General features: G+C 42.4%; 1 protein-coding gene across 1 annotated transcript; it reads left to right on the top strand.

Moving 5' to 3' along the window:
* The first annotated feature begins 9,188 nt into the window (after nt 1-9,188).
* Nucleotides 9,189-128,336, top strand: TMEM266 (transmembrane protein 266). The gene is made up of 12 exons (XM_065412683.1): nt 9,189-9,258; nt 38,989-39,054; nt 50,863-50,968; nt 54,233-54,421; nt 67,902-68,056; nt 74,260-74,333; nt 83,495-83,551; nt 85,971-86,109; nt 88,655-88,770; nt 103,349-103,535; nt 126,577-126,639; nt 127,726-128,336. The coding sequence occupies exons 3-12, from the start codon at nt 50,955-50,957 to the stop codon at nt 128,334-128,336; spliced, it is 1,605 nt and encodes a 534-aa protein (XP_065268755.1). The 5' UTR covers nt 9,189-9,258; nt 38,989-39,054; nt 50,863-50,954.
* The last annotated feature ends 227 nt before the right edge of the window (nt 128,337-128,563 follow it).

The raw sequence follows: 128,563 nt of genomic DNA, 5'->3' as shown, positions 1-128,563 counted from the left end.
CATTCAGGGAGCCTGGGGTCTTCGGCGGCGGGGGTCCTTCCACTCTGCGTCTTTGGAGCGAGTGAAGGACCCGCCGCCGAATTTCCGTCAAAGATCCGGAGCGGAAGGACCCCCCGCCGCCGAAGGTGGCAAAATGCCGCCCCCCAAATCCTGCCGCCCTAGGCGACCGCCTAGGGTCACCTAGTGGAAGCGCCGGCCCTGCTTCCAGCAACATAGAATCTACCATTTACTGTAGTTCAAACCAGCCAGTGAGCTGTGCCCTATGGTGCAGAGGAAGGTGAAAACATGCTCCCCACACACACATCTCTGCCAATCTGATCTGGGGGGAAATTCCCTCCTGACACCAAATATGGCAACCAGCTAAAGCCTGAGCATGTGGGTGAGACCCACCAGCCAGACACCTGGGAAAGAATTCTCTGTTGTAACTCAGAGCCCTCCCCAACTCTGACTGTTGGAGATATTTGCTAATAGGTGGCACAGATGGGCCATATGCCATTGTAGGCAATCTCATCATACCATCCATTTTGTAAACTTATCAAGCTCAGTCTTAAACCATGTTAAGTATTTTGGCTCCCCACCACACATACACACGCTCCCCTTGGAAAGCTGTTACAGAACTTCACTCCTCTGATGGTTAGAAATCTTCATCTAATTTCAAGCATAAATTTATTGATGTCCAGTTTATATCCATTTGGTTTTGTACCAACATTAACCCCTAACTTAAATAACTTCTCTCCCTCCCTTGGTGTTTATCCTTCTGATGTATTGATAGAGAGCAGTCATATCTCCCCATATGCTTTGTTTTGTTAGGCTAAAGAAGCCAAGCTCCTTAAGTCTCCTCTTGTAAGGAAGGTTTTCTATTTCTCTGATCATCCAAGTAGCCCTTCTCTGCGCTTGTTCCAGTTTGAATTCATCTTTCTTAAGCATGGGAGACCAGAATTGCACACAATATTCCAGATGAATTCTCACCGGTGCTTTGTCAATGGTAATAACGCATCCCTATCTCTACTGGAAATACCTCGCTGGATGCATTCTAGGATTGCATGAGCCTTTTTCATGGTCACAACATGTTGGCGGCTCCCTCAGTTCTTCTAACTCAGAGCACATATTTCAAATCTCTGAAGTAGAGGAGGTTCAATCGGGATCTGCAGAGTCCATATGCTTGGGGGGGGGGAGGGGAACGTCTCTACACTGTGTGACCTGCTAGCAGTGGCAATACTCAGAAGGAGGGCTCAGGAGTATAACTAATTAAAAAGTGACAAACAATACTTTTCCAGGTGGAGCAACCAATCTGACCTGGAGGTATTATCAAGAGAATGATGCTTTATAAAGAAACCAAATTCCAGATAGCAGTTCTGCATATTTCAACAATTGTCACATAATTAACAGATGCTGTAGTTTTTGCAGCAGAAAGGGATTTCAGTTCTGCTTTTTGTACAGTAGCTTCAGCAAACACAAAGCATATCTCAACACAGCATTTTGATCCATTTAGATCACCTCTTGACTGATATGGACTGGCCCTTCTTATTTTTTACCAAAAGCCAGAAACAATCTTAAGGACTACTTAAAGGTTTTGTCATGTCAAGGTAATAACCAATAACCCTCTTAACATCCCAGGTGCACAACTGAGCTCAGCACAGAATATCAGAAGGCTTCCAGAAAATACTAGCAAAGAAGCTGTGTGATTTAAATGAAAATTCAAGACCCCAACAGTCAAGAACTTGGGATGGGATGTTAAGACTATTTCATTTTTATGAAAAATGTGTTATCAAGAGGACCTGCCATCAAAGTGTGCAGTTCTGAAACTCTCTAAAAAGATGCAGTAGCCACAACACATATGCAAATAGGAGCAGATACCAAGAAGCTCAAAAGTAGCCTCCATATGCTTGTCAAAACCAAGATTTCAATTCCATGGATTCATAGGTTAAACTTGTGAATGGAGATGTTCATAAAGCCTTTAATATATTGTTTTCTAAAGATGACAAAAGACTGGGTTCCCTTGCACAGATGCATGTAAATATGGCACAAATACCTTTTGGTTTTATCCCAATAAAATGCTGTATCCATGTAGGACAAAGAAAATTCTAAAATGACTGGTAAAAGGGAAAGAGACTGGAGTGGTATCTTTACTCTCTCCAAATCCTTAAACTATTTCCACTAATTGATATGCGGCTATCTAGCAGAAGATTTCTGTGATTCCACATTCATAGCTCTGACTTTCCCAGAGGATTACAATCAAGTAATCAGGCCAACAGATGAAGAACATTTCCAGTTTGAGTGAAGAATTTGATCTTACTGCTGAGGCAAGAGGCCTGGGCTCAGGAAGAGAACAAAGGGCTTGTTGTCCTTGGACAGGGCTATCAGAACTGGGAATCACATATGGTAAACTCAAGATGGGGCAACCAGAATCTCTCTGGCCCTTTCTTGCTCAGTCTTTTTGGAATTTTGCTAAGAGAGGAAAAGGTGAAGAATATGCATTTTCTTCCCCAGTGTAACAAACTTATTTGACACTAAATTGGGACTATGGATGCCATGGAGTAAAATATTGCACATTTTGTATTCTCACTCATTGCAAAGAGAACCACATACGGATGACCTCTTCTGGTTTGAACACAAAAAAGGGAATTAGCTATAGAATCCTTTAAGGCTAGGTCTACAGTACAGCGGGGGTCCGACCTAAGATACGCAACTTCAGCTACGTGAATACCGTAGCTGAAGTTGCGTATTTTAGGTCGGCTTACCTGGCGGTGAGGACGCGGGAAAGTCGACCGCTGCCGCGCTGCCGCCGACTCCGCTGCCGCCTCTTGCCGAGGTGGATTTCTGGAGTCGACGGCAGAGCGATCAGGGATCGATTTTACCGCGTCTTCACTAGACGCGGTAAGTCGATCCCCGATAGACCGATTGCTACCCGCCGGATCGGCGGGTAGTGAAGACAAAGCCTAAGAGTGTTGATATCATCTTGTTATCCTTAACTGCTAGCATGTTCTCTCATGCCAAAATGCAAGTTGAAGATATTGCCCTGTTATGAATATACCAATTACACAAAAGTGATGCATGACTTGTTGTCACACCACAGGGGGCTGGGATCTCCATCTGTTCAAATATACCATTGCCACAGAGTGTTGTTTGTAAGAACTCTCAATGCCTTCCTTCTAATCAGAAAGACAAAAGGCAAGTTAGACGGCCTTCAACCCCAACATGTTTACTTGTAATACAGATTTTCTGGGTAGTACCTCACAGGGCAACTGCCTTGAAATCTAGTCTTTGAGTTTGGAATCAATGAATCTAAAAAAATGAATCTAAATCCCCTGCTAGGAATCTAGATACTTTTGTTGTGACAGACAAGCTAATACCTCCTCACATTCTAGGAAGCCTTTAGAAAGATTGGAACCTGAATGTCACTAAGACTGACTTCCCCACATTTTATTTAATACTCTTATTTATTTACATTATACAAAAATAAAAAGGGGCATCTAATCAATACTTTACAAGTTATAAGAACAAATATAAAATTCCCTCTCTGAACCTTATAGTATTAAGTAGAAAATATTTAACCTGAGTTACTTCCTGTGCTTCTGCCTTATTAAGATGAGGAATTATGCATCTTGAAGGTTGAGGGCCCAAATCAATCTTGAGAATTTAGAACAAGGATTGTACTTTCTAGAGTTGCAATAAGGCCATGGCACCAACACCTATGCTTTGATCTCCATTTCCAGAAGATATTGGACCTCATCCAATAGCAGTGTATAATGAATAAGATTTCTGAAGAGGAATGGAAAGTTTTGGCATGATCTGAAATTGAAGGGCACAGTCCCATTTGATAAACTCTGAACAAAACTACATCCTGTCTTGCCTGTAAATATTTACACAATTAGGAGCTGAAATTAAAATTGGTTCTATGTCCTTCAGCAAAACTGTGGTTTCACAGTATCTAGAGTAGAATCCAATGGATGCATAATGGATAAAAGAGATATCTCTGGCAATCCTAGAATGATTGGGTCCAAACTGTAATTGACGTGGAAACTCCTTGAAGAAACAGTGGAAGGACTGGCCTTGGATATCAGCAAGAGAGCTACTTATACAAAGACTGACTCAATATCAGTGTCATAGCTGTAAATCTGGTAACTGAATATTATAGCCAAGAGCACCAGCAAACAATGATGGTCCTTACCAAGGACCTAGTCATCAAGCCTGAAATGTCATGAAAGGCTCACAAAAGGTATCTTCCAAACTACTAATCTTCTTAAATTTCAAGAACGTCTTACTACTTAGGGCTTGTCTACATTTACCAGTAGCTCAGCGCTGCTGCAATCGATGCAGCGGATGTCGATTTAGTGGGTCTAGTGAAGACACGCAAAATCGATGGGAGAGCACTCTCCGGTTGACTCCAGTAATCCACCACTCCGAGAAGAGTAAGGGAAGTCAACGGGAAAGCGTCTCCAATCGACGCAACATGGTATAGACATCACAGTAAATTTACCTAAGCTATGGCGACTCCAGTTACATTATTCACGTAAGTGGTGTAGTGTAACTTAGGTCGACTTACTGTGATAGTATAGACAAGGTCTTACTCTCAGGGATATTTTCCAGAAATGGGGATATTGTCGTTCAAAGGGTATAACAAACCATAACTGCTTGTAATTAGTAGTTATTAAAATAAGGACCAGAAAAGAGAATGCCCTCTTCCAAAATTCATTTTCTTTGATACTGTCAACATAACCAAAGAACCTGGATGGGATTCTGGCTTGTAAAGTTTGTCATATTTCCTGTTCTCTGATGCATTAGAGACTGGGTGGTAGGAGGCCATTCAGATTGTAACATAATGACAGTTTCTTAGACCCTGCACAGGCATGCAGGGTTTATCAGTTGAGCAACAGTAAGCGCCAGTGCTAAAAGCCTGCATAAAAATGCAGATTAATTATTGCTGTATCACTCTGGCATTTGGATTTGGTTAGCTGCCACTAAGATATGAGGTGTTTTCTCTGGAATATAGAGAAGGGTCTGGCGCACAGGAAATCGTGCAAGGAAACCCAAGGGACAGCAAAGCTTGGGGAGAAAACTTAGCCAGAGATTTCTGTTATGTAATTATACTTGTCATATAAGTTGCCAATACAGCCAAACCCCAGAAAAATAGTAAATTTGGACTATATATATAGTGTGTACACGTCATTCAAAATAGGCTATGAACCTGACCTGCTTACAGAGATCTTTAGGCTCTACAGAAATGATAGTATTGCTATTTATCATCATCATCATCATCCGTTTAATTAAAGGCTATACTAATAATACCAACATTTATCATGACATGGCGGTCACAGATCAAATTTGTGACTTTATAGCAAATTTAAGGGAAATCTTCCACTCCTAAAATTTTATTAAGAGTTTTCATCCAACTGTTCATTTGTATATTCAGAATCCCCAGTTGTACGGTGTCAGATATTTGTCCCTCTTTTTTTCATCCTAATTAATCCTATGTAATGGCTAATTACATATAGCTCAGCACCGTGCACCTTGTATAGGTATACCCTAGCTCACCAAAGGACAAGCTGTAACATCACCCAACATAATGGAGCACTCTTCATTTATCTAAAACCCTAAATGTTTTGGATGTCCTTTAAATAATGCAAGTAAACGTTGCTGAACTGTGTATTTATCTGACTAATGGATATTTGCAAGACTGTAGAATTTTTTGACATGCCTTCCAATTAAATGAAAGACAAATCACGAGCAAGCTTCTCAATTGTGACCCACTACAGCCAAAGTTCTAAGTTTTATTGTTGTTTTTTTAATTTGCCATGCCTTTCATTAAATGATAGGCATGGTAAAGTCTTCAGTCATATTATACATGAGTAATTTCCACTTCTGTTTCTCACACCATATCTTAAAACAATTAAACAAAAAGAAGAATGTCTAACATATTAATACTTTGCATTAACTTATACTGAGATTACTCAATTTTATTAAAATTTCCTTCAATTTTATAAAAATATTTATAGGCACCCTTCCTATACTTTGCACATCTACCATAAATTAAAACCCCACAAAATACAAGAGGACTGCCTAGGAATATTATGCATTCTATCTGCCACCAGTGAAAAATTACAATGGGTAAGTAATGAACTTGTGTTCCCTCAAAGTATCAAATGCACACATACGGGACTAAATTCTGCCCTAAATTACACTTGTGCAACCTCTCTGAGCTCAGAAGGGTTGCACAAGTGTAAACGAGAACAGAATTTGTCCCATTATTTAAATACTTGATTTTGTATTTTAATCTTTGAGTTAGCTGGCAGATGTATAAAATCACATGTACAGTAGGCAAGGAGTTCCCATTTAACTGTATCGTGAAGAGGCCCATGTACAAACATTGTTTACTCCTCTAAGTACATGGACTATATTGTGCTCATAAAGTTTGTCCCACATAGACCAATTTCATACATGGATATATGAGCAGCTGGTGGGTAATGAAGCTTCAAGCACAGGTCTAATAGGAATTAAAGTTTTCCTGATTTATCTCTCTGAAGATTCTGGTACTCAGCGCAGCTACACTTGTGAGGTGAGGCTGATGCAAATCTGTCAGGTACATACAGGGGTATGTAATTTCTGGTATTTCATGTAGCGCTCCACAATCAGATTCAAGTCCTGTGCCTTATTATTAGGGGAATAATTAGTTAATCAGTTTTAGATAAAAACTGGTATAAATACACACCCCAAAACCCCCACAAGTCACACTGTGCGCTCATACATTTAATTTCTTCTCTACAATAATCCCAGACTCACTCTCATACAGCCTCATCCCCAAACACACTTGTGTTTAAATGTGTATTTTTAAAAATCAGTTTAAGTGTAATAAAATTTTAAGGTTCCCAATGTGGGATTACTTTTTATATTCATAACTCTGAGTTATAGATATTCCCCTACCAGAATCCCAGTTCTACCTCTCCTTCAAATTTTTGGTAAAGTTGAGGTTCAGATCCAAACATCACATCTCAAGACCATTCTTATTAGAAATTGGTATATTAATAACCAATTTGGCCAGTGGTTATTTGATAAAATAATAGGTCCATATCACTTTTGAGATACTGAAAAATATGTTGTAAAACTTTAATTTTAAAATGTGGTCACTGGGTGCTTCAAGTAACTAGTTTTTATAAACTAAGCACAATCCAAACACAAAATAATTGTCTAGAAACCTCTATAATAGCTAGGCTTGTGGGAGGGAAGTGCTAAAAACTGGCTTTTAGTCTTAATTCCCTGAATTTTGTCAGTTTAAAACAGGCTCTTAACCTTATTTTGATGTTTATTTTTTGCATTTAATTTTCTATTAATTTGTTCTACTTGACTGGCACTTACTCCAATAAATGGGTACTATTTACTCTACTGGTGTAATCTTTCTCAGATAGGACAATCTGCTGAATCAATGTAATCTCTAGTCTGCCTCATGTAATCTTGCAGCTGCTCACTCTCTTTGTGATTATGTAATTGTCCTGGTGTATGTAAAAGCAAGCAAAACTTTAGTAAGTGTGGGGGGGAGGGGGAAAGAAACCTTTATCGTAGAAGCAAAATTAGGGGAGTCTTGGCACTACACTAGCAGGGCCCAAACAATACTCAATTGAGGACTACATTAGCAACATGCCAGGAGCCCCAGGGCTACATTTAATTTGCATAGACAGTGTAGATTGTTGCAATCTTCATCTTTAGTATGAAGGTACAATTCCTATATACTACAAGTCCTAACATGCAATGATTCTAGCATCCATTTTTATTCTAGAAATGCAGCCTGTGAAAATTATGGGGTCCAGCATGCAAACATTTGTCTTCATAATCAACCAGCTCAGTCTGCAGAGGTGATGGCTCCCAAGATCCAAAACACTATACTGACTTGAATGACATAGCCTGCTGAAAAGACAAATACCAACATGCAATGCTCCATCTTGGTACAAGTGCATAGAAAAGATGACCCCCCCAGAAGAAGATGTTTAATCCAAGCATTACAGCCCCAGGGGACAAGAGGTTTTAGTGGCAACATGCCATCCTGACCATGATGGATTTTGGATTAAACTGGAATACAATGAACTCTTTATCCCTGGGAATTGGACGCAGGTTTCCTGTAATTCCAGAATTTGCCAAATGGTCCTGATTTTTCCCTTGAGTACAATCTTACATCCCTATTCTTGAAATACGGGACTTGAGAAAGACCATGAGGTGGTGAGGACTTTGGTATTTTGCTGTGGTGCTGCTTGGGGCAAATTCAGGATGGTGATGTCTCACATCTTCCCCTCATATTAAAGATGTGGTAGCAAATAGCACCAGGAAGCCACAGAGGTGCCTCCATCCTCATGTGGGGAGGACCAAATAAGGCAACTTTGCACCTTACTGTGCACTAACAGCCAACCTCCTTGGGAGCAACAAATCCCAGGCTCAGTTGCCAGGTTAGTACACACCTGTCCTTCCTGCCCCCACTCCAGAGCAACACCTCAGCGCAGGGCCCCGTTTTAGGGGCAGGATGCTCCTCATGAGTGACTCCCCTCCCCCACTCTAGGTTGGGGTTCCCACCTCAATAGCTCCTCCCCTCCACCAATGTAGGGCAAGAGGGGGGTCTCTCCTCAATAGCTCTTCCCTCCCCTCCCCAATGTAGGAGGAGGAGGTCTTAATAGCTCGTCCCCTCCCCCAATCTAGGGCGGTGTGTGGGGGGTCTCTCCTCAACCGTTCCTTCTCTCCCCCAATCTAGGGCGGGGTGGGGGGTTCCTCTCCGCAATAGCTCCTCCCCTCCCCCCTAAGGCGAAGAGAGCGTCTCTCAGGAGCCACTCCTAGCCCTCACGAGAGGGTGGAGTCATACTTCAGGAGCCCGCTCTCCTCAGGGGCCCCTCCCTTGCCCCATCCTTGGGTGGTGAGGCCTTTCCTCAAGGGTCCCCCTCCCGAGACAGGGGCTCCTTCCTTCCTCCCTCCCTTCCCCCCTACCGTAGTACTACGAGCCTTACGCAGTCCGTCGTCTCCATTGGGCCTCCATGCCCCACGTGACGCTGAGCGTGCGCCCCGAGCCGAACTGAGCTGCCACAGCCGGTTGTTTCCTAGGCGACCCATAAGAAAGGGAGCGCGCCAGAAAGCGAGCTAGGACTAGGACAGGGCACGTGCACGCGCCACAGCGAGCTAGAGTGCGCGCGCGTTGGAACCCCGATCGCTGGAGAGCGCGCGCCAGCCTGATCCCGGGAGCTGCTGCTGCAGAGCGGAGCGGGATGTCAGGATTCCGGGCATCAGGTATGTGTCTCCCGGCACCGCCCCCCCCCTCCCCCAGCACTCCCGCAGGGCAGCGTTTGCACATGTGCCCAGTCCCACCCGCAGTGGGAGGCGCTGGGGACCCCTCTCCGTAATATACCACATAGCCCTGCAAACCACCTCCGGCCTCTACCAGAGCAGGGCATCACTCACATAGCGGGCTGCGTGGGTTAGTATGGCAGAGAGCAGAGCATCCCGCATTTAACGGGGCTGTGCGGGTCTCTGTGGCAGGGAGCAGGGCATAACGGGTCTGTATGGCAGGGAGCAGGGCATCCCCCATATAATGGGGCTGTGCGGGTCCCTTTGGACAGAGCAGGGCATCCCTCATGTAACAGGACTGTGTGGGTTTGTATGGCAGGGAGCAAGGCATCCCCCATTTAAAAGGACTGTGTGGGTCCCTGTGGAGAGAGCAGGGCATCCCCCATATAACAGGACTGTGCGGGTCCCTGTGACAGGTAGCCCCTCACATAAAGGGGCTGTGCGGGTCTGTATGGCAGGGAGTAGGGCATCCCCCATATAACAGGTCCCTGTGGAGAGAGCAGGGCATCCCCCATATAATGGGGCTGTGTGGGTCTGTATCGAAGGGAGCAGGGTATCCCCCATATAACTGGTCTGTATAGCAGGTTTGTATGGCTGGGAGTTGGACATCCCCGATATAACAGAGCTGTGCGGGTCTGTATGGAAGGAAGCAAGGCATCCCTCATATAACAGGTCTGTATAACATGGAGTAGGGCATTCCCCATATAACAGGGCTGATTGGGCTGTATGGTTGGGAGCAGGGCATCCCCCATATAACAGGGCTGTGCGGGTCTGTATGGCTGGGAGCAGGGCATCCCCCTTATAACAGGGCTGTGCGGGTCCCTGTGACAGGGAGCAGGTCATTCCCCCGTATAACAGGGCTGATTGGGGCTGTATGGCTGGAAGCAGGGCATCCCCCATAGACCAGGCCTGTGAAGTTCCTATGGTATGGAGCTGGGCATCCCCCATATAAAAGGGCTGTGTGGCTGGGAGCAGGGCATCTCCCATAGACCAGGGCTGTGAAGTCCCTATGGCAGGGAGCAGGGAATTTCACATGTAATGGTCTGTGGGATCCTCATGGCAGGGTATGATCTTATGATCCTATATGATCTTCTATGGCAGAGAATTCCGCCCCTCTTTACCCCCCGTAAAGCAGGCTTTAGAGCAGAATGTTTCTCTTTCCCAACCCCCTTCATTTTACAAGGTGTAAAGTTGCTATGTGCTGGAGCAGGGCAGGTCATCCTTCAAACATCCATCCATCCCAATGGAACAGGCTGTGGGCACCCAATGGCATGGTGCATGGCAAAGTACTGCCCTCCCTACATATTGGGATTTCTGTGGAGTTCCTATAGCAAGGTGCATTGTGATCTGTCTGTTTTTCCTGTCCCGAGGATAAATATATAAAACTGGTATGCTGAAGATTTCCTAAAGCAGGTTACGTGTCAGTCCATCCTCTCCTTTCAGTGTAATAAACGTGCACTGGGGTTCTGGAGGTAAGACATGGCAGCATAGCACCCACCATGCAAATAACAGGTGGATTGTGGATTCCAATACTAGTATATATGGCAGTTCACTGCCCTCAATACAACAGGCATACTCTTGATTCCCTATAGAGGGTGTATATAAGTAGTATATTGTGTGGGCATTACCCTTTTTGTAATTGCCCCGGGTGCAGGTCATGTCTTAGATGCCTTTCTCTGCTTGTTATTTCTATTAAGTGCATCATTAGTTTATTAATAAATATAAATAGAGGAGGGAAAATGGACTCCGAAATATTTGTACTTAATGAAAAAGAAGCTACTGAACACTAAATAACTTGTACTGAAGATGTGGTCATGAGTTTGGAAGTTATTCTGAATCTGGTCACTTCTTGTGTTTAAGAAAGAAAAGCTAAACAAAAAAGATATAAGCTCTGGCTGGTGTGGAGTTGTATGAAGTATGTGGAGGGTTGCCTAGGGTTTGATCCAGTTCTTAGATGCTGATGAGTTTTCCAATTCTGTGATTTGTCAGTAGCTATAAAACCAGAAAAATTGTTTTCCATCATTGCTTAGTTGTACCTTGCTAGTGCTGGTCTACATTACTGGGTCTTTCACAAGGATACAAGTAATTAGCAACACTTTAGCAGGTGTATGATTAAGAATTACATACCTGATCCTAGAAAGAGGCCTTGGGAATCACCTTATACCATATTCATCCCCAGATATAAGTATAAAGAATCCCAGGAGCCTGGGGGCATTAATGCCATTTCTCCTCCTCCCTCCCCCATCCATCTTTTGTGTGATTTCTTCAAGATAATACCTCTTGAATCATGCCTTCATTCTAAATGCTGTAAATCCATAAAATTATATTGTGACTCTTGTCAAGAAGGTTCTGACCTACATTAGCATGGTATCACATCACAGCACGAAGACCAGTAATAGTTTTTGAAGGCCAAATCCATAAGGACTCTTTTTTTTTTTTTAATCAGGAAAATGTTTAGTTTTCCCTCTGTAATCTGCTGCATAGTTATGTAGCACAGAATTAACAGTCTTTTTTTTTTTCATTACACACATGTATAGGGATGAAATCAGTAAACGTTGGAGATCCATGTGCAAACATAAGATGTCATAGCATGTCACATTAACTTAATTTTGTGAGGTTCCTAAGTTAACATGAATCACTATTTCAGTTTGTTGTCCTATTGTCCGTATATAAAGGGGCTGGTAAATGTGGTTTGATGTAAATTTCTGTATTCTGTACATGCATATTTGACAACAGACAATCACTTGGCTGAACACCAGACTGAGTGCACACCCCTTGAGCCACATTTGCTTGTGGGTACAAAAGGTTTAATATGTAATAGGTATAACACAAGAGTGTATAATATATAAAATAAATGTAACCACACACACACATAAACACATCTTCTATATTGAATCCAGTGTGTGTAATATATTGTGAGGTGCATTGCCATATATTGCCGGCTATGTTTGCTGAAAAAGTTAGCACAGCAGGACTGAGCTAAGCATTCTGTGGTAGTTTTAATCTGAAGATTCTCGTGCTTGTATGCATTTAAGTGAAAACCAATGTTGTTTTATTATTTTGTTTGTTGTGACCATTAATTGATATTTACAAATATGGCAAGATTTTGTTTCTGATTTTTGCTTAATATATTGTAAAAATTGTATTATCTGTAAAGGGTTGAACTGAGATTATACTGGTACTGTATGGTTCTTCTAGTTCTTTTGCAGATACTGTAAGTTCCTGCAGATCAGGTATGTCAGAATACTTGTAAAAAGTTCATTAATGTAGTATGAGCATGTTAGAGATATTCCACACAAATTAGACAACAGCTGTACGGTATTGACATATAGAGTCTTCTGTTGAGAGATGAGATGTTGGCATTAAATAATTGTTACCTTGAGCTTGTGAACTGTTGCGAGACAGTGTACTTTGTGCAGAAAAAGAAAGGAATGCTTCTCTCTCTCTTACGAAAGGTTCAGAACGGGAAACTAGTGCATGCTGCTTTGGACACTCTGTCCTGGGCAGCATTACAGTGGGCTGATGGTCAGAAAAGTGACTACAGGTCCAATTCAGTGAGTAAAGTGCCTGCATGCCTGAGGCAGTGCATATGCTCACTGACTCCGGCATGTTTCTGAACAAATTGTAGTAACTTCATGTTCATTTTTCTCACTGAGTTGCAGAATTAACTATGCAGACCCTGTACACAGTGTGGTATGTTTCTCTGACAAAGGATGAGAAGGTCTGGGTCAGACAAGAAAGTATACGGCTAGCCTGATGGGCAACTACTCCAAATTCTACAGAAAAGGAATGTGAGCAGTTATTTCAGTCTTAGAACTAAAATATAACAGGGCTTTATGCAGACGTAACTCCTGCCAATTCATGGGGCAGTGGAGGGGGTGTTAGTAAGGGCATGACAAAGGTCTGCTAAGCAGAGATCTACCCTGATCTAGCATGCATGGGCCCATGCTTGCAGTGTGTGTGTGCAATGAATAACCTAGAGCTCAGTTGAAATGTCTGTGACTGGGTGAGGTAATATCTTTTATTGGACCAACTTCGGTTAGTGAGAGAGACAAGCTTTCAAGCTTACACAGAGCTCTTCTTCAGATCTGGGCAATGAACTCAGAGGGTCACAGTTAAATACAAGGTGGAACAGATTGTTTAGCATAAGTAGTTAACACACATTTCAAGGGACCATTCAAGGTGCAGTGGCCAATTAACACCTCTCCAGTCATAGGGGCAAAAAATAAAATTGGGGGACAAAAGGGGCGGCTAAGAGGGTTATAGATTGTTGTAATAAGCCATAAATCCAGCTGTGACACTCTGAGTACATTTTCCAGACCTGAAGAAGAGCACTGTATAAGCTTGAAAGCTTGTCTCTCTTTACTTCACCCACCTTGTCTCTCTAATATCCTGAGACCAATACAGCTACAACACTGTGATTTGTGACAGATATTCTGGATGCAACATAGGGTGTAGAGTTAACTGTTTCCATAGGCATCATGTCGGTCCCAATGTATGAGTGTGGGGTGATGATATATCTGTTTTAGAGGGGCACAACTAGAAAGCTATGGGGATTTATGCAGTTCAGTACCCACCACCACCACCATTCTCGTTGTGCCACATGGCTATTTCTGCTGCGATGGCTAATGGCAATTTTCATGCATCCCTGGTTGGCTGGGTGCTGGATACTTGTTTCCTCTCGGATTGTCTCTGTGCTAATGTATGGTGAAGGTAGCTCTGAGTCTCCCTTTGTATGGACTTCTTTTATTAAAGGTGGATGGATGTAGCAAATTTCTGGGATGGTTAAGGGCTTTTGTGTTTTAGTATATCCAAAGCACAAGTGGGTGAAGTTAGACTGCCGTACCAGCAGAAGTCCAGCCTCTTTACCAGAAGGCAAAAGTCTATGTTCCAGCATCTGCATGTGTTTAAATTTCCTGCCCTACCTGAATGCAGAACAAGCAGTTACTCTAATTGTGCTACATAGTGTAAACACTGTACAGGAGTACAGTGTACTCTTACCTCTTTAAAGGGGTAGTGAATGGAGCTCAATGTAAGGATGCCACCTTACTTGGCCCATCTGCACCCTGGAGGACTCGGTTACTTTACAGACAAAAAGTTTCATCTTTGTTAATGCTGCAGAGCTAATATAGCCATGGGAAAGTGAGCTGGAGTCTCTTCCGCCGCATGTGTTATCATCAAAAGTGTCAACTAAGTTCTATTTGCAGAATCTTGATTGCTAGTGGTTATATAAGAGGGATTTATTTATTTATTTTGAATCCTAGATTGAGTTCCTGCTCCCATGGAAACCAAAGGCAAAACTCCCATTAGCTTCAATGGGTGCAGGAGCAGGCCCCGAGTCTGCAGTGGAGCAATACAAAAAGTTTGTTCTTTTGACTTGTAAAATTGATATGACTTTCGCCAAGCCAGAATAAATACAAAACTTCACCAATACTTTTAGAGTTGCTTATCAATTTAGCTCCACTTTAATGTATTTTGTGAAATTCCAGCTTTATACTTTTAAAAATAAAATAAAAATTCTTGCTTGTTGTTATTGTGGGGCTAAACTTGCCCTGTGCCACCCTTTGGCTGCACAGGCCCTTGCCCTTGGGGAAATCAATGAGCAAGGTGGTTACAGGGTGCAGCAGGCCCTGAAGTTTCACAAGAGGTAATGGGCGGGTTCCTTCACAGTCTCTGTCCCTGAAGACCCAGTTACTCAAGCTATATGCTGTGCTTGGAGTTGGCGTGATGAGAATGATGTAATAGAGTTTAATACTTAATTTAGTTATAGGGTCCAAATCAGCCCTCAATTACACCCATGTAATCCCAGCAAAACCATTGGTGGTGCATGAATTTAAGCAGAGGCAGAATCTGTTATGTATACTTGAGAAGCATATGGAGGTGATTCAATTTCTAAAGAATTATTAATGGAACATCTGCTTATTCCTTGGTTTATTCAAAACTGTAATGTTTCCACTGTAAAAATTTCTCCCTCTGTCCCACTTCCATTTTATCTTTTCCCTTATACTATGATTATTTAGATTGTGAGCTTTTCAGGGCCAGTACCATGTTTTTCCTTGCTTTATAAAGTACCATGTACATCTATGGCACTGTATACAAATACACCTCTACCTCAATATAATGCTGTCCTCGGGAGCCAAAAAGTCTTACCATGTTATAGGTGAAACCGTGTTATATTGAACTTGCTTTGATCCACCGGAGTGCGCAGCCCCACCCCCCCAGAGCACTGCTTTACCGCGTTATATCCGAATTCATGTTATATCAGGTCGCGTTATATTGAGGTAGCGGTGTATAATGACATAAAAAAACTATGTTAAAGGAACTTTAGGTTGTGAAGTCAAGCATTCAAAAGTTAGGAAATGCCAGATTAAGATTGTCTGTGCAAATTTAATTCACCCCCTTGTGTGTACATCCTTTACACTGAATGAGGTGGGGGGGGGGGTTCTGTGGAAAAAATGGTAATCGTCATTAAATACTGTATCATAATGCAGCTGAATAATGCAGATTTAAAGATGCACGGGCAACCTTTAATCTGGAATTTCCTAACTTTCAAGAACTTGACCTTTCAGTCAAAATAACAGTCTTGTCAGGGCCGGCTCTAACTTTTTTGCTGCCCCAAGCAGCAAAAAAAAGCACCGCCCCCCCCCACACACACACACCGAGCGCCGCGCCGCGCCGCCGGAACCCCCCCCCCCTGAGCGCCGCGCCCCGCGCCGCCCCCCCCGCCGAGCGCCGCGCCGCCGGAACCCCTCCCCCCCCAGCGCCGCGCCGCCGGAGCCCACCCCCCCCCGAGCGCCGGGCCCCGCGCCGCCCCCCCCGCCGGAGCGCCCCCCCCCCCCCGCGGAATGCTGCGCCGCGCTGTCCCCCCCGCCACCCCAAGATTGGCCGCCCCTTACCAGGCGCCGCCCCAAGCATGTGTTTGGTTGCCTGGTGCCTGGAGCCGGCCCTGAGTCTTGTAACAGAGAAAATCCTCAGAAATTCCAAACAACAACTAACAGAAAAGAGAAAACATTCTACTATGTGCAACTCTAACAATTCTCCCAATGAAATATTATCAGCAGGATTTTAACCTTAAACCTGCAGCACTTACCTCTGTTACTTGAGCTACAGAACTAGTTACAGAAGGAGAAGGCGGTTGTCTCAGAGTTGAAGGATAGGCTGTGGGGGCCAAGTGCTGGGTCTGAAAGTGGGAAGGAGGATCCTCCCAACCCACCTCTCTCACTCTCTCCTCTCCTGGAATTGGGGGAGCTCCTGCCCTATGTGCTGTACCCAGATAGGGGGTGGACCACTAGGGCCATATTTTTAATCCAGGGGAGTGGTTGGGGAGGGAGAGCCTTAACCCTCCTCCTCTCCCGCCCTAGAAGCTCTAGCCAGTCAGGGCCGGCTCCAGGGTTTTGGCCGCCCCAAGCAGCCAAACCAAAAAAAAAAAAAAAAAAGCCGCGATCGCGATCTGTGGCGGCAATTCGGCGGGAGGTCCTTCGCTCTGAGCAGGAGTGAGGGACCGTCCGCCGAATTGCCGCCGAACAGCTGGACGTGCCGCCCCTCTCCGAAGTGGCCGCCCCAAGCACCTGCTTGGTAAGCTGGTGCCTGGAGCCGGCCCTGGATGCAGTGTGCGCTGATGTTTTGACAGTGTCATGAACCTGGCTTTAGAATGTTCATATGCAGTTGTTGTTTTGGCAGGCTGCCAGATTTTTTTCTGAGCCAGGCAAGCAAGGGATATGAGATGACCATTTTAAACAATATATATCTTAGCTAAATCTGCATGAAATGTCACAGGACAAAGAAAGGGCACTTTTATAGCCAGAGGGCTATTTCCCTATTGAACTTCAAAGGCCTTTTGTAAACAATGGGGGTGTCAGAGCTTCTCAAAAAAAAAAGTTGCAAGGAACTTTTATAATGGAAAGTGTTAGGAAACTTAAATGCAGGGGTCACTACCAGCTTCTCCCTATAATTAAAGATGAGAATTTCCAAACATAAAGGGTAAAATCGTGACCCTCTTGAAGTCAGTGGGAGTTTTGCTATTGGCTTCAATGGGTACGTCTATGCTGCAATTAAACACCTGCAGCTGGCCCGTGCCATCTGATTTGTGTTCTCAGGGCTCTCCCCTCATGGGGTTCCAGAGTCTGAATGTCTACACTGCAATTTTATAGCCCTGCAGCCTGAGCCCCACGAGCCCGAGTCAGGTGACCAGGACCAGCCACAGGTGTTTAACTGCAGCATAGACATACCCATTGAAGCTGATGGCAAAACTCCCACTGACATCATTCGGGTCAGGATTTCACCCAATGTGTTCATTTGTCCAAGTCCACCGTATAATTTCTGTGGGAAATCCACCATCTGAACTATTAGCCCTTCTAGCTGAAGGTACACCTCTCTACTGATTTATATTTTCCATATGAAGCCTTAGGCCTTCTTACTGCAAAAACTGAATTCTAAAAAGTTTTTTAGTTAGCTCATGAGCTCTTAGCTGTAATAATTTACATTAGCAAACTGCCAAGGTATGATCACTGGGCATGTGATGTGCATCAGTCAGTAAACAACCCATGACTTTTCTCATTATCTAATAGGCTAGTGGAATTTACAGGCCCCTTCTAATAAATTATCACATTCTTATCTGGAAAGATAAAATTAGGTTTGGAAAACAGCTTTTTTTTTAAATAGAAATGGGAGACAGCTCAAGGTACTCATGTTCACTTACACAGTCGATCCATAAATAAAAGAACCTTTAAAATATGCACTTGTAACTATTATTCATCAGTTTTTTCTCTCTATCCTTTCTGCCCACTCCCATTCTAAGTAATTTGATGGTTCACTGATTATTTTTAAATAAGTAGGATTTTTGAGCAGGGAAACTGATAGTAAACTACATAAATAGAAATGTTTAACTTTTAAAGGTGTTAGTTATAACAAAAAATCTCAAAAAGGCAAATACTCCTTGGAGTCATTATAATATGTGACCATATCGTATCTTCCAGTTGGGACAACAGAGCTTAGGAAGCTCCAAGGTTCATTTAAGAGTATCTGACACAAGTTCCCCTTGGCAAGAAGAGACTCAGAGGAGACTGCGGAATAGACGTGGCCTCTAGACTTCTAAGGGCTCAATGATCCATGGGAAAAGGAAGTACCAAAGCCTCAGGAGGGCTCATAGCTGTCCCTCTGTAGGGCTGTCTTCCTCCATACACTTCCCCCCCACCTCAAGAGCCATGATGCTATTGGTTCTTTAACCCATGCTTTTGTGATATCCACCCTTTCTCAAAAGGGTCTTTCAGGAAGTTAATCATGCTAGGTGTAACATTAATTTAATTTTGCAAGACATCCACCTGCCAAGCAAGGATTATGCTGAAGAGAGAAGTGGCTCTCTAGTGCCACCTTGGCATTGCCCTCCCTACCCTGAGCTCTGTGGCCCAAGTTACAGTGAGCAGGGGCAGAGGAGTTTATATAGGCTCCTGGTATGGGGGGCAACATGCTGCAGAGGCACCATCCAGTGGTGAGCTGGAGCCGGTTCGCACCGGTTCGCAAGAACTGGTTGCTAAATTTAGAAGCCGGTGTAGAACCGGTTCCTAAAGGGGCGGGCAGGTGGGCAAACTCCGGTCCGCGGGCCACATCCGGCCCGCAGGACCGTCCTATCTGGCCCGCCTGAGCTCCCAGCTGGGGAGGCTCCCCCGGCTCCTCCCCTGCTTCTCCCCCTCTTGCAGAGCCGCCGGAACCCTGGGGAAGCGGCGGGGCTCCGGCAGCTATTTAAAGGACCAGGGCGGCAGAGGCAGCTGGAGCCCCGGCCCTTTAAATAGCCCCTGGAGCCCCCTGCTACCCCAGGGCTCCGGAGGTTATTTAAAGGGCCCGGGGCTCCCCTGCTTCTACCGCCCCAGTCCTTTAAATAGCTGCCGGAGCCCTGGGGAAGCGGCGGGGCTCCGGCAGTTATTTAAAGGGCCGGGGCAATAGAAGCAGTGGGAGCCCCGGACTTTTTAAATAGCCCCCAGAGCCCCGCTGCCGCTACCCCAGGGCTCCAGCAGTGGGGCTCTGGTGGCAATTTAAAGGGCCTGGGACTCCAGCCCCTGCTGGGAGTCCCAGGCCCTTTAAATTGACCCCTGGGGAAGCCGGGCCACCCCGGTACGGCACACCGGCTTACTTTCACCGCTGGGTAAGGGGGTGGGGCTGCAAGCTCCAGGGGCTGCAAGCTCCAGCGGCTGCGCGGCATCCTTACACAGCAGCATGGTAAGGGGGCCGGGCCGGGGCTGGGAGGAAGGGTTGGATAAGGGGTAGGGAGCGGTTGGAGGGGGCGGCGGTTCTGGGGGGGCAGTCAGGGGACGGGGAACGGGGGGGGTTGGGTGGGCATGGGAGTCCTGGGGGTCTGTTGGGGTGGTGGTGGATGGGGTTGGGGCAGTCAGGGAACAGGGAGTGGGGCGAGTTGGGTAGGGGGTAGGGTCCTGGGGGGCAGTTAGGGTGGGGGGGTTTGGGAGGGAGTGGTCAGGGGACAAGGAGGGGGTTGATGGGTTGCGGGTTCTGAGGGGGGCAGTCAGCAGGATGTGGGTTGGGGTCAGATGGGTGGGTGGCGGGGAGGAGACAGGCACGTGGGGCTTGTACTCACCGTGTGGTTCCCTACCGGGTCTTCAGCGGCACTTCGGCGGCGGGTCCTTCACTCGCTCCGGGTGAAGGACCTGCCGCCGAAAACCCGGAGCGAGTGAAGACCCCCCCTGCCGCCGAGGACCCGGTAGGGAACCGGTTCTTAGGATTTTGGGAGCTTAGCACTGGCACCCTGCTCTGCTCCTCCCTGCTCTGCCATCCCCACTTTTCTTTCTTTTCCACCCAGTTTAATTTATCTTTGCTCACTTCCCTGCCTTGCAGTGGAGGGGAGCATATGGCACTGCAATGTCCACCTGGTTGCTATATATGCACTTATCATGCGGTCCTCATGCAGGAACCCATTGTACATTTCTTATTCAGGAAAAACTTGCATTGAGTTCAGTTGCTCTTTAAGTGTTTATTCTTTCCCGTGAATGGGAGTTGTTCACAAAGAGTTAACAAAACAGATCCCTATTTGTGCACCCTCAAACTCCTATATTAGTAACATCTGTATTATGGTAATGCTCAAAGGCAATAAGAATTGGGGGCCCCATTGTGCTGCGTGCTGTACAAACGTAGATAAGAGGTAATCTCTGCCCTGTTTAAAATTTAAAATATTTTTTGTTGGAACAATGTGTATGGTGATAGGTATCTTACCTTAGATATGCAGATAGTACTGTACATCTAATTAGTAAGTCAGTCTTTACATTTTTGCTCCATATCACAAACCCACTTCTGGTATTTTTGCTTAAGTGCAAAACCAAGCATCCTAAATCCTTTCTATTTTTATTGTTTTATCTGATAATTTTAAACAAACAGCTTTTTAAAATGCTTCTTTTTTATATGTGGGGTTTTAGTCTAGAGCTGCGATATATAGATAGATATAGATATTATTTATTAATTTTAAAGAGACATTAAAATCATCATATTTGTTACTATATATTAATGACCAGGTCCTACAAAATCAAGTACCATTGTCACAGTGTCTGTCTGTGTAGACTTCCTTGCCATAAATCAGGCTTCAAGTTATTAAAAACTGAAATAATGTTTACAGTCTAACTTTCTATTATGTATTTTTTTTGGTTCAGAGAGATACCAATAAGTATATTTTTAAAAAAATCACAATTTTGCATGGATTCTTCTAATCTACAAGTAACCCTTAAGCTTAATACAGCTAAAAGTTCAAAGAAATTGTATCTACTTTTTTACTTTATGCATTTGACAGCTAGCCCTATGTGTACTGCCTATTTCCCCCTGTCATTAGTTTGGATCTTTCACACAGCAGAATGGAAGAGAAAAAAAATTAAAATACGAAAATGTGATTGTAAAACAACAAAGTTGGTAGGGGGAATAAGAAGCATGTATATTACCTGAAACTGCCTTGGCCTTTGGAACGGGGACTATCTTGTTATCATATGTATGTTCAGTGCCAACGATAGTGGGGCCCTGATCTCCTATTAGAGTGTGTAGGTCATACACCAGGGGTGGGCAAACTTTTTGGCCTGAGGGCTGCATTTGGGTATGGAAATTGTATGGCGGGCCATGAATGCTTACGAAATTGGGGGTTAGGGTTAGGGAGTGGGTGAGGGTTCTGGCTGGGGGTGCGGGCTCTGGAGTGGGGCCAGAAATGAGGCGTTCAGGGTGTGGGAGGGGGCTCCAGGCTGGGGCATGGGTTTGGGGGGGGGGGGTTCCGGCTGGGAGTACGGGCTCTGGGGTGGGGCTGGGGATGAGGGGTTGGGGGTGCAGGAGGGTGCTCCAGGCTGGGATCAAGGGGTTCGGAGGGCAGGAGGGGGAGCAGGGTTGGGGCAGGGGGTTGGGGCACAGGAGGGGGTCAGAGGTGCAGGCTCCAGGCGACGCTTACCTCAAGCAGCTCCCGGAAGCAGCGGCATGTCCTCCTTCCAGCTCCTACACGGAGGTTGCCACTTTTTGATTCTCATGCCACTAGCACAACTTTATTTAGGTTTCCTGTAAGATTGCAGGGGAATGATTCACTTTAAAACACAAAACAATACACTTTTTTTTCCACTTAATTTTGAAAGCATTGGATAAAGTTAACTAGACAAAGGAAGAAGAATCAAGTATTGTTCAATTGACAAATTTAGAAATAAAAGGCAATGGTTGATAGTGAATGAATTAGTTCGTATCTGATGGCTCTTTGACGGCTTAAATGAATTAGGGTGTTGGCATCAGTTCATTTTCAATTGAGCAGGTATCCACATCCTGCTCCAAAAAACACCGCCTCAATTGGCATGCTTATTAGAGAGCTTTTTTCCGTGCCCATCCCAGGATATTAGAGAGACAAGGTGGGTGAGGTAATATTTTTTATTGGACCAACTTCTGTTTATTGAGAGAAATAAGTTTTCATCAACAGAAGTTGGTCCGGTGAAAGATATTACTTCACCCACCTTGTCTCTCTAATATCCTGGGATGGGCACGGCTACAACAACACTGCATACAACAATGGCATACTTGTTGACAGCCTCGGTGGAGAGAGTGAGGATTTAATGGGCCATATGCAGAATGAGCTTTCATCTCGCATTTAAAGTTGGAACCTCCAGATCAGGGTTGAAGCACTGACCCACACTGGCCTGGAAGCTTGCACTTGCGCTATTGACTGTTTTGTAGATAAATAGAAGATTTCACTCTCAGCACCTTCCATCCTTTCACAAGCTCTGTGCCTCTCACAGGCTCTAAAATTCACATTGAAGTATATTCATCTTTTAGATTGTAAGCTGTCTGGGGCAGGATCTGTCTCTTCTGTTTGTAGTGTCTAATGCAGTGAGGCCCTGATCCTGATTGGGGAAATACAATAATTTAAATGATTATTAATAATAAAGAAACAAAGGGCCAGGAACAAAAATACATCTCTTGCTAATTAAGAATTAGGTACTGCAGAGAAACAGCTGGCTTACTGATATTTTGATCCTCTAGAAGGACTCTGGACATCTGATCTTGTTGCTAAACAGTGGTTTCATTAAAACAGTTTATCAAAGCGGTTCACAGGCTGAAATAGAATGTTTTGCTATTGCTTTCATTGCATGCACAAAGCATATTGCGTGAACAGCATTTGGCAGGAGCAAATGTAGTGTATCTGAAACCTTTAATTATATACTGTAGGCAGCTCTGTCTGGGTCAGAAGATACCACATTATCAAATGACATGGTGTAGTCATTCAGAACTCATGCAACAGCTTGATCATTCATTGAATGATTGGTCTCTATCAAGCAAGTAACAGCAACATTTTCATTAGAGCCTAGGTGTGAAATGTTTGAATCTCTTGTTACCTGATTGATATAAGAAATGAAGGGAGCTGTGTTCAGTGAAATTTTTACAGCAGCAAAGACAGTGCGTATTATGCGCTGTGTCACACTTCCACTTGCTGTATGGTAGTAGCAGTTCAAAAAGTTTACAAGGTATTTCAGTTTCATTGAATTTCATTTTGCGAGTGTTTGCAGCAGCACATAATACTATATAAGCTCGGTTTAAACACAAATTAAAGAGAAATGAAGAAAAATGGTAATGTTTGGGGATATTTACACTATTCCATTTTCCAAACTAAAGGTAGAATAAGTTTATGATTAAGGCACAGGAGTGGGAGTCAGGAAGTCTAAGGCTATGTCTACACTGCGCACCTTATAACGGCGCGACTGTACCGCTGCAGCTGCGCCATTGTAAGGTGCACAGTGTACCTGCTTTTTGTTGCAGGGAGAGAGCTCTCCTCGTGACAAAATAATACCACCCCCAATGAGGGGCGGTAGTTTCGTCGACGGGAGAATGTCTCCTGCTGACGAAGCGCTGTCAACACCAGCGCTTTTTGTGGTTAAAACTTTTGTCATTTAGGGGTGGTTTTTTTTCACACCTTTGAGCGAGAAAAGTTTTAACAATGAAAGTGCATTGTAGACAAAGCCTAAATTATATTTATGGCCTTGCCACATACTTCCTGAGTGACTATAGGCATTTCATTTGACCTCCCTGTATCTCAGTTTCCCCATCTGTACAAGGGAGATAGCATCTGTCTCATACAGGGTTGTGAGGCTTACTTCATTTATTTGTAAAGTGCTTTGAGATCCTAAGATGGAAGCTGCTATTGAATGGTAAATTATTAACTGTAGTAGAGTCTCATTAGTGGCTGATAGTTTTTGCAAGTCTGACAAAATATGGCAGTTCTGGGTTTGGCTTGCAGCTATTCCAGATATGTGGGTTCCTGCTTTGGACTTGTCAGTCTGGCAGAGTCACCAACTGCCACAGAGAATTTGCAGGGGGCGGGAAATCTTTTTCTTTTTCTTTTCTTTTCTTTTTTTTAATGCCATCTCTCTTCTCCACATTTCACTCTGCCTAAAAGTCAGGCAGCTAATTTTCTCTTTCCTAGCACTTACGCTTTAAAAAAGAAACAATAGAGTGGTGGAACTGAGACTATTTGAAAAATGCAAAAAAATGCTAGCCTTGCACATTAAATTGGCCTGTGACTAACTACAGTGGTACCAATTAATCATAATAATAATTAATAAAGTGTTTTTCCATATCCCTGGTTTCTCAGACCACCAAAGAACTCTCTGCCTTGCAGTAGATGAGTTACATTTTCAGTACAAACTATATACCTGTTTGGGCTGGGATCAGCACTTTTACTCTTCCCCTAGGAGAAGTGATGATTGTAGCATTTATCATACATAAAGGAATCTACCATAAATAGCTGCCAAAAAGTAGATCAGCAAAGAGAACAAATTGAGCAGTATCCAGGATCTCAGAAACCTTTTCAGCTAGTATCAGGGGGTAGCCGTGTTAGTCTGTATCCACAAAAACAACAAGGAGTCCGGTGGCACCTTAAAGGCTAACAGGTTTATTTGGGCATAAGCTTTCATGGGTAAAAAACCTCACTTCTTCAGATGCAGAAGTGAGGTTTTTTACCCACAAAAGCTTATGCCCAAATAAATCTGTTAGTCTTTAAGGTGCCACCGGATTCCTTGTTGTTTTTCAGCTAGTGGAGCTGATGGTGAATTAAGGAAACTACTCCCTCAGTGCTCTCCAAAAGCTCCCATTTTGGTGCAATAACAGATATGAGTGGGTATATGTGGAAAGGTGCCAATAAAGGTACCTGACAACAGAATTCCATCTGAAAGAGACCATTCTAGTATGTCAGAGCATGAGGCTGTTGAGCTTCCTGACTAGACCTAGTCCTGTGGACCAGAGCACATTCATACTCACTCAAAAAATTGAGAGTCCACAGACAAAATACTGTGAGCTGGATTAAAAAATATTACTGCCAGAAGAATACTGGACTTGTCCCAGTGGTGGTCTGTTGGTGCAGGAAGAATATCTTTCTGAAGTCCCTGGTCACCCTAATTATGGATGTGACTCTCCTAGGCTATAGGGAAGAAACAAGAAAAAACAGTACAATACAGTTGGTCCAAAAGAAAAGTAAAAAAAAATCCATACTAATGTGGTCAATATGAGGGTATTTCATCTGTCTTTTCTGGAATTGAGGAAAGAATGGAAAGAAAATCATGTACTGGTCTAATCAGACAGCCCTTTGCCTTTAGCAGAGAGAAATAAGGTGCAGGAGACCAAGGTCCAAAATCTCTTCTTTGCTTCCTCTAGCAGAGGGTAGGAAAAAATAGAGTAGACCCAGGTGTCAGAATGATCTCCCAAGGGAAAACTCTGAGAGTCCAAACTCCAGGTTTTCACTGCCGTGTGCAGAAATCACCAACAGAAGCCTGATCACCTCTGCTGACCTTGGCAGAAATAAAGTTGCTCTCCTCCAGACACTTTATGCATTCCAAGCAATGGGAATGTCAAGACAGATGGGCTTTATTTCTGGTAAGTATTGTATATTTAGAGGGCTTGGATTGACTTTGTGGGAGTTGGGCTTGATAACCTTGCTTTGCCTTGAATAAAGGAAGGGGAAAGGGATTAGCCAGCACAAAAAATAAGCTGATTCATGCTGATGATCAGGTTCAGTACATGACCCTTATACACTATTTTTTCTTCCCCTCTATCTTGAGCAACAAGACTTGACTGATGGCTTAATTTTAAATTACTGTTTCATCATACCCTTGCGAAGAGATCCCTCCCATTCATTACTGAAGGAACCACCCATCTGCTCACAGGGATGCTTGTGACATAAACAAGGGAGGAAATGTATGGCAAGGGCTAATCAAATATATGATATGAAGCCACCTGCTGCCCTGGTCTCCTGTCATGGCATTTAGATTGGTGGGTTTTGAACTACCAATCATCCCATAATATAATCTCAAAATAAAAGGAGGGGCTGGAAGAGTTGATCTGTGGCATATTCAGGGAGACTGATGATATTTTTATCCCTCTTTTTAGATTTTGTCTCTGTGTTTTTTGTTTTTGGTGTGTATGTGTGTGTGTGTGTATATATACTTAAACCAGTTCTAGGATTTATGCACTGGCCCATGTTGCCTTTTTGATAATTATTGTTTTCAGTTGTATTTTGGTTGATGCTCAGAGGCCCTTTAGAAATAAACACCTAATAACTAAAAATCTAGCAATAGATAGTGATACTGTGCAAATTGGTTGTCTAGAAACTTATAGCACACATTTTCTTCACAAACCTTTTACTTTATTTGAGTGCTAGAAGCTGGGACTGGATGACAGGGGTAGATCACATGTTAATTGCCCTGTTGTGTTCAGTCCCTCAGAAGCATCCGTTACTAGTGGCCACTGACAGAAGGCAGGATACTGGGCTAGATGGACCATTGGTCTGAGCCCGTATGGTCATTCTTATTTTCCATTTGGATTACTTAGTGTAAATCTCAACGCTAACATTAGAAAATGTACACATCTGAGATGGCTACACTATTATAGCTAGTATGGGAAAAGGGATATTTGTTTTATTTTAAATGATTGTGTGCAGTATATATGGAATTTTCACATAGAAGTATTTGATAAAGCCCATAACTAGCAGATCTGAGCTTTGATCCTGCAATATTCAAGCCTGCAAAACATCCATCAAAGTCAGCCCTGGCAGGGGTACTCAAACTCATTTACAATGTAAGTTCTTATTTTAAAAACATTGTCTTGTGGACCACTTCTCTACCATTGTATAACATCTTTGTGGTAACTACAGCAAATGCTTATGTGGAGAAGTAATAGTGTGTGTGTGTGTGTGTGTGTGTGTGTGTGTGTGTGTGTGTGTGTGTGTGTGTGTGTGTGTGTGTGTGTGTGTGTGTGTGTGTGTGTGTGTGTGTGTGTGTGTGTGTGTGTGAATCAGTTAGTCAGTCGCTGGGGGGGAAATCAGAGAAGCCAGCATTTTGTGACCAACCAGCTCTCAGAGGCCTATCAGCAGTCCATGGACCCCAGTTTGAGAACTTCTGGATGACAAAATCCACCTCTTGTACTTTCATTGGTTAGTTCTTTGGGCTGTCAGCACTGAATGTATCTTTGGATACTTGAGTAAATCCTACCATGTGCTGAAGGATGCAGAATCTGTAGTCTTAGTCACTATTTTTCAGTATCTCGAAAAAGTTAGCTCTTGAGCTCCAAAGTTAAATAAACAGGTAATTTGACTTGTTCAGCTATGTTTTTACTTTAAAAGTCTTACACACCATCTAGTGATGATAGTGCTCTGGAAAGGGCACGACAGTGGCTTAAAGCTTTAGCCTTATGGCCAAATTCTGCCCTTACATACTCTGGTGTAAGTTCAATAATTCCACTGTCTCCTGGTGTGAGAGAGAGGAAAGTTTGTCTCCTTGTCAGGAATATATTTTAGAATGCCACATTTTCTTACCCTAAGAGGGAAAGACTTTGACAGTCAATATGATTGATTGTGTTTTGGACCATTTCTTTTCCTTTAGCAAAGCAACAATCAAGTTAAAACAGACAGGAAAAACAGATCTGTGTAGCTTCTCACATTTGTATGGCCCATACAGTATCCTCCTTTCTGCAGAATGAAGGGAAGTACTTGTAGTAACTTGCTCCAAGATGAGTCAGGCAACAGCTTATGTAGGTGAGAACAGCCTGAGTGACATGCTTCCAGTGTGACATACATCGTAATCACATATAGCACATTCACCATATCTTCAGTGTCATTCACACAAGGTGCGGTCTCTTATAAATATATAATAATTTAATGGAACTATCAAGACGTATAGCTATTCCAAACTTGAATAACTATGTCATCATATTGCTGAAACCTTTGTCTAAAATTAGATTGTGAGCTCTTTGGAGCAGGGCCTATGTCATTTAAAAGAAATTGCTCTGTAAAGTACCTAGCACATTTTTGTGAGCTGTATAAATAATAAAAGTGTGCCCCAATTTTTCTAGCCCAGACAGATTAGCTATTGGGATCTTAAAAATCATATAATTTTGCTTGTTCCTCTTGCGCTTTCCTCTATTTAATCCTGTCATGGTTCTAGCAGCCAAGTTCTCTGACAGCTATTACTGGAAACAAATGAAAGCCTGGAATCCCAAATTTTTCAAAGGGTATAAAACATGAATTTTAACAGTTCCTGAGCTGTCAGATGCTAAAATCATGTCTGAATTAAGTATGCATGTTCGTTGAGAGTGAGGGCTGGTGCAAATAATTGGAATTATGTGATTTTTTTAAAGGACTAGTATCTCATGAACTGTAAAGAATAGACATGAATGATCACAAGATATCAGATCTTAAAACTGTCAGTAAACCCTTGATCTAACAGTATATTGTTGGCACTATGCCAGGACCTACTGTAGCAAGTCCCCGATCTCAGGCCAATATAACTTTAAATCCTTGTTTTACTGGAGACATTTTATTGATTTTGCTGTTCCTTATCTTTCTAATTAAAACAAGCCTTTAAAACAAAATTACTTAGTCATTTTGGTGAACAGATTTCATCTATACTCCCAGTAAGGAATATACTGAGACTGCAGGTTTCGCTTTTTCTTAGGAAGCAGCATGGTATAGCACAGTGGTTTTCAACCTTTTTTCATTTGCGGACCCCAAAAAAATTTCGAATGGAGTTGCGGACTACTTTGGAAATCTTAGGCATAGCCCCAGTTGAAAACCACTGTTCTGTGGTAACAAGAATCTTTCACAGAACCTTTAGATATAGTCTGCAAACCCCTAGGGGTCCGTGGACCACAGGTTGAAAATCACTGGTGTAGCAGATTGAACCATGGGCAGGGAGCCAGGAACACAATAGTTCTAATCCCAACTCTGGTACTGACTTGTTGCGTGGCTTTGGGTTTTGTTTCTAAATTCTAATTAGAGCAGAGGTTCTCAAACCGTGGTCCGTGGACCACCAGTGAGCCGCGAGCTCCATTCAGGTGGTCCGTGGATAGTTCTCTCTAAGGTGCACGCCTGGGCGGCCACACACAAGAGAATGAAGGGCCACCCACTTAATTAGTGGAGCCGCGCAGGCGTGGCTCCACTAATCAGTTGCCTGGACCCTGGAGAAGACGCACATGTAAGGTGAAGTGGTGGCCTTGGGGAGAATAGGGGGTAGGTGGGAGAGGGCAGTGGGATGAGAAGAGAGGGTGTGGGGAATTTGGGATGTGAAGGGCTGCAGCGGCCAGAGAAAGAGGCAACTTTCCCCAGCTCCAGGTCTGCAGCTGCTGGGGAGAGACTGCCGTCCTTCCCAGCCTCATCTCTGTGGCTGCTGTGGCGAGGGAGAGACACTCCCCCCTTCCCAGCCCCAGCTCGGGGGCTGCCGTGGTGGGGGAGAGAGGGCACATCCATCGTATTAGAAAGGTAAGACTACTGATATTAAAATATGAGTTGTGTGCTTTTATTTGTAGAACAAAAAAACGTTAATTGTTACTGTTTTTTTATATAACGCTTTTATCCAAAGCGCTTTACAATAGTTAGCTAACGGTACAAACAACATTTGGAAAGATCATTAAGTAGTCCACCGAGACCCTCAGCAATTTTCAAGTGGTCCGCGGAAAAAAAAATTGAGAACCACTGAATTAGTGGATGGGTGCAGTTTACAGGCCATCATCACCCAGACACTAGATTTTATGATGAGAGATTATTGAAAATCAATTTAATCAAACAAAGGGATCTTCTGATCTCAAGAGATCAGCCACATAGCCAGGTCAATATATAACTCAGATCTTACCCAATAATCATGCTGCTGCCAATCCTTTAGTGACTAAAATCTAAAGGTTTATTATAAGAGAAAAGAAGAAGAGAATTACAAATGGTTAATAGATCATTACATACAAGAATGGCAATGTTTTTATACCAGGTTTGTAGCAGTGACATTATAGACTGCTGGCTTGTAAAGTCTTTGGCAACTTCCAAAAGATTGGAAGGTCCTCAGCCCATAGTTCAAATATGCTCCTTTTAGTTGGAAGTCCACAGTCCAGAGAATCAGAGCAGGAAAGAGGAAATATGGAGATGATTCAAGGGTCTTTTATACCCCCTGCCATGTGCTTGGAACGTTATTGTTCCAAAATAAAGCTCACACATTACAGTTTGTGGAAAATTACTACTGGCACAAGAAGGAGTCCAGGGTCAGATGAGCATGTCACATGCCTCTACATGGCTTGCTGACTCACAGGGGCAGCCATTGGCCACTTGGAAGCTAAGGCGCCTTCAGGAAGAGCCATCTGGGCAGAATGAGTTTCTTCTATGGTCCATTGTGAGAGTTAATTGCCTTGGGTGGGCCATCAACACAAAGCTGTCTGGCTTCAATGTAGATTTTACCTGGTTGGAGTTACCCCAGGAATACAAATCTATAGCCAATATTTATAACTTCAGATACAAAAATGATACATGCATTTAAACAGGATAATCATCTTCAGTGAATCATAATTTTTCCATTGACAACTTACAAGACATACTTGTACAAGTTTTGTTGCAATTGTCAAATAGTGGGAATATTAATGATATAAATGGTCATATTTCAATCATACAACATCCTATATAGAATCTGTTTACATCAGATTTCCTTGTATGTGACACTACCACAATTGCAACCACTGGAAGAGCCCAAGCCAATTCCCTTGTTTAAAAGAAAGGCAGCTGATGGTAGGTTATTGAAAGGAAGGATGATCCAGTGGTTAGGGCACTAACCTAGGATTTAGGAGACCTTTGTTCAATTCTCTTCTCTGCTACAAACTTCCCATGTGCCCTTGGGTAAGTCACTTAGTCTGTCTGTGCTTAGTTCCCCATCTGTAAAATGGGGATAATAATTCCTCACAGGAGTGTTGTGAAGATAAAAACATTAAAGAGTGTGATGAAATTCTGAGATCTACTGATGAAAAGCACTATTTAAGAAATACATGGTGATATTATTATTATTTTCTGGAACATCCTTCCCCTTGTCCGTCATGCTCTGAATTTGCCAATATATTTTTACAGTGTTTGGAGGTGAGGGGGGTTTGAAGGATCTAATGGTTGGATGATTGTTTTAGTTACGTAGGTGATCTGATGGGATGAAGTTGGTGGATTGAACTTTTTTTTTATTCTTTCAGTTAAGGATTTATGTCCTCCTCGTGTGTATGGAGTTTTGTACAAAATTTCTAAAACTATGGGTAGGTATTTTAAACATAAATATGAAGAAATAAATTATCCATAGTTATTTGCACTGTTTGTGTATCCTTGTTGGTCCCAGGATCTGAGAGTGACAAGGTAGGGGAGGAAATATCTTTTATTGCTCCAAAAAAAGATATTACCTCTCTTACCTTGTCTCTCTCAAGATATAAATAATACGTTTTGAAAAGCTTTACTCCACCTTGCAGGAAAAAGAAAAGAAAAAAAGTACCCTTTATTTTCTGTGCTTTCTTAAACTATTCCTTTCTGGTGCTTTAGTAATCCTCCTTTATATTCTACTTAAAATAACTAATGAATCAGTTAACTCCAGTCAAATAAGTTCTGAAAACCCCATTACACCTCAATTAGTGAAATGTACTGCTTAAGTTCCAGTTACATAGAAAATCGATAATTGTTTTAATATTTCAGTTCCATTGCACAGACAAATTAGAGCCCCTCGTCTCCAAAATACAGTTCAGATACAGACACTTAATGATTAGCAACTAAAGTGATTTTTAAAAAAGTGTAATTACCTAATTAAACTCCAAAATATCTACTTTAATTGTCCGATATAAGAGAGAAATGGAAGACAAATTAAAATTTTGTGCAGCAAATATATTGTAAGAGGAAATATTCTTCACAGAGCCATATCTCAGACCATACTTGTGCTTAGACTAAAGGTAACTCTGGATATTAGCCCTTTACATCTGCATAGCTCAGCTTTGCACCGGGCCACCATACCCTTACTGCGGTTGGTGGAGTGGGTGGCGGTTCTTCTTCCTGGCCCCTGGAGCAAGGTTCTGAGCCATTATGTGGGGTGGTGAGCTCATGCAAATGCGTTCCCTGCTGCCCCTTCCCACCACAAGTGGTTTTTTATCTAGCCTGTTTGTGTGTCTTGCTGTTTCTCCTCTCTCTTGTAGTACCCTAAAATTATCTAGCTACCCCTGTGGAGCTGCTGTGGGAGAAGGAAGGGGGCAAGAGCTGGGTCTCAAAACTAGTTCCCTTCTCCATTCCTCCCCCCAAAAAGACCCCTTTGGCTCATTCCTAAGTACAAGCATTAGGTATTGACACCCAACTCACTAACAGTGAGCCAGGAAGGAAACTAGACCTAAAAGATGTGCTTTGTATGTGCATTTCCTTCCTGATGTAATCTTTCAGAACTCAGTTGGGGTAGAGATGTAAAGTGATCTCCAAGAGTCAGGAAGGAATTTTACTGCCATGTATAGTATTGCACTTTAGGCCATATAGATAGTGTGGGCTGCTTCACCTTCTGAGGCAGGACACAAGATTTTGATTAACAATATGTAATATCAGGTTTCAGAGTAGCAGCCGTGTTAGTCTGTATCCGCAAAAATAACAGGAGTACTTGTGGCACCTTAGAGACTAACAAATTTATTAGAGCATAAGCTTTCGTGGGCTACAACCCACTTCTTCGGATGCATATAGAGTGAACCATATATTGAGGAGATATATATACACACACATACAGAGAGCATGAACAGGTGGGAGTTGTCTTACCAACTCTGAGAGGCCAATTAAGTAAGAGAAAAAAAACTTTTGAAGTGATAATCAAGATGGCTCAGTACAGACAGTTTGATAAGAAGCAAGTGTGAAAATACTTACAAGGGGAGATAGATTCAATGTTTGTAATGGCTCAGCCATTCCCAATCCCTATTTAGCCCTGAGTTGATTGTGTCTAGTTTGCATATCAATTCCAGCTCAGCAGTCTCTCTTTGGAGTCTGTTTTTGAAGTTTTTCTGTTTTAAGATAGCCACCCGCAGGTCTGCCAAAGAATGGCCAGACAGGTTAAAGTGTTCTCCCACTGGTTTTTGAGTATTATGATTCCTGATGTCAGATTTGTGTCCATTAATTCTTTTGCGTAGAGACTGTCCGGTTTGGCCAATGTACATGGCAGAGGGGCATTGCTGGCACATGATGGCATATATCACATTGGTAGATATGCAGGTGAACGAGCCACCGATGGTATGGCTGATGTGATTAGGCCCTATGATGGTGTCACTTGAATAGATATGTGGACAGAGTTGGCATCGGGCTTTGTTACAAGGATAGGTTCCTGGGTCAGTGTTTTTGTTCAGTGATGTGTGGTTGCTGGTGAGTATTTGCTTTAGGTTGGGGGGTTGTCTGTAAGCGAGGACAGGTCTGTCTCCCAAGATCTGTGAGAGTAAAGGATCATCTTTCAGGATAGGTTGTAGATCTCTGATGATGCGCTGGAGAGGTTTTAGTTGGGGGCTGAAGGTGACAGCTAGTGGTGTTCTGTTATTTTCTTTGTTGGCCCTGTCTTGTAGGAGGTGACTTCTGGGTACTCGTCTGGCTCTGTCAATCTGTTTTTTCACTTCAGCAGGTGGGTATTGTAGTTTTAAGAATGCTTGATAGAGATCTTGTAGGTGCTTGTCTCTATCTGAGGGATTGGAGCAAATGCGGTTATATCTTAGAGCTTGGCTGTAGACAATGGATCGTGTGGTGTGTCCTGGATGGAAGCTGGAGGCATGTAGGTAAGTGTAGCGGTCAGTAGGTTTCCGGTACAGGGTGGTATTTATGTGACCATCGCTTATTAACACAGTAGTGTCCAGGAAATGGACCGCTTGTGTGGATTGATCTAGGCTGAGGTTGATGGTGGGATGGAAATTATTGAAATCATGGTGGAATTCCTCAAGGGCTTCTTTTCCATGGGTCCAGATGATGAAGATGTCATCAATGTAGCGCAAGTAGAGTAGGGGCGTTAGGGGACGAGAGCTAAGGAAGCGTTGTTCTAAGTCAGCCATAAAAATGTTGGCATACTGCGGGGCCATGCGGGTACCCATAGCAGTGCCGCTGACTTGAAGGTATATATTGTCCCCAAATGTGAAATAGTTGTGGGTGAGGACAAAGTCACAGAGTTCAGCCACCAGGTTAGCTGTGACATTATCGGGGATACTGTTCCTGATAGCTTGTAGTCCATCTGTGTGTGGAATATTGGTGTAGAGGGCTTCTACGTCCATAGTGGCCAGGATGGTGTTTTCTGGAAGATCACCGATGGATTCTAGTTTCCTCAGGAAGTCAGTAGTATCTCGAAGATAGCTAGGAGTGCTGGTAGCGTAGGGTCTGAGGAGAGAGTCCACATAACCAGACAAGCCTGATGTTAGGGTGCCAATGCCTGAGATGATGGGGCGTCCAGGATTTCCAGGTTTATGGATCTTGGGTAGCAAATAGAATGTCCCTGGTCGGGGTTCTAGGCATGTGTCTGTACAGATTTGTTCCTGTGCTTTGTCAGGGAGATGAAATGCAGTAGTTGTTTGTGAATTTACAATCTAAGCCACCAGGCTATTTGTCACTAAAAACTAAACTACAGGGAGTTATTTTGGATTTGGGAGAAGGCCAGTGTATTTCATATTAATAGGCTGACCATGTGCCGTTATGCAGTTGCCATTAAGATATAAAGTAAAACTACAAATTAAATGTATCCTTGCTAGAAAGATGCCCATAGCATTTATGAAAGATGATGGAACCTAGCTATTTTTCAATAGCAGCAAGTTTCTGTTGTAGTGTAGTGTTTTTTAATGTAAAATCTTCACTTCTAGATATTGAATTTGACTTCCCTGTACCTTTATAAAGAGAAGAATTTGAAAGCCTAGTCATAATTCAAAAATTGTGCTGCACACGGTGTTGGAACACACTTCAGTATTCAGTCTACCAGTGCTATTTTTTAACTTTTGTTTTTTATAAATTTCCAAATATGTTTAACAATACAGCTCTGCATGGGAGCAGAGAGTGTAGCCCAACATTGAGAAGAGTGGACTTGGTATGCGGATATTTGGGTATATTCATAGCTGTACTCCATCCTCAGTGTATGACACTGAGCAAAAGTCAGCCTCTGTCTCAGTTTCCTGTCTGTAATATGAATATTGTATTTAAGTGCCTCTTATGGGTGGGATTTGTTAAAATGTATTCAGATGCAGGGAACTATATAAGTGCAAAGTAGTGTGTGTTTATTTTGGGGTTTTATGCATTTATTTTGTATCCTAATGGTAATGCTCTGAGCCTTCCATGTGGGAACAGAGTTTTGCTCGATGTTTGAGATTTACTCCTCTGGAAAATTAACAAGCAATACTGATGGTCTCCAAAGGAGTTCCGGTCCAGGAGGATGGTGCATATGACGGGTTTACAGGGGTGAGGGATTTTAATTGGTGGAAGTGGGAGTCCACAAGGCTCCAACAGGACTGCAGAGTCCCTTGGAATAAAAAGAACACAAAAGGCAACCTTAACATTGCATTAACCTTAGAAAACATGAATGAAATCCTGGCTCCATTGAAATCAATGAGATCTTTGCTGTGGACTTCAATGAGACCAGGATTTTCACCTCATATGTACAGTTAACTGTTTCTAAAAAATAAGTCTGAAAATACTTAAAAAGTTAAGCAGAGAAGTGCAACCCAGAACTGTAGGTAAAACTTCTGTGTGGGAAAAAATAGGAGCAGTCTAGCATAACAAGACGTGGCTTTTCTATGGAATCCTCTTTACCTTAGTACCCCCTCCAAACACTGACTAGGCTTACCTTGATCAACTTGAGAGCTGAGAAGATCACAAGACATGGTTGCAGGCTGGTGACTTTTTTGAGTAATTTGAATTCCTTGGATCACCAGGGAATGAGCTAAGGGCTAGAAATAAAATCAGAGACTGAATTCTCTGTTGGCCCAAGCAAATGCAACTCCAGTGAGGTTGAGTTGGCACTGCACCCATTTACACCAGCAATGCATTTTACCCAAGTGTCTCATCTACAGTATTGCCAACCCCAGCCATTCAGAAATCATGACCTGGGCCCCAAAAATCATGAGATTTTTAAAAAGAAATAAATAAATTTTGGATTATTTGTATTTGCCTTCTAGTTTTGGAGCCTTCAGGATGCACTCCGTTCATATATTCAAGCTTTTTCTCTGCAGCCACGAGGGCTTGAAACTTGTTTTAAATGTAAGTTGAGGAGTTGGGGCTTTAAGTAATGCATCAGATATCGGAAGGCTCATGATAAAATTGTGTGAGTTGGCAGCACAGCACCTAACACTGATCAGTATGTTCATTAGGCAGGACAGCAACCACAGAACACTAGGTAGTCTCAGATGGTCACCCTGCTGCCATTAAAACCAGCCCAAACCTGCTAACCTTTAGAAAGATGAGTAAAACCAACTTTTTAAGTATGCCATTGCAAATTTACTGTTATTTACTGAAGCAAAATAAACTACACCTCAAGTGACAGTTTGGAAATTTGAGGGATGATGTGACAATAAGAGGATGCTATCCCTGAGTAACAGCTCCAACAGATCCCAATGCTTTCCCTGATTAATAAGCTTACTACTGAGAGAGCTAGTAGTGACCTTGATATTTAGGTTGCCTAACAGTTTCCGTTACTTTTTCTGATACCTCTACTATTTGCAGCAGGCCTTTAAAATTCAGTAGAGAGAAAACCCTCAGGCTAGAGAAGTGCCTTTTGCTCAGCTGTAGCTAAGTTACAGATTGTTAAAAATCATGATTTTCCCTGCTCTGGTTTGTGTTTTTTCAGGAAAATTTTGGAAGCATGACAAAATAATAACTGAACACAAACATTTGAAAGATTCTGGGCTTATGGTGCCATGAAGGTCCCAGAAGGTGCAGTGGCACACACTGCATTGAGAATCCTGGGTTGCTGTTGGAGCAGCAGTGGGGAGTGGCGAGCCATATCGAGCTCCCTCCAACCCTCACCACAACGTTATACCTGGCACGTTGCCCCAGAATCCCATCCCCATCCCTCCCTCTCTGAGGGGGCACCAAATTGAGCAGGTGCTCCCCCAATTCCTGGGTTTGTGGGAAAAGACCCAGACTGAGCTCCCTCCATAAGTGTCCTGGACTAAGTGTACATAGCCCCAGCCCATTCCTCCCCTCTGGAAACACAACATGGGATAGAAGCACTCCAGCTCCCAAGGAGTGGGAAAGAGAAAGGGCTGGACTGGGCTCCCTCTGAACCCTGCACATGGAACCAGAATCCTATTTTCCTACTGCAGATGATAACCTTCTCCTGCTATTAGCTAATGTTAGGTCCTGTACCTCAAGCTGTGCTGCAGTGCTGAAAGTTTTGTGTCCAAACCTTCATAATGATACATAATGGAGGGATTGTTACAGTTGTACATAATAGAATTTATTTTTACATTTTAAAAAACTGGGAAATTACATACAAATAACCTGTGTATATGGATTGAGATAGTCTTTAATTACATGATCACATACTATTTTTCCACAGCATTCTGGTTCATTCAGGGCACAGGATGATCCACAAAGGGGTAGAATTAAGGCTGTATGAGCAACTGCAAATCTGGCATTTCCTAATGTTTGAGTGCTTGATTTTCCAACCTAAACAGCTTTCTTTTAATATATTTTTTTCTTTGTAATATAGTACTGTATATACACTTGTTGACCAGTAAAGTCTTCACGATTGCAAAATCCACCCTTGCTTTCCCTTTCTTTTTAATATGAAACCTTCTGAAATCCGTCTTGTTCCCCTGCAAACTCCTCTGGAATTCCTTACATTAGAGCTGTCAGAAGGATTAGGAAGCTGCAGTGTAAACATTTGATGAACGCCAGCATGTTTCCCAAGTGATAACAAAATTCATTTACTGTTGATGCCCGATATGTGATATTTTAATGTTCATACATTTTTTCTAAACAGCAGTTTTGTTTTGGTTTATCAAAACAAGTGTTCATCTTGTTGGACTACCTACATGCCATGTTTGGGGTTCTAAAAATTGACTTCTCTGAATACACCCCTTTTTTAAAAAATGTAATAAGTATAGAAAGCATCTTCTTCACTGAAAACCAACTGCATGGTTTCCTTCAAACTTTCAAAAAGCATTAATTTAGACTGAGAAATGTATTTACTAGAGCCATGATGGTGAGAGTCATGTGTCAAGCCTAACCAATTGTAAGAGGAGATATTCATTTTAAATTTTAAGCGATATCTGTACAGGAGTTGGTGAAAACTCTTTCCGCCACCACAGCATCTGCAAAGTCCTAAACTGCAGAACTGTTTGGGGCAGTGGGCAGTTATTGTCACACAGTTATAAAGTGGAATCTTTTCCAGTTGTGTGGATTTTATGTTGCTGAAGGAAATCATTTGGATCTGTTACTGAGCCTCTGTTGTGGCAAAGCCGTGTCTTGAGGGAATAAATTCTATGTCTACTCCACTTGAATTGAGGTCATTGTTGCTCACTGAAGTGGTGACAGAGCTGCAGGCTGTAGTTTATAAACTAGACCCAAGTTTTTCCTGACTGAGGAATGCCAGCGAGGAAATGTTGTGTTCTCTGTCGGTGGAGATTCTTAGTGCCTCCCTTCAGAAGAGCAGCCTCTAAGAAACATTCTTGAGGCATCACTTGATGTGGAAAATGTTTCCAGCTATGGATCTGTTTTGAACCTTTATTTGGGCTGATTAAGAAGATTATAACAGGGTAAATCAGACAGCCTCCAGAATTCTCAGGTTTTCTTGACTCCATGCAGTAGCGTTTCAGGTTTCAGTAAGGTACATAAATTGCACTAATAGTGCTGGTTAATATCTTTTCCTGACAGTGAATGAAGGTCACAACCATGCTGATCCTATCTTTTTCCTTTTTTTTAAGCTCTCATCTACCTTCCATGCTGTTGATCATGAAGTTTTTTGACACATCTGTGGTTCATACCCAGAGGTACGTGGAGCCACTCTCTTTCTTTCTTTTTTAAAAGATCCCAGAGCGGTACTATTAGGTGATTAGCCACTCCTACTCTCCTATGATGACTCCATCCATTTCCCTTTTCCTCTAGGCTTCTAGATAGCTCCATGACTTACTTATGATTGACTAACAGGGATAGCAAGAATTTTGATGTTCCCATCACTTCCCATTTAACTTTAGAATAGGTATAATTTCCATTCACAGATTGAGATTAGAGCCTAATGTTTCTAGTAAAATAACCTTCCCAATGTATGTTCTATTAGTGTAAATGCTTCAAAGTCACAGAGAAGTTGAAAAATGGGAAAACCCTGTAAAGCAACCCTGGCATTCTTGCTGAATTTATTTGCTTTCAGAGCATGCTGCCAGGGTTCTCCATTTCCCCCCACAGATTTTGCAAAGGTGGTGTGTGGAGGGATATGGGGATGAGGTGGTGGAGATTGAATTTTGTTGCTTTGGTCAGGTAAATAGTTCTGTTTTAGATTTCCATTTCTTGTGTGTATTCTTTTGTACAAGAATCTAGAACTGTGTTATATGTACTTTTAAAGGAATGTTAATAAATATATATATAAAAAAAACGGTGTGCTCTTGCTATACAGTGACCTCAGTTCAGCTGCACAGAGTACAAGTTAGCACAGACTTTGGTCCAGAATGTTTAAACTGCACCTTCCCTCCCTCGTCCTTTCTTCTCTCCCTCCCTCTTCTTAGTTCTATAGTGCACACATAGCTTGTTGTATTTGCATATATGTGGTAAGGTTGTGTAATAAAATATCCTGTTTGTAATGAAAAAGTACCAGGGTACAGAGTTTTAAGACTACTCTTGAATTTTCGTGATTACTATCTGGGTGTGCAATATACACACACATTCTTGCATACTTTTTACTGTTATGTATCACCTTTCATCCCAAAGCGCTTTCCAAAAAGTAGCGTATACATATAGTCCCACTGAAATTCAACCACCTCTTGGTTGGAAGGCAACAGTCAGTTAGTGCACTGTATGGCCAATAATATGTAAAGCAATCCATAAAGGTTAACAAAGTAACTCAAACAGGGAAGAGTTCTGGGTAACAGCACCAGCGCAAACCCCTACTCCAGTACTATAGCATATATAATATCCAGGCAGAGCAGACAGGAAATTTTAAGGTCTTCTCTGAGAAGGACATACAGTGAATTGTATAGAATTTAATTCATCTGTGCAAGAAGAATGAAGGGCTAAGTCAACCCTGCTGAGATTTGAACCTATGATGCCAGGGAGTCTATACATGACAAATCTGACTTCTCCAACTATATATAAGATTGGGAAGGCTGGATGATAAAATCATGCTTTACATCAAATTGAAGCCTGTGTATTGGCTCCAGACCTTTTCTCAGTAGGTGCAGGCTAGTATTTTAATGATTTCAGCTTAATGAATGTGGGACCCCACTAGATACATCCTCCCAGTTTGACAGCAAACCATTGATAACCACTCTCTGAGTATAGTCTTTGAACCAGTTTTGTACCCACCTTATACTAATTTCATCTAGATCACATTTCCCTAGTTTGCTTATGAGAATGTTGTGTGGGACTGTGTCAAAAGCCTTACTAAAATCGAGATGTATCACATCTACTGCTTTCCCCCTATTCACTAGGCCAGTAGCCCTGTCAAAGAAGGAAATTTGGTTGATTTGGCATGATTTGTTCTTGACAAATCCATACTGGCTATTCCTTGTAACCCTATTATACTCTAGATCATCTAGATGCCTATAAATTGATGACTTAATAATTTGTTCCAGTATCTTTCCAGGTATCAAAATTAGGCTGATTAGTCCATAATTCCCTGAGTCCTCTTTTTTTCACCATTTTAAAGATAGGTGCTATGTTTGCCCCTCTCCAGTCTTCTGGAACCTCACCCATCCTCCAGGAGTTCTCAAAGATAATTCCTAATGGTTCTGAGATTGCTTCAGCTAGTTCTTTAAGTACTGTAGGATTACTTTTATCAGCTCCTGCTGACTGAATACATCTAACTTATCTAATATTCTTTAACCTGCTCTTTCCCTATGTTGGCTTGTATTCCTTCCCTCTTGTTAATACTAATTGTGTTGAGTGTCTGGTCACCATTAACTTTTTTAGCGAATACTGAAGCAAAATAGACATTAAATACCTCAGCTTTCTTGATGTCATCCATTATTAGCTCTCCTTCCCCACTAAATACAGTACCTAAACTTTCCTTAGTCATTCTCTTGCTCCTTTTGTATTTAAAGAACCTCTTCTTAATGACTTTTATGTCCCTTGCTTGGTGTCATGCTATCTGGAGTAGCTCACAACTCTGAGTGCCTACCTCAGGGCAGACTGTCAGAAAACAGGGCAGACACCCCAAACTCGTGGTATGTTCTATAATTAGATTTCACCAAGCCAGTGACAAAGGTGAACTCCTGGATCACTATACCAGTCTTAACGTGGAGTCACAGACAGTCCACTTAGACTTTCCGGTCTATCTTGCCACCCAGACAATCTGGACTTTGTGATAAATTGTAATAAATTGCCCTGGGATGTTGTGGAATCTCAATCATTGGAGATTTTTAAGAGCAGGTTAGACAAACACCTGTCAGGAATGATCTAGTTAATACTAGAGAGCAGGGGACTCGACTAGATGATCTCTCGAGGTCCCTTCCCATCCTATGATTCTATGATAAAATGGTTACTTACACCAAAAATCACATCACATTTAGATTGCTTCCAGTCCCAAGACAACAGTCACTTACCCCAGATCAATTGGTACTCTAGATCAATGGTTCTCAAACTTTTTTTTCCGCGGACCACTTGAAAATTGCCAAGGGTCTCAGCGGACCACTTAATGATCTTTCCAAATGTTGTTTGTACCGTTAGCTAACTATTGTAAAGCACTTTGGATAAAAGCGCTATATAAAAAAACCTTAATAATTAACATTTTTTTTGTTCTACAAATAAAAGCACACAACTCATATTTTAATATAAGTAGTCTTACCTTTCTAATGCAATGGATGTGCCCTTTCTCCCCCGCCACGGCAGCCTCCGAGCTGGGGCTGGGAAGGAGGGCTGTCTCTCCCCAGCAGCCGCAGCGCTGGAGCTGGGGAAAGTTGCCTCTTTCTCTGGCTGCCACATCCCTGCACATCCCAAATTCCCCCCACCTCCTCTTCTTACCACACTGCCTACATGGCTCCACTAATTAGGTGGGTGGCCCTTCATTCTCTTGTGTGCAGCCGCCCAGGCATGCACATTAGAGGGAACTATTCACGGACCACCTGAATGGAGTGGTCCGCGGACCACAGTTTGAGAACCTCTGCTCTAGATCTTACACCAAAGACAACACTGGTAGCCAATTCTATAGTAAACTAACTAAAGGCTTATTAACTAAGAAAAGGAAATGAGAGTTATTGAGAGGTTAAAGCAGGTAAAATATATACACATGTAAGTCACAGTTTGTAATTCCAAATGGTGACAATGATGTAATAAACTTCCAGTTTCCCAAAAGTCATTTCAGGGTTCCCAGATTGTCTCTGGGAATCTCCGTTTTGCATCTGGTACACTTTCCTGTAAGAGTCCAAACAATCCAGAGATCCAGGATCTTTCCTTAAATCCATACTTACAGCTTCTTCTCACAGAAAACAAGCTGACAGGGTCACTACCCACGTGGATTTTTCCTTTGATGATGGAAAGTTAGGAATACATTATGAGTCTTTGACTTCCAGTCAGCACACACAATGACCACTTGCTTTGAAATTAGCACTTTTCTGTCAAAGTTCTTCATTTGCATTCCACAAGGCTTCTTTCCCATTTGATGGGTTATTTAGTTACAGGGATATACACAATGAAAATGTTTACTACTACATTATAACGAGATACAACAATGCAAGTAACATTCCACTAGTTTTCATGAAGTTTAAACACCAAATACACTTTTATACATTTAACAATCACTTTGATCTATACTAATATACAAGTGACTTGGCGTGGGGCTCTGGCATGAGCTGGCATCTGGTCTGCCAGTGTCACACTATGTATAATTCATTTTGTGCCTTGGACTTTCTGATTTTGTTCCTACATGCTTGGGCGATTCTTTGTACTCCTCCTTAGCAGTCTGTCCTTGTTTCTACTTTTTGTAGGATTCCTTTTTGATTTTCAGGTCATTAGAGAGCTCGTGATGGAGCCATACTGTCCTCTTACGATTCTTCTTATCTTTACTTTGCTTTGGGATAGTTTGCAGTTGTGCCGTTAATATTGTCTCCTTCAGAGACTGCCAGCTCTCCTGACCTCCTTTTCCCCTTAGATTGTCTTCCCATGGTAGTTTACCTACCGGTTCTCTGCATTTGTTAGTCTATTTTTTAAATCCATTACCCTTATTCTTCTGCTCTCACTCCTTCCTTTTCTTAGAATCATGAAATCTATCCTTTCATGATCACTTTTACCGAAATGGCCTTCCACTTTCAGATCTGCTACCAATTCCTCCCTGTTGGTCAAAATCAAATCTAAAATGGCTCTTCCCCTGGTTACTTCCTCCATTTTCTGGAACAAAACATTGTCCACAATATATTCCAGGAACTTATTTGAAATTTTATGTTTTGCTATATCATTTTTCAAAAAGATGTCTGGGTAGTGAAAGTCCCCCATTACTACCAGGTCTTGTGTTTTGGATATTTGTTCTAGAAATGCCTCATCCACTTCCTCTTCCTGATTTGGTGGTCTGTAGTCGAATCTCCTTTCTTTTATCCTCCCATCCCTCAAAAACAGTTGATGGGACTTTGATCAAACTTTCCTTTAAAAATATGCCACATTAGAAAATTTCAGCCCGGAAGGTAGACGCTTTAGGGAGCTATGAGCTTCTCAATACAAAGCTCATCCTGGGAAGTGTTTTGTAGCCTTATCTACAATAGTCTCTACCTTTAGCCTGCTATAGGCCCCAGTTCAGCAAATCACTTAAGCAAGTGCTTAAATCTCATTAAAGTCAATGGAACGTAAGTAAGTGCTTTGCTGCTTTAGGAGCATAATGAACAAACTTATAGCTAGGGCCTAAGCCAATGGAAAGACTCCCATTGACTTCAAATGAGCGTTGGATCAGCCTGCAGTGCATCAGAATGAGTTTCTTAGATCAGTATGGTATATATGTTAGTCTATACAATTATTTATTATTTTAAGGCCAGATCATGCTTGCTCTATTCAGATGAATATTTCCATTAATTTCAGTTGGTCTACCTGCATGAGTAAAGTGATTAAGATTTAGACCCCAGCCTTTTGAATACTCAAGCATATAGGCAATCTAAGAATAAATTAATTGGCTTTTATTGTGTTACAGGCATACAGTATATGAAATAATGCTTTGGAAATTGCTATACTAGTAATTATAGTAGTACTTCTAGTAGTTATACTAGCAATTTTAGGTTAATTATTTGCTATTAAGGGATTGCTGAGGTTCATACTGTCAATATATTAAACATCTTTATCATATCCTATAAATTTTTGGCTTATTTTATGAATTTTTGGAAAAAGAAGTATAGGATACCTAAATGATTTGAATGATGCAATTTGTAATTGACTTAAGTAATGTTTAAAACTCAGGAGACATTTTAGTACAATAATGGCAATTTTTCAATGTGAATGTCAGCTGTACCCTAACTTCATACATTTGTGTGGCACTCATTTTAATATACTCCTAATTAATAAGAGTACATTTTTGTCTTTCACCAACAGTCTCCTTAACTTCATTGTGGCTAATTACATGCACTGTATAACCCTGGAAATAGCTTTTAAAAGTCTCTCATTATATCACTCAGATTCATTTTTATTTTTTTATCACTACAGTTTCCCAAATACTTAATTTACAAGGGCAGTGGCTTGTTTTGTTTAGATTTATATTTTGGACTTTTACATTGTTTTTTACAATTTAGGGTTGAATATTGGTGCTTGTGACAGCAAGGCACATCAGCTGCTGCCAATGGCTTCATTCTAGCAAGCTTGTCCACTACAGTTTTGGTGTTGCACCTCAGTCCTGTGATACAGCACAAATGCACAGGCATATGTTTGGCCTTGGGCAAAGATTACCCGTTATGCCAAACAGGTTTATGGGCTTGATAGGTAAAAGCATTCTCTAGATACTAGACCAATCATTATACATGAGAGTGTGAGTTACGACCAAGGAGAGGTTTCCTAAAGATGCTAGGGGATTTAGCAGCACAAGTCCCACAGAAGTCATTCGGACTTGTGCTCCTAAATCCTTTCACCTTAACTAACACTCTCATATGTACAGGTCTGTATAGTATGTAGAGAATAAGCTCCTTGGACTTTCTGAGGACTTGTGCTCCTAAACCTCTTCGCCTCTTTTGAAAATCTGCCCCTAAGACCTTGCCCATCACTCTAAGGGTATGTCTACACTACGAAATTAGGTCAAATTTATAGAAGCCGGTTTTATAGAAATCGGTTGTATGCAGCCGATTGTGTGTGTCCCCACATAAAATGTTCTAAGTGCATGAAGTCGGCGGACCGCGTCCACAGTACCGAGGCTAGCGTCGACTTCCGGCGCATTGCACTATGGGTAGCTATCCCACAGTTCCCGCAGTCTCCGGCGCCCATTGGAATTATGGGTTGAGATCGCAATGCCCGAATGATGCAAAACAGTGCCGCGGGGGGTTCTGGGTACATTGCGTCAGGCCCCTCCCCCTCCGTCACAGCAACGGCAGACAATAGATTCGCGCCTTTTTACCTGGGTTACCTGTGCAGACAACATACCACGGCAAGCATGGAGCCCGCTCAGCTCAGCTCACCGTCACCATATGTCATCCGGGTGCCGGCAGACGTGGGACTGCATTGCTACACAGCAGCAGCAGCTAACTGCCTTTTGGCGGTAGACGGTGCAGCATGACTGGTAGCCTTCATCGGCGATCTGGGTGCTGGTAGCTGTGGGGCTGGCAGCCGTAGGGCTGCATTGCACCAGCCCCTTACCTTTTGCCTTTTGGCAGTAGATGGTTTATTACGACTGGTAACCGTCCTCGTCGGACAGCCGTGGCCATCAATCATTGGCACCTATCGAACTGTCTTGACAATGATGGCTATCAGTCGTAGTATACTATTTTCTGCCAAGTATTGTCTGCTAAGCACCCAGAAGAGGCTGAGGGCGATCTGGGTGCTGGCAGACATGTGGCTGGCAGACGTGGGGCTACATTGCTACACAGCAGCAACTCCTTGCCTTTTGGCAGTAAATAGTATATTATGACTGGTATCCGTCATCATCATACTGCCAAGCGCCCAGTATTTGCTGCCAAGCACCCAGAAAATGCCGAGGGCTATCAGTCATGCTGCACCGTCGTATTAAGATGTAAAAAATAGATTTGTTCTGTATTCATTTCCTTCCCCCCTCCCTCCGTCAAATCAATGGCCCGCTAAACCCAGGCTTAGGAGTTCAATCTCGGAGGGGGGGGGCATTCTGTGTGACAGTTGTTTGTATTTCTCCCTGATGCACAGCCACCTTTCTTGATTTTAATTCCCTGTACCTGTACGCCATGTCGTCACTCGCCCCTCCCTCCCTCCCTCTCTCCTTCCCCTGATCCTTCAGATACTAGTTTCGCGCCTTTTTTCAGACCAGACGCCATAGCTAGCACTGGGATCATGGAGCCCGCTCAGATCACTGCGGCAATTATGAGCACTATGAACACCACGCGCATTGTCCTGGAGTATATGCAGAGCCAGGACATGCCAAAGCAAAACCAGGACCAGCCGAGGAGGAGGCGATTGCAGCGCGGCGACGAGAGTGATGAGGAAATGGACATGGACCTAGACCTCTCACAAGGCACAGGCCCCAGCAATGTGGAAATCATGGTGTTCCTGGGGCAGGTTCATGCCGTGGAACGCCGATTCTGGGCCCGGGAAACAAGCACAGACTGGTGGGACCGCATCGTGCTGCAGGTGTGGGACGATTCCCAGTGGCTGCGAAACTTTCGCATGCGTAAGGGCACTTTCATGGAACTTTGTGACTTGCTTTCCCCTGCCCTGAAGCGCCAGAATACCAGGATGAGAGCAGCCCTCACAGTTGAGAAGCGAGTGGCGATAGCCCTGTGGAAGCTTGCAACGCCAGACAGCTACCGGTCAGTCGGGAATCAATTTGGAGTGGGCAAATCTACTGTGGGGGCTGCTGTGATCCAAGTTGCCAGGGCAATGAGAGACCTGGTGATATCAAGGGTAGTGACTCTGGGAAACGTGCAGGACATAGTGGATGGCTTTGCTGCAATGGGATTCCCAAACTGTGGTGGGGCGATAGACGGAACCCATATCCCTATCTTGGCACCGGAGCACCAAGCCACCGAGTACATAAACCGCAAGGGGTACTTTTCAATGCTGCTGCAAGCCCTGGTGGATCACAAGGGATGTTTCACCGACATCAACGTGGGCTGGCCGGGAAGGGTACATGATGCTCGTGTCTTCAGGCACTCTGTTCTGTTTCGAAAGCTGGAGGAAGGGACTTTCTTCCCGGACCAGAAAATAACCGTTGGGGATGTTGAAATGCCTATCGTGATCCTTGGGGACCCAGCCTACCCCTTAATGCCATGGCTCATGAAGCCGTACACAGGCAGCCTGGACAGGAGTCAGGACCTGTTCAACTACAGGCTGAGCAAGTGCCGAATGGTGGTGGAATGTGCATTTGGGCGTTTAAAAGCGCGCTAGCGCAGCTTACTGACTCGCTCAGACCTTAGCGAAAAGAATATCCCCATTGTTATTGCTGCTTGCTGTGCGCTCCACAATATCTGTGAGAGTAAGGGGGAGACATTTATGGCGGGGTGGGAGGTAGAGGCAAATCGCCTGGCCGCTGATTACGCGCAGCCAGACACCAGGTCGGTTAGAGCAGCACAGCAGGGCGCGGTGCGCATCAGAGAAGCTTTGAAAACTAGTTTTGTGACTGGCGAGGCTACGGTATGAAACTTCTGTTTGTTTCTCCTTGATGAACCCTCCACCCCCCCCACCCGGTTCACTCTACTTCCCTGTAAACCAACCACCCCACCCTTCCCTCCCCCCTGCGAGCACCACTTGCAGAGGCAATAAAGTCATTGTTACTTCACATTCATGCCTTCTTTATTAATTCATCACACAACTAGGGGGATAATTGCAAAGGTAGCCCGGGATGGGTGGGGGAGGAGGGAAGGAAAAGGACACACTGCAGTTTAAAACTTTAAAACTTTAACACTTATTGCTCGGGAAATCATCTAGGGTGGAGTGACTGGGTGGCCGGAGGCCCCCCCACCGTGTTCTTGGGCGTCTGGGTGAGGAGGCAATGGGACTTGGGGAGGAGGGCTGTTGGTTACATAGGGGCTGTAGCGGCGGTCTCTGCTCCTGCTGCCTTTCCTGCAGCTCAACCATACGCAGGAGCATATCAGTTTGATGCTCCAGCAGCCGGAGCATCGACTCTTGCCTTCTGTGTGCAAGCTGACGCCACCTCTCCTCTTCAGCCCGCGATTCAGCACGCAACCTCTCCTCTTCAGCCCGTGATTCAGCACGCCACCTCTCCTCTCGCTCATATTGGGCTTTTCTAAAATCAGTAATTGACTGCCTCCACGCATTCTGCTGTGCTCTGTCAGCGTGGGAGGCAGTCTGTAGTTCAGTAAACATTTCATCACGCGTCCTTCGCTTCCGCTTTCGAATATTCACTAGCCTCTGTGAAGGAGAAACATTTGCAGCTGGTGGAGGAGAAGGGAGAGGTGGTTAAAAAAGATACATTTTAGAGAACAATGGGTACACTCTTTCACGTTAAATTTTGCTGTTCACATCACACAGCACATGTGCTTTCGTTACAAGGTCGCATTTTTCCTCTTATATTGAGGGCCTGCCGGTTTGGTGTGAGAGATCACTCACGCAGTGCCAGGCAACAGATTTCAGCTTGCAGGCAGCCATGGTAAGACACAGTCTTTTGGCTTTTTTAACCTTCTTAACATGTGGGAATGGTTTAAAACAGTACTGCTCTCATTAACCATACCAAGCACCCGTTGGGTTGGCCATTTAAAATGGGTTTGCAATGTAAAAGGAGGGGCTGCGGTTTCAGGGTTAACGTGCAGCACAAACCCAACTAATTCCCCTCCCCCACACACCCAATTCTCTGGGATGATCACGTCACCCCTCCCCCCCACCGCGTGGCTAACAGCGGGGAATATTTCTGTTCAGCAGAGCAGGAAGGGGCACCTCTGAATGTCCCCTTAATAAAATTGCCCCATTTCAACCAGGTGACCGTGAATGATATCACTCTCCTGAGGATAACAAAGAGCGATAAGGAATGGATGTTGTCTGCATGCCAGCAAACACCGGGACCATACGCTGCCATGCTTTGTTATGCAATGATTCCAGACTACGTGCTACTGGCCTGGCGTGGTAAAGTGTCCTACCATGGCAGACGGGATAAGGCAGCCCTCCCCAGAAACCTTTTGCAAAGGCTTTGGGAGTACATGAAGGAGAGCTTTCTGGAGATGTCCCTGGAGGATTTCCGCTCCATCCCCATACACGTTAACAGACTTTTCCAGTAGCTGTACTGGCCGCGATTGCCAGGGCAAATTAATCATTAATCATTAAACACGCTTGCTTTTAAACCATGTGTAATATTTACAAAGGTACACTCACCAGAGGTCCCCTGTGTGCCCACAGGGTCTTGGGTGAGTTCGGGGGTTACTGGTTCCAGGTCCAGGGTGATAAACATATCCTGGCTGTTGGGGAAACCGGTTTCTCCGCTTCCTTGCTGCTGTGAGCTATTTACATTATCTTCATCCTCATCTTCCTCGTACCCCGAACCCGCTTCCCTGTGTGTTTCTCCAGTGAGGGACTCATAGCACACGGTTGGGGTAGTGGTGGCTGCACCCCCTAGAATGGCATGCAGCTCCGAGTAGAAGCGGCATGTTTGCGGCTCAGCCCCGGACCTTCCGTTTGCTTCTCTGGCTTTGTGGTAGGCTTGCCTTAGCTCCTTAATTTTCACGCGGCACTGCTGTGCGTCCCTGTTATGGCCTCTGTCCTTCATGGCCTTGGAGACCTTTTCTAATATTTTGCCATTTCGTTTACTGCTTCGGAGTTCGGCCAGCACTGATTCATCTCCCCATATGGCGAGCAGATCCCGTACCTCCCGTTCTGTCCATGCTGGAGCTCTTTTGCGATCCTGGGACTCCATCACGGTTACCTGTGCTGATGAGCTGCGTGGTCACCTGTGCTCTCCACGCTGAGCAAACAGGAAATGAAATTCAAACGTTCGCGGGGCTTTTCCTGTCTACCTGGCCAGTGCATCTGAGTTGAGAGTGCTGTCCAGAGCGGTCACAATGAAGCACTGTGGGATAGCTCCCAGAGGCCAGTAACGTCGAATTCCATCCACACTAACCCAATTCCGACCCCCTAAGGCCGATTTTATCGCTAATCCCCTCGTCGGAGGTGGAGTAAAGAAACCGGTTTAAAGGGCCCTTTAAGTCGAAAGAAAGGGCTTCGTCGTGTGAACGTGTCCAGGCTAAATTCGAATTAACGCGGCTAAAGTCGACCTAAACTCGTAGTGTAGACCAGGCCTAAATTTTCTGATTGTTTAAAGCCAAGCCTGTAATGTTATTTAAACGTAAGCGTGTATGCGCGGGGGGCTGGAAAGCTACAATACATTTTCAAAGTTCTATGATGAGGCAGTCTTAACCCAGAATAGAAGCATCACCAAAAAAAGGGGTGGGTGGGTGGCTTTTGTGGGAAATAAAACTGCTGTACAAACTACATTATATGAAAATGAATGTTACACTAACTGCAACTGAGTTCTAGATAATACATTTTACCTCTTGTAGAAACCTTGCCTTGAAATGCTGAAAATTGTCTGCAGAGGAGCTGAAGTTAGTTAAATACTGGAACAACTGCTGATTTATTTGCATCTTTCAACATGACCAATCCCCAGTAAGTACGATATGAGAAAGTTACAAATGCTTTTCCATTCAATGAGTCAAATCCCATTCACGTAAAATCCTCTGTGCCAAATTCTCCTGATCCCAAGGAGGTTGCCTCAGTATTCCTGGGATGAGAATTTTAAGTTTGGAGTAAGAGATGCAGGATTTGCTCAGTTGTCTGCAGACCCGGAATTAGTGCAACAACAACAAAATGAATATTGTAAACTTTTCTGAAGTATTATTAATAGTAAATTACCAAGAACTAATATATAAAATTATTTTCGGGTCTATCTAAATTTTTGTTTTCCTGCCAACAAGCCTGTGTTAAGACTATTTGTCAACACTGTTTCATTTGCTTTTTCACTGTCACTTCATTATCTAGCTCTCATTTAATCTACTTAAGAGTCCAAAAGGTAAAAAAAAAAAAAAAAACAGTTGGAAGCTGAAAGGGCTTCTCTAACACTTTTCAGTTTGTTCTATAATACCGGTAGTCACACTGTGGTCCACTTCCAAAATAGCTAGTATGTGGTACAAAAGCATTAAATCAGACAAGAGAAAAGTCTGGCCAAATACCAGAAAAAAATCTCCTGCTAATTAGATCTTTTTAGACAGTGAAATAATTTTCAGTGGAAGTGGTAAAAGTCTCATTCCTTGAGACATGTAAAATTAGATTGGACAAAGAACTAAATAAAGGGACACTGGCTAGATGACCCAAAGGATCTTTTGCACTAATTTCTATGATTGTGTGAAACAATCATAGGTCATTGCAAGCCTTTTACTTCAGTCATAATAGTGTCTTCACATTGTTAAAGTGACCTTCCCAGGTAATCCGTGCAGTGGTCTACTCCATTGTAATTCTAATGCTTAGACTCTGAGCAATACTGCCTTTTCCCACCTCTTCAACTTAGACTTTTATCCTTCTTCATCCACGTCTTATGTTCCTGGCTCCAAACTCTTACAAGACACACGATTTAGGCAAGAGCTCTTCTAAATTATTCAGGTTTTGTGAGAAAGATGAAGTCTTATTCAGGTTGGTTGAATAACTGGAGGATTATAATAAGCTCTTTTAAAAAAAAAATCAATGCAACTTTTGCAGTCAAATAAGAAAGGAAAGTTGCGTGTAAGGCACTTTTTAACTGTATCCCTAAGAAAGAAAAATACTTTCCCAACCATCGCACCTATCTGTCAAAAACTTGAATGAAATAGCCTGGCATTTCTTCAGAAGTTAACAAGCTCTCCCAGATTAAAGCTAAAGAGGTTTATGGTTACGACTCAATGTGAGTCAAATGGAAAGGGAGGCATTCACTGGAATCCGCAAAGAATATATACCTGCTGGGACTTGACAGGCAAACCCTCTACACTAACAAAGTTGTCCATCACAGATACTATATATTAAGTACTGGGCAATAACTTATTTTTTCTCTACGTAAGTGGTATCTTACTGTAAGTCATAGAGACACACATACATAGAATCATAGAATATCAGGTTTGGAAGGGACCTCAGGAGGTTATCTAGTCCAACGCCGTGCCCCAAATCGCCCCCTCAGGGATTGAACTCATAACACTGGGTTTAGCAGGCCAATGCTCAAACCACTGAGCTATCCCTTGGTTTTACCCTTGTATGTGTGCATGGAGTTCCCATTAACATTAAGAAGGATAGAGAATGCATGACCAGTTTTAAAATTATGTTCTACACATATATGGATGGGAAGAATTTATCTGGGATCCTCCCATAATTTTATTCATCTTCTTACTCAATAACTCTCCTCAGAAATCCTAGAGCATTAGCAACCCTTTCTCTGGTTGAGTAGGGCAAGATGTGGCAGCATTCAGAACTTTTCTAAATATTGACCAGAGGTCAATGAAGGGCAATAGAACGTATGTATTACCTTAGAGCAGTGGTTCTCAAACCATGGGGAAGGCCTCCCAATGGAAGCACAGGAATGTGTCAAAGGAGTGGGCTTCTTTTAAAAAAAAAAAAAAAAAAAAAAAGAGCTTTGGCTGTCAGCCCTGGCTGGCTCTGGCTCATGCAGAAAGGCCATGCACACCCAGGAGGCGGAGATAAATGGGACAGCCAGAGCCTGTCCCCCAGGGCTAACAGCTGGAGCACCACCACTTAGGCTCTCCTCCCTCCACCCCCTCAATCCCTCAGCAGGAGGCAGCCCAGGCTTGGGTTCTCCTTCCCCTCTTCTCCCACCAATGCCTCAATCCCTCATCTCAATGCAGCGGGGCTCTGGCTGTCAGCCCCAGAAGAGCAGCTGCAGCGCAGAAGTAAGGGTAGCAATGGGGCACTAAGTCTGTTGTGAAAAGTGATATTGGTGAATATTACTTTTCTCATTACCACCCTTACTTCTGTGCTGCTGCTGCTGGGTGCCCTGTCGGCAGATGCTGCTCTCTGCTCTGCCTTCAGAACTGGGTGTTGGTATATGTACTTGGGAAGGGGGCGTAAGCAACTACAGACACCAAGAAGGGGAGCCCAATCAAATAAGTTTGAGAATCACTGCCTTAGGCTAGGTCTACACTACCCGCCTGAATCGGCGGGTAGAAATCGATCTTTCGGGGATCGAATTATCGCGTCTCGTCGGGACGCGACAATCGATCCCCGAATCGACGCTCTTACTCCACCAGCGGAGGTGGGAGTAAGTGCCGTCGACTGGGAGCCGCGGAGGTCGATTTTGCCGCCGTCCTCACAGCGGGGTAAGTAGGCTCCGATACGTCGAATTCAGCTACGCTATTCGTGTAGCTGAATTTGCGTATCTTAAATCCTCCCTCCCCCCCCCCCGTAGTGAAGACCTGCCCTTAGAGTGATTTGTACACTGGTCAGTAAAGTGCTTGATCATTGTTCACTGATCTCACTACAAAAAGGAGGGGGGTTAGTTCATGTAACCACATGCCTTCGTTTCATTGACTCTCTTTTCTACTTTGCAAGTATACTTTGCTACATAGTTCATAGTTTGTTTCTTTGTGTGTTTGTTGAATATTTATGTTTATATTTTATGTGCATGAAAAGGCTTCAGCTCTGCAGTCTGAATTCAATTTTGCCCTTGTGTGCATGTGAGGATGCTATTAACCTCAGTGGGAGCGACCTTTCACAGATGAGGATAGATTTTGGCCCCATATAACATTTCTCCACATGTATTATCAAAAATGACACATAAATACCAGTAATCAAGACTTTTTCCTTCATTATGGGAAATTTTAGTCCTGCTACTTGTGGAAGTTTCCCGTTCCTTACTGCTTATATTTTTTTCCATTTGCTTATTCATCATTTTAGGCCTACAATAGAAGGTCGAGTTTCAGAAGTTGAGATCATTTCACAACAAGTAGAAGAGGAGACCAAAAGCTTAGCTCCTGTACAACTTGTTAACTTCACTTATCGAGATTTACCCCTTGCTGCGCTTGATCTCTCTGTGGCAGGGTCCCAGCTCTTGTCAAATTTGGATGAGGAGTACCAAAGAGAAGGGTAAGTGCAAAGGATATCCTAAAGGGTTTTCATGGTTTACAGAAGGGAAAGCCATGAGATGGAGAGAGAAGGCCAGCCAATTTCACTTGAATCCATTCTAAAAGCATCTTTTTCTAATGTAGCTATTTAGTTGTTTTCAGACTCCTTGCAATAAAGTAATTTCTGGCTCCCGTGTGAACACAGTGCATATTAGGAAACTGCTGTCAGAGAGAAAACTAAAGTTTGGTCCATACTAAAATGTTAGGTCAACCCAGCTACGTCACTCAGGGGTGTGAAAAATCCACACCCTTCAGCGATGTAGTTAAGCTGACCTAACCCCTGGTGTAGATAGTTCTCGGTCAACTGAAGAATTCTTCCTTTGACCTAGCTACTGCCCCTTGGGGAGGTGGATTACCTGCTGCGATGGTAGAACCTCTCCCGTCAGTGTCTACACTAAAGTGCTACAATAGCACAGAAATGCTGTAGCATTTCAAGTGTAAACAAGCCCTAAGTTGAGTCTTTTGCCCTGACTTTTGGCTCTTCCCCATAAAAACAAAACAAAACAAAAAATGCAGAAAAGCCATTCCATAGGTCCTCTGTGATAGATCCCTCAGGAGAGTGTTCCATGGTGAGATGCAGGGGTCAGTGACGGTGGTCCACATGTTTGAGTGGACATTTCCTGACCTGGTGATTATGACTATGCAACACAACCTCCTAAGCCTCATGCAGATTATTTCTGTTTCTAAAAGAAGAATTTGCTCTGGTAGGCTGTGAATGAGGCTGTTGATATTCAGAATATATATCAGGGCTCGGCAACTTTGGCACGGAGCCCATCAGGGAAAGCCTCTGGCGGGCCGGGCTGGTTTGTTTACCTGCCGCATCTGCAGGTTCTGCCGATCACAGCTCCCACTGGCTGCGGTTTGCCGTCCCAGGCCAATGGGGACTGCAGGAAGCGGTGTGGGCCGAGGGATGTGCTGGCTGCCCTTCCTGCAGCCCCCATTGGCCTGGGACAGCGAACCACGGCCAGTGGGAGCTGCGATCAGCCAAACCTGTGGACGCAGCAGGTAAATAAACCGGCCTGGCCCGCCAGGGTGCTTACCCTGACGGGCTGCATGCCAAAGGTTGCCGATCCCTGATATATATGCACAATAATATTGTTGATAGAACATACATGCCGATTCTGGCTACATTTACACAGGGAGTTCAAATCAAGTTCATTATATTTGTTAGAAAATGTCTTTGGAAATGAGAGAATTAAAACACTTACTAAATATACTCTTCAACTGAGTATATTAAAGGTAAAAGAATGTTTAATACTGAATCACAATATATATGAGAACAGCAAAGCATTTTACCTAGATCCATTATTTTTATAAGTAGTGGTTTGTAAGTAGCTACCTTAAAAATGTAACAAACCTAGCACCTTGATTGTCTAAAAGGCAGGGAATACCCATAGTGGGGGAGTGTAGAAGGCTCTGTTCTGCCTTAGACATATGAATGCAACTTCTGTTGGTCTGAGGGCCAAATTGAGCTTTTTACAAAGGCCAGTTAACAAGTCAAAATTTCACTGTAATTTACAGGTAAAACAAGTAGCATGTAAACACATTTACTTATGGTAGTAGTAAGAGTTGTTTATATTTATGCCTGTATCTGTAATTTTCACTCCATGCATCTGAAGAAGTGGGTTTTTTACCCAAGAAAGCTTATGCCCAAATAAATCTATTAGTCCTTAAGGTGCAACTGGACTCCTCGTTGTTTTTATGGATACAGACTAATACAGCTACCCCTCTGATAACTGACTGCACAGTGACTGATTTGGAAAGCTGTCTCCCTTAGTGTGTGAAGCTATATAAAAGTAGCATCACCTTTGATAAGGAGACCAATTGCCCAACATTGGATTATATAGCTACTGTTCATTACTATTTCAGTTTATATCATACCAAATGTATATAGCTACTTTTACTGCATGATTTATCTAAAAACACTTCACAGTAAATCAATCTGAGATTTCAAGATGAAGACATATAAAAAGGTTTATATAAGCTTCAAATTGCTGACAATTAAATATGTTTTAATCTACTCTTAGAAATCAGCAAAGATGAGACATCCTTGATCTACACTCAGCAGGTATTCCATGCTGCAGTCAGGAAGCAGAATGAGGGGAAAGTTCTTGCCACTAGTTTTTTTCCAAATTGGACTTCATGAGATGTCTTCAGAAATTCCAAACAAGGGGAAATAAATTTCAGTTAGATTATATAAATATGATGCAATACCACATGTGTCTGAAGAGGCACTTTATAATTAATTTGAGTATGCAAGTGTAAGCCTGAGGCTATATTGCTATTGGATAAATATAAAACAAGGTTAGTGCAAGTATTCAGCCCTAGTAGCTGCAGATTTTACCATCTGAAGATCCATTCTTCAAGGTCCAAAGATCTGTTACAATGGGTACTTCAACCTGCTTGCATCCTGGGTGCAGAAACAGACCTGTCAGTCACAGACAGCAGGGGAATGCCCCTCTCTCTGAAATTCCCGCCAGATTTATCTGCCTCCGCAGTGGCCAGTGGCTCAGCCAGGCCTCCCTGCTATGAAGCTTTTCTGTGGAAAATTCCAGACTTTATTTCAAATTTCTGACTAACAGATTGGTTGAAAAATGTGTCTGTCTAATTCCCAGCGGTGTCACAGGACTTCATTTGCCTTGTGGGGAGATTGCCCCCTCAACTGTGCTTCCCCTTTGGAGGCATTTGCAGCGGTTGGTGCTCCTGCAGGTTTCAGGGAATGAGTTAGGCTGAAAAAAGTCAGAGGCAAAGGGAAAGGTCTGTGTGGTCTGCTTCACCTTCTTACCTACTGTTTTTTGCGGGAGCTTGGCTGTTCTATGGGCAGAGCACAGCTTCCTCCTCACAGCCCAAACTGGGCAGGGTCACCTCAGTCCACCCTTCCCCAGGCAGGAAAGAAGCTGGGCAGGATTGGAATAGCCGGCTCCAGGGAAAAGCAGCTCCTCCATCCCTATCTCCACGATGGGAATGACTTCAGAGAGGCAGTGTGCCAGATAGTAGATTACACATAAATCCCAATAATCCACACCAGCAACCATGCTCCCAGCTGTGAAGGTCAGTCACCTCCTCCCTCCCTTTATCTCCCCGCAGGCTGTAGATGGACACAGCACAGACTCTGCCAACATCACAGACTGCAGCAAGATGTCTTTGGGGCTATCTCCCTCTTCCAGCTGCCACCTAACCTCTATAACAGGCATCCTGGGATTCCCAGGCTGCCATCTCCAGGGAAAACACACAACCATATGGCCGATCTACTTCCGATGCGGTAGAGAGGGGTAGAGCTTCTGTGAAAGCCCATCTTTGAACCTCAGGCCTGTACCTTCCTGAGAGACCCAAAAGGGGCCCATGTTGGGTAGAGGACACAATATGTCCCAGCCTCTTTGAAAACAGGGAGATTGCTAGCCACTTGAACTATTTTTGGAGCAGTCTCTGAGCCCAGTTTCTCTCCCCCATCTGAAGCAGGATTATGGAGACAAATTCCCAAAGGCTAATTAATTAAACTTAGTGATGTTTTCCCTGCTCACCTTCACAGAGTTCAGTGTGGCAGATCCATGCAAAAAGAACCGGGCTAAAGACTTGTGCAGACCCTTCTGGGCATGCCTGTACATACACACACACAAGAGGGAATTCTTCCTTTTTGGGGGGGAAGGCCTGCTGTCTGAATCAGAGTTAGGGGATCAAATAATAAAAATATATTAACAAACAAACAAACCAAAAGAAGTGGAGGATAGACTTTTAGGCAGAGTACAGAGTATTGTGAAACTATGCGTAGGACAGTGGTTCTCAAACTTTTGTATTGATGACCCCTTTTGCCCAGCAAGCCTCTGAATGTGACCCCCCCTTATAAATTAAAAACAAATTTTTATATATTTAACACTATTATAAATGCTGCACGTGAAGCGGGGTTTGGGGTGGAGGCTGACAGCTTGCAACCCCCTGAAGGGTTACAACCCCCAGTTTTGAGAACCCCTGGCTTAGGAGGTCTGCAGCTGCCCTGGAACTTACCCTCCAGGCTGGTGCAAAGTCTGTAGTTTAATTACTATGTTAAACAAGTGAAACATAGTCTTGAGAGTCTCCAGGAGGCCTTAATGCAAGTGTATAAAGAGTGTCCATGCAAGAAGGTCAAAGTGTTAGCAGCATGCTCAAGTAAAGGAAGTTTTGTGTGAATCTCAATATTAAGTGCTTCCTTAGGGCAACAACCCTTATAGATTGAACTCCTGAAAGTCTCATAATACTTCATATCCGTTAAAATACACTGCCTATAGCTACTATATCCAGTCAGACAAGTATTAAAGTTGGGAGCTTTCTCAGATGAGACAGAGCCAGTTCTGTGCTTCTAATTCTGACAAGTAGTCTTCAAGCTGTCCTAGTATTGATTCCTAGAGTAAAGTGAAAAAATATTCTTTCTTCTGTTAAGCATCAAAGTCTAGTCCTTAAGACTATTGACAGTCTTAGGCCAGAGAAGTTATATCCCCTGTATTAAGATTTGCTAGGTGGTCACATGACCATCAATACATAAACTCACCAAAATTTAACATATTGGTTATCTGGTCTTTAACCAATGCCATTTTTTGTCAGAAGGCTTCTCCACACTATAGAGTACAGGGGAAGATGGAGGATATATAATATACCTCATTTGGAATGTCCGTACCTAAAAAGATAAGCCTGTTCCTGACCCTGGAGGAACACCGCATTGAAAATCCTATTGTAACAGATCCATGGACCTTAGCACGATGAAGAATAGAAAAACATGTGTCTGCCACAGATCAGATAATGCACTTGTCAGAGGATGAGTACAAAATAACCAAAAGGTTCTATTCAACCCTCAGTGTTACTGTGATGTTCTCATTAAGGCTATTGGGAGTTGTTCATGATATTGGAGAGAGTGGACGCCAAAGTAGAAGTGTTATTGTAAGGGAAATTGTTAACCAGAAATCTAGTGAGTGTTTAAAAATGTGTTAAAAGTAGCTTCAGGTGCTGCTCCTAATTTTTATGGTTTATGTTGGTATTTTCTATTTTATAAAAATATTTTCTCTCCCCACTGCCATGTAAAAGACCCACACAACTAATGGGAAATTGATGGGAAAGAGTGAAACTGACTATAGACAGAAAATATTAAATGCACAAATAAACAAACACATTGAAAAAAATACTAGATCAATATTTTTTAAATCTCATAATAGATTAAAAAACTTAGCCAGAAGTGAAAATGTTTTGGGTTTTGTTTTTGGTGTGTGTGTGGGTGGACTGGAGGGGGGAGGTTGTTTAATTTAAGTAATGGACAGTGTCTCTAAATATGAAAAAAAATTAGTCTGGTCCATATCTTGTGCTGGTTATGTGTTTTATCTGGTGGATATACCTGTATGAATTTTTTTTTTAACTATTTCTCTTAGTTTGTTGCTTCTGTACTGAGCCACATTTTAAATCTACTTACATTTACTTATGTAGAGAGTAAAATAAACTATAGAAAATTATTTAAGAAAAAATGATGGGAAGTAGGATAAGAGGAGGAACAGAGAAGAGAGAGCAGCGAAATAGGAATGTTGTGGGCTGGAGTTTGGAACAGCTGGGGACGTTAAAAATGGTCAAAGACTTGTCAACAATATTAGGAAGTTAAACATGGGAGAATAATAAACCTTCATGCTTTTAATTTTCAAATCATTTTACAAACAGTAATTAATGCATTCAATCTTCCTGTGAGAAAGGGATGGAAGTATCGTTATCTACATTTTACAAATAGGGAAACTGAGGTACAGAATTTAAAGGCCAAATTTTCAAAAGTGACATTTGATTTTTGGTGCTGTAATTTTTAGGTAGTGAGTTTAGGTCATTTTATTCAGTGGGAGTAGAATCATGGCCCTGAAGTATGAATTTCAGAGATGCTGAGCACTGGCAGCTCTCAGTGAACTCAATAGTAAAACTTCCACCGACTTTAATGGTGCAGGATCAGTCCCTTGGTGTCTTAAGATAGTCACTAGCCTAAGGCCAAACAGCAAGTCCTTGTATTTACAATAACCCTTCTAAAATTTTCTGTAAACAAAGCTGTTTGGATAGACTTTTTAAAAAAACTTTCCTGTGTTTATTTTAATGATTTCTTCTTGTGCAATGTTCTTGGCAGTCTTCTCCAGACGTGAAGTGTAGAATTAAGGCTGGATTACATCTTTGTGCTGCTTCACTCCCCTTCTCCAGATGAAATGCCAGTGCATATTTATGTAGATGTGATTCAGGATTCTTGCACCTGAATCTCTCAGCCTTTGGATATTTTCAAAATTGCTTCTCTTTCTGATTCATCAAAGTTCTTTTCATAGTCTACACTGTAATAATAGACTCTACAGCAGTGTTTCCCAAACTTGGGATGCCGCTTGTGTAGGGAAAGTTCCTGGCGGGCCGGGCCGGTTTGTTTACCTGCCGGGTCCGCAGGTTCGGCCGATCGCGGCTCCCACTGGCCGCGGTTCGCTGCTCCAGGCCAATGGGAGCTGCTGGAAGCGGCGGTCAGTACGTCCCTCAGCCCACGCCGCTTCCCGCAGCTCCCATTGGCCTGGAGCAGCGAACCGCGGCCAGTGGGAGCTGCGATCGGCCGGACCTGCGGACGTGGCAGGTAAACAAACCGGCCCGGCCCGCCAGGAACTTTCCCTACACAAGCGGCATCCCAAGTTTGGAAAACACTGCTCTACAGTATGGCTTGTTTTATTCCACAATGACCTGATTCCACTGTTTGCAGATGAACCACAGTAAAATCACTTTAATAAAATTAGAATAATCAAGTCAAGAGGTGAAATACTGGCTCCAGTAAAGTTTGGGAGCTTCACCATTGACTTCACTTTGGGGCCAGGATTTCACCAGTACTTTGTTCTCCAGTACTATTGTGATGAACTGATATAACCCTGACACAATGAGGCATAACCTGTAGTTGTATAAAATAGGTCCCTCATGTTTCTCTTATCTTGAATGAATTCCTCTCCTACAGTTCTTCAAATTTCTTGTTCTCTATCTTATGGTGGGCCATGCAAGGTAACTCCAACTCTTCCTGTTACTGTGAACATTTCTGTGCTTTTAGAGATCTGTTAGTTATTTCTGCTTTGTAATAAAGAAGTGATGTTTGGGGGTAAAGGAATGTTTTATTTTTCCAAGATATAAAATTGCATACTGACTGACTATCTCTGCATAGCATTCTTCATATCTTTTTAGAATCTATAAAGCTTTTGGTTAAGTTTGTGAGATACAGAAAGCAGCACATTATTCACAAGATTATAGGTATTGTGTTAATTGAAGAAATAACTGGAACCTAATCCTACAAGGATTTATGCACATGCATAACTTTACATGTATGTGTTAAGTATGTAAATATTAAGTATGTGCATAAGTCTTTACAAGATCAGAGCTATAGTAGTGACATTTCATGGAAGATTTTGCACAGCAGCCGTGCAGTGCTGCATGTCACTACAATGCTTCAACCCAAACTACTTCTGTTACTACCATGGAATGTTGTGGGGTGTTTTCCTTCATCATTCTTTGTGTTGCTGTTGCTTTTTATTAGTTTTCTTGACATGGTCAGTATTCTTATTCTAGATTTATTTTTCATCCTTGTTCCTGTTGTCTTGTAAAAGATGTAAACATTCTGTTCTTTCTGGCATTTTACATTGCCTCTTCATTTTCATTTTGGTTTTTGTGATCTCATTTCTTCTTCTTATTTTATTTGTAAAACACCAAGAATGTGCTAATTTTGCTCCTTCAGACAGTTTAGTCTGGCTTCTATGTTTGCATCAGATGGTGCTATATTCTTTATTATTTCTGTTTTTTTCCAAATCTTTGAATTATTATTTTGATTTCTGTCTAGTATTTTAATTGTTTGCTGCAAGACTTAGAGGGGCATTAACTAAAATGCGGTTAAGTTTCTGCCTTTCTTCCTTGGTTTGCCACTTGAACTGTAAGGGCTTTTACTATCCTACATCACTCCTCTTAATTACTCTGTTCAACTCATAGAGGTCCATGAAGATATCAGACTGATCCATGATGAATTACTCAGCCCCAAGGAGGGAGATGAGATGGAGAGCTTTTAAGGCTGAACTGTATCATGTAGTGAGCAAGCTCTCTCTCTATTTACAAAAGTGATGTTTGGTTGGTTTTTTGGGTTTTTTTTAAACATATGCATAACTGCCAGACATGAACTGGGGCCAGAAAGATGGAACAAAAGCTGAACAGCGAAATGTACTGAAGGAGACTGTAATGATGATTTGTTCTCTTGTGCAGTACTACATCATTGTTACTCTGTGTGCTCTGGTCCAAATCTAAGACCTGCATTGCAGCAGAAAATGTTCTCCCTCTTTTCCACTTTGAGCATTCGGCACTCTAAATTCTGTGGGATAACTGGCTCTTTATTGCAGAACATATAAAATGTTGCACTGCTCAGTCAGTATGTTACAAACATGTTCCATGATTTCGAAATGTCTTTCTGATTCTTTTCTGACACAGATCATTCAAAATCTTCATGTGAATGCTCTTACCTCTGGTAGGTTGTTTCTGTATGTGTCATGGTGCACAGGACCCTTTCAGCTTGATCTACATTAGCCTTTCTCCCTAATATTTCCCACCAGTACTCCCACTGATATAGCTAAACCAGTGGAAGCACTAATACAGTTAATGCAGTGACTGCCCGTGTCTTAACCGAGATGCCATGTAGACCTGCTGTGCGTAGCTAGTAATTACACTAGTGGAGCTGCACCGGTGGTAGTAATGGTGGGAATTTCAGGGAAAAGGCCAGTGTAAGTGCAACTTGAATACTTGGTAGTGTGCACAGTATGGTACAAGCTCGGAAGCAAGCGCAGTTGGTTCTTCACATGCCTTACCCTACATATTTCACCTTTTGATAGGTTCCCATTTGAACACTTGCACACCTGTAATACTAAAGAAGGAAACTTTATACCAGAGCTGTCAGAAAAGAAAGGTTGCAAATCCCCTCAGTATTAAAACTTATTTAAAGAAATAATTCATGAAGTTATTCTTAGCTACGCCTCTAAGGAGCAATCCAGTTGGAGGGTACAAGGCTGTACGTGTCTCTCAGAGTTCCTCAGGTCTTTGAGGTGCTACTTGCAAGCTCCTGCCAGGCTCTGCTGCCTCGCTTCCCTCAGCCAGGTCTAGGCTGCTACCCATATTTGCTTCATCACTTTCCAATCTAACTATCACTTCCTGGTCCAGGTCATGCCTTCTGTTGGCTAATTGCTAATCTGCATTTGTGTCCATCCCTAGATATAACCTGTTGCCCAATTTTAGCCTGCAAATCATTTTGAGGGAGGTGAATGCTTACTAATTAGCCAAAAAGGCTGGTTACTACACCATGAATGTTTGGTTGGTTGGTTGGTTTTGCAAGACAAGGAAACAGAAACAGTGACAGATGTTAGTAGCTTGAATGAAGTGATTATGGTTGCTCATTACCAAAGAAATGTGGTAATTTTTTCCCCAATTTTGTTCAGTGTTGAACATCTTTTTTAAAACCTGTGTATTAGTGCATTAAACTATGCTAGTAATAGATTGGCTTTGTAAAAAGCCATGATGAAAGTGTCTTTTTAAAAAATTCCTGATCATTTCTATCAATATAGATTTCAAACACCCCATAATAAAACTGTGCACTTCATATTGACTTCCATGAAAAGATTCCAATATGCTTTATGAACATTAATTTGTTTGACCTCATATAGGTGTTGTGAGGCTAAGTATTAAAAATAAATTCACATTTAAAATAAAATGTTAGGAAAACTGTCCCATCTTCACTCACACGCTCAGTCCTGAGTTCAAAGTTCCATTTCCCCCCTTGCTTTGGATTTCAGAGTTTGCGATGTCTTCAGTTATTGTGGTGGAAACACAGACTCCTCACCCCAGGCTTGCTATGCCTGTGTCTAGTGGTCAGAGCAGATGACTTGCTGTGTGAGTTTGGGCAAATAGCTGAACCTCTCTGCATAATTTTCTGTATATGTGAAGTGAGAATGACAACTAATGGTGTAAAATTCCTTGAAATCCTCAGATGACAGATTATACATGAGTGCACCTTGTTAATAAGTGAAAGAGCAGGTAGTTTTCCAGTTTTTAATTTTAAAATGTGTTTGTAATTTTGAGATAAAGATTCATAGTCTGTTAATTATAAAGAATCTTAAGCATTCTAATACTTTGCAGTTCACCTTTAAGAACAATGCTTTCCAAACTATAATCCGATACTTTCGTTGCATAGTTTTTGTACAGAATTAGAAAAATTGCTACGTGCATAGACTGCCAGTGCAGAGCTAGAGAGGCGAACTTTATTTTTCATGCATTATCAGTTCTTTAAGTAGTTACTAACTTAAACAATTAAATAATAATGTTAATCATTATAGTGCCAGTGTGTAGTATATGCTAAGTAATGCAATCTATTTAAGCGTATGTATGTTCAGTGTCCTTAGAAGTCTTGAGAATATTGAGATTTTTAAAGTATGTAGCTAGGCCCTCTACTGATCACATGGAGAACAGGAAAAAGGGAAAAGGAAAGAGTTAAGCTAAGGAAAAGGAAGAGCTAAGTATTGGTAAAATAGAAGAGAAAAAAGGTGTACGAACAAGAGAGAAGCATTAGGAAAATAAATATGGCTATTCATTATTGTAAATAAAAATATAACCACCAGGAGAGTGATCAGAAAATGATTCAAAACTAAAATAACAGCCATAATGAAGAATTAACCTGTTCTGAAATTAATTAAAAAAAAACCCTACCGATAAATCTAATGGCAAAAGGTCTCTGTCCACATAAAGGTCTGTCCCCAGACAGTTTGGCGGATTAGCACTTAAGTATAGTGGTTAAAATATGTAAACAGGAAGCAGGAGTTAGAGGTTCTGTTCCCTGCTCTGCCACAGCTCTCTGTGTGACTCCGTTTTCCTGCCTGTTAAAAGCAGGGCCAGCTCCAGGCACCAGCCGAGCAGGCTCGTGCTTGGGGCGGCAGATTCTAAGGGGCCAATCCTTTTTTTTTTTTTTTTTTTGCTTCGCCGCTCCGGCCGCCCTGCAGGTTTTTGGGTTTTTTTGCTTTGCCGCTCCAGCCACCCCGCAGGGTTTTTTTCTTTTTAGTTCGCCGTTCCAGCCGCCCTGTAGGGGGCAGCGGCGCGGAGGAGGGGAGCGCCCTGCTGGGAGCAGGCTGCGCACTCCATCTGCCCCAGCTGGTGCCAGGTCTGCAGCAAGCCCGGCAGCACAGCCCGCGTCCTTCCCTGCCCGCCGACCGGACAGCGCGGAGCCCTCCCGGCAGGCGGCGCGGCGGGAGGGACCGCGTGGCAAGCGCCCCGCTGAAGGAAGCCCTAGCCGCCCCCCTTCTCTCTCTCTCCCCCTGCTGCCTCCCCCCGCTATCCGGGGCGCGCACTCCGCTGCCCGGGGCACGTCTGCAGTGCAGGGAGTCCCCCTGCACCCTGGCTCCGGCTGCCCACACGGGTTTTTTTTTGTTTTTTTGTTTTTTTTTGCTTGGTGCGGCAAAAAAGCCGGAGCTGGCCCTGGTTAAAGGGTACAAATGTACTAAGCTGGCTTGCCAGGGATCTTGAGAGTGAGGCTTAGCTTATTTATGTTTGTGAAGCAGCTTAAGATCCTTGGATAGAAGAACGTCAGAGTATTTATTTTTTCAATTTTCCCACAAAAAGAGCAAAAATTCTGAAAAAGAACAACTTTTGCTTCACTTTTCAGTAATGTTCCTTATAGCTTGTGGCATTGGTTGTGCTTTCAAAGGGACCGAACTAGCGCGGAAGTTTGCAGTGTTGTTGTAGCCACATTGGTCAGCGGATATTAGAGAGACAGAGTGGGTGAGGTAATATATTTTATTGGACCAACTTCTATTGGTGAGACAAACACGCTTTTGAGCTCTTCTTAAGGTCTGGGAGCAGTTTTGAGCACTGGACTGGGATCTAGAAGATAAGGGAATACATCAGCTTCCATCTATGTGATACTTTTTTCCCTGTTGACCAAATTGCAATTTTTCTGTGTGCCCCAGACAGCTGGGAGGATTTTCCCCCTTGTTTTACCTCAAAACCCTGTTTCTTCCCAGCGGCCTTATGTTTGAGCCACCAGCAAAGTAGGACTGAACGCAACTCCTTTAGGAGCCTGTCACTGTCTCACCTTTAAACTGGGCAGAAGGTTAGCTGCACCCCTTTTTCCCAACCACCTGTGTGCCTTTAATTTTTCTTTTTTTTCCCCTCTCCTTTTGGTGTTTTAGTTTTTTTGTTTTAATAATAGTTTAAAAATCTAGAACTCCCAGTCCTTTACAGTTCATGTAGTAGTGTTTTGTTTCACATTTTTTCAGTCAGCATGTGTGAGACAGAGAAGCAATATCAGGTGATTTCAGACGTTTACTCCAGAGTCTTGATGCATTTGAACTAAGGATAGGTCTATGTACTGTAAACCTTGCCAGATCTTTCAAGTTTAAAGTGTCTGCACAGGAGGTCTTTTAGGGTTAGTTAATCAATCCACTGGGGGAAGGAGCATTTCACTGAAATACTCTGTTCTGAAGAGACTCCTGAGAGCTCTAAGTCCCTGAGTGATGCTTACGTAGCATTGAGACATCCCCTTGTCTCATTTTTGAAGATGTGGCGTATGGATACATCAGGGAAGGCTGTGTGATGTTGATATGATGGTGGGGTTTTTTTCAGGTGTTTGACTCCCATATGAATTATGCCTCCACTGCATCCACTTAATCACTGACCTTGCCACCCTTCCCTTCTCCAAGCACCCACTGCCACCTTTTGTAACATCATAGGCACTGGCTCTGGTGCACAGGGTAGGTTGAAGCACGACTGCATGCCTGCTTTGGCAACTTTCCCTCCCAAGTCATCACAAAGATTAAGTGGTGTAGTGGTCGAAGACCATAATACTCACTTCCAGAGGAACTACCACCAACTTCATCACTTTCCAATCTAACTACAAAGAGTGGGACTTTGCCTTGGCCTTCACAAATAAAAGCACATAGCACACATATCAAAACAAACATACAAGAATTTTTTTCTTCTTGGGGATTGAGGAAGGGACCACACATGACAGATGTTAGTCATATTGCTTAATGCATTGTTGCAAAGCACTCAGATACAATGGTGATGGGCCTGGTATAAAAATTTGACTAGAATAGAGGGTATTGTTGAGTCCTCTAGACAAGGAAGAACTTCCTCCATAGTACAGGTGCAATTAAGGATGCCCATTACATTCAGGTCATTTCAGTCGATATATGTAACTAGCATCCAACTCTATACTAATTCAGAAAATTAGATAAGAGGCGAGGCTGCATTTAACAGAGAAATTAATAAAGGTAAATAGGATTTGTAAAATCTTTTAACTTTACTGATGGTCACATCTATTCTAGCAGAACTTCTCTCATTTAGAGTCCATTACTCTTTACCCTCTCTTCCTTTCTCTTTCTCTCTCTTCTGCCCTCCCCGCCCCCCTTGTTTTATTTCCTTAGATCTAACTGGCTAAAGCCGTGCTGTGGGAGACGAGCAGCTGTGTGGCAGGTATTTTTGCTCAGTGCAAGTCTCAACAGTTTCCTGGTAGCCTGTGTAGTGTTGGTGGTGATTCTCCTGACTCTGGAACTCCTAATAGATATAAAGCTTCTCCAGTGTGAGTAGCAGGCTTTTTTAAAAAATTTGATCGAAGATAAATGATGTTTAGATTTAACTTTCTTGGGGGAGGGGGGTTGGTCATGTAAGTAGTTTAAAAGTTAGATAATGACCTTTACTGTACTGTTAATACAGTGGAACCCTGGTATAGTGAAGTCCTCCCCATCCCCCTTCTCCACAGAGCAAATTCGTTATGGGACAGATTTTCAGAGGATCGAGGTAGAATTCACCTGCAAAAATGTGCCCACACCTTGTTTACCTGCAAAAACTGCACACTCCCATTATGATAACCTTCTCCAATTTGCATACACCAGAAAACAGGGCATTTGTGCAGTCAAAAGGACACTTCTGTGATAGTTACCGAGTTGTCCATTCACATGTATGTATGCAAATAGGTGTGCATGGATTTTGCTGGTGCAGTTGGTGCTCTCTCCTTTAGTAATTTGTCCCTATAAACAGAGATTTGTTGGAACTGAAATTGCCATTTGTATCTGGCAATGCATTGAAACTATTAAGGCTTTCCTTCTACTTCACTAACATATTGTAAGACAAATAACAACAACACAAGTGAAGTTTTGTTATATCCAGGTTCACTCTACACAGGTTCCATGGTACAGGCAATTTTTAATTGTGTTGCTTTGCTTTCTGGTTGAGCTGTTCTTTCACTGTTCTCTCCCTTCATTCTTTTTTGCTCAGTCACGCAAAACTCATCTGAATGTAAGCACCAGCATCAAGTTTTCTGGGCTAAATATTAAAGGTGCCCTTTAAAAAAAGAAATTATGTAGAAATATATAGAAATAACAATAAGGGGTTTAAACACATCCACAATGGCAAAAAAATGTACTGTTAAAGATTAAGGAACTCTAGGGTGAAATTCTTGAGCTTTGCTATTTGACTTCAATGGTTTCAGGATTTCATCCCAGTTTATGTAGTATAATGGAATGCTGTAAAGCAGTGATTCTCAACCAGGGGTCCAGGGCCCCTGGGGGGGCCGGGAGCAGGTTTCCGGGGCTCCGCCAGTGTTAGACTTGGTGGGGCCCAGGGCAGAGAGCCAAAGTCCTACTGCATGGGGCTGAAGCATGGGGCCCTGAGACCCGCCACCTGGGGCTGAAGCAGAAGCCTGAGCAACTTAGCTTCACGGTGCCCTCTGTTGCATGGGACCCTGGGCAATTGCTCTGCTTGCTATCCTTTAATGCCGGTCCTGGCAGAAACCAGTTATTGTGACACAGGTGGGCCATGGGAGTTTTTATAACATGTTGGGGGGGGGGCTCAGAAAGAAAAAGGTTGAGAACCCCTACTGTAAAGGTAATATTAAGGGAGCCACTAGTTAGGAGCAGCCTGAGTTGTTATTTTATTTTATACGCTCTGTAAGAAGGAATACTGACTGGGCCTTCTCCTACACCCTACCTGTATTTGATCTGGTCCCCTTATACCTCTCTATATGCACACTTATATGAAAACACCCCTTCCAGCCTCAGACAACCCCATCAGCTATTTGTGAGGCTCTGCTGTCCTTGCTAACCAAACTCCTCTGTGAACAGGGAAGTCAGCAGGCAGCACCAAAATGCAGTCTTCTAAGTATTGCGGGTTATTGGTTATGAGATTCAATCTTTAGAGCTGAACTAAGAGAGGATCACAGACAAATTCAGTGATGGCACTTTGATAGGTGAGGTGCATATGCCTAAAGTTGCCACTGCTAGTAAAGCTAATGGTTGAATCCTAAACATTGGATTTATTTGCTTTTGTGGGTTTGTCTTAGACTTCTAACACTATTTTGGAGGGATCGCCTGCATTCTTTACCATTTGCTCCCCCATCAATACTCCTCTCTGAGGAGTACTGCATGTTACATCCTTCAGAGCCCACCAACCTCTACCCTACACATCAGCCAGAGAGGTTTGTGCCAGGCAAACAGATGGTACTTGGCTGACCATTTTGTCTCTGCACTACTCTCTACTCTTGCTGGCCCTGGGCGTAACAGACTGCTGCATGGCAATGCATTGCATTGACACTAAACCGTCAACACACCACGCTTCTCATTATTTCATGTAGCTTTTGTTACATTAAATTCCTTCAGTTTTGTTCTTTAACCACTTATGGAATATATGGGAGGAGTTAACATAAATACTATAGTTCTGTGAAACGAAGACTGTACTTTTAACTTAATCTTTCAAAAGCCATTAGTGTGCAATTATGTTTTTTTAAAATGTAATTGTAGCATATAATGATTCCCTGTAGTATATGAAAGCAACATATACAAGTGTATTAAGGATATGCTATGGTACATCACTGCCAATTTTGTTTCTAATAAAAGCCATTAATCCCCATTGTAGACTGCAGTCACCAAGGAAATCTGTTTTTTAATGAGTGTTTTTAATGGTTTTGAATTACATGTGCAAAAATATTGTACAAAAAATCAGGCTTCTATGATTGCTAAAATCCCAGGACAAAATTCTCCTCTCAGATTCTTAGTGCCGATTTCAGTTGCACTCTGCACTTGTTCAGTGAGCACAACTCCTTGTTGTCATCAATGGAAATTGTATCTGCAAAAGTGCAGATTATGCAGATGAGAAATTAATAGACCTTGAGTTAATTTAGCATGAAGCATATTCTATATGACAAACTCTATGTACATTAACTAAATAATCTCTTATTACCCCAGTAATGTACGGAAGTATTGTTATCCATATTTTGTGGATGGAGAAATGAAGGTAGATTAAGTCACTTGTCCAGGGTCTGAGAAAAGTGGTTCATTAGCACAGCCATGATTAGAATTCTTTAGTTTTTGGCTCCTCGTCATCTCTAGACCATGCACCTCCATCTCTTTGCCAAACCACTTCCTATAGTGGTGGGAGTGACTTACTACTGCCCTTTTCCTGTGATTGGATACATATAGGCACATCTGTATACCTGCATGAAGTCCTATTGAAATCAGTGGGGCTCCACACAGGTGCAAGAATCCATCTGCGTGTATCTGCTTACTGGATCTGGGCATATGTAAGTACTTATATAGCTGTACAAGGAACATGAATATAAAGATGAAACCATGCCTTAGTGGGAATTTGTTTGGCCTTATTTGTTGTAAAGGTTTGATCATTTCACAGTGTTAAAACAACAGTATGACAGCCCAAAAGAGAATTGCAGCATGTTTGAAAATGATTTTTAATGATTTTTAGAGGTACTTAATTTCTACAGTTCCCTTCATAGGTACTGGAACTAGGGGTGCTGAGGCTGCGGCTGCACCCCCTGGCTTGAAGTGGTTTCAGTTATATACAGGGTTTACAGTTTAGTTCAATGGCTCTTAGCACCACCACTATAAAAATTGTTCCAGCACCCCGTCTCCCTTTTGAGATCAGTGGGAGCTGCAGGTACTGAAAACCTACCAAAAAAAAAAAAAGTAAAGTCGTAGCCTTTGTCTAGTTTTTTTGTTTGTTTGATTTTTCTTCTTTTCTTTAAGAATGTTAATTTTTTTAAAAAAGTTTACAAACCCAAGAAATTCAGAGGTAAGGCTGCACTTCTACAACAAGCCAGATTCACACAAATAGTAGCCTGTGACTCTGTCCCACTCGTTTGGACAATGTAGTGTTCTCATATTGTTTCTGAAACAATAATGTTGTTTCTACAGTTCAGTGTGAGGAAGTCTGTATGTTCAGTTGGATGTCTTTAAGGAAGAGAAAGCAATTGAGAGTGGTGGAATGTCGACTCGGTTTATGGGACATTGATTCAGCTCTTGTTCAGGAACTTCTTGCCTGGAAGGTTATTTGAAACTGTTTACTGTTGATACCACTCGGGCACTTTAATTGTGACACCATCCTGCAGTATATCCAGCAGTCTTTGCTGCACATATTGCAGTATGAGAAATCCATTTCTCCCCACCCCAAATTCCCATATGTTATACCTTGCTTGCACACTAGGGGGCAGTTGGAGGACTGCATGTCAATGGATTGCTATTAGAATGTCTCCCCACAAATGGATTTCCCCCCATTTCCCAGCCTTGCCCTATTGTTTAAGCAGCGTGTCGGTGAAATTGTGGTATTGTCTGCTTATTTCTTTTTTATTAATCAGTAATTGTATATCTGCTGAAATTCAGTGATACCATACATGGCAATTTCTACTGACCCCCTATTACCATATCTTAAGGAATATCAGTGGCAACTAAATTGATGTTATTCCTTTAATCCTAATCCCCCTCCCCTCCCATTATTCTGCTACAACCTGGCATCTTCATGCACACAAAGATGCCCAAAACACTTTTCCATTGTGCAGTAACTCAACCTATCAGTGGGGTAACACAAAGACAAACTTGGCAGTTTGACAGCTATATGCTTACTGAAATATATTGTATGAAATGGTGTCATTCCTGTAATACATTTTTCTTTATTTTGAACCTCCATTGACAGCATTTTATCAATGGGGTCTGTACATTTGTTAATACAGTTTAGAGTTAAATGTGTTCATAGTATGTGTATTCTCCTGCTAGCAATTCATCTTTATTAGGTGGTTTGATGTCAGATGATATTTCACATTTTTCTAATCCACCTCAATTGGATTCATGTGCAGGGATCAAATATTGTTAAAAGGTACATTAGTTCTTCAAGGTATTTCTAATACTGGTCTCAATGCAGGTGTCCATTTTGGTTTTGTAGAATCAAACTAACTGTGAGTGGGGCAGAGTTCTTCTGTGAAAGCTGTGGCCAATATGTTCCATAGTTAGACACCTGAATAAGCGATCACTTCAGAAAATCAGGCCACTTACTTAGGTGCCTAATATGGATAAAGGAATCTAAGTTTATGCATCTGTTCTTGAAAAACTTGGTCCAAACAATTATTGGTCTTCCAGAATAAATAAAAATATTTAAAAAAATTATTTAAAGAAATAATGAGTAATTCTTTTTGTTAGTTTATAGAATTTTACTATTAAGTTTTCAGTTGCACAGAATTTAGTCTCATCTCCTAGTAAAGCCAATGGGACTTGTGCCCCTATATCCTGGAACAATGACAATACAGGGTATTGCGCACCAAAGATTTCATTCTGTAGCAGCTCTACACATAGGACAGATGCAGAATCTGACCTGCAGTGTCATTCCTGTGTTCCTTTTTTCCTACAGGGCTTCAAACTGGGCTGACATCTTTTGATAGAATTGTGATGGATCTCCATCCCAAGCAGCCCACTGCCCCAACCAGGACGTGGGTGGTCTGACCTAGTCGTCAGAACAGAAGTCAGGCTGGGTCAGATACCAGGAGGTCAGAGGGCAAACTGGGAGTCAGGAGGCAGGGTCAGGTTACCAGGAGATCAGGCAGTAGGAGCTGGTATTGCAGAAGATGCAGTCCTAAACAAGGGAAACCCAGTTGCATGGACAATTTCCTGTTCCTGCAGTTAGTTTAAATAGAAACTGAGGACTAGTCAGGACCCCCAGCATTCCACCAATTAGATCCCAGGATAGGAGTCTTCTGTCAGAGTTCAGCTTCTATTCTGACAGCAGTTAGCAGATCACTGGTTGGTGGGTTGGAACTTATTAGCACCTAAGAGCCCAATGGACCAGGGTTCAAGACACCCACTGATTCCAAAGCCACTACTAGAGAAAGGGAATGGAGGGTCTCCACAATCACCAAGAAGAACTGGCTGAGAGGAGAGTGGCACAAAAGCCCCTTCCTACGAAGTATTTTTCCTTTCTCAGATTGTCTTGGAGTAGCCTAGTCCCACACTGCCTATTCCAACTCCTAGCTTTGTTTTTCAGAGGCTCCAACTGCATGTTTCACTACTGGAGTGACTTGCAGCCTCCTATCTGCAGGTGGCTTACCACAAAGGTGACCCACTTTCAAAACAGAAAACTGGGACGAACCCATTCATTCCTTAGCCTCTCTCCTGAGACTTCCAGTTAGTGTAGGTTTTAGTGGTGTTGGCAACTGTGAACAGTGTCACCTGGGAACAATGAGTGAGATCACCTACTGATTTTACATAAGGCACTGAACAGCCATCAGATAACAACTTTATGGTCATTGCTAACCTGAATTGATTTGAATGAGCAACTTAAGAGGGTAAAGCTCCATGTCCCATTGCATCTAGAATCTTTGTTACATTTTCATTATAGTGTTTCAGATGAAATGCTTCTCCTAAATATAAGTGGTGATGGTACTAGTCACCATTATATATAAGTTGCTACCTGGTACTAAAATTATGCTTCATTATATTGTGTTAATTACAGTTTCAAGTGCATCACAGTTTGCAGGAATTATTCACTGGATCAGCCTAGTCATCCTGTCTGTGTTCTTTTCAGAGGTATGTATAATGCATGGTGAAATGCAATTGATTTGGATGCAGGGCCCAGTCCTGCTCCCACTGATGTCAGTGGGAATTTTGACACTAGGAACAGGAGCAGGCACATGGTGTGTTTTAAAAAAGAAAATAAGTCAGCTTTTGCCATTCATATTTGGAAAACCAAAAGATCTTGTTTGTATTGACAGTCATTCTCTTTATTAAAGATAATTAGAATGGACCAGGAAAAATGGAAGAATGTTACCATACAAATATAAGAGCAAAATTGTGAGGAGAGATAATTATATCTGTATCATCTCAAATCAGTCCCTTTAAATGATGGGAAATGGACCTGGTTCTGAAGTTCTTACTCCAGGAAAGTTCTCATTGGCCTCAATAGGAATCTTGCTGGAGTAAGAAATCCAAAACTTCATCTTATACAAAGCTTGGTTCTGAATAAGAATGAATCATCTCCTTTCATAACTTACTTAAGCAGCTCTCTCTGTTTTTTCTAAATATTTTCCTTACATCTATATTACTGCTGTATAAGAAAGTAATTAAATACAGCAAATTAGATACAAAGTAAGAATGAACAATGGTGAATTTCTGTGCAAATGTGTATTGGTACCATAACTGAATAAATTCATTCATTGGAAAAGCCCATATTGATAATACAATAAATGACTAAATTGAAATAACTGACTATAGTTTGCAACTTTATTCCAAAAAATGTCATCTGTGCTGAAATATTAACAATATATCTAAAGTGCTTCCAAAACAGCAATTTGGATTATTCCTCCAGGACATGCTACGCATATTGTTACAAAAATCCTGTTACGTGGTTGTGTGTTTTTAAATTACACCAACATCCATGCCATGCCAGAAGACTCCCTGGAATATCTACATACCTGAAGAATATTTTTCTAGTTTCGCTAGGGGAAAGGATTTGCATCCAAATAAAACAGAAGTTAGAGGCTGCACCTAAGAGTTCAGTTTAGCTTAAGGTTATGAGTATTCGCCTTAGAAGAAGCAGGAGCCTTGATAGTTATAGCTGATGCTGGAAACCACTCTTGTTGGACATATAGTTAGTTATATTACACAGCCATTTATTTCTATGGTTCTATTAATGGATTTAAAAAATCATACCAAATTTAAGCAATGAATACACACAACCCTAAACCGTATACTTTTGCTCCCAACCTCCAAATCCCGAGTCCGAACCTTTCCTACTGATTATGGTTCATAAATAAATAAATAAATATTAAGATAAACTTATTTTGAATATGATAGGCAAAGTTGTTTGGCTACCCTCCATCCCCATTTTGTGTCTGTATTGTATTTTTTCTTCTCTCTGTGTTTAGGACAATATGGGTATTGGGAGTGAATCTCCCTTCACTGCATTTAGTACCCCTTGTTCTAATTCTGTTAGCACCCACTTTGCAGTTTGCTTCCGTCTTTCCAAAGTGATTAATTTCATTCACCCGTTTGACCGTAGTTTGAATTTACATTTAAAAAAATCCACCAATAAAGATATAAAATAGCCATATGAGGAGCACAACGCAGCTAGGATTTTTGGAGTTCGGTTCATCAATCAAGCCTTTGGAAACTTTTAAGAGTCATAGACTGGGCTAATAATAGCTGCAAACATCATGTACTTCACCACTGTGACAGAATCAGCTCCACAGACCACCTGAAAGCACTTTGCAAACCATAGATTGAGAACCACTGAGGAAGGGGAACAGTGAATTTTTCACCTTTGCTGCTGCTATTGTTTTGCTGGAGATAGTTTTCTACAACATTGGATTAACAGAGCAGCAACAATTCTGTTTACATTGTGATGATTGTCATCAAAATAGAATAGAGAAACTTATTTTTCTCATCTAAAATATTGTCCAATGCTCCAGAAATTGCAGGCCCTGAAAAAGGCAGAGGATCTCTTACAGCATTTTCATTACATTTATTTATTTCCTGTTCCTGATGTAACAGATTTGTCTTTGTTTGGGGTGGGTAGGAAAGAATTTTGCTCTGTGTTTCAGTGAGACTTTTACAATCATTCACTGTTCAGACCAGGCTGGGCAGAAAGATAGTATAATGATTTCACAAAGAGGGTAGGGTTTTTCGTTTGATTGATCAAACCTTATCAGATGCCTGTTGAATATGATTGATCACTTATAATACTATTTTCCCCAAACCACACAAAGGCACTTGTGCTCAAAATTTGGAAAATTGTGATTGATAGAAATCTTTGGTTAAAATGGATAACGTTTGCAACTTTAACTATAGTAGGTGCTATTAACACCCATTTTAATGTCTCATTACAGTTAAATAAGAGCTGGCTTTCTGCTTGATTGAAATGTAGTGGACAAATGTGGCAGGTACTTGTAGCTGCTAACAATATTAAGTTGCTACTCCTCCAGCATTTTCCTTCTATCTTTACACTTGTGCTATAGCCACAAGTCTTAACCTGAATTTACTGCATTGTGTTAATTTTATATTCTCCTCATGTTAGTCTCCGAAGACTTTCCAACATATCACAATATCTTTTTTCAGTAACATGCATATAACTTTTTGCAAATGCTCAAATTAGATTTACTGGTTGTGATGCTTTGCCTGTTAGTCTCTGTTTACATATGTCAAGCCCGTACACCAAACAATACCCAGATGTTAAGACAGAAGAGGAGATAGAATGTCAGAGGGATAAAAAACAAATGCAGCAGTCAAGGCTAATTCAGGATTGCACCATATCAAGAAGGTAAAACCAGCCCTGAGAAAAGGCAAACAGAGAACTTGGCATTGACTTTGGTAAGTGGCGTGGGGTCTGAATATATTTTAATAATCTTATGACATTGGTATTAGGGCCAGATTCTGCAGCCCTCACTCACTCCAGTTGTTCCATTGAAGATACTGGGACTATTCATGTGAGAGAGGCCTGCGGGTGTGGGCTTTTTTAGCCTGTAGTACTCTGCTGTTGCATTGCTTTATATAGGCCCAATTCAGCACAGCACTTAAGCACTCTATTGACTTTAGTCACAGGAGTAGTCCCATTGAGGTCAACAGGACTCTTCCCATGGTTAAAATTAAGTACACACTGAATCAGGGTCTTTTTTCCCCCCAAAGGTTTTGGAATGGGAAAGCATTCAGCAGGGTTTGGGGTTCCAATAGTTAAGGTGTTAATTGTCTGGGTTTTTTAAGTTTGAGTTAAAATGTATTAATTGACTTGTCGCATTAAGAAGAGAAAGAAGACAAAATGAAACATATCACTCAAATTACATATAAACAAAAAATATTCATTGTAGTCTCTCATACTTGAATTCCTCCTTTATAACAATCTCTAGGAAGATTTAAACATCTTAGGGGAGAGTCCTACAGAATTTAATTAGAATTAAGCCAATATGGTTCTGTAGACGTTAGTGGGGGAAAAAACTATAGAATTTAATAGAAAATAATATCCTTTCTGTATGTTTTTTCTAAAGAATCCTATAGTAGTAATATAATTCTCTATTAAATTCTGTGGCATGTTTCAAGCAACCTACCAGTATAGAAAGATTAGAATTTAATAGAAAAGTATATGATTCTTCCATAATGAACTGGAACTTTACCTTTCTGAATGTTTTCCTCCATTCCCTATGCATACTAGTTTTATTATCGTAGGGTTCCTTAAGTGTGCTGGATTGTTGGCCATGTATGTGTATTGGGGGAGTTGTTAAGAAGAATTGATATTGACAGCATTTGGTTTTGGGAACAGGTGGTGCAGAGGAAAACCTAGAAAAAATTACATGGATTTTATAAACGGATATAAAAAAATCAGTTAAACTTCGGCTGTGGAGTCTTTGATAGAGTCCAGAAGTTTAACTTCTAATGTTTTGTAAATCTAGCTCTGCTCAGCCATCCAACTTTGTAGCTTACACAACAAGGTGGATTCAGGAGAGCATAGAATTTTATGGAGGGATGGGACTTTAGCACAAAGCCTTCCTAAAATTTCATCCCTCTTATCTCAGCCCCTTTTTCTCAAGAACGTTTCTGACCCATGCAGTGTGCTATACTGGTGCTACAGCTGGACTCTCTTCAGGCTTCATTTCTTGCTGCTGATGAGATCCCTGCACCTTCTATACCATGCACCAGGGATGTAGATAAAACCCCTAGTCCAAACATGACCAGAAGGAACTTCTGATGTAGGAAAGCCAAAGACTAAGTTTGTATCAAATTCATATTTGCCTTATGGTAGCGTGCTGTGCAGCAAATAGGTCGCTGAGCCATATCCGTAAAACACTTCTGAATCTAGAATTCTGGGTTTAGAATCCATTTTCATTCTCAATGACTATATTCTAAGGACAAATTTGGTACAATACATGTTACAGGAATGTTTGTCTGAATGCACCTGTAGAATTTAGATACTATGTAATATAGTACAAAAAAAAATTGATGGTTGCTAGTGTTAGAGAATTTAGGTGTTTATGCCTGCAATCTTGGTGTCACTCTGCTATTGCAGTTAAGTATTATTAATTATTGTGGATATATTGTACAGTAGAACCACAACAATTATAATGCAGAGCACGTGGAAAATATTTTGTACTAGTTTAATAATGTGTGAGATGTAGTCAACTGTTACCCTTTTCTTTCTTTTTCCTTGTAGAAGTTTGACTGAGGAGAAGCTGAATGAGATGATACCCATGTGTTAGAACCCTGAGTGTCAGGTTAAAGATGATAACATGTTCCTGCTTCTCCAGTGGTATGGGAATGGTAGGTACTAATAATTGGGGAAGCACTTCTAAGAACTGTCAGCCCATAAAAAGGTAAATTAGAACACTTCTAAACAGTGTTTGAAATGAGTAATTTGTGGGATGACCTGGGTTGCAGGAGATAAAACTCTCATAGATGAGTACAAGGTATTCTTCTTGGGGAAGGTTTACTCCAGGTATTTTGAGTAATCTAGTGCATTGCAAAACAAAAGTTTGCTTTTCAGAGTAATTATGCCAGCAAACAATAAATGCTGCGGCGTGTGGGAGGGGACAGGGGAGAGCTACACCAGGGATTGGAAAGATTGTCCTTTCCCCCACACTCTCCTGTCTTCCATTTTCCCCTTTCAGGACAAACAGTACTGCTGAGCTAAACATAGTACTCTCCTTTACCTAAACCTAATGGGCCAAATACACCCCTTTACTCATTCTTTTGGTTTCTTTACTCTAGGGATTAATATGACCCAGTGAGTCACAGAATAATAAATTGTATATTAACCGTGCAAGGAATAAAGTATGTAATAAAAGTATTGAGTGTACATTCACAGTAGGCTAACTCATGCAAATTGTGGGAATTCACAGGGCTGGCTCAGCAAAGACCTCGGCCAAGTTTCCCTACCAAATTAGATAGAAAAACTGTAGTACCACTGCAGAGAGCTAATTCTCTTTACTGGACAATAGTAGGCCACATTGTTAAGGGGACACTATCAACTACTACATTTCTGTCTGAAAACTGTGTAATTTTTTTTAGTAACACCTAAGATTACTGTAATGAAAATAATTTACTAAAAATATTTTTCCTGTTTTTCTTTGTGCATTTAATAACACTTTTTGTGTAATCAGTTATTCAGTTTCTCTCTTGATGAAAAGACATTTACAAACATCAGAGGTAAAAACATTTGTAAAGTTTTGGGATTTTTAATGATTTTTTTATAATAAATTCAGGGTGTTCTATTTAAAAGATGCTGTATCACAAACTGAATATCTTATACATTTTTCAATTTTAAATAATTCAAGTTGACACTGCCCCTTTAAGCCAAAAGGTAATATGTACAAGTGTATTAGATGCTTGTATTCAAGTTTACACATCAAAATTGCAATGTAGCATGACAGCTGCATTGTTAAACAGAACATCTACAGGTACACATTTACTATAATGATAGAAAATGTCTATACATAAATAACAGAATAACACCGCTTCTCATTTTTGCCTTTTTCTTACAGAGACCAGTTTAAGTGGCATTGTATCATATTGCTAGAGTTCATGCTTAAACTTTGGTAAATATTATAATCACAATTCAGTTTTAATTCATTTACATTTTCATTGTGCAAATAAGATGTTCTAATCATTATTCTCCTTTGTCTTTCAGATCCTGCCACAGATTCTGTTTTTAAATGCACTGTACAAATATATCACATTAAATATATTTTTGTTTGCCCAAGAAATACGTTTGATTGTTTGGGGGGGGAGAATTAATATGTTATTTGTAAGTAACACCAACATTTTTTTATTCCAGTATTTTTCTATTTATCATTAACTTGACAGGTTCAAAATACTATATATGGAAATTTGTCTAATGAAGCTCTTTTGAGTGTAGAAGTTCTTAAAAACAACCATGGAAGCGTGTTGCCAACATGTGTTCTCTGTAAAGGCCAGGGGTTAGTGAGAGAGGGTGATATTAGCTTGGAATTACATTCATAAGCATTGGCTGATGTGTACCAAGAACACTGCAGGTGTATCTTGGGATACACACAGTGTTTAAGACACATTAACCATGCCCTCCTACCTATATCTCCACAGAGCAGAAAACGAATGCATGATTAAAAAGACCTCTGTACAATTTTTTAAATTAACATGTTAATGAATGTTCTGTTGATGAAAGGTGCAGCCCTGAAGATTGAAGACATCTGTCCACAGAACAAGCAGCTGTCAGGCTTGTTTACAGGAGCCCTCCCATGTGTCTGTATTCTGTTCTGGAGACTCTGCCTCTAGGTTGAGAGGCTGGTGCAGACTTCATGGTTGCTGATTGTGAGGGTGGTTTTCCCTGAGGTGGATACCTGTCATCTAGAAACTGGACCGAGACCCACCAGTTCATTCCACATACACCACGAAACAGCGGTCAAATAATTATTTTCAGTCATTGCTGACTTGCACTGATTCACACCAGCAAAATAGAGGTTAAAAGCCTTTGTTACTGGCTACCCCGTAAAATGAGCTAGCCAGACCCCTTAAAATGACAGTATTGCAGCCTGATTAAAACATTGCGGAGAGGACTTAAAGAAGCAGCTACATTATGTGGGGAAATGTTATGCCCCCTAAATAGAGAGTTTCAGACAACCTATATTCAGGGTTGTGAGCTAAAGAGTTGTGCTGTTTATTCTCTTTGTAGTGGATATACCTTATTATTCCAAAGATAAAATGTCTTTGTGCATTCTCTGTCCATGGCAAAAATAAGTGCATTTCATAAGCAGTTTCTGAGTATATGCTAACTATTTAGCAGTCCTCCAATTGCTCATTGACTTAGCATTTCACAAATACTTTCTAAGCATAGGACAAAATGGGCCAAACTCATCCCTCATGTCGCTCCATTGAAGTCAATGGAGCGGCAACAGGGAAGAATGTGTCCCAAGATTTAAATGAAGGAATGTTTCCTTTTAAATTTCCTATTAACAGCCTGCTGCAGAATTTACTTTGTCTGGCTTTTAGCTTACTTGCTGAAACCTTCTTTGCAAATTCTTGATCAGAAGCTCAGCAGATTTTTACAGGAAAAACAAATCTTCCATTATAGACATGCCTTCCAGGATTTGATTGTGTTTCTGGAAAGGAGCTGGTAGGGTCAGGGCTTTTGAATATGATTTTTTGGTTTTTCAAATCCTTGTTTTTTTGGAGCAAGGACTGAGAACTCTGACACTTATAGGAATGTCAACCAATGTGTGTTTTCAATGGGAATACTGTGTAATGAAAATGCTGTAAGTGTAGGACTATTCAGATGTCCTAAGGGCCTGATCTTGAGATTTGCTGAGCACCTGCAACTCCAGTTGACTTCAGCTCAGGATTTGAATTTACTCCCGTGTTCATGCTCCCACATAATATTGGTGAGTATGGAATTGTTAGAGGAGCTATTCCTTAGCTGGAACCTTAAAATGTTATGAAGTTCTTTCTGCCAGTTGCAGTCTTGCCCCACAGGCAGCTGTGTAACAGGTTAATGTAGTGACCCCTGTGAATGCTTTATCAGTTTGCTAAATTTGTTAATCATTTTGGGATCCTTCAGATGAAAAGGTATTTTATATATGTAAGTTTATCAGCAGTAGCATTGGTTCCTGATGGCGGTTCAAGGACCCATAACACTTCTCAAAGGAGAAAAGGGTAATCGCACTAATTATCCTGACTGGCATACCCCCTCTCAGTAAAACAGACTCAGATGTCCAATGCTGTGTGTGAGCTATTTTTAAGTGCACATTAGCTGATCCATTTGCCTGCATAGTCACTGAACTACTGGTATTGTTCTTTTAAAAACTCTGGGCTTGATTCTGCAGTGCCTTGCAGCCAGTGTAGTCATTTATATCTGTGTAAAGTGAGTATAAAAGGCTACCCATCTGATTTGGAGCAGTTTCAACTCACTTTGTTCAGGTGAAAACGGCTACAGAAAGTGCAAGGCAGTGGATAATCAGGCTCTTGCATATGAACAGTGTTATTTGGAAGAACCCAATGCTATTTTGTGTCTACGTTACAGTTATTGTGTTCAGAGTCTGGTAGCAGCATAAACCCAGAGGTTTTTTTTTTTTTTTTTTTATATATTCGTATTTGGAATGAATAGAAGATATGTATATTCACAGCCATTTTCATTCTTTTTTCCTGCAAAATTCTGACTCCTTTCCTGGCCTGGGCACCTCTCTCACTTATCTACCAAGCTCTCTGATTAATTATATTTTTAGAGAGGCAGAATAATATTTTGGTGTATTTTACAAGCCACGCATCTATGTTTTAATCCTCCTCTTGCATGTAAAGTACATTTTAATCTGAGTTCTGCACTGCCACAGGCAGAATGGCGCCCTAACTTTTGTGTGAGTGAAATTACACTAATTTTTAATTTTAATTTGATCTTTTAAAAACACCAACACGAGAAAAAATGTGAAAGATGCTGTTGGAATTTTCATAGGAATTTATCACTGTTTCATGGTATGTTCAGTTATTATTCCTCTTTTCTAGCTAAATACACTAACCTTACGCTGTTTGCTTAATAGCAAAAGTGGGTGCAGACATTTTCCTCCCTGCATTCTGACTCTCTGGGACTTTAAAATGAGAAAATGCTCCCTTGCTGTGAAGAGAGAGAAAAGCAGCCCAGGAGCATGTAGGGGTTAATTGTCTTATTAATTCAAGGAGATTTCTGAATGAGTGTCATGCAAATTATAATAAATTGCTGTCTTTTTCTTAATATTTCTTGTTAGACTATTTTGAGAATTGTGGTTCTCGGTATATGGGATTATATTGAAAACAAAATAGAGGTAAGTAAAAGTACCACAACCAACACTGTTTGTATTTCAGCATGGCAAAGTAAGAATAATTAACTATTTCTGCAGTGTACTTTAGCTATAGGAATTGATGCATTTACACTCTCAGAGATTTATGCATGTTACTCCCTGCACACAAAGGTGAAATTAGATGCAAATTAAAACACTGTCCACAGTGGGAAGTATCAGACCCTGCTGGTTAGAATAGTGTTTTAAACACATTAGTTTCTATCACAGTTTTAGTGTGATTTTGCTGACTGGTGTGGACAAGAATTTCTTTTTGAGAACCGTGTGAGTCAAACTGTGATTATATAATCCCTGGTGACATTATAATGATAACAGAGTCTGAGGATCTGGTTAACAATATGATTGAGAGTTGTAGTGTAGATGAGGCCTAACCATGTTTCCATAATCAAGTTAAAACTAGAGCTGGTAGGAAAATTTTCATCGAAAAGAGTTTTTGTTGGAAAATGCTGCTTTAACAACACCAAACATTTTCACTAAATCATATAGATTTCAACAAAAATTCATTTATGGAAAAAACTTCAAAAATGTTGAAATGTCACATTTTAATATGTTCAGAACTAAAACTTTAGATTTTTGTTGTTGTTGTTGTTTCAAAAAGACTTTTTGTTTAAAAAAAAAATTATTTGGCTTTTCCTCCCAATCCAGGGTGGAAAAAAAAATCAAAATCTCAAAATTTCCATGGGGGAGAAAATCAGTTTTCCAACTGGTTCTAGTAAAAACTCTGAAAGTCCAAGTATATAGCCCATTTATGGGGACATTAAGTATCGTCTGCAATACAGTTTTTAACTGTGTTGCTAATCCACTCCCCAGACTTGATTCTGGCTGTAGTATAGACAAAGGCATAGACTAATCCCCCACCATACAAATAATCTGTCACATAGTTTTATAACAGACAACAAACTCCTGTCCATACTTGTCAAGGAGACCATGGCTGGAACCTGCTAGCAATAATTGTGTTCAGGCGTGTTTGTAGCTATTATGGTTCTGACCAAGAGTAGATAAGGCCTTAATGTACATAACTAACAAAATGATAATTGCTTAAGAATTTACACAGCTAAAGTGCAACAGTAGTTAGTGTACATTATAATTTCAGTAATTGGTAGGATTGCTGTGATAGAAACAGGGATTAAATGGAACGTAGAGATAATAAACTAAATGCTGTGCGGGAGAGGACAGGAAATTTGGTTTTCATTACATATAAAGCCACATTTAGAAGTGTGCAAATCTTCCATAACTAAACCTCAAACCATTTATCTGGCTTGCATATTCCAAGTGAGACATACAGTATGGGTTGGAAGCCAGGTGGTACTTGATGTTATCCAGCAAAACATCAATTTCAACAGTGTTATATTCTAGCATCCTCCAGATGGTGCCAGTGAGAATTATGACTTGTTATTTGCGTCTTTCCAGTGGATTGTGTTTATGTTCAGTCCTTGATGCATGTTGCTTATAGCAGGGTACGTCCTGTTTCTCTGTGCAAACCATGAGTAAATGGGCCTTACACTGGGACTTTTCACAGGGGCTGGGGAGCACAGAATTCTGCCTTATGCCTTTCCAGGATGTGGTGGGCCAGCCCAAGCATTATTATTAGCATTGCCCTCAATTCCATTTTCTCTGCTTTGCTAATGATCCCAGCCTTGACATGCCATTTGTCCACTTCTCCCACAAACCTTTCCATGCCTTCTCCCACATTGCCTCCCACACATGGAATTGCCCATCCTGAGCTGATTCCCTGTGGCCACTAACCTCTCCTTATTCAGATCTCTCCTGAAGATCCAAGTTTGCCAGGACACCTACAGGAAGTTAGCCACCTAATAATCACAGTCATGGAGTCCTTGGGGATAGTCTTTATATCTCTGACAAATACAGAACACCCCAACATTGAATTACTAGGATGTGGTCAAGTGCCACCTGGTCACTTTACTTGTTTGTTGTTCCCCTTTACTCCACCTCTTTCTCCCTGCATCTTTTTAAAATGCAAGTTCTTTCAGGCAGGGACTGTGCCCTCTTTTGTGTTTGTACAGCACCTAGTGGCTGGTAATAAATATCAATAATAATACAGCTCCTGGGTTGTAATAGCATTTGGGGCATCACCTCTACATGGAGACTTTGGCTAATGGAGTAGTTGCAGACCTTCCTGGCCATGGCTCCCCCTCACTTCTAAAACTGCAGATGAAGTCACTAAGAAATTCTGCTTCACAGCATGCAGAGAATGCAGCTTTTTTGTGGCCTGCTAACCTCACCTCGAAACACACACACAGTTGATCATAACTGCACCACTTTTGTTCATTAAGAGCCTTCCAAGATCACTAAGGAGGGTGGGAGGATTTGTGACCCTTAGAAAGGGTTTGAAAATGCTATTCATTAAAAATCTTTCTCATTTTAGGTATTTGATGGTGCTGTAATAATTTTATCCTTGGCTCCAATGGTGGCCTCTACAGTGGCAAATGGCCCAAGCAGTCCTTGGGATGCCATCAGTCTCATTATCACTCTGAGAATTTGGAGAGTTAAGAGAATTATTGATGGTAAGTGGTGACTAAACTTGCTGTCTTGAGAATTGGTTGGTTGGTTAAGAAAAGGACTGTAGCCCTCGGAATTGCTTTTAGAGAATATCTATATTGTTCTCCTTCCTCTAAATTTTAAAAGCAATGAACAGGTATTTAGTGTTGTGACTACCACTGGTGGGTGAGAATAGGAAGTAATTCCATGGCTTCTTTATGAATCCTTCTTCCAGCATCCTCTATCTTGAGCCATTCTACTTTCAGTTTCTGCCTCTGGTATAACTTTGTATCTGATTCCTCATACTTTCTTTGCATCTTGGAGGTTCCCCACTGAAAATTTTCCACAAATCTGTCTCTGCTATTAATTTGAGCATAATTAGCTGTGTGCCAGAGCTGTTTTGCCCAGGATTCCAGGACACACCTCCATTGGGAAGCACTTGGAGAGAGGCAAGCAGCTTGAAGAGTTAAGACTGCAGAGAACAGGAGCAGTGTCTGAGCGTGGAAACAAGAATTCAAGGAAGGGGCTATTAGCATAGGTGGAGGGCAGTCAGATCTATTATCAAACTGTAAATTGTTTTGCTATCAGTGTATGGGATTCCAGGATGCAGGGAAGAGGAATGCAAAATGAATGAGGCCAAGGCAAGATCACTTTGCTTCTGTGAGAGAGAGAGCGTGTCACAGTGGCATTTGTATTCTAGATACAATAACTCCTCACTTAACGTTGTAGTTATGTTCCTGAAAAATGCAACTTTAAGTGAAACAATGTTAAACAAATCCAATTTTCCCATAAGATTTAATGTAAATGCGGGGGGTTAGGTTCCAAGGAAATTTTTTTGGGACAGACAAAAGGCATTATATACGGTACAGTACTGTACTGTACTGTGCTTGGGAAGTGCCCCTGGCTTACCCCACACAGGCACAGCCTGCTGCAGGCAAGGACACTAGGAAGCACCTTTGCAGCGGCAGCTTCCCCGGAGAAGAACAGGCTCGGACTTTGCCGGGAATGCTCCAGGCCCTCCTCTTCCTGTCCCTGCTCCACTCCAGGCCCACCTCTTCCCATCCCCACTACACCTCCTCTCCGGAGCACGCCACATCCCTCCCCCCCCAAAAAAAGTCCTAAGCGCCACCAAACAGCTGTTTGGCGGCGCTTAGGACTTTCTGGGAGGGAGGGGGAGAAGCGGAGACGCAGTGCTTCCCCGCTCCTGCCCCTCCCTCCCAGAAAGTCCTAAGCATGAAGTACTGGGAGGGAGGGGGAGAAGCGGAGACGCAGTGCTTCCCCGCTCCTCTCCCTCCCTCCCAGAAAATCCTAAGCGCCGCTAAACAGCTGTTTGGCGGCACTTAGGACTTTCTGGGAGGGAGGGGGAGAAGTGAAGATGCGGCGCTTTCCTGCTCTTCCCCCTCCCTCCCAGCACTTCCCTGCTGCCAAACAGCTGTTTGGCAGTGCTTAGGACTTTCTGGGAGGAAGGGGGAGGAGTGGAGATGCGGCGCTTCCCTGCTCCTCCCCCTCCCTCCCAGAAAGTCCTAAGCGCTGCCAAACAGCTGTTTGGCGGTGGGGGAAGTACTGGGAGGGAGGGGGAGGAGGCGGAGAAGGAACTTGTGCAATGCTCCCTTGTAAAGTCGCTGCTCTGCCACAGAATCTTACAAGCAGGCAGCCAAACAACGTTATAAGGGAGCATTGCACAACTTTAAACAAGCATGTTCCCTAATTGAGTAGGGACATAACATTGAAACAACGTTAAGCGGGACGACATTAAATGAGGAGTTACTGTACTGAGGACTCCCAAATTCCAAAGGGAGGGAGTGCAGCCCTGTATGGTGAAGTACTGAGACCAAAGTTCAGGATCTGATTCAGGTTGTGAAGAACATCAAGAAAAACAGTAAAATTTGCATAGTCATCCTGAATAAAGTGAGCTGGCCTTAACTGTGACTCGGTGAAGATTTTCAAAGGCATAAATGGCAGGTAGGCGCCCATCTCCTATTGAAAGTCAAAGGGAGTTAGGTGCCTAAATGCTGTTTGTACCTTTGAAACTCTCGCCCTTACTCTACTATTTCCCTCATATAGATATTTCCTGCAGTTGTATTTAGGAGTCGATGTTAAAATGCGTAGGGTCTGGAATAGCTCTTCTCCTAGAAGCTGGTGCATGGCCACACTTTTCAAATGTTACTGGGACATGCAGAATACAAAGCAGAAAATGCTCTTAACCAGCCAGTTAGAGGATCTGTGATAAGTGCTGGAATAGATCTACATTAGTGCAAATGCATTTCAGCTCTAGTTTTGCCTGCAACTCAAGTGATGGTTCGCATCTGGGGATCTAACATCCAGGGTTCAAACCCTGCTGATGACCCACATCAGGGGTCCTTGTGGTTGCAGGTGATCGAATTCCTTCTCCAAAAGAAATGCTATAGTTCAATCACAAATTGTTGGGTTTCATGGAGTAATTACTGAGTGAAATCCTATGGTCTGTGTTACACAGAAAGTCAGATCGGATGATCGTGATGATTTGTAACATCTCCTCTGATAAGCTAAACTGCTGCTGAATTTCTTCAAGCACTTGTCTGTTTTTTCCAGCATATGTGCTGCCAGTGAAAGTGGAGATGGAGATGGTGATTCACCAATATGAGAAGGCAAAGGTCATTCAAGATGAGCAGCTGGAAAGGCTAACCCAGATCTGCCAAGAACAAGGGGTAAAAATTCCATTATATTTTTATTTACATGTTGTCTGTCAAAGAGACTGGTTTTGTAAAGACTGAAATAGCTCAAATAAGTTGCCACGGTCTGAGATTTGAAAAATTATCACTAGGAATTCCATTCAGAGATGACAGACTTCAACTTTAGAACTCTCTAGGATGCTAAAGTTTCTAGCTACTTTCAGGAAATTGCAGCCTGTGTTGTACTTATTCTTACCTCCCATATGTGAAACTGGCACAACTTTTAGAACATGTAGGTATCTTCAAACAAACATTTGTTGTTTGAAAGGTTGTCTTTTCCCCTTGCTCCTGTATGTATCTTTAAGGGGATAGTAACTGTTTTTTTCATTTTTAATGGAAGAGAATAACTTCAATAACTAATTTATCAACTATCGATATGTCAGTTAGAGACTCTTTTGACCAACTCAAAAATGCTGCAGAAGAAGCTTCTGGTCTCCACCTAATAATTAAATTCACCTAGCTACATCACTCAGGCCCTAGGTTCCCTGTAAGCTGTGCAGCCGCGCAGAAGGCTGTTTAGGGCCATGCAGCTCTCCTGGCCCAGCCCCTCCGGAGCTGCTGGGGAAAGGAGCCCCTCCCCCAGTCTGGCCCAGGCCCACCGGAGCTGCTGCAGCTGGGGAGAGGAGCCCCTCCCCCAGTCTGGCCCAGGCCCACCGGAGCTGCTGCAGCTGGGGAGAGGAGCCCCTCCCACGGTCCGGCCCAGGCCCACCAGAACTGCCGCAGCTGGGGATAGGAGCCCCTCCCCTGGCCCAGACCAGGTCCACTGGAGCTGCCAGAGAGAGGAGCCCCGCCGGAGCTGCCGTGGCCAGGGAGAGGAGCCCCTCCCCTGGCCTGGCCCAGGCCTGCCAGAGCTGCCCGGGAGAGGGGTCCTTCCCCCAGCCCGGCCCAGCCCGGCCCAGCCCAGCCCAGGCCTGCTGGAGCTGCTGCAGCTGGGAGAGTCGCCCCTCCCCCCAAGCCCAGGTGCTGCTCCTGGGAGAGAGAGCTGGGTGGACCCCTGTCTCCCTGCTGTAGCCCCGGGGCAGCCTGCACACCAAACGCCTCACACATCACCTCCATATTGGTGCACATAACAAAATTCATTCCGCACATGGGTGGGAAAAATTAGAGGGAACACTCCTCAGGCCTGTGAAAAATGTTGTGCCTTGTGCAACATAGTTAGCTGAACCTAACCCCCACTGTAGATGCAGCTAGGTCGATGGAAGAATTCTTCCATCGACCAAGCTACTGCCTCTTGGGGAAGTGGTTAACTACATAGACAGAAAAACCCCTTCCATCAATGTAGGAAGCATCTACATTATAGTACTACAGTGGCACAGCTGCAGTGCCATAGCTATATCTCTAGCTGCTGTAGAATAGCCATACCCCTGGTCTCCTAGTGCTCTATGATCACGGATTGACAAATGTAGCTCCCATTGCATTAAGGGGAGTTGTGTATAGTCTGAGTTTAGAAATTTCCAGTGCCTGCTCTTTTCATAGACTGTTGTTCATAGTTCTGTTTGAAGAGGGTTTGTAACTTCAGCCTTAACAAGTTTCCAAGTCTTAGGCCCCAGACTTCCCAAAACTTACTTACACTCTTAAGTACACGTGTAAGTCTTTGTAGGATTGGGGCCTTAACTGTTTCAGATGTTAGTAACAATGCTTAGCACAACTTCACATCCATTAACTAATTTATCCTTCTAATGCCCTTGTGAGTTAAGTAGGTAAATAATAGTGATAATTGACCAAGACCATGCAGTGATCAGTGATATAGTGGGGACTTGAACCTACAATTTCCTGAATCCCATTCCAGTGTCTAATTTTCTAGCCCACGCTATTTGGTTGCCACTCTTCCCTAAAGGGACAATGTCAGGTTAAAATCATCCATTTTTAATAAGTGCATTTCCATATCCATGTTACAGGTAATTCCTTCAACTATGAAAACTTAAAAAGTATTGGGCCTTATTCTCTCTCACTGTCTTAACCTGGGTGAGGCCCCTTTTCCTTGACAGAGTGGTGTAAAAGGGTCTTAGAGTAAATGAGAATTAGTCCCATTATATCTAATCTTTCACAGTTTGTGCATGTGTTTTCCTTCCTTCATTTTTCTAACATTGGACAACAAGAATAAGCCAGTCCCTTTTTCTTTGAGTGTGTGACATTTCACTTTTAAAAAGCGACAAAGAGTCGCTTTTTACAAATCCAGACTAACACGGCTACCCCTCTGATACATTTCACTTTTAGGTTCTCCTACACTAGCTTTAGTTTGAGACACTGCAGGGGAATGATTTGATTTTCCTTTTTGTTTTTCAATTAAAATCTCTCTTCACTGGAACGGGAAGAATGAATTTTAGTTCATGGAAACGTTTCTCTTGATCTGAGGTTTGGTGAAAGCTTTTTTTTCACAAAAGCTAAATTCTGGGATATATTTGGCTTGATGGTGCCCAGGAGAAAGCATTTCAGAAGGAAGCCTGTCATCCTTACTCAGGGAAATCTCCCATTCACTGGGAGTTTTAGTTGTGCAGAAAACACAGGGTCACTTGTCAAGAGAGATGATAGGCTCATTTCTGGCACTCAGCCCAAGCCAGGCTGAAGCAAGAGACTGGAAGGGCACCACCCAAGCACAAGACAAAGGAAGACATACAGCCTAGAGGGTTGGCAAAGTATCAGAAAACTAGAGCAAAGCCCTACAAATGCTCTCTTGCATGTATGGTTAAATACTGTCAAAACCTAGCATCCATAACCTGTGCTGTAATGGTTAGTACACCCGTATAGCCAACAAAAAGAAATGTTGCATTGCTCGATGGAGTAAATCCATGGAAACAGAATAGGGTCTCTCCTAGCTTCGAGGTGGCATCAGCTACAGTAAAAAATATATACTAAAGAAAAATGACAGCATACTAATCTCCTTTGTTTTCATATCTTGTATTCCTGCCAAACAAATGTCTCAGCTGTATATTATGAGGTAAATGCACTAATTTGCTGCAACACAAGACATTGACACAAGAACTGCATCCTCCCTTCATAAACTGACAGCTTCATAACCGAGTGGAGAATAAGCTGTCAGCATTATAATAGTCACATTGACACTGTATGTAGTGTGTAATTGAGAAAACATATCTTAATGTTCTTTAACATCTAAAATTCTGTCCAGCTTCCGAACACCTGCTTTTACACCATTATTAACCTTTTTAACTTTTGAAATGCAGACCTCTTCTCCTTGGAGCTTGCTCTCTTGAAAGTTTGTGTTTGTATTTTTGAGCTAACGATGTGGATTTTGGACAGGAAAGTTCCAATAAAAAGAGGTTCCCCTACGATGGTAACATCTGGAAAAGACACATGCAGAGAGGAAAACGCATCATATATATATAGTGAGAGATTAAAAATATGGGGCAGATCCATAGCCAGAGTAATTTCCATAGGGCCAATGGAGCTACAACAGTTTACACCAGCTGAGGATTTGCCCCATAGATATGTGTGTGTGTGTGTGTGTGTGTGTGTGTGTGTGTGTAAGGGTCAGTTCTGAGCTGCTTATTCAGGCAAAACTCTCAGTGAATTTTTGCATGAGTTAGGAGCTCAGGTTTAGTCTAAAGAATCTGGACAAGAGAGAAGCAGGTGGACTAAAACCTGAGTACTCTTCCTGAAGTTTATATTTTGTGAGCAAGCTAGTGATTTGCATTGATTTACAAATTATTATAGACGGGTCTGGTAACACTGCCTGTAGTTAAGGTTGCCTGACACTATCCATTGTAAGACGCTGTTTTCAGTTCTTATAATTTTGCCAAACATTAACCACAGGGACTGAAAATTTTCATTTCTGATGTCTGCCTCAGGCTGAATTTTTCTGGAAAATTTCACCCAAAATGGTTCAGCTGTTTCTCAAAACAAGGTTAGGGAAAATGTTATTTTGCTCATGTTAAAAAAAATTCTGTCAGCCTTTTCTTGAGTGTCCCTCTAGTGCAGAGGTGGGCAAACTTCGCCCCACGGGACTGTTCTGCCCGGCCCCTGAGCTCCCGGCCGGGGAGGCTAGCCACCGGCCCCTCGCCCGCTGTCCCCCTCCCCCACAGAGCTACGCCGCCACGCGGGCAGCGCTCTGGGCGGCGGAGCTGCGTGCTCCTGCCAAGCAGAGCGGCAGTGTGTCTGGCTCCGGCCAGCGCGGCAGCCAGACATGCTGCTCTGCATGCTCTGCTCGGCGTGTTAAGTGGGCCAGGGCCGGGGGGTTGTATAAGGGGTGGGGGACCCCGGGGGGCAGACAGGGAGCAGGGGGCGGAGGTTCTGGGGGTGGTGGTCAGGGGACGGGGAACAGGGGGGTTGGATAGGAGGTGGGGTCCCAGGGGGTGGTTAGGGGCGGGGGGTCCCAGGAGGGGGCAGTTAGGGGACAAGGAGCAGGGGGGGTTGGATGGGTCGGGGGTTCTGAGGGGGGCAGTCAGGGGGCAGGAAGTGGGAGGGGTTGGATACAGGGTGGGTGCCAGGCTGTTTGGGAAGGCACTGCCTGGAACCCACCCTGTTTGGGAAGGCTCAGCCTTCCCTATCCGGCCCTCCATCCAGTCTGGCAACCCCAATGTGGCCCTCGGGCCAAAAAGTTTGCCTATCCCTGCTCTAGTGCCCGTTGGCTTTGGAGCAAAAATTTCACATTTAGCAGGATGGTGGCCTGTGTGTCGGATGTGCTTTTTGCCATCACTGTGAAAATCTGCCCAAATTTGACCAAGTTTTAAGCCTTTGAAAAATCACAGTTTACACATTATCCAAAAAGACTTGCTGGGGCTTTGCAGCTAAATTCCCTGAAGAGTCCATCCACGCAGAGTACACTCCAGGCCAGGTCTGAGCAGGATTTGCCCTGGAATTATAACTTTGGGCTGCTGCAGGCTGAGTCCAGGCACCAGAACTGAGAGCAGAGAGACTCTCTCTCCTATGGTCTCAATACACCCTGTGCTAAGTCCAGGCAATGTGGAGGAAGAAGCTGCCTGATTCAAATGCTGAGGGGACAAGAGAAAAACCTGGGGAGAGGAGCAAGGGGAGTAAATTGAGACCAGGGTCTTGGGGATGAGGTAAGACTAAGACTGAAGGTGGCAGGAAAGTGGGAACCTGGAAGTTGAGCTGGGAAGACTAGGACCAGCTGAGCAAGTAGACTTAGCCCTGGTCTACACTACGGGGTTAGGTCGAATTTAGCCACGTTGGGTCAATTTAAAAATGACTGCGTCCACACAACCAGCCCCGTTCCGTCAACCTAAAGGGCTCTTAAAATTGACTTCTGTACTCCTCCCCGATGAGGGGAGTAGCGCTAAAATCGACCTTGCTGGGTCGAATTTGGGGTAGTGCGGATGCAAATTGATGGTATTGGCCTCCGGGAGTTATCCCAGAGTGCTCCATTGTGACCGCTCTGGACAGCACTTTGAACTCCGATGCACTAGCCAGGTACACAGGAAAAGCCCCGGGAACTTTTGAATTTCATTTCCTGTTTCGTCAGTGTGGCAATCTCAGCAGCACAGGTGACCATGCAGTCCCCCCAGAATCATAGAGCATAGAATGTTTCTACGCTCCCCCTATCATCTCCGTCCCTGAGGTTATTGCAGATTAGAAGGTGAAAAAAATGCACTCGCAATGACATGTTTTCCGAGCTCATGCAGTCCTCCCGCACTGATAGAGCACAGCTTAATGCATGGAGATATTCAGTGGCAGAGGCCAGGAAAGAATTAAGTGAGCACAAAGAGCGGAGGCAGGACGCGATGCTGAGGCTAATGGAGGAGCAAACGGCCATGATGAAGCGTCTGTTGGGGGAGCAAACGGACATGATGAAGCGTCTTGTCTGTTGGAGCTGCAGGAAAGCCAGCAAGAGCACAGACCCCTGCTGCATCCACTGTATAACCGCCTACCCTCCTCCCCATGTTCCATATCCTCCTCACCCAGATACCCAAGAACGTGGGGGGGAGGCTCCGGGCACCCAGCCACTCCACTCAAGAGGATGGCCCAAGCAACAGAAGGCTGTCATTCAAACAGTTTGATTTTTAGTGTGGCTACAATAAGCAATGTGGTCTTGTCCTTCCCTCCTCCCCCACCCCACCCGGGTTACCTTGTCTGTTATCTTTTTTTTTTTTTTTTTTTTTAAAGAAAGAATGCATGATTTCAAAACAATAGTTACTTTATTTTGAAAGGGGGAGGGTGGTTGGCTTACAGGAAATTAAAATCAACAAAGGGGGCGGGTTTGCATCAAGGAGAAACACACACAACTGTCACACCGAAGCCTGGCCAGTCATGAAACTGGTTTTCAAAGCCTCTCTGATGCGCAGCGCACCTTGCTGTGCTCTTCTAATCGCCCTGGTGTCTGGCTGCTCAAAATCGGACGCCAGGCGATTTGCCTCAACCTCCCACCCTGCCATAAACGTCTCCCCCTTACTCTCACAGATATTATGGAGCACACAGCAAGCAGCAATAACAATGGGAACGTTGGTTGCGCTGAGGTCTGACCAACAGCGCCAGTGAGCTTTTAAACATCCAAAGGCATATTCTACCACCATTCTGCACTTGCCCAGCCTATAGTTGAACTGCTCCTTACTACTGTCCAGGCTTCATGAATGGATCCCCGAGCAGGAGAGCAGAGTTGTAGCGGAAGCGGTGGACGAGGATGGTTAGCAGTTCCACTGCACCGTCTGCTGCCAGCAGCACCCAGGAGGACCAGAACGGATCCCCTGAGCTCGTCGCTGGGGAGCAGGAGAGCAGAGTTGCAGCAGAAGCGGTGGAGCCGTACACCATGCCCTGGAGGTTGCTAGGAGCCGGGCAGGGAAGACGTTCCTAGAACCCCCAGCCAAGCTACATGTCTGACGAGGATGGTTAGCAGTCCTACTGCACCGTCTGCTGTGAAGGCAAGGAGCTGCTACTGTGTAGCAATGCCAGCTGCTGCAAGTGCTTCTGTGTCAAATGCTTGGAGGTCCGGGTAGGGCAAGGTACCTCCGCCAAGGCAAAAGAGCAAGAGCCCTGGAACTGTTACATGTGTCAACCACAGAAGTGCTATGGGGTGTTACAGCGCCGCCCAGACTGGAATGTACAGCTGCAAGACTTCACCAGCAACAAAGGAGAGGAATATGATGCACCTAAAATCTAAAAAGGACCGCACATTTTCCAGAGTCACTACCCTTGATAACAGAACGTCAATGATTGCATTGGCTACTTGGATCACAGCAGCCCCCACAGTAGACTTGCCCACAACAGCAACAGTGATGGTGAGCTGAGTGGGCTCCATGCTTGCCGTGGTATGGCGTCTGTATGGATAACCCAGGAAAAAAGGCGCGAAACGATTGTTTGCCATTGCTTTCACGGAGGGAGGGGTGACTGACGACATGTACCCAAAACCACCTGCGACAATGTTTTTGCCCCATCAGGCATTGGGAGCTTAACCCAGAATTCCAATGGGCGGCGGAGACTGTGGGAACTGTGGGGTAGCTACCCACAGTGCACCGCTCTGTAAATGGATGCTAGCCACGGTAGTGAGGACGCACTCCACCGACTTAATGCGCTTAGTGTGGACATACGCAATCGACTGTATAAAATCGATTTCTAAAAATCGACTTCTATAAAATCAACCTAATTTCGTAGTGTAGACATACCGTAAGACTGAAAGTCAAGGTAGAAAGGAGACTGGGACAGCAAACCTTTGGGGTGAGAAGAAGGAGGTGGGGGAAGCGGAGAGAGACAGTGATTTTATAGATATGACATATTCTGTTTTAAAGAAAGTAAAATGGACAGATCACATTCTACCACATTGCACATAACATAGTAAGTTGTGTGTACAATTTATCTTTTGTAAATGTGTTATAGAATAGAGCATAGAGCAGATGTAGCAGTGAAGTCTGTTTTTAAAAAATTAACAAACAGAAAATATACATCTGAATATTGACTTGCTTTTTTAATTACATTTATTTTTATGGGTGGAAGTTTAAAGGGGAAAGGGAGATTGGCAGATGATCAGGTATCACATCTATAAAATACATATCCATTCTGGAATGACGTAAGAGACATACATTTGCAAATATAAAAAACTCTTTCCAGATGTTGAATTTTGGCTGGTCATACATTTGAAAGTCAGAATATATTTTATGAATTAAAGTACCATGCACTACTATTTTGACTTTTTCAGTGTCCCACTGAAATTGTTTGAATTTCTGATATTTTATTCAGTCCCCACATGTTAGAAAAGCTACAATTAAAAGAGAAGGCAGTCGAGGTAGAAAGTATTAAAAATACTGACATGACATAACTGCATTAGAACTCACAAAAATAAGTATTTATAAAATGGACTGGGTTAATCTATGCCCATTGTAATTTTGTAGTAAATATTATAACAAACACACTAAGTTGCAGGTGAAACAGTTTTATTAGACTACCTTAAAATAAAAAATGAATCCAAAGCTTTCATTAATGTGCAAATTCCAATCAAGAAAGGTGTAGCTGTAACTTTGGTGTCAACTGTGAGGGAATTTCCATCCCACTACCAGTTCTGGTCATAGGTCATCAGTTTATGAACTTTCTTGCGTAACTTCCTGCTTAAGAATGCTTCAGCTTATGATCCAACCAAGACTGCAAATACAGTCATATCACAAGAGCTGCTTTTCTGTCAAACCATGTAGGATTGGGTTTTTCATCATTATTAAAACCATAACTATGGAAGCTAAGATTTTTTTTTTAACTTAGTAATTTGTAAAACAGCTGCTAGTTTAATGGCATGGCTATTTAGCTGGTAAAATTACCTATCAGAGAAATAACTTATGTTATCCTTTTGCAATAACTTTAATTTATTTCTAACTACCAGTCATTTTCCTAGTGAATGGCAGGCAGCCAAGGTCATCCTGTGTTTCATTCTGACCATAAATCATTAGTTTGCAACTGGCTCCTGATTTTTATTGTTACCAACAATGGCTAAACTAATGGAAATAAACATTGGATTGTATCCCAGTGGCAGATGAGTTTTAGGGCAGGGCATTCTGTACAGACAGCACTAATAGAATTGAGCAAAATTAATGCTAGTGCATTAGACACGAGCTAGCTTCTGGCTAAAGTGTTCATTGATCTCTCCAAGGCTCTGTCAATCATACTCCGTTGCTGGACTGTTAAAGAGAAGTACCATATGATTCACTGCTAATTCTGTCCCTTCTTGATTCTTATATGAGTGTTATACAACAATAGAGTGGATGGATGGCACTCTTTATAAATCCAGTCAGATAATGGCAGATGTTACCTAGAGTTCCATATTGGTCTCCGTCATTTTATCTGTTTATAAATAATTACCTAGTGCATTGCATTAAGTGGGGATATGCATTGTAATGCACTCTAATTCTTACTCTTTTGTTTACAGCCAAAGCATCTCTAATTGTGTTATAGCAGCATGTACAACTAATTTTGCAAAAAGCAAGTTAGTGTAATTCTCCCAACAATGTAGTAACGAGCTTTACCTCCAAAATGTGCAATCTAGTTATGACTCCCTTTGTTAAATCCTTCAGAATGATTGGATAGTTTCAAAAGCCAATCAGAATTTGAAGGCAATTTTTCTTAAATCAGTGTAACTATCAACCAAATCACAGGCTTAAAAAATATTAAGAATCTTGAGACATTTAATGTTCTGGCTTAGAATTTGCTCAGCCAATGACATAATTGTTCAGTTACTATAGGCTGAAATGGTAAGAAATACTATGCCCAGTATCACACCAGAAAAAGGGTTCATAACAGAAGAAAGGAGTTGCCTAATCTCACAGAAAATGGCTTCAAACCCCTTTTCCTCAATAACGAGAGCACTAATGCTTCAGTCATGCACAAGACATTGATTTTACACACCTCAGCACATATAAATATGAAACCCATCCTTACTATAGCAAATCATATTTTAAATAATAGTGGAGACATAACAGATTATCCACATTGAGTGAGTTTAAGTTTGGCCAGTCTCCCTTTTACCTGTTTCAAAAGAGGCATATGACCCAAGTCCTATGAAAGTTCCAGAGGTACAGCTGAAAAAAGTCCTGCAAGTTTTGACTCTCAGACAGTGGGACAACAAGATAGATTCTACCAGGTCTAGAACGAATTGTAATCTACCTTGTATTTTCTGAAGTTACTGGAAACATGGTTCCTTTCTGAAGTTACTGGAAACCTGGTTCCTTTTAGATAAAAGTTTTTCTTAGATGGTAAGTTGTTTGGAGCGGGAACCATGTTTTCTAGTGTGGTATTTCTTTCCCCCCCCCCCCCCCCCCAGCACTTAGGACAATAGGAGCCTGTTCTTGATTGCAGCCTTTGGATTCTACCACAATATAACTAGTTAAAACAATAAGCTGGTTTTACAACATACCTAGTTAAAGCAAGCCCAAAAATTAAGACATTTTGGAAAGCTGATGGAGACTCCATAAGGGAGGTAACAGGGTGTCAACTGTCAGATAACCCCTTAGTATTTATATTAACTTGTCTTGAAAACTCTGTATCTTATAAAAGCCATAAAGAATTGATCACTCCCAGTTGTTGTTACAATTACTACAGTAAAGTGGTGGAAGAGGAGTGACTGCCCTCTAAATCTATTGAGTGGTATCAAAAAGTATGGGAAATTCTGATACTAGAATACTTATCCCATCAAGGCAAAGGTTTAGAGGGAAGAAGCAGAAAAGATAATTACTTACAAATCTGATGGAAATTTTTGGAGTGTCCTGGAAGACGGTCATCACCCGCCATCATGCCTGATAGTTTGAGAACTTTCTTTGAAAACAAAGGAAGGGAGAAACCCCTTTAATAGTCAGTCACTCAAAATTAAGATAAAATAAGGAAGATAGATAGGAACCATCTCACTACTAGTCATAACCTTTATTTTTATTGGCTTGTTTATACTAGATAAACCTATTTTAATAAATCCTATAGCAGTATTCCAGCATCTTAAATGTCTTATCTTAAGTATAAAACACAACAAAAAATTAAGTTATGTAATCTCTCTAGATGAATAATTGGATGTAACTAATTTTAAAATGATCTTTTGGGTAGATCCATTTGTGAGCTAAAATAATTAGAAGATGTCATGTCTCGTCCTTTATTTTTCCCTAAATATTTTAATAAATATCCATTTTGTTTTTCATAGCAGTATTAGTTTATAATATCACTAAATGGTGATTTTCCCCCTCCCTTCTTTTCAAACGTGCTAACTTAAATTAATAGATTTGTTTTGTTTTGTAAACATTTTTAACAGAATTTCATGTATCTTATTTACTGTTGTCAGTAATCAGTTTAAGGGTTTGCATCTCAGTTGGCCAAACTGTATAGATTACCTTACATAAATAATGGACAAAGTGGGAGTGTCATAAAGATCATTAATACAACACACTCACTCTTCTGCCCTGGTGGTAGAAAAGCTGTAGCAGACAAATGGTAGCATTTTATGCCCACTTTCCACTGATGTAAATGACTGCACAAGTTTCATGGCAGTGATGAATGGGAAGTTAGATGCTGACAGTTCCAAATGCGGGGGGGAGGGGTGGGTGAGCCTACCTCAACTCTTTATAGCTGGGTGGGTTTCAGTAAGTGTGAGAGTCATCAGTATTTCTGCTATTAGCTTCTACATTTCTGTGTCCCGTTGCTCAACACACCTGCATTCCATTGAAGTAAATAGAACTATGCTGATTTACACTAGCTAAGCATCTGGTCCTCTAAGTGCATTCCTTTAACAGCCACTCTGATCCTCCATGTTCGTCTTTAGCCCAGCTGAACCAGCATAGAGGTAAGAGTGAAAACAGGACAAACAACCGGATCATATTTGCAAAGACCAATAAAAAGGGATTCACATATTGTTGGGGAAGTGTATAAGGCTTGTGTATGCTTCTCATGCCTCAAAAACAGGGGAGGGAAACTTTCCACACTACCTGAGACATCAAGTACAGATTTCTGAGGCAGATAAAACTAGATGCTTTGCAGAAATACATAGGTGCACACTTTAGCAGGGCTGGCAATGTGGTGTGTGGTTTTGTCCTTTGGCCATAAGATGGCAGTAAAGCCACTTCTGTTATTTTACTTTATCGGCAATATTGCACTCTTCACCTGAATTACTGTTCTTCACTATCTTTGTGACTCCAGTTTCACTCACCAGTCAGAATATTTATCTTCAGCTAAGATATGAATTTTTCCAATTTAGGTTATAAAGATTTGCTTTGAGGAAGTGGAATTGTCTAGTGATTAGAGCACAGAAGTGGGAGTCTGGAGATCTGGTTTCTATTTACATTTCTGCCACAGATTTGTTGTGTGACCTTGGGTCAATTTCTGTGCCTCAGTTTCCCCATGTTGTTTACTTATTGTAAATAGTTTAATCTGTTTGCTTTCTGAAAGAGCTCAAATTAAAGTTGGCTTTTGTTTTCCAGCCAATCATGAACAAGATTAAAAGAAAAAGAACAGCAATGCCATTGTAAATGTTCCCCATAATCTGTTTCTTGCCTATGATTTGTGTGGTTTTTTTAAAGATGAAATTTTGCGAGATTTTATTTTATTATTTTAGTTTATGTTCTTCTAAAGATTCAGTATTGAAAGTTGAAATTCTCTGTTATCCACCTGCTCATTGTAGTATCTAAGCTGGAAAACAGAGGTCAGGGGATTGGTAATGAAATGTAAAATCTTTCTATAAATCTATCTATAAATTGTTGGTTCATATCTGGCCCAAACTGGCATTTATGAAAAGTCATTATCACCATCTGGCTTTTGAAGTAGGAAGCTATTGTGAAAGGAGTTGGTGGTCCCTGTCCTGTTCTTTTTTCGGCCGTGTCTACACTTACAAGCTTACAGTGGCACAGCTGTACCGAAGCAGCTGTGCCACTGTAAGATTGCTCGTGTGGCGGCTGTATGCCAACGGGAGAGAGCTCTCCCATCGACATCATAACACCAGCTCCATGAGCAGCGATAGCTATGTTGGTGGGAAAATATCTCCCGCCAGCATAGCACTGTGCACACAAGCGCTTATGCCAGCAAAACTAATGTCACTCAAGGGTGTGTTTTTTCACACCCCTGAGTGACAAAAGTTTTGCTGACATAAGTGCTAGTGTAGACATGGCCTTAGTTAATAGGTAGCCACAAAAACACTACTGTCAATATGCTTGTTGGAAGTTTCAGTGGAGAGCTCAAGGATTGACAGGGGATAGAGACTAAATTACACTCTCACTCCTTACATGTGTGTCTTACAGGCCAAGTGCCCCTACCCATACTGTGAGTAGAAGACTTCAGTCTCCAGGGCTGCCAATCTGGTATCTTTTTTTTAGTACATGGAAGCTGTTGTCCATTTCCCACTCCAGTAATACGTGAATCTCAACCTGGAAGAGCCACTTCTCTCTATAGCTGACCACTAATCCAGTGTTCATACTAAATTAATAGAGACCATTGCTTTGATAGCCTGACAATCATGCTGAATCATGGCTTTTCAACAGAGGACTCAGTGGAATGTACACTATAGAATGAACTGAGTCCTGCCTTACATGGAATGAACTAGGATCACCACATGTATAATCTGACAGCAAGATGGATTTGAGTCAGCATCTCGGAGAGGAAAGCCAGAACCAAATTCAGTTAGCTAAGGTGCCATTACACGCAAGTTTTTAAAAGCTAAGTTACTAATTTCCCTTCAGTTATAAAAGTGTAGTGACAGGTGCATTGCAGTGTGCACACTGTAAGACTATCCTTTCGGCCATGCAAAGTCTTTTCAGATCTTTTAGTTAAGAGGCACAATGCTGGAAATTTGAAATGCATTAACCTATCACTTCACTAATTTTCTTTTCCCTCTCACTGTGTGTAATTAGAATTATATTGGTCACCACCATACGTCTCCATGTTTTGAAAGAGTTGCAACCCAATGCATTCCTTCCTCAGAATTGTGGTGGCTTAGGTGTACGGGTTGTAATGCAGAAGAAGGAGTGAAGAAATCCTCAACCCCCAAATGAGGATTCAGAGGACCCTTCCTGTCCCTGCCAGGAGGGAGATTTCTTTCTTGCATCACAGGAGGCATGTGTCTGTCAAACACAGGGAAATATACTGGATCTGTCATTGAGATTGCTACTCTCTAGCTCTCTGCCTTTCGGTCATTGTCACTTTTATTGTATACAGTGCCGCCCAGCATAGGATGTAATTCAAAAATAATAGCAATAATGGGTCAAATCCTGCCCCCTTCCCTGCAGTTCTAGAGGGCCTTGCCTGCAGCAGAACTGCTGTGGTTCAGTTATTTGAGGGAGGAAGTCCTTGGGTGTAGAGGGGAGAATCCCCTCCATGGAATTCATCAGTGTAAAGTCCAGATATTAGAGTTGTGTGTCAATAACAGGAATCACCCTGAATGATGGTTGAAATGATTATACAGTGAAACCTGTATTGGAGGTCACACTTATTAGACAATTTCTTCTCTTAAGAAACTGCCCCAAAGTGTATCTCCAAACCGAATTAATATAATTTCCCCCCACCTTTCTTAGAAGACCATCAACATCCAAGCAACCAAACAACAGCTTGGGTGCTAATCTAAACTCAACTTTTCTGGGGAATAATGATTTCCAGGTAGGGTTTACTTGTGTCACATCATTTTATGTTGTTTTTCCCATAGTTTGAAATTAGGCAGTTGAGAGCCCACCTAGCTCAGCAAGATCTGGACCTAGCTGCTGAGAGGGAGGCTGCGCTACAAGTACCCCACATGCTGAGTAAACAGAGCAGCAATAGATATAAGGTAGTGGCAACTGGAGACTCAGATGATGAGGCCACTGAGAATATCACCGAGTTACGACCACCACGAGGTGAGTGCTATGTACAGTGCCAATTGCTTCTGCTGTTCCCTTACATGGAATTGTTGAATTCACTGATTATTCTCATTTTACAAGTGAATTGATTACATTCCCTGGAGATTGCACTTCCCCATTTGCAAGGAAGCCAGGTCTGCTTCAAAGTGGCAGATGTTCTATTTGTGAACAAATTCCAGCCAGAGCCAATAAACTGACCCTGGAAGAAAATGACTATGATGCTCTCCTTCATGGTTCTGATGCTTATATCCGACAAGCACTAAAGTGCAGCAGCCAAGTCAGAATTGGCAAAGAATTTTTCGCTCAGTGATAAAAGCATGGAAATCAGGAGGAACATTGGAAAACATTATCAGCCTTGGGGCCACCCACATTTCTGTGATTTGAAGCAGGCACAGGGCAGTTTTGAATTGATGTCGCATCTCACATCTGCTTGTCTGTCTGTGGAGCAACCTGGTCTCAAAGTATTTTTATTAATAGTCAAATAGTAATATTTACAGTGAAACACTCTTTATACGGATTTTTTAGTAACAAATTAAATATGTTGGGCCAGGTTTGTCCCTGATGTTGTCAGCACCATTACATCAGGAATTTATTTGATCTATTGTGCTAATGAGCCCAGTTTTTAAACATGGTCACCTAGGTTGAAGACCCTATTTCTCCAAATTACCAGACATATATAAACATACATACACCCCTAATATGAATGTGTCTGATTTTAGTACCCAAATGCAGAATTATGCACCCTCACTTTGGTACCTAATTTTAAATATAGGCATCCATAGAAACCCTGCATCTTCTGTCGTATTCTGGGAGCTGTATAATATTCTGTGAACATTAACACAATTACCAAACAGTAAAAACAAAGACGTATTCAGTGTGGGGAAGTGGTGAATAGCTACACACCTAAACTAAATCAGGAGATCTGTCTAGCCTTCGCTGTTGTACAGGCTGTAGATGTTACCTTTTTCCTGGTGTGAGCATGAATCTGGGAGACTAGCACTCTGACCTTCACATTAGTATGACCCATAACCGTGCACTGTATAGTGCTAATGAAGGAGCGTAATGCCATGTGTCAACTTGCTGAAATGGAATAAGTAATATGTTCACCAAAAGTGTAGGTGCCTTTTCATGACATGAGCTGTGAATGTACAATTCACAGTCAGGGCCGGCTCCAGCATTTCTGCCGGCGGCGGCAATTGGAAGAAAAAAAAAAAAAGCCGCAATCGGCGGCGGCAGTTCAGCAGCAGGTCCTTCGCTCCTAGAGGGAGTGAGGGACCTGCCGCCCCCGAATTGCCGCAGGTGCCGCCCCCTCTCCCTTGGCCGCCCCAAGCACCTGCTTGTTAAGCTGGTGCCTGGAGCCGGCCCTGTTCACAATGCACAGTTCTTGTTATGGAAACAGGATCTTGTTCACATGGCACCCTCACCATACATTCAAAGGCATAGAATGTGGCATTGTGATTGTTGGACGTGCATCAGGTGTTAAAGGTATCTCTAGCTCTTTTATCCCATTGTTTGTTACAACTGTTGTATGGCCCTGGTTATAAAAAGAGATCTGTACCAATTTTTGGAAGTCAGTATATTGCTAAAGAGTGTTGGTTTTCATGAAGCAAGAGTATGAATATAAAGAGATGAATATATTTAGTTGACTTTGTCACTAGGAGAACATTTATTGGAGTTCATGTATTGCAGTAACGGCTCATACAGTGCATGACATGACTAAGCCTACTGCTGTTACTATCATGTCACCACAATGCTTGTTTTGTGACTGTCTTGCTGACAAGGTGGCAGTGAGGCACTTTAATCTTTGGGACACACCAGTCGCCATGCTTATCCAGTATGTCGTCCTATTGCCCAGTAGGGATGTGCAAGTGGCCAGACACTTAAAGTGAAGCTCACTTCGTGATTATAGACTTCATAGTCAAAAGGTAGCTCAAAACGCTATAGATGACTTGGGTGCAACGCTGTGCTTGGATGAAAGCAGCTATGAAAACTGAGGATGCAAGAACTGGAGCAATATATGCTGTGGGAAAAGTTCTGTTTTTCTTTTACATGTCTAAGCTGCAAAGCTATGGGGTATGAGGTACTGGTGGTACAGTGGGCCTGTGACCTATTCTGTTGGCTTAGAGGAAGACAGATCAATGGGACTGTGGAGTACTAGCAGATATATTAGTCGAGGTCCCCTTCTAGCATTCCAGGGACTGGAATCTTACCTAGCTGGTACTTATCTGTACAATATAGGGCAGGGTTTTACTCTCCATCTGAACCTAATAGAAGCATCTGTTCCATAACATTTCTACCACATGAGGATATAACCCACATAATGATGTTAAAGCTGATGAAACAAACTTTTGCACTGGATTTTTTTTTTCAAAATTTCAAAAGATTTGGGAGAATAGAATCATAAATTGTAGGACTGGAAGGGACCTCAAGAGGTCTTCCAGTCCAGTCCCCTGCACTCAAGGCAGGACTAACTATTATGTAGACCATCCCTGGCAGATGTTTGTCTAACCTACTCCTAAAAATCTCCAATGACAGAGATGCAACAACCTCCGTAGGTTTATTCCAATTTATTCCAGTGCTTAACTACCCTGACAGGAAGTTTTTCCTACTGTCCAGCCTAAACCACCCTTGCTGCAATTTAAGCTTCTTGTCCTATCATGAGAGGTTAAAGAGGACAATTTTTCTCTCTCCTTCTTGTAACAACCTTTTATGTATTTGAAAACTGTTATCATGTCTCCTCTCAGTCTTCTCTTCTCCAGACTAAACAAACCCAATTTTTTCAATCTTCCGTCGTAGGTCATGTTTTCTAGACCTTTAATCATTTTTGTTGTTCTTCTCAGGATTCTCTCCAATTCATCCACATCTTTCCCGAAATGTGGCACCCAGAACTGAACACAATACTCCATTTGAAGTAAATCAGTTCGGAGTATAGTAGAACACTCATGCTAATACATCCCAGAACGACGTTTGCTTTTTTTGCAACAATGTTACACTGTTGACTCATATTTAGCTTGTGATCCAGTATGACCCCCAGATCCCTTTCCGCAGTACTCCTTCCTAGGCAGTCATTTCCCATTTTGTATGTGTGCAACTGATTGTTCCTTCCTAAGTGGAGTACTTTGCATTTGTCCTTATTGAATTTCAGCCTATTTACTTCAGACCATTTCTCCAGTTTGTCCAGATCATTTTGAATTTTAATCCTGTCCTCCAAAGCACTTGCAACCCCTTCCAGCTTGGTATCGTCTGCAAACTTTATAAGTGTACTCTCTCTGCCATTATCTAAATCATTGATGAAGATATTGAACAGAACCTGACCCCGAACTGATCCCTGCGGGACCTCACTTGATATGCCTTCCAGCATGACTGTGAACCACTAATAACTACTCTCTGGGAATAGTTTCCAAGCAGTTATGCACCCACCTTATAGTAGCTCCATCTAGGTTGCATTTTCCTAGTTCATTTATTACAAGGTTATGCGAGACAGTATCAAAAGCCTTACTAAAGTTAACATATACCACATCTACTGCTTCCCCCTGCCCCCCATCCACAAGGCTTATTACCCTATGAAAGAAAGCTATTGGATTTATTTGACATGATTTGTTCTTGACAAATCCATGCTGACTCACCTTATTATCTTCTGTGTGTTTAATTTCTTAATTATTTGCTCCATTATCTTTCCAGGTACAGTAGTTAAGCTGACTGGTCTGTAATTCACCGGCTTGTCCTTATTCCCCTTTTCATAGATTGGCACTATATTTGCCCTTTTCCAGTCCTCTGGAATCTCTCCCATCTTCCATGACTTTTTGAAGATAATCGCTAATGGCTCAGATATCTGTCAGCTCCTTGAGTATTCTGGGATGTATTTCATCAGGCCCTGGTGACTTGAAGTCATCTAACTTGTCTAAGTAATTTTTAACTTGTTCTTTCTCTATTTTAGCCTCTGATCCTACCTCATTTTCACTGGCATTCATTAAATTAGAAGTCCAATCGCTACTAAACATTTTGGTGAAAACTGAAACAAAAATGTCATTTAGCATTTCTGCCATTTCCATATTTTCTGTTATTGTTTTCCTCCCTCATTGAATAACGGGCCTACCCTGTCTTTGGTCTTCCTCTTGCTTCTAATGTATTTGTAGAATGTTTTCTTTTTACCCTTTATATCTCTATCTAGTTTAATCTCGTTTTGTGCATTGGCCTTTCTAATTTTGTACCTACATACTTGTGTTGTTTGTTTATATTCATCCTTTGTAATTTGACCTAGTTTCCACTTTTTGTGGGACTCTTTTTTGAGTTTCAGATACTTGAAGATCTCCTGGTTAAGCCAGGGTAGTCTCTTATCATACTTCCTATCTTTCTTACACAGTGAGACCGTTTGCTCTTGTGCCCTTAATAATGTTTCTTTGAAAAACTGCCAACTCTCTTGAACTGTTTTTTCCCCTTAGATTTGCTTCCCATGGAATCTTTCCTACCAACTCCCGAGTTTGCTATAGTCTGCCTTCTTGAAATCTATTAACTTTATTGTGAATATATGGACATCAATTGCTTATACCAGTTCCAATCTCTTTTCTTCTTTCTCTATGTGCTTTTTAGACCCCCTCTGGCATTTTGCCTGATAATTTTAGTGGGATGGTCACTAACTCTAGAAGGGAGAATTGCAATACTAATCCATTTCAATTAGAAACCTTCTTTCAGTCAAATTACACAGAATGCGTAGGGTTTTAACTTAAAGGCCTAAAAAAGCTCCCAAAACTTGTCAAATAATTCTCTGTTCTTTGCTAAATATTAAATTAGTAACAATGAAACAAGTTAAATATTTTGGCGTTTTGGTTTTTGTTCTTTCTTTTTACTAATTTGCAATTATGATAATAATTTATCCATATGTCACCCACCCACATCAGTGGGTGGGAGAAATTGATGGGGACAGCGAAGGGAGGGAAACATTTACCAGGGGACAATAGGTAGCTCCTTCCCCTCGGAGTCTCTGGCACCCATTGGCCAGCGGAAGGGAGAGGGCTGCTGATTGGTCAGCATTCCCCAGCTCCCAGGATTTAACCCAGCACAGGGACCATGTGGAGCCTCTTTCAGCTCCGTTCCAGCAGCCCACCCTATCCACCAGAACTAGGAACGGGAACCCAGCCTGACAGATGCTATGGGTCTAGCTGTTGCCTGTTTATGAGGTCAGGAAGGATTTTTTTCTCCCATGGGCCAGTTGTGGAGGACCATGGAGTTTTTTGCCTTCCTCACAGCACCTTCGAGCCACAGTGGGTTAAGTATGAATGAGCATAGTACCTAACTGTTGGTGTTTATACGGCGCAACTTGCGGCCATTTTCCAGTACGGTTAAGAGAATAAAATGAATGGTTCCCAGACATAGGAGAGCTGGGATTTTGGTGATGGGCCTTGGGCTCATGTGATAGGGTCAGACCTTGTAGCCCTTCCAGGCTGAGGTTCCCACCCTGCTGCACCCGCTGTCCCCCTCATGAGAGGAAGGGTGCTGGAGTCAGAGAATGCTGAGTCCTTGAGGGTAGGCTGAGGAGAGTCTACCCCACATTATGGATTATATGGTAATGAGTCCTGTAACCCCTGCACTGGAACTAATTAAATGCCTGATATAGGAGAATATGGGTGATGGGCAGGTAGCACCCCTCTCTTATGTTAAAGTTTAATAAAAAGTTGTGGACTGCCACTTAATTCCATGCCTGGATCTGTCCTCATTTTGCTGCTGTGTCTACATCAATAACTATTTGAGCTTTCAAATTGTATTTAGAAAAAACAGAAAGTGGATTGTTCGTATGCTGCCCCATAAATGCATTTCCTCCTTTTTGTCCGATTTCAGAGGTTTCCCCAGGAGGATACTTCATAATTTATGCATATGTTCCTTGAGGGTTACATTTGGAACTGAAAAAAGTTGTGCATGGTATAAATACAATTGCTTAAATTATAGTGACTTCAAATAGATTGCAATGTGTCTTATAGATATTAATGCTTGTTACTGAAACCTTGAAAAAATACATTTAGCAAATAAAAAAAAATGATTGCTACTTTACATTTTCTATTCCTGAATATCATACTGTTATGTTAGAATTAAGAGGTCTTGTTGGAAATCTACAATTAATCTCTGATGTCAAGGGAGTCAACTGAAAATGTAAAGGAAAGATTTTCATTATGAATCCTATATTGTGTACAAAAAACTATGTTAAAATAAGATTTCAAGTATTTGACTTTGTAACCTAAAGTTGGAAACACCATTTTTGAGGTTGCCCAGTGCACTGAATGAAGCAGGGGTCCTATGGAAAAATAGTATGTGATTATGTAATTAAAAACTGTGTCATAAGCATACGCACAAGGGGGCCAAATTAAGGTTGCACACGTAACGGTAAATCTGACATTTACTACCTTTCAAGTGCTAAACTTTGCAAGCTTAAATAACATTATTTTAATGTCGTTTTTATAGATTTAATTTTCTACATTATTTTTTTAAAAGAAAGAGGTTAAACCAAATCCTGTTATGCACAAATGTAACAACTCTCCTCCAATCATGCATCATCAACAAGATTTGAATCCTGAACCTTCAGTTTTGCTGCACAAATTACGTATTAGCTGGCAGCTGGAGAAGGCTGTTATTCCGGAGAGGATGGGTAGGCCACTGGGACCATGTGCCCATCCAGGTGTGTCTGTAGAGAACCCAGCCCAATCCTGTTCCCCTTCCCCCCCAACTGCTCCAATATCTCCCAGGCATTTCCAGTATAATCTGTGCTGCTACTGTTGTTGCTTTGTCAGTTATTGTTTTGGCATGGTGCCAAAATTTTCCTGAGCAGTGCAGTAGCAATTTCTATAGAATAGATCTCAGCAAAATCTGAATGTAATTTCTTGGGACAAAGAAAGGACATTTCAATAGCCCAAAGTGCTACTGCAGCTGGGACATTCTATCCATCTAGCAGGGGCAGGGAAATCCAGTTAGTCCCAGATCCCTTGTTTTTCCCACAGATACCAGTAAGCCTGCCTACATACTAGGGCAGATGATGAACACATACTCTGCATTCTTGCCCCATCTCACACCCCAAAACTGCACTGATTCTGATGAATGCAGGGTCTTCCACAGCCCTTACTTTGTCCGGCAGAAAGCCCACAGTTTTTTTCTATACGTGATTGTGCTACTTTGGCCCAAGGATTGTATGTTGCAAACTGCCCTGCGATTCAACCAGTCTTAGGAATCATTTTATCTACATCTTCTCCCAACTATGCCCCTCTTCATTAAATTATCTATCTTGTCAGAACCACTTCTGATCAGACTAATATATTTGGGTGGTTCATATCATGGCATCTAGGAACTATGAAGAATACATGGGAATGCCTATAGCAGCTGAGGTAGGGAATGGCATGAATAATTCACGACTCTGACAAACCTATTTTTGTGGACCTCTCAAGATCTTTCCAGGTTTGGAGGGCCCTGAATTCTGTCAAACCAATGGGCTTTAGCTGGCTAAAGAACTGAGTGCATGGGAAAAGGGGTATTCTTGCCAAAGCTAATCTTATTTCCCTTGTTCATAAGTAACAATGGAAACATTCAGTATCAACTACTTTACCATGCGGTGTTACAGAATAAAAAAGCATTCAGAGTTCTGCTCATTTCCCTGCATGTGAGTTTTATGGGACAGTGCATAAGTTAAAGCTCCTCGGGGGCAGCTCTGGCTTGCACTGTGGTATTTACACTGGATTTTGTGTAACCATTTTCAGCAGCAGTCAATAAAATAAGTCAAGTAACCCTGCATCACATGTTACACACAGCACCTCAGAGACACAGACTTCCTCAAAGACATACAGTGCATACATACACCATGAGAATACTGTCTGCACTGGCAACTCGGATAGCTTTCAGTGTACATTTTCAAACTGGTTTTATTATTGCACAACTGTTTCTTGCCTTCCTTTGTTTCTAAAGTGAAGTAATTGCTGGTGGCATTGAGGAGAGTGAAGTGCTCTGTCCATACCATACCATGAAAGTGTTCCAAAATGGCCCTGTCAACATGCCTCATGCTTGTCACCTCTGTGAGGTGACAGCCTTGTTCGGCCTCCATAGCAGAATAATTCTTATGCTAAGCCTGTGAATAACAAATTGGCATGTTTTAGTCTCTGCAAGGTACGCCACTTCCGAGAAGTCTACTGTGGGTAGGAATAGCTGTGTGGAAAGTGTACCAATGTTGAATATCTTTCTGGGCCAGTTTGGCCAAGAGATGCAGGAAACATTTCCTCTTAAACTTGTCCTGAGTGTAGACTTGATGTGCTGGAAAGATTTTTACTAGATCTCTAAAGCAGACAAATATGGAGGCTAAAAAATTGACCTTAACACACCATCAGTAGGATTCCCTTATCAATGACAATGGAGGGTGAATATCAACAGATGAGTGCATACTAATAATATGAGCACCAGGGTAAGGAGCTAGGAATTCCAGAGTTCCGCTCTGACATTACCAGTCTCTGTGAATAACGCATTTTCTCCTCATGTAAAATTCGGATAATAATACTTACCTATTTTACAGGAATGTTGTGAGAATTAACAGGTTGGTTTCTAAAGAGTTGAGGAAGAAAACTGCTACATATAAATGCTAAGTGGTGCTGGTAAGTCATTTTTAGGAATCACATGGACATTCTTTGCGTAATAGTGAAAGAAATATTCTAGATGTTATCCTCTCTCCTCTCTTCCTCCCGGAAAAAGAGCAGTGATGCAATAGCAAAACTTATTCTCACTGTTCATCTCTAGATTACAAAGGAAGTTTTTCTTGTCAAGTTCTTGACTCACACAATATGTAACTGATCATGGTCAGAATAACATCTATTTCTTTTCTGTTTAGATTTGCTCCAGCACAAATCATTTTTAAAGCTTAAAGTTCCATGTTTCAAGGAATGTCAAGTTCACAGTGCCCCATATAGTCATTAATACTTCCTTCCAAAATTTATTATTCTTTAATCTGTCCCATAATATGTGAATTACAGTCCCTGGTGGAAATTCCATATTTTTCTGCATATATCATTTCAGTCTTTGAAATTCTACAATACTGACGTAGTTTTTAAATTAATACACAGCCCTAGGCCAGGAGAAGAGAATCCCAACTCTGTTACTTTGCATTGCAGAAGGGTTATTTTAGATATTCTGAGACAAATTTCCATTTTTATGAGGTTGGCAATGAAGTTTTACCTTTGGGGAAAAGGTAATACTGCTGCAGTTTATGAGCATGTTTAGTGAAAACGAACGCTTGCTGTACCCATTCGTATCCACATTTATGTACGTCTTTATCCAAGCAAGTAAAGAAAATGGCATTTAGTGGATATGAAAAATTCCAGTGCTTTCCAGGGGCTCCATTAGGATTATTCTCAAGCAGGCAGAAAAGTTAAAGCATTACAGTGGAAATGGATTTCACTAAGTGTTGCTGATAATGGTAATTCAGTTATATGAATCAAATCTGGTTTTCAAATAGCCAGTTCCCTTTGGTGCTTGTATGTTTGTTTGTCCCCATCCATGCTACTTGATGGGAGCTTTCTTTGCAAGGGATAATAGGAAATTACTTAAATGTTTTTTTTTAAAAGCCAGGAAAGAGGTATACACCTTTTGAGCTGACTGTTAGACCTAATAATATCTTGATTGCACTGCACTGACACACTAAAATGCCTGGGTAGACCTCGCTCTGTCCATGCAAGACTGAGAATTTGGCTTTTCTGTATGTGTCTGATTTAGAACAGACAGTGTTTAATGGATCCACATGCAGTGACCTCTCACAAGAGTGGATAGGGGTCATCCAAATCAGTCCTTAAAACAGAACCTCCATGCATATAGTATGTAGTTATTGAAATGTGTATTAACAATAGAGAGAGGAAGACACACTTTGCATTTCGAGAACCAGTGAACATTTATCTATCTGTACAAAGTTAAACCTCCTTGCCTCAAGTCTATGGCTGCTTTGCAAGTGTGTAGTAGACAGGTAAAGTTATACCATGAGGGAATTTAAGTTCAAACAAAGATTCTGTAGTCATAGGGTCTTATTTACAGAGCTAATGAGCACCCACAAAGCCAACTGAAATAAAAGGGAACTTCAGCCAAAGAGTAGCCTGGAGTCCAGTGTAGAAGGAACAGAGGGTGAGATTTTCAGAAGTGACTTAGAAGCATAGGTCCCACTGAAAATCATTTTAAGAATTGAAATCCAGTCGGACTTGTGCTCCTAAGTCACATGGGGTATGTCTACAATGCAAAGAGAAACCTGGGGTGCCGAGTCTCAGAGCCTGGGTCAGTTGATTTGGGCTCATGGGACTTGGGCTGAAAGGCTAAAAATAGCAGTGAAGAAATTCCCAATGAAGACCCTCTTCCCTCCCCAGGTTTCAGAGCCTGGGCTCCATGTCTACACTGCTGTTTTTTGAGTCTGAAGTGTAGATACACCTTTGGGCACTTTTGAAAACCCCAGCCCTAACGAAAAACCCAGAACTTAGGTCAGTGACTGGTGGTGTTGGCATGACACAGCAAACACTGGTTTTCTGAATCAAAGCATATTTTTGATTTTTAAATTCTTAAAATATTCTTATCACAGATGTCACTGGCCATCTTGACCTCATTTAGAGCAGACTCCAATAACACATTGATTGAATCAACACACAGTTGGTTTATCAGCAAAAACTGGGGCCAAAGTCACCCTTAAAGTCATGTGCTGTCATTTTTAGAGTTTTTTTCTGCTACAGCAATATGTACTGATAAAGGAAGAGGCAGTGTGTCTCAGGATTTCCCAAACCAACAACCCTTCTATGTCTCAGGTGTATTTTTGATTGTGAATCATACTGATTCTCTTGTCTCCTGTGGCTACTAACGTTGACATTTCTGTCAAGATGGATGCAGCAGATCATCCCAAATTCTCACACGCACAGCCAGTCTCTGCAGGGACTGGATATCCGTGTGAATGGAAAAGCCTTGTGAACACTGCAGCTGTCACTAATGTGAGAATCTGCTGTTGCATAGAAAACAGAAGGAAGTCTCCCCTGGAGATTGTCAGCCACCCACCCTTGTCCCATTGACAGGAATGTTCCATGTCACTAGAGTGAAAGGAGGACTTGGTGGAGGCACCAAGGTAAGGACTGTGAAATTCCACTCAGGTCATCTTGTTTAAACCCATTAGGATGAATAGTACAGCACAGAGGAGAGGGCGTTGACATGACCCTGTTGATGTTTGGCTGTAGGTGACTTCATAATTAATTGATGACAGCAACATTTGTTTGGAAATGGGGTCAGTTCCAGAGTTTGGGAAAAGGGGAATTCAGATGGTTAAGATCAGAAAGTTCTGAAGTGCCAAAAGTGAATTGTAAATAAGTAGGACAATATCGGATTACTTGCATTTCTAAAGTGCCGTCGGCATAGTTTGTAGGCACTCTGCATAAGTTTGTTTAGTGCATGGAAGGTGGAATTTTCTGAAGTGCTCAATGTTGGCCCAAATCTGCTCCCACTGAAGTCAGTGGTAAAACTCCTGTTGTCTTCAATGGGCACAGAATTAGATCAACACTGAGCACTTTTGAAAAATCCCACCTGTAATGCCCCCTAAATGCAAGCCCCTCTTCTGAACAGCTTCTTGTCAGAAGGGTCACATTTCTAGTGGGATCATACTCTTCCCTAAAGAAAACGCATGCATGAAAAGATGGGTGTCGCACCATGTCCTGCAGATTATACAACTGATTCATCCCAGTGGAAAGATGTTTCATAGCCAAGGACCTGACACAAAGAAAGTTCTGCCCCCAGATACGCATGAAGGATAGCCTGTGCTCTGTCCACTGAAGTCCTTGTTGACCACAGCTGTTCTTCTGAGTCACAGAATGAGAGGCAAACAGAGGTAGGTGGGACCTCAATACTGTTTGTAACTGAGGACCAGGACCTTATACTAGAGAGGCAACTATTTTAAAGTGTGAAACACCAGTGTGTCATGGGAGAATGAAGCATATGAAGCTGCAATGTCTTTGGGGAAACTCACTTTTGTGGGTTGTCAATGCGATCTCAAAAAGCCACGTTATACCAAAAGCTTTATTTTACATTGTGTATGCACTATGGTACTTATCAGTCTGCTTTCTTACTATATGGCTGCATCATACTAACCCTCTTCTCTGTTTGCACGTGAACTCAAGTTGAGGATTACTGGGAGCACTGCTGGCCAAAGACAGAGCAGCACAATGCTTCTCACAGACCTTAACTCTAAAAATACACAGGTGAGCAGGGAAGCCCTGTGAAAACTGAGGCTTGGTTACATAACCCTGTGATCCACATGAATTAATTGTCACATGACAAGCAGTGTGGCTCTGAATGTGGGCATTCTTATTGAAGGAGCCTTTTCTAAGACAGAAACATTAATGTGTAGCTCCTACCCTTCCTTTATTCTTGTAGCCCTGAGCCGCTGTCTTACCATTAGCATCATGGCAAATCCCAAAGGGACATAGATCGAGCACCACACAGATCGATCTTCAGCTTGGTCTTTAAGACAGTCTGGCTGGATGTTCAGTCTGTGTCCATCGTTAGCAATCTTATCACACTGAGCCTTTCGGCACTCGTATGATTGCTGGCTATGTGGTAGCATTCCTTGGTAAACACGCTTTGTAATTTGTTGTTCTTCCATTCTAATAACATGTCTGTACCAAGAAAGCTGCCAAAACTGAACCAGTGCTGATGGAGGCGGTTGCTGGTTTCAGCTACAAATATCCTCATTGGTGATCTTATCCAGCTACTTAATATGGAGGAGCTGATGAAGACGACGAAAGTCAAAAACATCAATCCACCACTCTTCAGCCTTCCTCAGCATCCTCCTTTCGCTGGCACACAATAAAGTTGGTATAACTGTGGTTGGGTAGATCCACAGTGTTGTAGCAATCTTGACGTCATAACATCTCCACAGAGGCCACTGAAGGGCCCACATCTTTCAGGCATCCTACACCACTGTCTAGGATGCTTCCCAAGTTTTTGACAGTTGCCACCTTTTCAATGTCCTGTTTGAACAGGTTAATACTGAATGGGTTGTAATCTGGAGCTGCATTCTGCTTGATGGTAAAGGCCATGGAATTAGTTTTATCCACATTAATAACCAGACAAATTCGTGCTGCTTTTCCTCCAACCAGATCAGCCATCAGCTGCAACCATTCACTGAACTGAGCCAACAAGACAACGTCCAAGTTGCCAGACAGCTTTCCATTTTGAACTGCTTATTGCCCACAAAGTCTTCAAGACTGTCATCTGATGAGGAATGGCTTTGTCATCGGTTCTTTTGCTGCCAGCTCAGTGCTGGGGCCTCAGCCCTTCAAACATCAACCATGGATCAGTGAGCCACTGTCTAGTCTCATATTAAAACAATTAGCTATAATGGAACCTGGAATTTTAAATATGGTTATATTATCCACAGAGACTGCTAATGTAGATAGTAAAAGATAACCAAAATCATGAGGCAATAATGAAGTTAGGCCATCTCTAATCAGAGCTGATGTACCACTGACAACCCTGTGTTAAAATAATAGGGAGAATTATACTGGAAAAGCACAGAAATCTGCTTTTGGAGCTCCAGTTGAAATATATGCAGTGATGTTTGTTACTGCTTTGAATTTACTTTGAAATCGTTTTTAGTTATCAGGTTTCAAATTTAACAAGTCCCTGTCCTAATGTGACAAGGAACATACTGAACAGTGGCTCAGCAGCCTTTGTTGCTGTACTTGTGTATTCATTTTCCTCTCTTTATCGTGGTTTTCCTTTCCATAGGTTTCTAAATGCTATTGGTACTCAAGGGGAAAGATACCAGTGATGGAGCTGCAAGATCTCATTCTTAAGAAACCGCAGAATAAAGATTGTTTCCTAGTGGTCAGTGTGTCTGTATAGTGAGAGGTAATAATGTTGTATCACTCCACTCTAAAGACTCATGACCTCACAGAGATTCTGCTGCTGAAGAAAGAATAATTCCACGGTCTAGAAAATTCAACTCCAGTAGACAGAAGTCAGCAGAATCATTGGTAATAAAAAGATGAAATAAAATGCTTTAATAATAAAATATTTCCAAGTAACATGAAGAAACTTTTTTTAGAAAAAAGACTCAAAATCATAAAGATGTACAAATGGTATTTATTGCATGCAGAGGTTTTGCAGATTCATACACTGGGATCATTGATGAAACAATTGTTACAGTCACTATGGAGGGATTAGAGGACTAGAAGGGGAATCTGCCTTGATGGACAGAATGGCATTTATGTGTTCCACCAAATTTATGATGTTTTTATAGGTTCAGGAGAGAGAGAGAGATTACATTGTCATCTCATGGGTTGGAAGGGACTTTACTCCAAATAGTTTATTATTCCCAGGAAAATTTCAGTTTATGTTCTATATTTTTACAGGGGGAAAAAAGGCAGACTATTTGGAACTGTTCATCAAAAACTTTCCAGTTGCTGTGTGATAGTTCCTGACCAGGAGCCCCACATTTTTCAAAGACAAGATTTTGGATAGCAGGCTAAAATGCTAGCTCCACCCCCCCTGAAGAAAACGGATGGGCCTGGCTTTATAATGCACATGGCAGCTCAAGCAGCTGACCCACAGAAAATGGTTGACTTTAAATTCAGGGAAGAAGATTATTTCAGTTTTCATAAGAGATAGGCTATTAACGCCAGTGTCCTGGCTAAACTCCAGTTTGGATAATTACCTTCCTTCCTACTGAAATTCCCACTCTAGTCTTAGTTGGATTCAATACTAGTCTTCACTTCCTGTCCTGTATTGTGCAGTTCTACTGTGTATTGTTACACAGATGCCTCATTCCATCTAGTGGCCGCATTTCACTGGCAGGTGAAGTGATTCCTTGTATTTATTTTTGTCAGGGTCGGCATTAATTTTACACCCCAATTCATTGAGCAGTGTCTTGCCATAGACAGCAGTCTATCCTACCTTCTTCTTTCCAGGGCCTGTCCTTCTCCTTGCTACGCACCACAGTTTCCAATCCACTGAGAAATGTGAAATCATCTTCCCTTCCTGAATGTGCAGATAAATTGGGGTCCTATGGGTAAGAGAGATCCTGATTCCATGGCTTTTATTAACAGCACTGTTGCTTGCAGTCCAAATCTAAAAATTAAACAAGCTCCAGTCCCTGTGTAGAAATGTTTTGATTCCTCTAGGCATATCAAACAAGAAAGGAGAGCAAGGTGGGACTCTAAGCATAACTACTAGAGTCCAGTGTCCGTGACCATGTTTCCAAAGTCACCATCTCCAATGGATGAGAGGAAAATTATATTTTTTCTTGCTTCTCCAATCCATCAGCTTAGGCTGTGGAATGAGATTGGCTTTATGGAAGAGACTGTGGAGGCCACATAATTGTATCTCATAAAGATCCAAGCTATCTGTAAGAAAAGGGAAAATAGTCTTACATCTCCTGGATCCTGGAAATTGTGAGTTCTCCATGGAATAAAATCAAAAGAAAATTCCACCTGTGAAGAGGAGACAGAGGATGAATTTGAAAGGTGAATTGATACTTAAGAGAATCAATATAGAATTTGAGAGAAGAGAACTATATGGCAACTGGCATGGCGGTGATTCCACCTGCCAGACTTCACATGCGATGCATAAGCCGTGGTTCAGGGACAGTCTGGAACAGGGACAGTCTGGACAAACCCCTGTCACTGCCCACCAAGATCAGGAACTCCCTGGACTGGTGGAAGAACCCGGCCAATGCATGCAAAGGGATTCCCTTTTTTCAGGCACCATCTTCGTCACTCCTTACCACCGATGCATCCCTCGTAGGATGGGGCACGCATTTAAATAGCTTCGCAGCGCAAAGCAAATGGCCACCTGCAAAGATATCCTTGCATATCAGTCTCCTTGAGTTGAGAGCAGTCAGGAACACCTATGCCCATTTCCTCCCGCTGATAACAGGATCACATATAAAGATCCTAATGGATAACATAGCCTGCATGTATTATATCAACCATCAGGAGGAAGCCAGATCGCTCTCTCTCTGCATGGAGGCAATGAAATTGTGTAACTGGTGCATCTCTCACAATGTTACCTTATCCGTGGCTTACCTCCCAGGCACACAAAACATGATAGTGGACAAACGCAGTCACACATTCCCACACAACTACATGTGGGAGATGCACCCGTTAGTACTTCACAACTTATTCATACAGTGGGTAACATCATCCACAGATCTGTTCGCCACTTACCAGAACAAGAAGTGTCCACGATACTATTCCAGGGCAGGGGTCGGTCAGCACTCTCTGGGTGATGCCCTCCTCCTCCCATGGGACAAAGACCTTCTTTACTCCTTCCCTATGTTTCCTCTTCCGCTGAAAGTCCGGCTGAAGATAAAGAGGGACGGCGCTCACATAATTCTGATTGCTCCCCACGGGGCCAAGACAGGCCTGGTACCCTTACCTGATGCAACTCGCAATGTTTACCTGCAGAAATGGTCCAGGATTCAGATTTGGTGCACATCCCACCAAATCTCTCCAGTATCAGCAACTCTTCCACATGTTCTGGAATATACCCTGACCCTTAAAAAATCGAGGTTATCCCTGAGCTCTCTCAGGGTCCACCTAGCAGCTATTACAGCATTTCACCAAACCGTAGAAGGGTACTCAGTACTCTCGCATCCAACCACTAAAAGGTTCGTTAAGAGAATAACAAACCTCTTCCCTCAACCTCAACTTCCTATCCCCTCGTGGGATCTAAACCTAGTGTTGAAAGGGCTGACTAGGCCCCCCTTCGAACCTATGGCTACCTGTTCACTAGCACACTGATCGATGAAAGCGGTCTTTCTGGTTGCAATTACCTCAGCTAGAATAGGGGAAATAGCAGCTCTGATGGTGCATCACCCATACACAGTATTCTTCTCTGACAAGCTTACACTTAGGCCACATCCAAGGTTCATGCCTAAAGTGACCTCTTCATTTCACATGAATCAGTCTATTCACCTTCCCGCCTTCTCCCTCAAGCCTCACCAAGACAATAGGGAAGCCATACTGCATATCCTCCATGTCAGGAGAGCCTGTGCATTCTACCTCGATAGGACAAGGGCCTTCAGGAAGTCCCCTAGACTATTTCTCTCTATGGCAGAAAGATCTACGGGCCCAGCAATATCAGCTCAAAGACTCTCCAAGTGGGTCTCTAATTGCATTAAACAGTGCTGCCAGATTCATAACATGACCCCTCCGGACTCGGTCAGTACACATTCCATGAGATCCATCTCCTGCTCTGTTGCCTTCCTCAAGGAAGTCCCCATCTCTGAGATCTGCAGAGCAGCGACATGGGCATCAGTCCACACCTTCGCAGAACATTATGCAATCAGCAGGGACTCTGCCTCAGATGCCATCTTTAGCTTTGTCATCTGTGACTAACCCCCCTCCCCCAAAGTCCCAGCCGTCCAAGGAGGGTACTGCTCGGGAGTCACCTAGAGTGGAGCACCCATAGGGGGACACATCTTGAAGAACCATCATTACTCCACAAGGTAACTTCTTTTATATACACATAACATTCAGAGGATTCCAACTTTAATATTTTTTTTAAATTCTTAAGTACAACGGTATGGAAGTTAACAATGAATAATACCATTTGGGATAACTTGAGTTTATTGTAACCTATTGCTTCTAAAGCATTTGAGATTCCCATATGATTAAAAACTAGTTTGTTAATTGCCAGTTTGCTTCAATATAATCATCCAATGCTTGCTTCATGCCTGGTATGCATATGCTCATGTTGCTCTGCCATAGTACTTTATTGCAAAGGTTGCACAAGCTAAAAGGCTGGGTAATTTTATGCTCACTAATAATATTTTTAGCAATGTAAATGGAGATAATAAAGCCAATCTCACACTCCACAGTATAGGCTGTTTATCTGCTGTGGTGGATAAAGAATGTTTCCCTCCATATATAGCACTGCACAGTTAGCTAAGTGCATTATAGGAGACTTCCTTTGGCACATCAGATATTGGCCGTTGCCCAGGTCAAGATGCTGGATTAGTTGGACTAGTGGTATCCAAGTCAATATGGCAAATTTTATGTTGATTTGTTTGAAAACTATCCATTCACACAACATAAATGTTATGTTGATTGATATTCAAATTCTTAGATTGACACATACATGAAATCTGGAAGGAGTTCTGATGTCCAATATGAGTTTTGACATATGGAACCAAAAGCAGACAAGCAATTGTTTATTTCAGGGTGGGTTATGTCGCCTTTTTCATTATAACATATAACAACATAGTTTCTCTTTCCAGAATATTTCTTACGTCATCTCTGAATTAGAGTCATATGTTGTTGAAGGATCACAAGAGATTTCTGTAACATACAGAAAATCCAGTGAGATCTTTAAATTGATCAAGGCTCTAATATCTGCACCCCCCTGATGCTCGCCCCAGAAAGTTATGTATACACCTGAAAAATGCATGCTAGATCTATAAAGTGTACATATACTAGCTGTGAAGGTTGTGGCATTTATAGTATAAATTATGAATGATTGAAATGAAGTGTATTTTAAGAGCTGATAGCTGAAAAGCAATGCAATGTACTCCTAATCCAGTAGCATTGCCTTGAGCTACTCTGAGGCCTCTTTTTAAACTCAGACATTAGCACAAAGCACACCTCTGACTGCAGGCATTTAAAGATCAACAGGGGCCAAAAAAGCTTTTAAGATCCAGTGAAACCAGGAAAACAACCATGTTCCCTTTCAGTGTCAAGTTAGATTGCCATCTTATGAGTGCAGCTATTTCAGGTACAGAGTGCTTAGTGGTTTGGGTCTTGTTGTGTGGAGAAAGTGTTCCACTGAAAACATCTGTTTCTTTCACCTGCAAACCACAATGTGCTGTGAAAAGGCAGGACTGTAGCCACAGAGACCCAAGGGGATGTGGGAAATCTGGCTCATAGGGATGAGCATGATTTTCTGAAACATGGTATCAAAAAGAACACTTAAAAGGAGAGGATGCTTTTAAAGCATATGATACACCGCAAATTGGATAGATCAGATTGCTTTTAAGCTTGAAGTTCTTACTGGATACTCTCGTTATGTTCATAATGATAATCGTTCAGTTCTGCTCAAAATTGTGACAAAATATGTGTATATTTTGCAGTTACTGTAAAATTCTCATTGTTTTACCATAAGAGAATTAATTCTTGGGGGGGGGGGGGAATCAGTTGACAGTCAGCTACTGTACAGAAAACAGAACTTCTTTAGTGACTATAAAATGCACAGTACAGCTGGTGTTTTTCTGTTATTGCTCTCATTACATATTTTTCAGTCTAAAATCAGATGCAGATTTCATATGTGTTGTTACATACGAGGCCAGATCCTCTGCTGGAGTTCAGTCGAAGTCAATAGAGAACTTACACCCCCTGATGATTGGCCCTTAATTCGTTCTGAAAATAATGATCATTGCATAAATAAGGGGCCAGATCTTCAGCTGGTGTAAATCAGCATCACTCCATTGGCTTAATGGAGCGCTGTGAATTTACACCAGCTCAGGATCTAGCCCAACGACCCTTACCATTTGGGATTGTTGTTTGATATCCCAAGCATTTCAAGAATTGTGCTGTTTTGAGGTGTAACTTCCATTGGTTTGATAAATTCTGGAACAGTCTCATGTTCTTTTGATTTATCAGGTGAATCAGTGTGACATAGTGTAGTTTCTTTCCCCCACCTAAATTCCCTGTTCTGTTTATAGGAACTTACAGGTTAGCATTTTTATTAGTTAACTCTGTATCAGAGCCAACAAGCTGAACATCAAGAGTGAGGGAAAAGAGGCCAGAAACAGACTGAAACTTCCAGAGAGAAAGATGAAAAATCATCAAAATGGAGTGTGACAGCAGAACAGGTTTTAAAAAAAAATTACAAATGAAAAAAAGAGAACCCCAGAACCACCTGGTTAGCATCCCAGAATACTGAGAAAGGGGTTGAATTAAATAATAATACCCCTAAGCCAGAGCTAAGACTTGCAAGTCAAATCCCCAATGCTAGAGAAGCTTCTAGAGGTATTGATCACTCACAGATTAAGGGAACGGCTGCAGATTGGTAAGAAATGGTCAGCATGGATTCATAAGCGGGAGGTCATGATTAATAGAGAAGCAATACAAGACAAGAGTACCACTGCTGTTCCAAAACCATAGCAAATCATCCCCTTTATAAAGAATAATAAAGAAGGAGATTGCTCAGTAGTGTAACTTCAGACATCAGATTTAGAATATTTATATTCCTTGGTATAAAAGGCTCAGAAGCCAGCAGAATTGATACAAACTTTTGTCCTTTTAAAGCAGATCGTATGAGTGTGTGGGTCAAGTCTTATCTGCTCTGCGTGCACATTAAAAATCTCCTGGCATGTTTTATAGGAGTAAGGAGTTGCCATGGTTAAAATTTACCCTCTTCCCCTGTTTTTGTTCTGTCAGCTGAGTGCTGCCCTCTGCCCCAAAAGTGGCTACATTTCAGTGTCACAGTAAGTATATGGCTTGCTTACCATTTCAGGAGCTGCAGGAGACTAGCCCCTGTGAAAATGAGGCTGTTTATTTAGGTGGCTAAATGAAAATTTAGGTGCCTAACTTTAGACAACCAAATTTGAGCATGTTGACCCCAAAGCTACATCATTCATCCATGGTGTAACCCCACTGAAGTAAGCAGAGCTGCTCCCTAGATGAGTGAGGCCTCTATAGTCTAGACATTCTGAACAGTAATGTGACAAAACTGTAGAAAAAGGAAACACTCTTAATAATACATAATTCCTTGGATTTATTTTGCTGTGTTAACTGACTCTTTTTTTTCAGCCATATATCAATGCACAGGAGTAACTATTCCTTAGCACAGTGTTTCCCAAACTTGGGACGCCGCTTGTGTAGGGAAAGCCCCTGGCGGGCTGGGCCGGTTTGTTTACCTGCCGTGTCCGCAGGTCCGGCCGATCGCAGCTCCCACTGGCCGCGGTTCGCTGCTCCAGGCCAATGGGAGCTGCTGGAAGCAGCGGCCAGTACGTCCCTCGGCCCGCGCCGCTTCCAGCAGCTCCCATTGGCCTGGAGCAGCGAACTGCGGCCAGTGGGAGCTGCGATCGGCCGGACCTGCGGACACGGCAGGTAAACAAACCGGCCCGGTCCGCCAGGGGCTTTCCCTACACAAGCGGCATCCCAAGTTTGGGAAACACTGCCCTAGCATATTTCCTTTTATCCTTAATAAATCTGTGTTAATGGCGTTCATTTCATCTGACTTGGTAGAATACCTACAGGTTTTATTTTTTGTTTAATCTTACGGGGAAGGATGACTTTTGTCTCTAAAACACAGGACTCGGAGCCAGGAGATATGTGTTCTACCCCTGCTGCTGCCTGTGTGACCTTGGGCAAACTTGTCTTGGTTTCTCCAGTATATAAACGGGGGATAATAATATGCAGCTATTCCCCAGGGGTGCTGTGCTGCTGTGCTTATTGTTGTTTGTAATGCACTTTGAGATCCTTGAATGCAAATCTATAGTACACCTCTACCCCGATATAACACGACCCGATATAACATGAATTCAGCTATAACGTGGTAAAGCAGCGCTCTGGGGGGCAGGGCTGCGCACTCCGGCGGATCAGCGTGTCTGGCTCCGACACACTGCTCTGAGCGGCATGTTAAGGGTGGGAGGCGGGTGGGCAAGCGGGCTGAGGAGGCGAATGGGGAGGTGAGCGGCAGGAAGGAGGGGGGTGAGGAGGTACGCGGGCGGGAAGACAGCGAGCAGGAGAGCGGCGGTCGGGCGGATGCAGGGAGGCGCGCCGGACAGACGGTGAGGAGACTAGCGGGGCAGGCGGGCGGGTAGGTGAGGTGAGGAGGTGGGCAGGCGGACGGGAAGACAACGAGCAGGAGAGCGGCGGTCGGGCGGATGCAGGGAGGTGCACCGGACAGACGGTGAGGAGACTAGCGGGGCAGGCGGGCGGGTAGGTGAGGTGAGGAGGCGAGCGGCGGGCAGGCGGGCGGGTAGGTGGGGTGAGGAGGCGAGCGGTGGGCAGGCGGGCGGGTAGGTGGGGTGAGGAGGCGAGCGACAGGCGGGTAGGTGGGGTGAGGAGGCGAGCGGTGGGCAGGCGGGCGGGAGCGCTGGGCAGACGGTGAGAAGACTAGCGGGGAGGCTGATTTGTCCCAGGCCCCGCACCCCTCTAGGGACGGCTCCGACACGCTGCTCTGAGCGGCGTGTTAAGGGTGCCAGGCCGGGGCCGAAGGGTTGGGTAAGGGGCAGAGGGTCTCGGGGGGCGGTCAGGGGACAAGGAGCCTTCCCTACCCTGTATAACGCGGTTTCACCTATAACACAGGACGATTTTTTGGCTCCCGAGGACCGCGTTATATCGGGGTAGAGGTGTGGTGCAAACCACAATTTTATAGCTTACACTTTCAGATTATTTACAGTGGCTTTGGATGTAAGCCTTTTCAGTAAGGAGAAGATTAGCAGCACACAGACAATAGGGAGTGAACCCTAAAGAGTTAAATATCCAAACAACTTCGGATCCCTGGAGAGTCAAGCTCCAGACTGAACATTATTGTCACTTTAAATCAATAACCATTGATTGGAAAGAGAGGCATTAATTCTACTTTGTGCTGAGAAATTTCCCAGTCTATCTCAATTAAATGATGGGGTTGCCATTATTCATATCAGAAGGCTTGAATTAGGTGAATAACAATTTTAGAATTTGGATCAGGAAACTTGTGTTTTGTCTTTCTAGAACCCCTTCTTAGAAGTCTTCCATTTGCTACCATATAAAGAAACTTAAAAAGTGCTCAGTGAGTAACTGGTGCCAAAATCTTTATCCAGGCCAAACTCCCATTTACCTTTAGTGCCCGAGTCGGGGCTGCAAGATCAGGCTTGTTGTGAGACTGCTTCCAAAGACACCATTGCATATCTAAAAGCAGCTTATAACCTCACAATGTGTGTCATCAAAGACACAATGAATGGGGCTAAGGTAAATGATGCAGGAGAGTATCACATAGTATGGTATTTCAGTCACGTGGATTAGAAAAAATAATCAAATAAATGGCTTTCTAATGGCATTCCCTCTTACTCTTCCAGAGGCCATGGTCAAGGATGATATGAACAACTACATCAGTCAATATTACAATGAGCCCAGCAGTGGTAAGTTTTCTTTAAAGATTTAGATTTAAACTGAATTTCAGAGTATCAGACATGTGTAACTGCTGTATTGCACTGAATGACATAGAAAAAGCAAGACTGAACAATTAAGTAGATCAACCTGGGGAATTAAACCAATCTCTAAACCTATCATGTTTTCCATGAAAGTTTATATCAAGGTGATAGTCTCTAAAGGATAAGGGACCTGATCTTGCTCCCACTGAAGTCAACCATAATGGTTTCAAGATCCAGGTGTGCATTTTTCCTAGAGTAAGTTATCCAGTCAATAGAGTGGTTCAAATGGCCATGGAAAAGAAACCTAGGGAGGAAATAAATGAAGAGAAAATCAATTGGAAGTTAACTTAGACAAACCCCTTGCTGGGAACCTTTTAGAAAGGTTAAACTGAATGAATGAAGGAAAAGAAAACTCAACGCCAAACAACATTGACTTGTGAGCAGTAGCACTGCATCATACTTCAAATGGATTTCTTTACTTTGAGTTGAATTGTAGCCACTAAAGGGTCATAAGATATCATTTTGCACTGCACTGAACGGCTTTCATACACGAAGACCCAGTAGTTTGGATTTTAAAAGATATGCAATAAAGCAAATAGTCAAAGCAGTTCACTTGACTCTGTGCAAATTTGGTTAACAAAAATACCACCGCTTATGTGGCATTTTTATGTTCCACTTAAAAAAATTTACTCCCAAATGTATTTAAAAATAATCAGGAGTATATCAGCTCCATATATGCCTTCCTGTGTCATTGTGACCACAGATTCCATTATGGGACATTTGCAAATATAGCATTTTTTAGATACACAAATTTAAACGGTAAGCTTTGTTGGGGCAGGGACTGTCTTTTTGTGTTCTGTGTTTGTTCCCCACCCAGCACAATGGGGTCCTGTTTTATTACGAGGGCTCCTAGGCACTACGGAAAATACAAATAAAATAATTATATTTCTGTGAATGTCATCAGCTCTCTCCACTTATCGAACAATTGTATGGGAAAATGTGCTGTCGAGATGATCGTCACATATTTCAGAGGCAGGCCATTTTCAATTGACATTTCTATTATTTTACTTACAGACAGTGGAGTTCCTGAAGCTGGTATTTGTGTCATTACCACAACGGCCATTGACGTGCACCACCCCAACATATCTTCTGACCTGTTCACAGTGGAAGTGCCCATGAAGATAGGAAGTAATGGAACTTCTGCTAGTGTCACATCAGGCAGTGCCTCCAGATCTACAGACAGCTCTGTAACCAGAGCCCAGAGTGACAGCAGCCAAACCTTTGGCTCTTCCACAGACTGCAGTACCACCCGGGAGGAACCCTCTGAATACTCCCCTTTAGACAGGGCTGGGAATGCAAAACATGATCAAATCGATTCTGCAAGGCATAGGGTCAGCAATGCAGTAGTTCAGGAACTGTTATCATCGTTGTCAGAGGATTCTTGCTTGACACAAAAAGGCTTAGATCCAGTCAACCTTAAATTGCCTAGTCCAGCAGGGTCCACCAAAGCCAGTCCTGAGCTAGAACATAGAGTGAACATTTACAACAAGAAGAACCAAGAGAGCTTTGATGTGCTCCAGATTAAGCCAGTTATTCACCTTCAGCAAACTGCCTCAGTGATCAATGAAAAGTACAAATCTTTGGAATCCAAAGAGCAAAAGATGAATAGGGTCCCAGATTCATAGTTCTCCACAGTGGTAGGAAAAGACGAGACATTCTAGAGCTTTAATGGCACCCTCAGAACAATTGCTGGCTGGATATCTTGCTCCTTGTGTGGTTTGAATGAATTGAATATTCATAAAATGCATGAGTTCTGAGAGCCAACATGAATCCATGACATTTCTAGCTTCAGAGGTCCTCAGGCCAAGCCCTGGATGAAGAGAAAACATTCTATATTACAAAACAATGACCT

This window comes from Emys orbicularis, chromosome 10 (assembly GCF_028017835.1).
Source record: "Emys orbicularis isolate rEmyOrb1 chromosome 10, rEmyOrb1.hap1, whole genome shotgun sequence".
Lineage (NCBI taxonomy): Eukaryota > Metazoa > Chordata > Testudines > Emydidae > Emys > Emys orbicularis.
The sequence above is the reverse complement of the archived record's forward strand: the minus strand, read 5'-3'. Positions and strand labels throughout refer to the sequence as shown.

Coding starts and splice junctions, on each gene's coding strand:
- TMEM266 (XM_065412683.1), top strand. Junction 68,057..74,259: donor AGATATAAAGCTTCTCCAGT/GTGAGTAGCAGG, acceptor TGTTAATTACAG/TTTCAAGTGCATCACAGTTT. Junction 88,771..103,348: donor AGATCTGCCAAGAACAAGGG/GTAAAAATTCCA, acceptor TTTTTCCCATAG/TTTGAAATTAGGCAGTTGAG.